Below are 130711 nucleotides of genomic sequence, written 5' to 3'. Positions count from 1 at the left end.
GGAGGGTTGGGGGTGAGGCTAGCAACCCCACCCTGTAAAACAACCCCTGCTACAGAAACCACAAATGCAACTCAAGCACTTCGATAGCCTGGACGGGAAGTTCCTTCTTCGGAAGGGCCTATGACGCGTGTTGGCGAAAGCCTTCGTGAAGTCAGCTCGCCGACCCATCAAGGAAAATGAAAAGCCTCAAAACTGCCTCCCTAAAAACCATAAAACCCCAAAATATGACAGACTTGGCTTCGGTAAAAAAAAAATATCAAAAGTATTGTCGAGGATCGAATGGCATACAAAGGAAAATGAGACCAGCATGTTGAGTATCGTACTGAATACCCTTCTTTCTGCAAAAGTCCTACGTTTATGTAACTTGTTTTTATGGGCTATCTGCGCATGTCCTCTTCTGTTGTGCACGGTTGCTATGAACATGTCTCACAGGGTGGTATTCAGTGCTGGGAGGAGCACTTACGAGTCTCTCACCTCGACTTGGGTCTCGCAAAGGGTAACGTCTTGGTCTACAATGCTCCGACCTGCTTGACACAGCCATCTGACACGTTTACAACACGGCCAGTAAATTTAAAGCATCAAATATCCTGCTCTCCAATCGATGTAAAGTACAGTTTTTCTCATCCTCTCTCGCCTATTTTTCTCGCTAATTCCCCCCTCCAACTTTCCTCTCTCATTCTGCGTTCTTTGACTCGTGTCCCTTATTCTTCTGTTCATTCTGTGGCTCTCAAAATCTCTCTTCTCCCAACCACATCCAACCAGCTGCCCCTATTCTCTACGGTACAACAAAGGGTGAAGATAAAGCCATACGCCAATATTTCTCCTCGGTCAACTTTCTCGAAAAAACCAAGAAAGATACTCTGTTATTGGAAGTAATGAGAGAGATACTTTGTTATAGGAGGTATGAAAGAGGTACACTGTTCTGGGAGACATAGAGGTACGCGATCCTTGGTGAGAGGTACGATTCGCTATCTGTTATGAGAGGTACTAGGGTGGTACTTTACTGGCTGTGGGAGATAACTAACAGTTGTTGCCACAGCATCCGTTGTGTGAGGTACCCGTTGTTGGATGAATTGGGATAGGCCACCCGTTGTGGGAGGTTAAAAGAAGAGAACATTCTTGAAAGTACTTTTGTTTCACAAGCAACAAAGGGCTCGTTGGCGGTTGGATTTAGTAAATCTTTTGCTTATCTATCACCGAGTGGTGACATGAGGAATCACTTGTGGCGCAGTCAATTGTCTCAGGTGGGGGTCACTTCTGGGTCCTGTGTGAAGCGGAACAATGACCGAATTCCAAGACAATTCAAAAGTAGTCCACTGGTTATAGGTGCTTGATGTATCCTACTAACAAACACTTAAAAGCTTATTGTGGGTTATGGCATATAAAACTGTAGTAATCACTGTATAATGAACTGGAAACTGTGCAATGTGCATGTATGCTTAACCTGTTGTGTTCTGACTGTATTTGTCTCCCTGAATTCAGGTTCCTCAATGAGCCAAGACGGCAAATAATAATAATAGAGCACTTTTATCGTGCAGCATCATATTCAACGAAGTCTCACTTTCTGCGCTGACCAACATAAATCAAGAAAAACATTAAAACATTATCTAACAAGAACGTATCCAGTGGAGGAGTATCCTAGTGGCTTTCATTGGCATTTTGACTGTTGGCACTATTTCAAAGGACGGGCAGCAATGACCAGCGGCCTCAGTTTAAAAGACACCAAATAACGAGACACCAAGTCGAATTGTTCAGCCCTACGCAGCTGCCTTTTCTCAACTCATGGAGTTCTGACTGGTATCCCAGAATATGTAGCCTGTCTTCATGCTAGCTTTGCAGGACAGGGCTCCCATCGAGCACGTGCGGGACATCCTGGGCGTTTAGACCATTTCTCGGGCGATTCTAGTAACACGTTGATGAACTGAATGTTTTGCAACAAACAGCGGCCATACACGTTTTTGACTGTGTCAAAGTTCACGGACAGTTCCTGTGACTTTTTGATTCGGGGCTTACATTGGATGGAATTGGCTTACAAACAAATTTTTTCTCACACTTTACAGTGTATGGTGAAATTCAATATACTACAGCTTAAAGAGTCATTCTTGTTGCGGAAGGCTTCTATGAGTTATTTCCTAAGAGGTCTGTAACTTTTCGTGAGTATTATGGTAGTTTATCGATCTAGAAAAAAAAAACAGGAACACAAGAGAAGAGTAGCAGTGACAGCTTTTGCAGCTCGGAAAATTAAAAAATGAAAATAATATTATGGAAAAATTTGGACTTTAGAAAAGGAAGTCTATAAGCATTCTCCAGACTTGTGGACTATACGCTGGTCACCAAGATTACGGGGATGACATTATTATTATTATGTTATTATTATTAAACTCAAAAGCTTAGACAGTGGGTATTTAGCAGACGTTCACAAACATACAGAAAATCTAAAATGAGATGGAAATTTGGGTGAAACATATCTCAGAAAGGCTGCTAATAATCCAGGTATAAGCACGTTACTTTGTTATTTACCTCTACAAAGCAGCAGAATGGAGGAATAAGGCCGTGGCACACTAGTCTTTATTGGTAAATTTTGAATATGTAGTATACACACATGTATAACCCACATACGCAATGTCTTTTATTCAAGTCGTTCCCATTCGACAAAGTCATGTGACCTTACCTTCTTGATATGAACCGATGGCCTGGTCAATAATAAACGTGTTTTCGTTCGTTCACTCTAATTCTTAGTTAATATCTTATACACCATTTGTTTATTACTAGTTAATTCATTACCTCAAAAATTAAATCTCTGTTTCTTCTTTTTCTTTTCTTTTTTTTTCTTTTTTTTTTTTTTTTTTTTTTGTAACGGTATGTAGTCATTTGTGGTCAGAACGATTTGCCTTTAGTTTGTTGGCAAAATAATGTCTAATCGTATGTGATAACAACATTGATGTTGTAACGAGAAATGGAGGGAGAGAAAGGAGAAAAGATAACCTGATTACAAAATTGATTAAAAAAAATAAAGCGTCATACTCCAAGCAGATTACAGTCGGAAGAGGCAACCGCCGTTCTTACTTTGCGAATTGCAGAAGATAAAATGTCGGAATCATTTAACATCTGCTACTGCTAGGAGCATGTGATATCAGTGTGCAAAGCAAAAGGCAAGATAAAGTGTTTTAGAAACTGGATCTGCAAAAAAAAAAAAAAAAAAAAAAATCCCTGGTTCGCCCGCAAGAAATGGCGAGAACGGCATTCATTCTTCCTTGTTTTCTGGCGACTGTCAATAGCATGAGTAACAGTCTAGCTGCTACACCGACAGCACAGCAAAACTACGAATTTTTCTGCGACAGCGATTCCTATACGATAACGTTTGTAAATGTATACATCGGCTATATTAAGCTGATAACCGATTTTACAAACTGCGGCCACGATTGCTTGGAAACTATGCTAGCGGCCAGTGTGACGCTTAACGGTCAGCTCTTTCAGCCAGTTCTAACTCATGATGCAGGATCCGAGTACCGCATGGATATATCACAAAAAGAGGAGATTAATGTGGTGCAGGAACTTAAAATCCGTACGGAAGTCAACCTGTGCGTCTTAGAAATACAAACCTGCCTAACCATCGCCTCTCAGCGGCTCTGCCCGCGAGTAGACTGCGTCAGAGCCGAGTCCTGCAAAGGACAAAATGTCAGCTGCCTTGTTCCGGTTTGCTCCGATATCAATGACATCTCTCACTTTACTGACCATAACTTTGTCTTTTCCTCCGATGGAGCTCAACTATTGGAAAAAAAGACTGCATCATGCGACATGGTCCTGAACAAAAATCAATCCTTCACCTTTGTCTCAGACGTCCAGGTGTCAGTGCAAAGGATGTCCATCGTTGCTAATGTGACATCGGAAAGTTCAAGTTATGTAGATGTTTATGTCAGTATTTATGGTGCTAATGAAACCACAGAGACAGTGTGCGGCGTTCAAAGTCTGCCGGATCGTAGAGGTTACACAGTTATTTCTAACTGCCCAAATAAAAACGTGACTAAGATGATAATAAGCTTTCTTGTGAAAGCACCTCACGTCGAGTACCAAGTGTGCGACATAAGCTTTTCGTTTGCGGGGACTACTACTACGGAAACAAGTGCACGACAAGATGTTCCTGCCGAGATCATTACGAGATCTGCGACAAAATAACAGGTAAGTGCTGGCGAAGTGGATGTCCAATAGGTTACATGGGGATAGCCTGTGACAAAACATGCTTGGGATTAGGTCTCTACGGCTATAACTGTCAAAGTACCTGCGGAAACTGCAAAGAGGGAATATCCAGCTGTGACCACGTGACAGGAGAGTGCCTAGGGGGTTGTCAGGTCGGCTGGACCGGCACCCTATGCAATCAAACCTGCGAGTTCGGTGTGAGCTATGGTATCAACTGCAGCCAGACGTGCGGTGGATGCGCCAACAAGAACTGCTCCATTGAGGACGGCCTGTGTTTGCATGGATGTGAGTTCGGCTTCCAGGGCCCGAGGTGCACGCCGTGCAGCAACAACACCTACGGATACCAGTGCATTCTGGAATGCGGCCACTGCAAAGCTGGATCCAGCTGTGACCACGTGACAGGAGAGTGCCTCGAGGGTTGTCAGGCTGGCTGGACCGGCATCTTTTGCAATCAAGCCTGCGAGCTCGGCGTAAGCTATGGTATCAACTGCAGCCACACGTGCGGTGGATGCGCCAACAATAATTGCTCTATTGAAGATGGCTCGTGTTTAGACGGATGTCGATTCGGCTTTCAGGGCCGGCTGTGCAAGCCGTGCAGCAATAATACTTATGGCGACCACTGCACCCAGCAGTGCGGACACTGCCAGACGCCCCCGTGCGACCCCACCACAGGAAACTGTCCAAAGAGTTTGTGCCTTAGAGGCTACATGGGTGACAAATGCAGCGACTTGTGCGCACCGATGAGTTACGGCCTAAGGTGTTCGCAGTCTTGTGGCAAGTGCCTTAATAATGTCACGTGCGACTCGTTCAACGGCTCATGCCCGACTGGTTGCCTCCCAGGGTGGAAACCCCCTCTCTGCCAAAATAAGTGCGACAAGGGTACGTATGGGAACTGCTCCACCCGGTGCGGTCAATGCAGGGGCAAATGTGATACCGTAACCGGCGTTTGCCCACGAGGCTGTAAGGCTGGCTACAAAAATAAAAAGTGCACAGAACCCTGCTCCGACGGCAAATACGGCAGCAACTGCATGCAGGACTGTGGACATTGCTACAACAAAGTCCCCTGCAACAAGACGTCAGGGAGTGTCCCAACTCCACTTGTGCTTTTGGGTATTCGTTCGATAATGATGTTTTGTGTAAAAAGCCTTGCTCAACGCTGGGCTATTACGGACAGGACTGCAAACAGATATGTGGCTTCTGCTTTTACCCCCCGTGTAACGAGCAGACAGGCGTGTGCCGAGATCAGGGAGGCCCGTGCAAGTCCAATTGTTGCAGAGCGGGTTACTTGAACGCCTATTGTAACACGACGTGTCCCAATGGTACGTATGGGATGAATTGCTCGAAGCTATGCATGGACAACTGCAAGAACGGGTGTGACCATGTGTCGGGAGTCTGCAGAGAAGGTTGTAAGAACGGATGGAAAGATAAATACTGTAACGTTTCCTGCTCAGAGGGACACTACGGTGCCAACTGCAGCAGTAAGTGTGGATACTGCATCAGTAACACCTGTTCTATCTTCTACGGCGAGTGCTCCACACACTGTCACCCGGGCTATGCAGGGACCCACTGCAAGGACCACTGTCCTATGGGAACTTTCGGCGACAACTGCAGCGAAATCTGCGGGAAGTGCGAAACGGCCTGCGACCACATTATGGGTAACTGCAGCGACTGTAAGGCTGGCTACAAAGGGCTGTACTGCAAGGATAAATGTGACAACAACACCTATGGCAAAAACTGTCTTTTCAGCCTGCGGAAACTGTGAAAAGAACGACTCATGCAACCACGTGACCGGCACTTGCCAAACGTGCCAGCTTGGTTTTCAGCCGCGGATGTGTCAGAACCAGTGTGACTTAGGGTTCTACGGATATAACTGCAACTTACGATGCGGCCACTGCGTTGATGGCTTCCGTAACTGCGATCCTAAAACTGGCCGGTGCACCAAGGGCTGCAAGAGAGGCTATTGGAAGGACCAGTGTCTGATCAAGTGCCCCAACGGGACGTTCGGCAATGAGTGCGCTGACAAGTGCGGACTGTGCGCCTCCGGGCAAGTGTGCAACTTCGACGACGGGATCTGTCCCAATGGATGCCAGATGGGCTACGTGGGGAGTCAGTGCCGGGCGAGTTGCCCGCCGGGCTTGTACGGCAGCTCCTGCCAAGACCTCTGTGGGGAGTGCGAAGGAGGACAGCACTACTGCCGCCAGTCTGACGGAGAGTGCATGACTGCCTGCAAGCCAGGGTTTCAGGGCAAAACATGCAACATTACCTGCGACGACGGTTTCTACGGGCACCTGTGTCAGAGCACATGCGGCCAGTGTCAGCAAAGTCTTTGTCGGAAGTCGGATGGATGGTGCGAGAACGGGTGCTTGGAGAATTGGACAGGGCCGACATGCAGCATTCCATGTGGCAGCTCCAGCCCCAACAAAATGAGCTGTGAAAAAGACAACTGCTCGATCTGCTTAGCAACTGGAAGGTATGCACCTTTTCTCTCAAATAGGGAAACATGCAGTGAATGCACACATTGGTGTTGACGAATGTTGGATACGTGGTTTTTCTTTTCTTCACATTTTCTTAAATATGTTGAGGTCTCTTAGGATACCTTTTTTTTAAATGGCTGGGTTGAGCATGGCATAGTACACTATTTTCTAAAGTACGAGTTACTAACCTTTGATGTTCTTTAGATACACCTTTACATGCATCCCTGTGCGCAATAAGAGGTCATCAAAAATGTCGAACCATATGCCTAATTAAAATATGATTCCAACACACCCGTGGAAGGCAGCAATGGCAGCTTAAGCGCATCCCTAAAATCATCTTGAATCATGTTCACTCCACCAACAGCTATGACAGAAAAATCTGGCCCCTAACACCTCTAGGTATCTAGTTCTGGGGCTCAGCTGCCGACCTACGCCAGAATTCACGGCCCACACGGCACCGAGGATATACAAGTCGAGCGCAGAAGAGGAAGACGACCTTTTTTCTGCGCCAAAGATCTCTGTATGCACTCCATATCATACCGGTTGAAAGCCATGATGTTTCAATGGCACTGTTCTGACATCGTAGCGTTTGAAAGGCACTGATACTTTTGTTCTAAATTTCAGCTGCTTGATACGAGATGGGCAATGTCTGCAGGATTGTGCCCCAGGCAAAATCTTACCCAACTGCACAGAAATCTGTCCAGACGGAACGTTTGGCTACAACTGTAGCCGCACCTGCAGCCACTGCATCAAGGGGAAGAACTCCACGACCTGCCTGCCCACCACTGGCAGCTGCACCTTAGGCTGCATGCCGGGCTGGAGTGGCCAGCTGTGCAATGAGGCATGCCTGAATGGGTTTTACGGCGAAAATTGCTCGAAGCAATGTGGGAACTGCCGTGGCGGTGACCTGGCCTGTAATAAGGTGGATGGTGTGTGCACCAGTGGCTGCGAGGAAGACTACCAGGGTGAGAAATGTGATCTGCCACCTGAGCCGGTTAACCTGTCATGTGTGAACTGTTTTGGTGGTCTTAACGCATGTGCACACGATACTTTTGTTTGCCAGAGAGGGTGTATAAAGGGCTGGCTGGGTGACACCTGTATCACAGAAGACGCATCCATCTTTCTTAAATCCACATGGGTTGTTCCACACGATCCTCAGATGGAGATCATAATTACTGGCACTGTTATTATTTTGGTTTTTATTGCTAGCATTTGCTCCTTTTACATCTATCACACAGCAATCAGAGATGTGGGATTCTTTGATAAATATGATTTTGGACCAGATACTCGCCAACGAAGGTCATTGAAGCATAGACAGAAATTCAGACTTGAGAATCTAGATAGACCTAATCTGAAGTCAAAACACTAGTCAGACACTGCATACTTTTTTTAGTGGTTATTCCAAATATAAAGGAGCACAACTGTACACAGATCAGCAGATACCATCACATTCACTCCAATACAGAACAAAGCAAAAATATGCAAAACAAGGCCAGAACTTCTTCATAGATGTGGAACAGTGGAGAAGAACTTTTCTCTCATTACTCATCAGGATTAACCCTGCCTAGAGCACTGTACAAGGATAGCTGAGCCCAACCTTTTCTTTACATTACTTTCTCTAAAACATCAGGTGCCTTCTACTGCTAGGTGCTGGGCACATGAACCATGCAACTAAACAAATGTTTAAGGTCAAATAGGAGGGAAAAAGTGTACCATAATTTTTAAGATGAAGGTTGGTACCACATATCCTAGCATAGTTACAGGATAATTTGACCACTCAACCAGCTTCAGAACACCAACTCTGTCACTAGACAAAACCTTCATCAGTTTTAATGGTGCATCACGACCAAAAAGCCAGTGCTATGAAACACCACTACCACTGAAATCAAACCACAAAAATTTTAATCTAAACCAGAATTCTCACTTGCTGTACACTCACTTGCTCTGCTCATATGTGCAGTCACATAGATGCATGCAATGCACACATACACAGATACTCCTTTCAGTATACAAATACCTGACCCTAATTTGCTCTGTTTTATTCATGCACAGAGGACTTCACCAAATCATTCTTTTACTTTGTTATATGATCTTCTGCCCAAGTGTCAAGTCTGCGTTAATGTGGATGTATCAATATAGGTGATTTCATAGATAACTAGTCAGATCTCCAGTCCTATGTAACTAGGAATCTGAGACTAAGAGCCTGAAAAAAAATCTTTTGAATTATTGATACTTTGTTAATCCTGAAGATGAAGTTTCCAGATATGGTATTCCAACGAGTTCTTCCTGACACCAATTAACTGATGATTGAAGTATTTTGATGAATTTTAGTGACACAATTTTAAAATAAATTTCTCATAGATATGAAGTGGGTATTCCTTTACAATACTGTACAGTGAATTTGTATAGTTTAATTATTAAGAGCATTGTATCCATTCATCTTGTTTGGTCACATATTACATATACATCAATGTATGAAACTACACATCTGCACACTCACACACGTGCATGCACAGGCACATGCACACACACACACACAGGTATGTACAGTTGAAGTCTAAAACTTGACAGTTTAGGTCACTTGTTTTTTGCCCCTGTGCCATTCTTTCAACATTCATTCTCCTAATTTCTAAATAATTTCTGCAGAAAGTAAAGAACTAGTCTAAGTCACTTTTTAATTAACTACTTTCTTCAGATGATATGGAAATAAGCAATACACAACTCTAGAAAGTCTAATTTAGGAATGGTACATTGTCACCAAAATGCATTCAATGGTAAATATAACAATCTGGCCGACACCCAGGTCAGACTATGTGTTTGTATATGGGGGACACATTCATCAACAACATGTGATCGACAAAACTGGGCTTGAAAAAATATACAGTTTTCTCTCTCTGAAAAGCAGTATCAAAGACTACTTTAGACTTCCCAAAATTAACAATGTGCACAGATAAAATTACTGGTAATTATGACCTTTATTTTTCACCCCTTTCATATCATTCAAACAATAAATTAACCTTGGATCACCACTCATTAAGCACACATATATCTGAGTATAACAATAAATTAATAAAAGTGACTATTTGTTACCTCAGTCAAAAAGCAGTTTTTACAGACCCAGTCCAACAAATGTCCACAAACAAACAAGAAAGGGGAGGTCATACATTTTGAAAACTGTACAGTAGCTTTGCTATTAAACTATTTAAGGATGCAGCATTAAAATGAACACATTTGATGAACATTATTAAAAAATTATCAAAAAGCATGAAGCATTTCAAATATTTACAATATTGCTACAGATCCAACTTTTACTAACAAATTCACAATCAAGTAATGAAAGACCAACATCATTCTGTTTTCCCGGTATAATGACCAGGTAGGCAGCTAAGTACATCATCTCATGCATTTAAAGATTGAATCTGGCCATTAAATCTTCGCTGAGACAGTCAAGTAAACAAAACTTCATAAATAAGACTACATATAGATTATACAGTTTCTTAGAATAGCAACATTATTTTTGTGCTATGAGCACATATTTTTGCTTGTGTGAGTAAAGAGGGAAAATGATTGTCATCTCACTTTTAATTTTGCATTCTATTCACTTACTCTGTCAAAGACTCAAAAATGTGCAATATAAATAATTTTTTTAGGTGCGCTTGTCAACAAGTACTAGATTCCACATTTTCCCCATGTGTAATAAACTGATTTGGTCACAAAACGGATTGTTCTTCACACATAATTTAAAACTAAATTCCAGCAAGGAATCCATTTTGATCCAGTTCACCAGCTTAAAAACATATAGTTATTCACAACTTGCTAAAATCACACATCATTGTGTTGTTGGTCTCCAAGAGTTGTTGGCATTCCAGAAATTAAGAGGAAACCCTGAACACATAATCATCCTCATACACCAGCCTATTTCAGGAAATTGTTCTTCATCTTTTTAAAAAAGCTCTCTTATATTACATAATCAGAGTATATCACACAAGTACATGACTGATCAATGACACATAAACAGACATGATGATCAATTACTATAAGAGTTTTCATAGCCAGAATCTGTGTGTGAGTAGTTGCAGCCATTTCCTTTATGCTTGGATGGACATCAGCTTATTTCTGATGATGTGGCCTAGATTGTTCTAGAAGTATGATTGGCTCTCAACAAGTTCTGGCTTACTGAATGCATCACATCCAAGGGACATGTCATCCATTGGCAGTGACTCGAACCAGCAGGCATCTGTTTCATCCTGTTAAGAAAAATTAACACCTCTTCCAGTTGTTTTTTTTCATAGTCTCACATTAGTTCAATTCTTATGCATAGTAAAATAAAATATAGCCAATTCCATTAAAATATTTGATTATGTAGCTGTATGAAACGAAAGCAATATCTATTACAAAATGTTCAATTTTCTTTTACCATAATGTATCTGGCTGATGGTCTCATGCTATTATGTACAAATATAGATGTATAAATACATATATGTATATATTTATACACATATGCATTCACACATGCACATGCACGTGTGCGCACATGCAACTCCTCTTCTTTTGCATGCTCTTGTTGATGAAATTGCTCTCTACTGAGGCAAAACTTTCATGACATACTCACAGTTAGGGTACTCACTGTCAAAGGTTTTCCTCAAGGTGTAAATAGATGAAAATCATTAGCAAGCTGTGCACATAGCGGTCAGAATAAGTGATGTTAGCATTCAACTTAAAAGGGGTTAAAGTAGAAGGCAGTAATGTGGGGGTAAAGAGGCAGAGCACTATACACACAATATATCAGCTGCAACAATTCACTTAAAAGGCAATATCATGCTGCAAAATGATGTTTATTTGTATGAAATCTCACTGTCAGTCAGCCAACACAAGAAGCATATGCACAGTTTATAAACAGATTTCCAGCTCCATTTATTCACAAGCATACTTAGTAATCAATGCTCTTTTAAAACCTTTTTTGCAATCAAAGACACTTCCTGTGATACTTTACTGATGACATTAATTAGATGTCAATATAATTTGTGAGCATAACAACGACGCTAATTTCGCCCAAAAGTTTCCAAACTATCAAAACTGTCTGATTTTATGACTTAATGACTAGATAGAGCAAATTTAAATGTGTCAGTTACACAGGTCCACACACAATAATGTTCATACATCTTTAAAAAAAAAAAAAAGCGATTGTTTATGAACAACTGGATGTACTTCTATACATGAAGTCAATGCTTTAAATAACAATGTAATAATACCAGCTTATGTACATATCAAATGCTGAAAGACTATAACAGTTCCGAAAGCTGTACAGACTTCAGGACAAACACTGGTTTAGTGTATGACTGAGAGATTACAATGCAAGAATAACATGCTTTTTGTCATGAGATTCAAACAAATAATAAAAGTGGCAGAGATAACTAAGTCTAACCGTTTCAGTCAATGACATTTATTATGATTGCAGAAAATAAAAAAATCAAATGAGCATTTAGAAGAACATGTACAAATTCTAATTTAGCTCTATACACGTGTGAATGAGAGAGAGATAATTTGCAGTCCACATAAGCAAAAGAATGTATGCATTACAAATGACTGTATGGTATGGTGTGGCAATAAAAGATACTCAAATGCAGAAAACAGTCTAGAATCACATGGCTTGTGTCAGAAATGACATCTGCTAGTGTTATCTTGCTTATTTAATAAGAGTAATTTTAGTTTTCCTTGAGAAAACTTTTGAAACTTGATAGGAATATCAAAGCATCACTTTACTCATTATGCTCTATATCTCTTACAGTACAAGTTTAGCAAATATTTTAAAAAAATGTTTCGTTAAGACTGAGGCAGTAAGCAAAAAAAAAAGGAGAAAAAAGCTTAAGCACAAAAAATTACATTTAAGTTAAAAAAATTTGCAACTGTTTCATTTCTTATACTAATAAAATTTCTCTCACTTTTTCACTTTATCTCCCCCTCTGTTTATAATTTCCCCCAACTCCGCTCTCTCTCATACACACATACAGGCACACACATACACACAAATACATGTACCCACAGACACATATGCATGCACATGCAGACTCATATATGAAAATGTATCTGCATATACAACTTTATAAGCTATTGCACATGAACACAAGAATTACACCAATCCAAATAAAAACAATAATTATTGGTTCATTTTGTAATCCTGTGCTCACTTGATAAAGGTTCATATGTCCCTAATCTGATTTAACATTTTCAGTAAAATGTTTTCTGTGGTGTCCATCTCTGTCTCTATATCTCTAAGTGATGACACACTGCAGTATTGATGCTGATCAAACTCAAACACATCATGCAGCAAACAATACTACTTTTAGAGTGACATGAAACAATCCAAAACATTACAATATCCATAATAAATAGAAAAAAAATCATACACAAGGTGTGTAGTGAACAAGACAGCAAGGAAACTTTATTTCAAAATGTGTTAGTGTATATAACAAGCATAAAACCTTTGATTTCCTTGCAGACTGAAAGAGGCTCTAAGAGGCTGTGGCTGTATATATTACATTATATCCCACTGCATGTGATGTAGAGCTTGAAATTATTTCGTTCTTATCTTGCACTATACTTACACAAGGGAAAAAACTCTGTCGTGGTCTTTCTTACCCCAGGTCAATATTAATATCATTTAATGCCAAATTTTTTTCTGCCAACAGACCAGTCTTCAATTGTAAAAAAATAATAGCAGTTCAAAAATCATTGTTAAAAAATATGCAACTTTAGTGCATAGTTTAGCTTGGCACAAGCAGGTCCATTGCATACAAAATTGGTGTACACACTGGTCAGGCAATGGCGTGCATCAAACACAACAGCTGGCAGGTAAAGGTGGGTTATCAATTAGCGTGCACAGTGGGATTAAAAAGCAAGGGATGGCTGTTCAGAAGTGAGTGCATTCAATAGATACCTCATCAGAGTTGGCAAAGGTGGAGCGGTTCCATCGTGGAGCAATAGACAAAGATGAGGCAGATGAGGAAGAACTATCCTGTTCTTGAATAATTAGTTGTGAAGGAGTGTTGCTGCCCTCACGCACTGTCTCATATCCCTCATTACAAAACGCTGAACTGGACATCCTTGTACGGTATATCCGACTTTGAGACTTCTTCCTTTCTGCTCTGTGTCTGATGTGCAAGTGTAAAAAACAAAACACAGTCGGACAATCTGTATGTCCAGGTACATAATTAGGCAATAACACACGATGAAAATATTGGAAGAATCAGTAGACCTAATGTATTAGAATGATGTATTTTAACAAATATAAAACTCCTTAATTGTTGCATTAACATTCTTCAAACTTGAATAAACTGACAACAATAAAAAAAATCTTTTGCAATTGCTTTCTTTTAAAACCACTGCTATGGCAAAACATAATATTCAATATATAAAAACATATCTATTTTTACCTCCAATAACAGAGTGCAGTGAAAATGCATATGACGAGAACTGCCACAACAAAGCCAGCGACTCCTCCAATCATTGCACTGCTTAAATCCTTGACAACTGAGGTGATAAACAAAGGTGAAAAAAGAGGTAGCATATTTTGAGAAAGCCAATAGTTTGCATGAATCTTTACAAGGGGTCCAACTAACTTTTATAGTGGAGGTTGAACCCTTTCTCTTTCATTTTATAGATCTGTTCATAGAATATTTCTGATTTATGTTGCAAATCATATAAGATCTTGCATAACAAAGCAATTCTATTAAAATTTCATTTAGATCTGCACCCCTGGTGATTTAAAACTGTGAAAGCAGGCTAAAACCTTTTGAAAGCAAAGCAGCTGATTGTAAACATGTAGAATGATGGATTTAAAAGGTAAGAAATCATTTCTGAGACACATGCTGAGTGTATGACAAAAAAGAGGTGTATGACGAAGTGTCAAAGCTATACATTTTTTTTATGACTAGTAGCTTGTTGAGATATCTGCCATGTTGCATGAGCTAAAGTGAGTGGCACACATCTGTACTTCTATGTAAGACTTGATCGAAGTGTTTGGTTTCTGTATGCATGCAAATGTTAAATTCTTCTTAATTTTTGTTTTGTTTAGCTAGATTTAATAGTAACATATTACAAAGAAGTATAACACTCAGTCTAGATTTTGCCCTTTTCATACTAAATTTGTTGCTTACTAAAAGAAAAGTCAATGGTCATGCTAAGCTTTTCAATGTTTATTTTTTCTTTTTCTCCCTCCTCTCTCTCCCTCAACCAAGACATATATACATCAATAATGACTTATTTGATTCTTGGCCTTTTAAATTTGGTCATCTAGATGACTTGCACCAAAAGATGTACAAGAAGAAAAGAAGTTAGGGCAAAGAAAAGCATAATTACCTTTGTCACTGCACTGGCTGCCCAGATAGCCAGTGGCACAGTTACAATAAGGTTCACCTTTGACTCCATAGTCACAAACTCCATGGTCACCACAGTAGTTCAGGCACAGGTCTGAAACGAACACAACTCTTTTACAGTTATCCTGTAGATTCAAGGAGGATCAATGTTCTTTATGACAGTGCACTTGTGATGCTATTGGGTGGCTGATAAAAGCCTGATAAAAGCTCACAACATCTGAGACTTTAATGGCTTACATTACAATATTAAAGTGTTATAAACATTTACTGTCTACACAAACATAAAATTTCAGTCTTCAGCTACAGTATTAAAAAAATTCCAGGCCCAGCCACAGTATGCAAGCAATTTTAAATATTATTCCTTGAAAATTTCAACAAAGAAAAACTGCTATTAGCCTTCAGCAAATTTTTAACATATGAAACACCATCACCATGAAAATAATGAGGATTTATCCATCTCTTGCATCAATGGATATTCAATTATAAGTGAAAACTACTCACCAGTACAATTGACGCCATCACCAGTGTAGCCAGCTTTGCAAGTGCAGTGGTAGTTATTCTCAGTATCCATACACTCAGCATGTTTATGACACTGGTGACTTCCTGTCACACATTCATTCACTGGCCCTGGCTCACACTGGTCTCGTTGTATAGTACCACTAGATGCAGTGGTCAAACCCACACCACATGGAATGCACTGACTTGTCCCTCGAGAAGGCTGAAATGTCCCTTGCGGACATGCTGCACAGGTGTTGGTCTGTAGGCGATACCAACCCTTTTCACAGACCACTGAACAAAAAATTATTAAATAGTGTTTGCATGTGTACTCTTTCTTTCTTTCTCTCTCTCTCTCCCTTTAAGAAAGGACAGAGAGTTCACACGCTATAAATAAAATTAAGGGTGCCCAAAACTGCTGTATGGGCATGGTGAAATTTCTAGTACTTCTAGTCACAGACCTGAGTAAGCCTCAAACCGACAACATTTATCTACATTACTGAAAGCTTGTATGATACTGCAAAATCTTTCAATGCATAAATTTATCTTCACTGTCATCCTCAGAGACCCATGCACTTATCAAACAAATGTTATTGCAAGAGTCAGCAATAATAGGCTGCATAGATCCATATAAATGTGACGCATCTTGTCATTTTACCTCGCATTAATATAATACAAGACATTACATGGGCAAAGAATCCCTCACCAACAGTGCAGTTAGACACAGATGTTGAGCCTGGAGCGTCAGTGGTCAGGCCATATGGACATGACAAACAGAAATCTTCTTTGTCACTCTCCCGGTAAGTGCCATAAGGACATGGGCAGCAACTACCATCATCCCCAAGTTCTTGGCCAGTGCTACATGCTGTAAACACAAATAAATAAAGAAAAGAAGTAAATAAATATCATATACTTTAAAGATAATCAGCTGGAAGCCAGCTAGCATTAATTAAAAACTTTCCCAACCTTTAACATCTGAGTGCTGAATTGGGCACTGCTTTTGCTACACCTACAAGAGCATGTGACCTCTGTCTTTACATTTCCCTTTACAGCCTTCATCAGGACGTGGTTTCTAATCCTTGTGTGGCAAAGCATGCTTCCAATATTTTACTTACCTGTCCAATGGATATACATGTATACCTGATTTTGTAGCATGTTAGGGAAGCAAAGATGAGCAGACCAGCACCACCCTCACCAAAAATCTATCCCCAAGGTAAATGCACTCTCTAATACCTCATTCCCCAGTGATCATAACCTTCTTAACCTTAATATATCCAACTTCAGTAGCTGCCATATCATATGCTGAGAATCAATACCAATGCAGCTATGACAAATACACTGGTTAAAGAACTATGCTGCTAAGTACAAAAGGAAAACAGCCGTACAGTTTACAGATCAACCAAAATAAATACAGAAGAATTAAATGTTGATGATTAAAAATTACTGTTTTAAGAAATGAATAAACACAAATTGAGAATGTGGCTAGATATGTCTATATGTTTAAGGACATACACTACTCTTTCTCAAGACACAATATCAAAACCTGGAGAAACAGCTAAGTTAAATATGTACCTCTACAGAGCTCAACAGATGCAGCCCCAGGCCTTTGGGTAGTGTAACCAGTAGGACATGAAGAACATGCTGTTTGGCCTGTGGTATCCTGGTACTGGCATTTTGGGCAAAGTTCACAATGTCCACCAGACAGATTGTAATAACTTCCTGGAGGACACACTTCTGCAATATAAGATCCAGGGGTTGACTTAACAGTGATCTTCTAGGCTGGTGGAGAGTTAACATTAACAACAATCATGATAATGATACTAACAATAAAAACCCTAATTTTTCAAGGCAAAACATACCAATACAATCAATTATTGATGCAGAACCAGGTGCAGAAGTTGTCATGCCTGTGGGGCATAAGACGCAATGAAACTGTCGTGGATATTCCGTGTAGCTTCCCTCTCTACAGATGGCACAGTTTTTTGTGACGTTGTCATACATGTATCCTGGTGGACAGTCAACTGTTCAGAAAAACCATGAAAAATAATCCCATATAAAACCATTTCACTCTGATTTACAGCCAAAGAAACATAAAAGTATGCAACACCCAAAAGTGAGATAAAAGCAAGCTCACAGCAAGCTTTAGCTGCAAAGTCTGTGATGCTTTTTAAGACTTGTCCTGGCAAGCACTGGTAATCAACTGTCAGGTGCGCTGAAGTGTGCTGGGCTATAAATATGCTATCATCGAACCGCCCTTGCTTGATTGCTGTTACCACCTTCTCTGCCACCAACTGGCTGCTGGCTTGCTTAAAGACAGAGCTGCAAAACACAAAATTTAAAAATAAATTGACACTGTCATGCATTATGGAGCAAAACTTTAGTACTCTTTGAGTGTTAAATGTAGCATTAGCAGGATCAAAACTACTTCTGAAGGAATGCAAATGCATGCTTTAGTGATGGTCATGGCAGGTTTATTTTTCAGACTGATTAATTTTCTAACATTATGTTGCCTTCTTAGATAATCAGCTAGTGTATATTCTCTCAAGCAACCAACCTGTTTGTGGTGATGCTGAGGTTGATGTCTACATAATAGACATCAGCTATCTCTCGTCTCTGGCGACTTGCTGTTGTTGGGTTGCAAGTAACCCTGAAACCATTTTCAAAGTCGCACACTTCTGCAGTGCACAGTCCCAGGCCAGCATCAAGCTCCCACATGGCTTGGAAGAAATTTTTCTTCAGCTTAACTTTAAACTCTTCTGAACATGCAGGACCCGTAAACTCTATCCCTCCTTTTAAGCTGGCAGACGGGTTGTGAATGGCTGCAACAGTCATTGTTCACATGCTAGCTGAAACAAGCTACTCACACAAAATTTACTAAATCTTTGGTAGAATGATCAATTAGCTCTTATTCTGAGTTTGTGTAACACACTCTTAATGTTACTAGGTTAGGGCTTTTTAAAAATTCTTGTAGAGGGTACTCCATCTAACAGCCCCATTGGTGTCCTTTCCTACACACACACACCCCAATCCTATCACACCCCAGGGCCCTAGAGCCTGGCCTTGGACTCTGAGTGGGATCGACCAATGTGCAAACTGGTTCATTGCCATTATGGGTCAGGAGGGAGAGGTTAGCTTTTAGAAGGCTCAACATGGGGAATGGGAGGGAGGGGTGGGATAAGTAGTGTGAGTTTGAAGTGCAAATACTGTCTTTGGGAGTGAGAGTGGAAGGGAGGTGAGGCCGGCTGCTGAGTGAAGCTATCAGAATAAAATCTACAGTGTATGGCAAATGCCATCTTTGTTTTTTTTCTTGCATGACTTGCTCACCCCTATGGAGCCATCAGGGAAAGCAGTGTTGGTTATATTTGTTCAGTTGGAGATATAGTTTTCACTCTCTGAACTCCTAGCTGTATTACTTGATAGTAATTCCCCTCTGGTATTAGATCATTTTCCTACTTTATAGTTCATCCACCATATTCAGAGAGAAATAAACTTAATTGAATGGGATTCAATTAAAAACAGGTACATTAATACACTTTTATTTTATTATTGCTTTTAATAAACAATTTTAAACAAATAAGGCAAGTGAGCCTTGTCTCTTTCAATCACCAAATAAGTGTTTGAGTAAAAGATACTTACAAGCACATGGTGGGAAGCGAAAAGGATTGCCTCGGGGTGGGTCCCAGAAGCCCAACCTGCCACAGCTGTAGAAAGGTGGGGGCTGCTCCACAAACGTGTAAGAAGGGAGGCAAGTCACAGAACAGAAGCTGCCATACAACCAAGTCTTGCAGACTTTGGCACCATTTATGGGGGCTGGAGGCTCCACACATGCAAATGCTGAAAAATATGAATTATAAACTGTTGCTAAATAGATACTTATACATTCATCTTTTCACCCATCCACTAACACATTGAGATCAATGAAAAATAAAAACAAAACAGCAACAGCAAGAACCATCTGTATATGAAATTGCAGTTAGATATCATTTTTTTATTTGAAACATGCAAGCGTGCACACACACACATGCGCAAGCACATGCATGCACTCTCTCTCTCTCTCACACACACACACACAGAATACATGACAGTAAACTATTTTCATTCACATTAAACTCTATTGTATGTCAGTAAGAGCCCATTCAAGACTGCCACATAGAGGCCTTACGTCTAACAATAACTTCAAAGCTGCAATCAACAGAGTTGTTTTCTGCATCCCAAGCCACGTAAGTCACCATGTACTCTCCATGTTGAAATATTTGACCTGCAATGGAAATACGGTTGTTTCTTTTAACCAATGCTCCATTAGTTCTTTTGTTACAATGCCCACTCCTGCTTGTATAGATTTAGCTGAATTAACTTGCATAAGACAATATTCTAATGTGAAGCTCTGAAGCAATTCAAGTACCACACTATGACATTTCAAGTCTTTTCTTTTAGGTATGTTTAAATTTGGCTCTATAATGAGATGTTTCTAATGAGCAAGGTTCACAAACACTCTCTGTTCTTTCATTCATATTCACATTTATATGTTGGAACATCCAATCAATGTTTACCTGATCTGTGAGTTTGTTGTATGCTGATGATGCCCACATTATCTTCAAAGATGGGCTCTTGCCAACTGACCTGCACCAAAACACTGCTGTTTGTGATCACCTGGTCAGGAGGGCATTGCACCACTGTTGGAGCTATTCTGTCTCTTTTGTCTACAAAATTGGAAAGAAAAAAAAAAAAAAATAATTTAACAAACAACATAACCACCAATTAAAAATACACTTGGCAATAATGCTTAGAACACTCTTCAGCATAACAGAAGATGGACAGTCAACAATATTTAGACATCTGGTAAAAGGCAGAATGATCTACCAGAAAAGTGATAAAATTGAATAGAGTTTTTCTTAGTAACTTGCTCTAGACTATTCAGTCTCAGTGTAAATACCAGAACATCATTGATAACGAGTCAAGGAAAATGACAATCTTACTTTCAATGCGGTCACAAAGATTGTCATCAGAAAATGGCAGACAATTGGATGTGCCACAGGTGCGAGGAGCAACGATGGTCACCTTGCCCTTTACATAAGCATCAGTCTGTGGCCAAGAGTACACATCTCCCATCACCATCATGCTGCAGTTGTTGAACATGACCTTTACTAAATTTTCTTTTAGAGTATAGCTGTAAAGGCTGACATGGCTGACCAGACCTTTGAAAGGTTCACCGTGTGTCGTACTTGTGGGCTGTCCTAGGACCAGTTGCATCCTGGTGATTGAAATACAACAGGTGACATATATAGCAGGTATAGCTATTTATGTTTAGATGAATACTCAATGTGCCAGAATAATATACCAATATGTATGTCCATTCATGTATTCATAAGCATGTATGTTCATGTATGAGAAGTAGCACACTTCCCCTACATACATGTAGCGCTCCAGTAGTGTACTAAGTTGTCTTTGTTTTGTAGAGGGTAGGGGTTGAACAGCTCCCAGGACTGTCCCTTTTTTATGCCGGCTGCATATGTCATTGCCAGCCTTAAACTGCCCATCCGTAGCTGCTGGCTACTGAACCTATTGTTACACCAGAAATTATGAAGCCACTTGCGGAGGCCATGACCAGACAGGGCAGGGTGGGGGTGACTACTGCCGACACAGGGACAGGGAAAGTTCAGGATGAGACCATGGGAAAAAGGAGGATGGTTTCTGGAATGTTCAATGGGGTTAGGATAAGTAGCGTAGCTTTAGGGTTGAAAGAGACTTTTTTGGTTTGGAAGTGAGAGTGGAGAGATGACAGGCCAGCTGTCGAGTGAAACTCTGAATAAAATCTACAGTTATGCGGCAATTCCATCTTTGTTGTGTTTACGTAGCAATCAGGTACTGACGTGTTGGTCATTCACACACACAGAAAGGCAACAGGACAAAACGCCATGTATTGGGAAAGATGAGATATATCAATGAGATTCTTATAAGAAACACATTTTAAAATAGGAACTAAACTGTAGCATTACCCACAACATTACTGTTGCAAGCATTACCTACCTGTGAGGTAAATTTTTTTCTTGTGACAAATAGGATTCTCCATCTGACTTGATGCCATCAATGTATAATGTATGCTGGCCCCAAGCCCATTGATAGCACAGATGGTGCCACTTGCCATCAGCAATGTTCAGCTCAAAGTGCCTTCCCTCCACTTCACCAAACAGTGATGCTGACACAGTGTTTCCAGTCATGTCTAGCATGGTGTAGTTATTTCTGTCATTCTCATCAATGCTGCAAAGTACAACACTTATTATCTATAATCAACATTGGACGACCAGGAAACCTTAAAATTTCTTAAAGCAGCTCATGTTAGATTACATGTATTAAAAAAATTGTAAACGTTCAATTCACTAGTACCATGTAATCTACATCATAGAAGCAGCTACCAAACAATCAAAGCAAACAGAAACAACACTTAAGGAAATTGAAGTTCAACTTTCTTATGATTACTATTATTAATTCTTACAAAAATTCTTTGATAACAGTTTCACACAAGTTTAAACACTGAAATGATGGGAAATTCAGAAATTACCTAAATAATGTGAGATATGTTCCTCGAGTTTGTGATGAGGCAAAGCGAAGCCATAAACATACAGCAAATTCAGAACCACCAGGAAACACAAAAGGAGGTGGGTTGCAGAATGAGTCCTTGCTTCCAGGGAACCACAGTTCATAGTCACCAGATTTTTCTGTTTAAAAGTAAAATAAACATTTAAATTTCTCTTTATTCTCTCCCCACAACATTAATGTTCTAAGTTTTTAGATGAAAGCATCTATGCAAGATGTGATCGAACTTAAGTTGTCTTCTATTTTACTTCTGTTCTCAGTTTTTCCACTGGTGCACTTCTATTATTTTACTATATGTAGTGCGAAGGGGTATGGGCAATTGGTTAAGACAGTTGAATATCAGAATTAATAATCATTGTCTGTCTGAATTAATAATAGAGGAATAATATGGTCTCAATGAATGATACAGGAATAGCTTGATCTGAATAAATGATACAGACATATGAAGTGGAAAGCATCTTAACCTTTCCCACAGTCTTCACCGGCATAAGCAGGGGGGCACAGACAGATAGCCTTTCCTTGACTATTTATGCAGGTTGCACCATTCTGGCAAGTATCATTCAAGCTGCATGGACCAGACTGGCAGTTGCTGCCATTGTAGTTGGGAGGACAGAGGCACAAAAATTGCCCCTCCAAATCAATGCATGTTCCTCCATTCTTGCATGGCTTATACAAACATTCATTAACATTGTGCTCACACGTTTTTCCTTCAAAGCCTGAAAAGAGTTGATAAGAAAGCAATTATGAGGCAAAGTTATTCCACCTAGAGGTAAAATTATTCTTTAGATACTCTTACTGGATGGAGAAATTCGATAAAATTAAGAAATCTCCAGCAGAAGTTTACTCTTGCTAAGCAAAAACTGAAGAAAAATTAAAAGAAAAAAAGTTACTAAGACTGATTTTAATGAGTCTACCTTTTGGGCAGTCACAATGAAAGTCATTCATGTGATCAGAACATGTGGCCCCATGAAGACATGGCTGACTAATGCACTCGTCTACATTTTCCTCACACTGTTCACCAACATAGCCAGGAACACAGCTGTACACAAAAAGTGCATATGCATACACATATATGCTGAACATAGCATACCATCTCCTTAATTCTAACTACCCTAACACTATGATTGACAACGTCAAATGCCTGGATTACTTTAAAACATAAACAGTCAAATGAATTATAGATAAGTCATAAACTTTGTAACTGATGCTTCCTTTTAGGCAAACACACATACCTTTATCAAATCCTTCATTCTAACAACCACATGGTAGAGTTTTACCTGCAGGCATATCCATTAACGAGATCTCTGCATGTTCCTCCATTCAAACAAGGCTGTGACCAGCACTCATTCACATTAGTTTCACACACTACACCAGTGAAGCCATCAGCACATAAGCACATGTAGGTATGTACTGTCTCCACACAGCTTCCATTATTTAAACAGGGTCTTGATGCGCAGTTGTCAATTCGCACCTTAGAGAAAACAAAAAGTTTTACATTATTTGTCGTCTAACAATAGTACAGCTAAGGTCTGTCTCAGTAAAACTTAAAGGCTAACCTGGATGCAAAACATGTTTGCAACTAATCAAACTTGTTTATTGCAAGGTTCTAATTCTCTGAGTCTGTGCGAATTTCATTTGTTGGACACAAGTCTTTGAACACGGTAATTCTCTCCTACTTTCTACAAAAATAGATGTAGATTTTACCTAATGTTACCCATTGCTCACTTTTGTAATAGCTGTTTTGAGGAATTAAGCACTGTCTATATTATTATATTTGAAATATTATTTCTGAAAGTTCTTTGACATAACTAAACAAGCAATACACCAGAGTCTTGCTGGAGACTTACTTCACACAAAGTGCCTGTAAAATCTGCAGGGCAAGTGCAGACAAAATCCTGCCCAGAAGAACTGCATGTGGCTCCCTCTGCACAGGGAGCAATAAAACATGGGTCCTCCAATTCCTGACACTGTTTACCTTCGTAAAACAAAAACAAACCAAAAAATATGAGCAACATTTCATAGCTTGGAAATAAACATGAAATCAATCCACTTTATAAAGTCTAAAAACGTTTCTTTACAGATCTGGATAATAAAGGCCATGACAGGCTGTTGAATTTTAAACCTGTACTGTCACATCTGACTGTCTGAATCACTAGGCCAGCAATATGGTGTATACTGGCTGAAAATGAGGTCTTTTTGAGGGTCAATGCTGGTATATTGTCAATGTGCAAGGGTTTTAATGTTTTTACTTTTGTAAATTTCACAAGTTCATTCATCAGCAGAGGTATATGCTTATCATAAATAACGGGTATTATTATTAACAATTATGGAAATTTTTTTTAAAAAGTCAATGAGGAATAATTTGGAGTCTAGAACTGTCTTAAAAATAAGATACACATTTTAAAAGCAGAACAAAATGTGCACAATAAAAATATAAAACCTAGCTCTTGTCATTGCTGAAAACAACTGTTGAAGGATCCTTCATTAAAAGGTCAGAGGAAATATAAAGGGGTTCAGTGAAAATATGACACAAACACACACATAAGCATTGTACAGAGTAATATGCACTGCACCTGTCCAGTGAACCAGGCAGTGGCATTTGTAGGAATTCACACCATCTTCACACCAGTCAGTGCCGGTCATGTTGCACAGGCTGTTGATGCAGTCATCTATGTTCTCCTCACAGTTCCTTCCAGTAAAACCTGTTTTAACAAAGTCATATAGTGATGTCAAAAACATGGCAGACGAAAACTAGCACAGCTCTAGGATTCTGACCATTCATCATATTACTACTTGTAACAGATGCCAGATCAAGTCTGATCCTTTGGTTCATTTCCTTATGCTGCACAGCTCATGCCATGGCTCTTCAATACTGTAACTTTTTTACACTTAATTGGACTGAATACATGTGAAACATAAACAGGCACCCAAAACACTAACTTCTGCTGTATATACCTGTAGAACATGAACAAGTGTAGTCATGGAGCAAGTCTATGCATGTTGCCCCATTCTTGCAAGGCGATGACAGGCATTCATCTATTTCTTCTTCACACTGCTGCCCGGTGTATCCAGGCTGACAAAACAAATATGATGACAAAAAAACTGAGATAAGAAAGCTATAAGTGTAACTATAGTAGAACTATATTAGCTTTTGACAGTCCTAAATTTGCATAACAACGATGGATAATTATATTGCTTATATTGAGCAGTATCACAACTCAAGCAGGACGTACTCTGCGCTGAGCAAAGGTAATAAACAAATTACATTAAAAACACTGGATAACAATATATATATATAATATGCTGACACAAAACACAATTAGCCACTGAGTCATGGGTGAAAGAATACATGTACATCAATAACAAAAGTTAGAGTGAGACATTAAATGTTAAAAAAGTAATGTACCAAATAAAACATTGAATTGTGATAATACATAAAGGTAACATAAATTAAGTGTGCAAAAGATCAAGCATAACATTTTAATCATAATATTATTTAAACAATTTTCTATTTACCTAGCTTTTATTTGTGCTGATAATTATGAAACTGTCACTTGAAGAGTATAGTCTGCATATGTATGCATATTTATTTGATACCTTGCATATGCAGGTGAAGGAATCCACTCCATCAACACACAGTCCACCATTTTCACAGGAGCTGCTACTGCAGTCATCAACATTCTCCTCACAGCTTTCCCCAACAAAGCCTGCGCAACCACAAAAATAGAACAAAAGCATGAACAATTATTTAATAGAATAAGCAGACAAGCAAACTAACACTTTCCTGGCTTTCATAGAAAAAGAATGTACATTCTCCAGTTCTCATCTCTGTTTCCATATAATGAATAATCGCCAACAAATGTTGGAAGTAAAAAAGAACAAAGCATTTTTACCTGAAGCACATAGGCAACTGAAGGCACCAAGAAGATCACTGCATGTGGCTCCATTCTGACAACTGCTAGCACTGCAGTCATTAATATTTCTTTCACAATTGCGTCCTTCATATCCAGTTCCCTACAGTAAAATCATGTTGAACCACATGAATTCAAACAAAAATTTAATATATTTTATTTATATTAGAAAGCAAACTTCTTAAAGCTATTTTATTTTTGAACCATCAAACCCCTAACATCCTCTGACCCCATAATGTTGCCAAATATTACAGTCTCAGCAGTTGTATTTGCTGTTTGGCTCTATGCTCCTAACATTATGATCATTTACAGATATGATTGTTCTTTGAGCATGATGTGAATGAAAAAATTCAAACAAACAAAGATGCAAAAACAGCTAGGTTTCAATTAATAATAATGAAAGTTGTTTGAATTTAGTATGAACACAGGCCTTACCGTACAGTCACATTGATATCCACCAATGCGACTGATGCACATGCCTCCATGCTGACATGGAGTCTCCAAGCATTTGTCTATTAGCATCTCACATCTGTAAGAACATCCGGGCCCCCCAAAAAAAACAACAACAACAAAAAATTAATAAATGATCATAGCAAACAGGAAAATATAAGGCTAATGATTGCATATGATTGCAGATAAACTGTTGAGCATTCTTTCAGCCAGTGGTATTCAAATTTTAATATCAGACAGCAAGAAAAAGAGAAAACTTTTAATTAAGTCTCAGGCAGCATTTGTATTTGTATTTGTTCCTTAAAGGAACTCTTCTGAAAATTTATGTCAGTTGGAAATAATACTTTAAATGTGCACAACATAAAGGTCAATAAAATTTACCTTGCACCTGTGTATCCTTGGTAACAGCTACAAGCATAATTTAGATTTAGGTCAATGCACTGGCCATGCTCACAGGGGTTTGGGTCGCATTCATTTGTCTGCTGTTCGCAGATTGTTCCCTGGAATCCTGTAAAGACAATTATCAAAGTATCACTGATGTGTCAAATCATGTCAACTCTGCACTGCCTGCCTCTCAACACTCACTCACTATGTCCTTGTGGCACACACTCGCGTTCACTCTGTAAATAGTGCTTGAACGCGTAGCCATTGGTTGTTGGAACCTCTTTATGGTGACTGCTTCCTGGCCACCTGAAGGATTTAGCTTAAGACAAAATATGTAGCTCCAAGCACAGACTTAGTCCTTAGTCAACCAGGCTGCTGGATGATGATGACTCATTTTAACTCGTCTCTCAGGCTGCTCTCTCTCTCCCCCTCCTTGATCTCTTGTCCTACCTTTTATATAAGGAGGGATAATGTGCTATAGGTAGCCGGCGGTACAGGACGGCAGCGCTGGCTGTGCTATTGTGTCCACCTGGGGGTTGGGGAGTGTTGGGGCAGGGTGCCGCCCTTCCTTCTCTCACAGCCACATCCATTCCCCCAATCAGCCTTCAGCTGGCATCTTAGCCAGCTTCTACCACACATACACATACATATATACATTTGTGCACACACGAGTGCATGTGCAAACATACACAAACACTCATCTCTCTGAAAATTATGACAATACTAATATGAAATCTTATTTCATAAATCATTTGAAATAAATTTCATACTAATATGAAATCAGAATTGTGACAAAATGTTTTTTGATTAAATTTTCAAATGTAAACAAAAATAGATATAGCACACAGAAGCTGCTTGGTGCTTTTTTTCTTCTCAGAGCATTCAACTGACCTGCTCTGCAGTGGCAGGAATAGTAGCCAACATGGTCTTCGCATGTACCACCATGCATGCATGGCTGACTGGCACAATCATCTATGTTCTCATCACAAAGTATGCCTGAACACAGCAGCATCACAAGAAAATTTGAAAAAAGTTAAAGAAGCAGTAGCCTCTATGTGTTCTGTGTAATTTATAATTAAGTCTAACTGATAGATGGCTCCTTCTGTTTATTTTTTAATTACAATGTTTAGGAGAAAGCACATATTTTTAACCAAAAACGGATAACATATATTTGCCTCTTTATCTATCAAGTTTGTTTTTATTTATCCTGCTTATAACAGGAGGCAGACTGTGAAATTCCATTCATGGTAAAGCCTTTGCTGATGGTTAATTTAAAGAAGACAAGGAAAACAAAACCTTATTGTGTCAGCTGGTAGCTAACATCTATATTTACCTGTATATCCTGCTGGGCAGATACAGTGGAAAAAGCGGAAGTGATTGATACAAGTGGCACCATATCCACATGGCTGATTTTCACACTGATCAATCTCTGAAATCCAGAGGAAAAAAAATTGTTTCTAGAAAAAAATGGAATTGCAGCAAATATATGTAGCATATGCAGAAGCAGAATATAAACAGGTAATACAGAAATAAAATTTTAATTGTCACCTCCTATAGAGACTAGTGGAAACTGCTTCTTAATTTCATATTTTAGCAAAGTTAAAAATGATATGCTCATATACAACATTTTTTTAGGTATCAAAATGCATTGTGAAATGAAAGAAAATTGCACAGATATAACAACACCTGTCACTCACCAAGACACTGATCATAACTTGAGCTGCCAGTACTTAATGTGGTCAGGTTCCATGGACACTCCAGGCAGAACTGGGAACCAGTCTTTGTGGCAAAAAAACCAGCAGGACAAGCAGAACAAGGCTCAAGTCCACTCAGGCTGTAGAGCCCAGGCTGACATTTGGCTGAAATGATGACACAGGTCATGATCATAAATCAAGGCATCGCAAAGGATTGAAATAAAAACAAAAATAATATGAAGTTCAGAAATGATGTTACCGAAATCAATAGCTGTTTGTTTTCATTATATTTCTCCTCAAAGAAAGACACTGGATAGGGTGAAATTAAGAGAGAATAATGTAAAAATTCTAAGGAATTAAAACACGTGAACACTACACTACCACTACGTAAGATAGTTTTCTTGCTTGGTTTCCCCTTGCCAAGAAAATAAATAAATTAAAGATAAAGATCTTATAAGGATTATGGGATCTTGCTGCAGTTATAACAAACCATAGCATAAAATGTGACATGCATGTCTCAATCCATTCGAAGAGTCACAAACCTTTACAGTTTTCATGACTTGTTGCAGCTGGAGAGTATGTGCTGGATCCAGATGTGCACTGATCACATGCAGTAGCTCTATGTTTAGACTGGTACCAGCCTTTAGGGCAACTAAAGCATGGTGCTAATCCAGTGCTGGAATAGTATCCTGGTTCACAAGCAGCTGTATATAAGACAAAAACTTTGTTAGAAGATGCCTTCTATACTTGAAAATATACTGGCATACAACATTTCCCCGTTAATGGATCTCAACAAAAAGTATACAATGCTTACTATTTCCAACAGTCAGGGATACTAAACTGTGTTTAAGAGCATCACAGTGTGTTAAACTACTCATGGAATACCATTCTCTGCCATTCTCTACCCTCTATATATAGATTAGCTGAGGGGTTTTTTAGCTTCCAGTTTGTCAATTCTAATATTAGTTACAACCAGAATAAAACTTTGCCATCTCAAGAAACTTAGTAAATTGACGGTGCAATTCCCTGTATTTATATATTATCTTTTCACAATATGTCAACCAAAATACTTCTGTACAAATGTTTGAAATAAAATTACAGATGCAAAGCCATCATCAATAAAAATACCCATGCACTCTCTTGCAGTCTTGGCTCCATCAGTGAGAGTATGCATTCCAGGTGGACAAGAAAAACATGTCTGCTGGCCTTTCTGGTCCTGATAGGAGTCTGCTGGACATTCCACACAGATGCTGCCTGTCTGGTACATCCCTTGAGGACATTCCACTACAGTGCATCATAAAAATGAGAAAGCATTTCTGCATCAGTCTGGTGCACAAAACAAGAGACCAGCAAAATAGCCTCTGAATTACTTGCTTATCATTTAAGCCAAAATTAAAAATTAAAATAGAGAGATTGCATAATTCATTTCAATTCAACTAACTCATTAATGTGTTTGACATCAAACAAAATATTAATATGTCAAATATCTTTGATACTAATGTAGCATTTTAGTAGTGTACTAAGTTATGTCTTTGTTTTGTAGAGGGTAGGGGTCGGACAGCTCCCAGGACTGTCCCTTTCTCATGCCGGGTGCATACGTCATAGCCAGGCTTGAACTACTTACCTGTGGCTACTGGCTACAGGACCTATTGTTACATCAGAAGTTACGAAGTCACCTGAGCCATTTGGAAGGCCATGATTAGACATGGCAGGGTGGGGGGTGACTACTGCCGACACAGGGAAAGTTCAGGATGAGACCATGGGAAAAAGGAGGAGATGGTCTGGAATGTTCAATGGGGTTAGGATAAGTAGTGTAGCTTTAAAGTTGAGAGGGGCTTTTTGATTTTGGAAGTGAGAGGGGAGAGACGACAGGCCAGCTGCCGAGTGAAACTCTAAATAAAATCTACAGTTATGCGGCAATTCCATCTTTGTTGTGTTCTTGTACGACTAGCCCATTCCTACGTAGCCAGCAGGGACTGACACTAAAATATAAACTGTGGAACCAACACAGTCCAGAGACTTTGAAGATAGTTTACATCTATACAACAAATAATGTAATCCTATTTATCCTGCTTTGGCTCCCCTCTTCTAATCACTGCAACAGGATGGGTGTAATGTTTTGATCTCTGCATCATTTAATAACTATGCGATTAAAACAGTACTTACAGCAAGAGCCATCGACAAGAATGGACCCATCAGAACAAGTGTCTTGCACCAAGAAGTCAACTGGAGGCTGTAAAGAGGCCATGCCACAGCTAGCTGATGCCTGAACAGGAAACGTTTCAATTTTTGTTCCTATCTGTTTCCCACACCACCGAGCTGCATCGACTAAAGCCTTGGTGTTTAGCACCAGTTGTACTTTCATTTTCAATGAGAACTGGTTCTGCAATGAAGTGTGTAAAATGTTACACATCATGAATCACATTAAAATTTGAAAGAACACACCATCTCAAAATAAGTATTCCAATTCTGTAAAACAAACCTTACAGTGAGCTAATTTACATACATTCTATTATTTGGGAGAGAAATATAAGAAATAAACTCAATAAAAATGTATATAAATTGGATGTCTGTTGTTCTTTTACTCTTCTGCCTTTTCTGTTATTCTTTTTGATGCACTTATTCCAGTGGCTAACCTTTTAACTTTAAACGCATAAAAGAACCACAAATTTGCATTACTTTCTGATACACTATGTAAATACTAAGAAATGATATCCCTTTGCCTAACTGGCTGGGGAAGGCTGCGTTCTGCCATATTTTGTCTTATCTGATTTTTTATTCACGCTGGACTTGTTGTTGGTGTGTGTTTTTGATGTGCCTGCCATCATGCATGTGGATTATGATGCCTCTTCGATCAGTGTGTTGATGACTTGGAGCTGCATCTACTATAGGTCTTCCTCCTTGTTTGCTATGTGAACTGCAGAATGTAGTTTATACTACATGTACATGCTACCCTTTGGCATAGAGTACACAGTCTGCTACAGCCTACACCATTCTGTTATGATGTCAGCTTATTTTGGATGTCACACCACCTACTGTGACATGCTTTGAGCTTGTTTGAAAAACAGCAGGGACAGGGTGGTATATAAGCCAACTTTAGTGGACCTTTGGTGTGGATAGGAATATTTGCAGCCTCCCTATAGTTCTTCAACCAGACTGAGAAAGCTGAAAGGAAATACTGACTACATCTTTCATCCTCTCATATAGCATTCTATAGACATTATGTTTGCCTGTTCTGCTGCATTATTATTCTGTCTAGCTTTTTCATGAAGCTAATTTTTGATGGTGGGATAAATTACTCTATTAACTTTATTATTAAATGAGAAACAGACCTGTGGGTCAAAGTACCCCATATGTGTGATGTTCATTGTGATATTATCAGCAATAATTTCACAGATTTTAGCAAACACTGGCTCCAGATTTGCCAGAAGGGAGTTTCCAATCTGCTTGGCACACTCATTGCTGATTGTGCCATTGTAGGTGAAGTTCAAAGTTAGGTTAAGGTCCTGGTTTGGATAAACTCTCACTGGAATGGAGAAACAGATAATAGACCAATCAATAAACTATAAAACTGACCGATAAATTCTTGCTCGTATATTTTCTACTGGACTTAGAAAAATGTCAACGAGTTCTCACTGTAAAATTTGGTTATCCTTAGTTTCAAGATTTGAAATAATTTAAGCAAATGATATCAAAATGTTAAAGAAAATAATCCTATGTGACTGCATAATCTCCAATAATACATTCAAAAGAAAAACTGCAAGACCAGCATCTCAACAATCTGCTCAACAATGTTAAAACTCTGGAAGATTTTCAGCCTTGTGTTTAAATCATGACAGGTGTTTTATAACTAGACTAAGCTTTGAGAAGAAACTTGGGTGTATCTTAAGAGGTAAGCCATCTAGTAATGATAAGAATGCACTTACAGGCACAATCTGGTACATAATTATGTGGCTGCCAGTTGCTGCCATTAACACATGTATACTGTGTAGGTGGTGGACTGATGAAGCCATAGCTGTGGTTGCAGGAAACTGTGCATGAAAAGCCCTTGCCAGCAAGGCTGTCTACTTGGTCTGGGCACACACGCTTACCACCACTTGGTTCAGGCAGAGTCCACAGAGGGCACACATCCACTACAATGTACACACACACAAAATCATATCAATTATGAAGCAAGTTTGCTGCTGTCACTGTCACATGTATATGTGCGAGCATGGCCGTGGCAGCACAAATGATTGAACTTTGCATAATGATTAAATTGTGATGATTACCCCTTATTAACAACGGCATAAATCACTGTCTCAATAAAAAGGAACAGATACCAGCCTTTTACAGGCAGGCTTTTCTATTTTATATATGGAACTTCTCTCTTTCTCCCAATTTTCATTCCAACAGCTGGGTCACCTGACAGAAGTTAGCAGCGCCACATGAGTACTGAATCAGCAGGCTTTGGTTTAAGATACCAGTGCTCAAACAATCTGGATATCAACTTCCGTTTCTCAATAAAGAGATCAATTAATCCATTCTCCATCCAACTAGCTAACCAATCATAAACCTGCCAAGCACTTGAAAAATCCTTGAAGATTAAATGCAATGCTGAACAGCAATAACTCCAGCATTTTGTAAGTTAAAGGAATGAAAAATGTGAACCATGAATACTTACTTTCAATGAAGTATACAAACGAACAGTTTGCACTGTTTCCAAAGAAGTCAAAGACAGTGACTGTTATGGACAGCTCCTGAAGAACAGGTACTAAAGTACCAAGGGAAGGACTAAACACTTTGTGAGAGATCCCACTGAAGTCCCAAGATGACACAACATCTAGCGGAAGCACCAGAGGAATGTGGCTGCTGTTGCCAGCATAGTGTTGTCTATGTACCTGAGTAGGGCACTCCACCGATGGAGGTGTGGTATCTGCCATAAATAAAATAAAGATCAGGCATTCGATAAAGATAAAACTATACATCACACACCACTTTTGAGAAAAAAATAGGACACTACACTAGCTAAGGTGTCTGTTGATTAATAATGATACTTAGTTGGAAATGGAAGCAAAACATACTTATGTTTGAAAAGACGAAAGGGACAGCTGTTTTTTCTAAATTATCAAGCCATTCCTCTTATCATTTGTAAACCAGAATTTACAGCGCAGTTACTGCACACAACTAGGCAGCATTCAAGCTGTTGGAGTGCTTACCAATCAATCCAACTGACATCCTGCACACAGCATTGTTTCCAGCTGAGTCAGTGACTGACATGTTGACTGTCATGTTCTGAAATGTAAATTTGTGCAGAAAACAATTTTTTTAAATGTAGCGTTTCTTTGTTAATGAGTTTTCTATCTTTTTCCATACAATAATACATCACACCACACACACAAAGCATATTATGTATTCTGTAAACACAAAAAGGCCAACAAAACTGTAGCACTTTAGTAGTGTACTAAGTCATGTCTTTGTTTTGTAGAGGGTATAGGGGTCAAACAGCTCCCAGGACTGTCCCTTTCTCACGACAGGTGCATACGTAAAAGCCAGCCTTGCACTGCTCACCTGTGGCTACTGGCTACTGAACATATTGTTACACCAGAAGTTAGGAAGTTGTCTGAGCCACTTGGGGAAGCCATGACTAGACAGGGCAGGGTCTGGACCACTGGCGCCATGGGGGCTGGGAAAAGTTGTGATGAGACCATGGGAAAAGGGGGTGGATGGTTCTGGAACTTTTGGCAGAGATAGAATAAGTAGCGTAGCTTAAGGGTTGAAAGAGGCTTTTGTGGTTTGGAAGTGGGAGTGATGAGACTGCAGGCCAACTTCTGAGTGAAACTCTGAATATAATCTACAGCTGTGCAGCAGTTTTGATCTTTGTTGTGTTCCTTTTCGACTAGCCCACCCTTACGTAGCCATCAAGTATTGACGTGTTGGTTACAAAACAGCAAAAAAAAAAAAAAACTTTGTTCAACATACATGATGGAAGATGTATGGAAGATGAAAGTCTGCTGGCTGGAAAGAGACAAACAGCTGACCTCCAGAATTGTCACTGATCTCTGGAATGCTAATGTTTACAGGCAATGGTCCTCCTGGTCCAAGTTCAATCCTCTGCTCCATCTTTGGACAGTCATGAAATGTTGGTGCTTCATGATCTGAATCAGTTAACAGCACAGCTCTTATTAAAAGATTTGTTCTTTACATTCAGGATGCTTGATTTCAATCTCGACTGATTTTACAATGCAGGCTACAAATATGCTCGCAACATTCGTTTTAACAACTGAAATGCACATTTGAAGATTACATTTTTCATGATAACATGAAACAATATCTACAATGCTTCATGTAAAAATCACCTTGGCATGAGGGGATAGTAGTGTTCCAGTAAGGCAGGGCATTTACTAACAAGCTGCTCCAGACATTACGCTTCCTCCTCTTGACCTTCAAGTCTGAATCACCTATCAAAAATTTCCATGTTCATTAGATGTATATCTGACTCCACCTTAGTCTGAATGGATTCTGGTGCAAGTATTGAAGGTAAAATATCTAAAGAGAGTTTGTATCAGATTATTAAACAGAAAATACATTATGACTGAGGTTGTCTGACAGAAGAAAGAAAGCCCAAGGACAGTAAGTTCTAGTGAGAAAAAAAATAATAATAATAAAGCACTTTTATTGTTAGTTCATTTTAAAGAGCGAAAGACATTTTTTTCTACTAATATCTGAAGCTTCAAACCTATAACATCTGTTGGACTTTTCCCCTAGAATTCCTGTCTTTACACAAGTGTGTGTTTCAGAATTGTAGAGGGATCCTTCAAAGCAAGTCCATTCTTCTGAGCTTATAGTGTAGTTGTTAGGCCCCACAGCATTTGAACATGCCCTCTGTATGCTGGTTGTCATGTTCTTGACAGGAAAATCTAAGGCCATAGTCAGGTAAGAATAAAGTTCATTCCTGCAGTTTTTGACAGGTGCAATCTGTCCATCCAGACTGACCAATACCAAAGGAATAGAGATGGTGGTCTGCAAATTTAAATTTTTAAAAATTATAAAAGGAAGAATAAAAAAGTGACAGAGTGAATTAGCCAAACACAATGATACTAGTAAAACAAGTGTTCAAAGTATTCAACAAAGTAAAAAGCAACTCCCAAGTCCATGGCAAGGATTTGCATGAATATCTCATTAATGACCCCACAAAACAGTATAAAATGACTATGAATGTAATTTCAGAAAAGGGAAAAGTTATACACTTTGTTAGTATTATTCTTTAAACACATGATGTGTTTAGGCCTCTATTGTTTTAAAAGCAACTAGAACTATTAAGAGAAACTTCTGTGTCACATCTGTGGATGCAGACATAAAGCAAATGAGGGTGAATGCACGTGTGCCCACACACAGACAGAGACACACATCCATACACCACTATTTTTAGCTGTGGTTTTTTTCAATTTTTTTTTAAACTAAGTAAAAGTCTGACAACACCTGAGCAACTGCAAGTGACAATCTGGCATTCTGCGGTTGCAATAATATCCTAGCACCCACTGATGACACACTGCAGAGCCCTCCTGTAAGAATAAGCTTTTGTGTGTTTCCAACGACCATTTGATCAACATCTTCAGCTGCCTTTTGGATTGCCTGCTGGCAGGTATTACTGTCTGTCACATCAGTAATTGCTAAGTCTATGTGAATGGTGTATGACGGTAAAGTCTCTGAAAATAGTTTTTAAAATGCCATGATGTCAACATAAAAAATGTTCCACAAAACCAGAAAAAGAACAAACTGACACTTTATTTTACAATAGTCAGGTCTTTATATTTAAAAACTTTATCACTTTTAGTAATGATTTGAATGTCAGTATGACAAAGTTATCTGTTGATCTCAATATCTCAATTTACATTTTTTTCAACATAGCAAGTTACGTGGTTAAAAATATGTGGCAGGAGGATATATATATCATCCTAACAATCTACTATGGACAGGTATGTTGAAAAATATCAATAACAGTTAATTCTACATACTGACCATTTGGAATTTGTCAGCAAGGCAGTAAGAAAAAAATCAACTTGCCATCAATGCACTGAAAGTTGAAAACATCATAAATGTAGCTATCAGGACAGAAGTAAGAGATACTGCTAGCATTGCTTGAAAGTTGAGCAGGATTCAGGGTGATTGCTGGGCAGTTTTGAAGATAGGACTTTGGCAATGTCACATTTGGAAGGTGATTAAGTGGGTACAGCAACTCTGATGTCACAAACGCTGCACACCTGTGCATGGCTAGGCGATCTACACTGCCATCCAATGCCATCAAAATCACCTGAGCCTCTGCATCATACTGTAAAATACCAAAAACAAATAGGTAAACAAATAAAATGTCATGCAGACTACCTTACGTGCAATCAAGCTTTCATATTAAATCATCTTTGTGATGCATAAATTTACTTATGAGTATACTGCTGCAGGCACCAACTTCAGTAACATTTAATATATTTCACTATATATATATTATATAAATCTGGGACAAATACACAAACAGAGAAACATAGATTCAAAAAGATGGCACTGCTAAACTAAAATATATCAATAACTTCACAGGAGACAACATACCATAAAGTATAGCATAGGTGGAAGATTTCACAATAAAGGTGAGGCAGAGAAAGGTTAGTCTGAGCATTGGGATGGAAGTTGTTTTGAATAATTTGGGGTGGACGAGGGTGCAAACACAGGGAAGAGCAGAGTACAATAGTTATCAGATTCTGGCACCAATTTAAAGAACATAGGATAACACAAAACACTTATCAGCAAGAGTTCAGTAGATGTTGTTTACAATATAATACAGCAGGATACAATAATAATAATGTATAACCCTTTCAAACAACCGGTGAGTCTTGGAAGACATATTAAAGAATAATTCAGCATTATAGACAGCATACTACAATTCCCAAACTGATAATATGTTATTTTCCTTTGCTAGAGCAATTATAGACTTGTAAGTCACCTATATATATATTCATGCATATGAATGAACAGATGCACACAGGACATGCACACACATATGCACATATATGGCAGAAAAGAACAAATCTTTATCAAACCTTATTGCCTCTGCGAGCAAGTGTGATATTTGCAGTTATGTTTATATAAATAGCTGCACAACTTGCATCTCGATTCTGCATGGCAGATTCCAGATCTGTTAGAAAGGCCAGAAGACCACCTGTGTACTCATCTTGACATTTTTCAGCTCCTGTTCCCTGAGTCTCCTGCACAAATGTTCCTTTGAAGGTGTGTACCATTCTGGGTATTGTTTTAACTGGCACTTGGCTTGTGTGGGGCTAGGTGTCAATGTAGCACCAGTTGTGCTGGCAAGTGTAGAAGTGATGCTCCTATTAAAAAACAAATAAAATAAATAACGAGAAAAGCCATCAAACATGAGTAATACAAAAAAGGTAGCACTACTTGCTTTTGGGAAGAAAGCAGTCTGTCATATGATAACTAGGAACAGGGCTAATATATAGTGTTGGTGCTGCACTTCTGCTCCCTCCATGAGTTGAAGGGACACACTGGTAAACGGGCTGTCATAAGGTGGAATGGGTAGCTGTGGGGACAAGATAACTGTTGAGGTGGCGTTATGTTGGCGACAGTAATCGGCCTTTGACGGTACTGGACCGTCGGTTGGACAAAAGGTCAAGAAGTCTCACCACCATTTATCTCCCCTGGAATCAGTAGGCCTGTGAACCGCAGACTGCTTACATCATGATGGACATAGCACAGGGTGAGGTCGGAATGCAGAAAGGTAGTTATCGTTACAGGAGATCTCTCAGAGAGAGGACAGCATCAGTCGGATATGCCCGTTAATTGTAAGGCCATGGTGTACCTGGTGCAGGACAACAGTGCTTGCTGTTACTGCCACTGACTGGACACAGGTAGTGAATAGGAAGCCAAATGGGATGGCATCACAGTCGCAGACCGCTTTACTAGTGAGAAGAGAGGAGAGAAGGGGGTGCAGTGTGGGCAGTGATAAGTCAAAGTGACCACCTGTCTGTCATGTGTTAGGATGAAAGATGTGTTGGTGTGTCCATCAAAAGGCAGCTCCGATTTTACCTGCTACATGAAAGTAGCTCCTGATCTAAGGTGTAATCTGTGGGGCAGGTCCAATCAGATTCAGTGATGCTGATGTCTGCTGCTGGATATGATGCATTTTCACAGGACACTTTCAAAACTTCTTTAACCACTTGGCTAAACATCGCGGGAAGCTCTTTCAGAAGAAAATCCTTTGAATCTCTCTCCACAGCTCTCCACAGCCTGATGCAATGAATTAGCTGACCTCAGAGAGAACTGGATACGAATTTCAGCCTGTCAAAAAATAATTGCAACAGATAAATAAGCAAGTAAGTAAGAAAGCAAGTACAGCTAGTGTAATATGATGAACATACACTTACCTTGCATACGCACAATGTATTACACACAACACAACACACTGCTTGCTGAGCCCCTGCAGAAGACGATGAGGATACAGAGATTGTCACTGAGAGTCATAAAGAAGATGGATATTTTAGGGGGTGTCAGGGTCGCTGTCTTTTGCCGCTGCATGTATTGTCTATTTTGTTTGTGCTCTTCTGTTGGTGATTAGGTTTGCCGAGTCTGTTTTGGTGATGTACTGTGCTGGTACCATCTTTCTGTTGTTGTCACCTGCTAACTGCTTTGGAGGCCCGTCTGGTCTGCCATGGTGGTGTACTGTGCTGGTGCCCTTTCTTTTCCTTTTTCCTTTTGCTGCTACTTCCTAACTGTGCCTCTCTGTTCTGCCATAGTGGTGTATGGTTTTAGTTTTTTTGTTTTAGTCTTGCTTTTAAACAGTTTGGCGTCTCCTTTCTGTGGGTGTATATCTCTCTTTTTTAATAAAATCTAGTTATCATCTTTTGCCTATTTTATATTAGTCTAGAGTTTGGGTGGCTTGTTGCTACTGATGCTACTAATGAATGGAACGAGAGAAGAGAGAATTACAAAACTAAGCATATTTTTCCTCGCTGATATTACCAAAATGCAATCCCATTACCCCACCAAACAACTTGACTGCAAACTGAGCATAAAGTGATTAATGGATTGTGTTGGCAAAGAACCAGAAAGAGCCACATAAAACAGGCTGAAGAGTGCGATGTATATTCACTGGGGCCTAACCCCCATGATTAGAGGGGGCAGTCCAGTTAGCACCGGTCACCAAAACAATGAAGGTTGGCTGTCTTTGGTTCAGCTCTCGTCTCAGGCATGCTGTTATTTTTCTGAATGTGGCATTTGCTGGCTGCCTTGCCATGACATAGCCTTAGTTGCTGGCTTGTCATAAAACATCAATTCCCTTCCCCAATCATTAGAGAATCTGACCAGAGGTACAAAGGCAATAATACTCTTTTACAGGAGGAAAATTTGTATAGCTGAAAAGCATTTATAAGGTGATAACTTCTACATGTTGGGCATCTGCTAAGTCTTAAAGAAATTTACATAAACATATGTTTCTCTAACATTGCATAGACATTTCCTATACCTTCTTGTTTTCCTGCAGAATATCTAGCTTCTTATTCACAAAGCCATTTTACAATAACCAAAATGTACATACTGTTATACAATATTCAGACCTATCAAATGTTTCTATTGTCTTGTACCTTGTTCCCTCTGAAACTAATGTTTCCTGACTTCAGATCCACGATGACATCTGAAGCATTCAAGCAGTAATCTTTACCAATGTGACTTTTGAAGTCTTGCATCATGCTGACTACCTTCTTGTTGATACTCAGGTGCACAGCATCAATACAACTTAGGTTTCTGAAGCTCCCTTGCAGTGTATCTTCAATTCTCAGAGAGAAAAATGCTGGCACAACTGAAGGTAGAAGAAGGGATTTCCTTTTTAGTACTGTTTTATAAAAACAGTTTAAATAAGTTGCATAATAATTATTACCTTACAATAAAATTCATGTTATGATCTCAATTTTAAACTTCTTGATAAATCCCATCATGCATCATGCATGCACTCTCTCTTTCTCTCTGTATACATTCATGCAAAGTTACCTTCAAGCTAGTTATCAATCTACATCTCCACTGGGTAAAAATAATAGACTCAAATGTTTAAATCTTCACAGAATATTGAACAGCTATTCAGGCCTCTATATGTCAAATTTGTGACTGTAATAATGTCATTTGAACAAAACGTAAACAGATTGTACCAGTAATCCTCTATAACCTGGATGTGCCCCAAAATTGTGCAAATTCTGTAACAGTCTTTTAAAATTGGAATTTTTTTCAAGTTTTATTCATATTCTGCACATTGATAAATGATCGTTAAGTGAAAAAAGTTATCAATTGTGTCTTTGTTGTCATGAACGGCAGGGATGGAAACAGCCATAAGCTAAATATATAAACAATGCATGCAATGAGCCAGTAACTTTCAAATAGTATACTTCTACTTTCACTTCAGTCAAGAAAGCAGCAGCATTAACTCTGAACAGCCTTTCTGGCATGGTCTACTGTTTGGGGTTAGGATCCTGCTAAAAGGTTGAGCATTAATTGTTATTAACTTTGGACATGCTTAACTGTACGTTATAACAAACTTTTTCTGAGTTGGTAAGGGCAGAGTAGAACTGAGTACGCATGTTTCTAAAACATGTAGTAAGTGGAAGATGTGGGGAGGGGTGGAGGAGGAGGAGCTAATGATTTGCTTTGATACATTTTTCAACATAAACTGCTCTCATCCTTCTAAAGTTGTTTTTCTGAAACTACATTAGAGATTAGACTATCCATGTTAAAATATACAAAAAAACATTCTAGTAGCTGATACATGACACACAGTTCTGAAAGTCTATGAAAAGGGTTAAGTTTGATCAGACAGAGTGGCATGTTCAATAGATGCTATCTTGGAATACAAGCATTCCACTCCCCATGCAAATAAAGTCCATGCACAGTATTTTGATAACTATGAAAGGTCCATGAAAAGCTGTTAATAATATGGTGTTTAATAAATGAGAGCGGTGAGAATGCTTCAGACTATCTTTAAGTTCATATGAAAGGTTGGTCGGGTCTCATGGGTTTGTATCTTGGCTCTGGGATGCGACATCTGTTTAAAGGGTTGACTGTCATTGTTTATTGTTGTAACTATTTTATCATCCTAATTACTCAAGCATTTTGAGTTTGTCTAGAAACAACAGGTAAAAAAAAAAGAGATCAAATGATGTGTGTAGATTAAGATAGTTTAAAGAAGCCTTTAATGGACCTTTCACCAGAATCTAAGAGTCCAGAACCAGAAAAACAGCAACAGATGAAGGATCAAAAGCCAGATATAATCTACAAATGAACATGTACTTAGAGAGCACCGCACACAAGCTTACTGTCCACAGGGTTCGTTGCAACCACCGTGTACTCTGGTCCACTTGTCAAAGCACCTGTCGCACTGCTGCCATTTCCATCCCATCTTGTCACCGACACAGTTGGGGTTTGTGATTCAGGTATTACTGCAGAAGCTTCTCCTGTCACAGATGTCTGTGCTGTTTTGAGAGAAGCTTGAGTGTCTGTAGGATTATGTGTGGTTGAGACAGATGATGTTTGGATGGTTTGTGAAGTTGCTTTTGCTACAGAAGTAGAGGTGGCTGAAGAGCCAAGTGTTGAAATGGTCTTTTGGTTTGTTGCAGAAACCTGGCTTGCCATGGATGCTTGCATTGCAGTAATGGACTCTGTTAAAAACCTTGCTGATATTGAAAAAGTAATTGGTGTTGTAGTAGTTTGTGTTGTCTGAATCACCTGTCATGCTGTGATCCTCTGTCATGTTGAAAGAAAGTGTCGTTGAAAGATCCTGCACTGGTTTAGCATTTACTGTTTTCTGGGATGCCTCTAAAGAGACAAGACCCAGTGTTGTGAAAAGGCCTTGTGTTGTATGAGAAGCCGGTGTCGTTACAAGTGGATGGTGTTGTTACCGAAGCTTGTGATGTTTGGGAAGCTTTTGCTGTTTTAAATGTCTGTGGTGTGCTAAGGACTTGTGTTGTGTGAGGGACCTGTGTTGTTCCCGATTTGTGTTGTCTGAGGAAATTGAGCTGTCTGAGCTTGTGTTGTCCTGGTAGCTTCTGCTGTTACTTGGGGTTGTGATGTCTGGGTAACTGTTGTCTGAGAAGCCTGTGATGTTGAACCTTGCATTGTCTGGTGGGTTTGTGTGGTCAGAGAAGCTTGACTGGTAAATGTCGCTACAGGATTCTTTGTAGTCTGGACTGCTGGTGTTGTTACAGTATGTTGAATAAAACCATTAGTCTCTAATGCATGTGTAGATGGCGCTGATTGTGTTGTAGATTTCTGGGGTGTTGTGTAAGTCCAAACTGTTGAAACAGTTTGTGATGTTACAGTCAAATTCCGGACTTCCAGAAGTCTGTGATGCTGTGATATGATCCTGTGTTGTGATGGTGCCTAGTGTTGTTGAGGGGAGTGTGATATTACTGTCAATGGTTGTGTTGCTCCAGATACATTTGAAGTTTCCATTAAATGTGTCGTTAATAGTACAGGGGTCTGCATAGTTACAGAAGCTTCAGTTGTCATAGGAGTCTGCTTTGTTGCAAAACTCCTAACAAATTGTGTGTTTATTTGAGTTTCTGTTGTTTTATAGGTTTGCACTGTTGCCACTTGGGCTTGTGTGGTGCTAAGGATTGTTTCATTTCTTTGTGTCATTAAAGGTGCTTGAGTTGTGAGAAGTCTATTGGTTGTGAAAGAGAGCTGGTCAATGCTGGATGACTGAGTAAGCCCAAGACTCTGTCCTGTGACTGATCCCACATTTTGTGATGATAATGAGGATTGCTCTGCTCCAAATGTAGATGTGACAATTCTTGCAAAAGAATCTGTTGTTGTCTGCATGTCTAGTGAGGTCTGTATCTGAGCTGTTGGTGTTGTGTCTGGTAGTGGCTGTGTGGAAGTCAGATGAATCCCGCCTCCATCACGTGGTGAAGAAGCTGTACAGGTTGAGAGAAGGGAGTGCCTCAAGCAATAGCAGGCAACATTCACCCATGCCCCTATTCTACAGGCCAGCCTCTTTATAGAAAATATTCCAGAAAAGTGATGCAATCGATTGCTCCTATTGCTATTTATTGATTTATTCATAACTGTATCAGCACTGTAATTTTCAATTCCTGAGGCATTACTTTTATGATCCAGCAGAAATCATTTCAATCATTTGTAATTGTCGATGATGTGTCAAGCATTTGTAGGACACACAATTGGACACACAAATGATTACTATTTCCTTCACTTGTACCTGAGGTATTATTTTTATACTTTAAAAATGTTGCAAAGCTCACAAAGAAATGGATTATTTTCACTAATCAATAGGCAAACACTGAAATAATCATATTGTTAAAATTACCAATCAGAGGAAGTATTATCATTTACATAGCTTGGACATTATGTGTGTAAGATGTAAAAACACAGCCACAATGACTACTATCATTTTCCATGCAGTAACTACTAATTACATCTATTATATGAAAGATGTCTTGAATTCAAAGAAAAGCTTATAATAGTTCAGTAACAAACCCAACAGCTTTAAAGAGACTGGCCTGTACGAAAAAAAGTACAAATGAACCCCAAACCAACCCAGCACCAAAGAAAATAGTTTAACCACTGCAAAATGCATGCTGCATTTTGCACAGAAAGTAAGTACAAAAATAGACAGTGCAAATATAAATGCCAACACAAAGATTAAACATAGTTTTCTGCAAGATTTCATAGAAACTCAGAACAAAGATTTTTTTTTTCTAAAGAAAATCACATTTTGAGACCTACAGATCAAGGAGAGCAAAACTTTTCACTCTCATGCATAATAAAGTAAAACATGGAACATCATATACATGCATGAAAATATAAACATAAGACTACAGAAAAAGAAATTTTTAAAGGCAAGTAGAAACAGTTATATGGTCTATTTTATTAGTTCTCTCCTTCCCTGCAATTTCAAATATTACTAATTGGCTAACTGTACCCAAAAGAATAACACTATAGCTGATGACATATGTTATTTAAGGGATTTAGGGGAGTATTCTTTATGGGTGCTGCCAGTTGACAATAATTAAATACCATTTACTGACCAGGATATATTTTTTATCATCCTAAGGAACAGTCTGTCAAATAATAAAGAATCCACAGCAGCTTTGGTAAATCAGAAAATCACAAGAACAGAATAATGTTTTCCTTTCAAAGACATCCATATATATTTGCACCAATGATCAGGTCTGGTACATACCTGTTACTGACAGTGAAGGACTCAGAGTTGTTTTACTTAAAACAGTAGAGGAAATTGCTGAGGGCAAAGTTGTTGACTTGACAGTGATATCTTTAACTGTGGACTCACTGGATGTTTCTGATTCAGCAGTGAATGCTGGTTTTGAAGAAGCAATGCTGCTCTGAACATCAGTGCTTGAGAGAGTAACATTCCATGACAGCAAACTTGGATCATAGGTACTTGGCAAGAAAGAGGTGGTGACCGGGACAGAGAGTGTGGTGGTCATTGTCGCTGAATGGGGAGATGATGTGATGGTCTCATGGTCTGTGTTTATGGGGGATGGAGAGAGGGTACTGGTGCCGTAGATCCGATTTTCACATTCTGCAAAAGACACAGCACAAAGCTTCTAATATCTGCAAAACACATACTGTTAGATGTTAGATGTCCCTAGCCAAACTGTTAGATTTTCACTGCTATGCCTTTCCATACAAAAATCAGCTTGCTCCAATAAATTACTTTCTATTTCCAAAATGTTGAATATTTAAAGCAAAAGTGCTACAGACAGCAAGTGCCTCTGTATGTGTGCGTGTGAGATAGAGTTTGTGTGTGGTTTGGTTGGTGTGATTTTACAGATGATAAGCAGTTTAAAAATTGTATCATTATGCACTTTACTGTAAAAAAAACACAATTATTATTGCAATTTATTTAAACTGCTTAAAAAACAGGATAAAAAAAAAAACAAATCCTTTCTTCTGCATTCAGTTGTCGTCAGAATTTTTCTCATTGTGTGAGTAAGTGTGTTTGTGTGTGTGGGTGCATCTTGTGTGTGCATTCAAATATGCAAGTGTTCATGTGAGCATATGACTTGCATTACAAGTAGTTAGTGCTCACCTTCCCAGCATGCTGGTATGCCCATCCAACACTGAGATCCTTCTCCTAAAAGTTCAAGTCTTTCTGGGCATTCTCCACCCCAGTCCACTAGCATGCAAAGTGTTTTGTAGCAAGGAAACTGCAGGACAATCTGGATCATGGGATGATTCCAGCATGGAGGAAAGCATGCTGCTGAATGAACTCTTCAGTGACGCTGCAATGTATTCTCCACAACTGCAAGCATCATACAGCACTTCACGTCTGGCAACAGACAGTTCAGCCCACAGAGTTACTTTCACCTGAGACAAAGGAAAAGACAAATATCTTCATATGATCAAATATCAATTTTTCTTGACAGGAATTCTGAATTGTTGTCATGCACTTCAAAAAGAACTGCCATTTTCAGGACTTGATACTTTAATGTCTAGAAAGTTCTAAAAGTTAAGCTGCTCCTGCACACTTAGCTTCATAATACTACTGAAAATAATGCCAGCAGATTACAACCATTTAAAAAATAATCATGCAGCTTTCTTGCTTTTAATATATTACCTCCAAAACTCATTCAAAATTTACTTAGTATTCATGTTTGTAACAAAGATATATTCAAAATTTATGTTCATGTTAGAATTCATGTTAGTCACATACCGAAAAAAAAAACAAAAACAACCAAAAAACCCAAAGAATCTAGTGACTTACTCTGTTGCCACTGATGTGAATGTAAGAGTTAGGAGTCTATCACTATTTTCCGTTGGACAGGACTGGTGCAAAACATTTCAAACTGTGACAAGAACTGAGTGAAGAGTGTCTCTGCCTTCTCTTGGTAATTTGTTCCACATGAAAGAGTGATGTTCATGTCATTTCCTGTTTCCAAGCTGAAGTTTACAGCCAGTTGGTATAAGGGTAAAACAGAGGCCACCTGCTTTCTGACAGGTGATTCACATTTCAATGGCCAAGGATCTGCAACAAAAAAATACACTATATCATCATGAAAATGTTGTCTACGTTGTCTAAGTATCATTTAAATGCCAAAGCATAATTGATAATTTCAAGTGAACTATTTTGGTAAATAGATAAGCACTTGTTCACCAGTAAACTTTCAGTTTAAACAGTTTGCTAAGTGAGTGTTAACTTTTTTAAGTTTACTATTTTGGTAAATGGTTTATATAGGCTGCTCACTTAATTGTAAGATGCAATTTATGTTTAAAAGTCTGCCATTGCTGTTTGTACAAAGAATGTTTATGTATGTCTAAATAAAAACTAGGAGGCATTAATGATGTTGTAGGTATTTTTTTCATGTCAATTTCCATCTGTTTAATGCATACCCGAGAGATCGTAGCCTGGTCTATCACAGGCAATGTCAAGGACAGAGCCCACAGAGTACATGAACTGTGTCTGCTCTAAGATGCCATAAGTTGGATTCTCAGGAGTTGAACAGGTTAGGACTGAAAGGAAAAGATTCACCTAAGTCCACTGTTTCAATATATATGGTCAGCATGATGGAAAAGTACTTAGAGACATACAAATTCTCACCTTTTTGCACGTAAAGTTGCACACATGTATGCATGCAAGTGTATGCGTGCACCCTCAATCTCTATCTCTCTCTGAGCTTCTCACCCAAACAAGCTATCAAGCTTACAAAATTAATATCACCTATTACCATTGCAAGTGGAGCCATTGCCAGACCAGAGACCATTGTCTTGACACTGAACCACCATATCTCCAGTTAAATAGTAACCACAGTCACAGGAGTAGACAGCTTCTCCTCCTAGAGTAGTGTGTAAGTACAGAGCTACTCCATTGTCTATTTGTGGTGGCACTCCACAGTTGACTGCAAAGAAGGACCAGACTGTCATACCTGTTTTCAAGAACTGTGCAAAACTATGAAGCAAAACCTCTTCTGATCATTCAGCTTATTAACAATGTATCAAAATTATCTTTAAGATAATGGGTAAACAAAAGTTATAAGCATGTTTCTTTCCAACAAGCAGGGCAATTAGGACAAGTGAAAATGTTTATGTTATAAATTATGCACAAGACTTGGTATTAAAATATCTTAATACATTCATATTATTTCATCATATAAGACATGCCATAAAGTGCCCTTACATATATGTATATATAAAAACTATGTCTTGAAGTACCTTGACAAAAGGGATCAACATCAGTCCATTGAAATCGTTGAAGATATGTACTGCGATCCTGATAAAGTTGGCAGTAGCGAAACTTTGTTCCCATTAGTTGGTATCCCTTTTTGCAGGTATAAGATGCCTTACTATTAAGGGTTAAGCCATTGGTGTCAACAGTACCATGATCTGGGTTATTCAGCTGGGGGCAGTAGGATACTGTAAACAATATTTGCAAGTAGAAATGAAAACAACTCATCCTCTGCTGCTCTTGATGGTGAGCACGTGTTATTTTACAATTTTGTAATCTGTTAGATCTGTCACAAATTTGTGCAAAGCAGAAAAGTAACATGTGTCAAGTACATCAGTACTGGAGTAATAGAACTTTTTTAATTAAAAATCCATTAAAAACACAACTTCCAAAATTTGTAAGATTTGTAGTTTATAAAAAAAGCAAAATTTGCAATAACGTTTTTAAATTCTAATTTTTTTTTTTTTTGCTTCTATTTTATGCTTAACAATATTTATCCCATTTTCGTACATCATGCAGTACATATCAACATAAAAAAGAAACCTTACATACTACTTGCACATAAATTCACAAACATTTTCCTGACCATTTTCAATATCCAGTTTTCAATATTAAAAAAAAAATCATAGCACAAAACAATATATGCACTCAACAATTAAAGTCATTATAAGCATCTTCCTAAATTTAAAAAAATTATGACAGATGTAATACCCACAACAATCTTGAGGATATTAACATATTTTTATTTTGACTCTGAAAATATGTGAGCATTATGAAGAAATTCGCACCATACCGAGTATACAGAGATAGCTGTCTAAAAGGCATACTCAGCATGCGACGAAAGCTGTCCTGACGTTCCTGTAGTCTGTCACCGCATACTCAGTATAGTGGCCAGAGAGTTAAATTCATTGTGTAGTGTAGAGCATTGAATACTGAGAATGCGGTGACAGACTACAGGAACACTGAGTATTGAAATCTTCATTTAGTTTTTGTTGGAAAGGTGTAATGTGTAAGTTGCTTTTTAAACTCTTTTTGCATGTCTTGTTTTATCTGTTAGGGTAATCGATTTCAGTGTACTTAATGGATTCTATTTGTTTCAGGGTAAAATGTGTTCACTTGTGCTCATGAGTGTTCTAGCTCTCATTCTTGTACGGGTCAGCGTGTGCTGGTATTTTTGAGTCACCATTTGTTTTTGTTTTTTGCCAACTTGTTGACTGCTGACTGAGTATTTAGAGTGCATTAAATATTCTCACCCTAAATACAAACCATTCCCCAAGTTAGGCCTTATTACACCGAGAAGAATGGATATTCTCTTAATAAAATCATAAAGCAAGCATTTTATTTAATTAAAAAAAAAATAACAGAGTAGAATAGGTGTTCTGATATAAGAGAAATAAATCTACATGAAAATCTTTTTGAAGTACATAAAATGTGTAGAATGACACAAAATAGGACTTTATTTATTTGTAGATCATTATTTATCTTTATTCCTAAATCATTTGTTATTTGTTTTCCTTCCTATCTTTGTTTCATTCTCTCTGTGTCCTGGTCAAAAACTACTCCAAAGTTTGATATTTCTTCTTCACAATCCATCCTTCCTCCTTAAATAGTTATGTCTTACAAGTAGAAAAGAACAAGCACCAAAAGGAATTCAGATTCACCTCACCTCGACAAGCTGTAACAGATGCTGACCAGCCCCCCTCCTGCTGGCATTTGACAAGGGCTGGTCCATCAGGTATACTTCCAAGAGGACATCTGATAAAAGCCTCAGCAGGGTAAAGGAAAGTGCCATCTTTTAGCGGTGCTTTTGTGTAGAACACTGACCCCTCCATCACAGAAAATGGCTGGCAGACAGCTAAAAAGAAGCAATTTTAAACACCATTAACAACAATAAAATGAAAGTCTGTTAAATTTTATTCAATTGGGTATATATTAATGCTTTTCTATTTATATGTGTGTGTATGCATACGTGTGTGTGTGTGTGAATGTGCATGTGGATGCATATAATGGCCATTTACAATCTGACATGATTGCTACACACATCTGCCAATAAGTGCAAACAAACATATGTACAAAATATGCTAATAAAAAAATATGTGCAGATAAATGCATGTGTACACTTGATACATCTTTTGCAATATTAACTCAACTAACTCTGACACAAAAGCAGCCTAACTAGACTGGTTTTTGATCATAAATTAACTATAAATATGCCATTAATTTCTTCTATAGAGCATCCAACAATAATGTAATATAATGGAAATAATTATACAGACAAGATTATTTATCAATGCAAATGATTTTTTTATCTTGTTTAATTAATGTATTTAAAGTCCAAACTTCTTAAATGTTTGTACTAACAAATACAGGTCTTCCCAGGTGAAAGCTGTGAGCCACTATAGTTGGTCAAAGAACCATTGTATAACTGGAATCCAGGCCTGCAAGTGCATCTGTATCCTCCTTGAAAGTTTTCACAAGTATGACTGCAGCCTCCATTTGCAGTTTGGCATTCATTGTTATCTGGAAGACAAAGATTAGCACTTGCATTAGGAAAAGAACATTGTCAAAACAAATTTATAAGACTGACCTCAAAAGAACTTAACCTACCACCCCCACACACACACCTATCCACACACAAAAACAATATCATACTAACCCTTACAGATGGTTTCATCATTTCCAGGATTCTTGTAACCAGCCTGGCAGATACAGCGAAAATCACCTGGAAGGTTCTGACACACACCATTCCTGCAAATACTTCCTTCAGCTGATGAGCACTCATCAATGTCTGGTACAAGGGAAATAAAAACTGCTCAATTTAGAGACACAATAAAACATGAACATATTGCACTCTCATAGAACAGCACATTTCAAACACATTTCTGGATTTGAGTACAAACTCGATATTCTTGTATTCATTAATTTTTTTAATTTAAATAGTCAGTGGTGGAACAATTCAAAACCATACAGTAGCATCTCACCTTTGCACACTGGAAGAGGCTTGTCATAAATGAGATCTGGAGTGCAAAGCAGAGTACTATTGCCAATCATTTCATAACCTGAATCACAGCTAATCACCACTGTGTCTCTAATGCTGACAGGTCCGGTCTTACTGGGGTAACCATTGGACAGGCCCATAATAGCTGGGCACTGAGTAACTGTAAGCAGTAAATTTGATAGCATCTTTAATACCTACTATGGTTGTAGCATAACTTATCTGTTAAACAGGCATTCTATATTCAACCAGATAAATAATGATACCCATGCTTACAAGAACTTTTGGGAGGTTGCTAAATATATATATATCCACTTTCTTCTTATTTGTTGTTTTATGAACATTCCAATTCTGCAGACTTGACTCCTAACAGTGTTATTCACTAAACAGAATACACCTTAAAAGATAGTCAACATGTGCAGATCAACCCAAAGTGACATTACCAATGAAGTTTTTGATGTAACTAAGAAACTCACTCTGGCATCGTGGAATGGGACTGGACCAGGTGCCATTAGCTGTGCAGTGAGAAAACTTGGCTCCAATGAGCTGGTAACCATGATTACAGAAGTATTCTCGTAAGGCACCATATCTGTTGTCCTCTGCCATGCTTGTGCCATTTGAAGGTGGTGGTTCCTTGGGGCAGAATATTTCTGCAACAAATAAGGTGAAAAATCTCTTACTAGTGTTAGTTATATGTGACAGAATATCCTAAGTATATGCTTCACTGAATTTCAGTGATGCAATTTAATGCACAAAAGATATATTATCACAAGTTTTATTCAAACATACAGACCATATGAACAAGAATAGATTATATATTATATTAACCAAGCCAGAATGGATGGCAAAAATATAGTATTTTTCTCATTATATACTATTGTATTAGATTTTCATAAGTAAGATGATGGATACCTTCACAAGTAGGTAGCTTTGTCCAATTGCCATCTTTGCACACGGTCTTGTTTGTGCCCTGCATCCGAAAGCCAGTATTACATCTGTATGAGGCAACTCCTCCATAAGTTGCGTTTGATAAATGGACCAGATAGCCTTCCTTTGGAATACTTGGCGATCCACAGTCGATCACTGTAAACATATTAATGTATGGATGCATTTGCTTACCAAAAATAAATTGAACTTTACTGGCTTGAATAAGTAACTTGGCAACGTTGCCCAAAGTATGCTATTGCAGGCATTTTATATGATGTTATAAAATTATAGATACTATATATTTTAAGTGCTTATTACTGTATTAACATATTCCCATGGAATAATGCAAGAAAGATAATATAAACCTTTCTGCCTAAAACAGTCATGGTTTCTTACATTGACAGTAAGGTACTGCACTGGGTGACCAAGCCTGTAAGCCACACACTGTTATTGATGGACCACTTAAGATGTATCCTTCCTGACACTGGTATTCAACTGCTGAGCCAAATGCCACTGAACTTGTGTTTATATGTAAAGGTGGCTTTATAGGCAGAGGATCACAGTCTGTACAGAGGCAACAAAAAGTGAGGTTTTTTAGTGAGCTTTAAGGGAAAAACATTTTTTTTTTTTTCAAAAAACAGATACGGAAGTGACATTTGGGAACCCCCATTTTTCCCAAACAGCCCTTATCTAGATATTATGCCTACAGGTTCACACAGTTACACTTTTTAAAGAAGCCATCAAAGTTCTCTCTTAAACTACTATGGATGATATATATTTGCTATCTGTACGTGCATGCACAGAACTGGCTGAATCAGAGGGAGAAAGTGTTTATGTATGTCCCTATGCAAATGACATTGCTGCTACAGGAACACACAAATTATGTTTCTATGCAGTTTTTACTGGAAAGAAGTTTATAGCTATGCACTAATTCTACAATGGTTTATGTCATACAAAAAAGAGTGCAGATCCACAGCTCTAGCCTAGCAGCAAACTTTTTATGAGAAGATATCCACTACATTATGGTTTATAAGGCTATAACAACAGTAAGAATGGTATTTAGTCATTAGTATTAATTTTAATATCAGGAATAATGTAACATCCTCTTGGCCATTTCTATTTTCACATTATAAGTATTAGCTTCTTTGATGCATTCTGACACCTGGATCGAACTGAGGTTAATACCTATGCTAGTTTGCTGCTGAGAATTACAGTGAAGTTATATGCTTGTTGTAACTTTTCAGTTAGCTGCAACACTAAGATGACAGTTTGAACAAATAACACACTAACCATAGGAAATGGCAGCTGCCCAGCCAGGTCGGTTCACATTTCCGTCCGATTCAAAGATAATGAGAAACTCCTTCTCAGAGTGAAAGCGCGCTGGTATCACATTGCCAGAAAGTTCAGCTACAAGATTTCTTTCTGATGAATGACTAGAATTGTAAACCTGAAAATAAAAAGTGTAGAAATTTAGGTTTAAAAGGAAGATTTTATCATCAACAATGATGTGGAATATAATAATCAGGATTGTCATCATCATCATCTCAAAATGATGCAAATAGCAAGAGAAACAATTTACTACCATAAGATCCAAAATTTTGCATTTCGTAAGCCTTTTCTCCTCATCTTTTTCTTCTCTCTCCCCTCTGCCTCTATTCTTTTAGTTGCAGATTACAAAAACTAACTAAAACCTCCCCTGGGAGATTTTTTAAAATAAAAAACAAACCATGGCAGAAATGTTACCTTGACAACATCCATGTAAAGTTCAGTCTCAAAATCTGAGTTGAAGATAAGTGTCAAATTCCTGGAACTATTGTCAATAATATGCCAGACACAGTATGTGTTATCTGGGTAGTTGTTGGCCCTATATCCTGGTGAGGATATTCTTGCATATCCAGAACTGATATTTACACTGCATCCTGTTTAAAACAATAAAGAAGACCTAGAAATATCAATATTTATTTCTGATTTTTCTGGCTGCATTAAATAATTACGGTTCAGGTCTATGCTGACACCCAAAATTAAATACAGTTGTACTTTCATTTTGTTCTAACAGCTGTCATGAAGGCTTTCAGCTAACATCTTTAGGGACTTAGTGATTAATTAATAACATTATCATAAACATCAATATTTTAAATGATTAACTACATTTACATAATGTCTTTAAAAAAATAAAATTTCACACTTTGTTCTTTTTTGTGAGTGAAAAGAAACTGAGTAGTTTCATCATCAAAAGTAATAAATAAAGAACTGCACAGAAATGATTTGGTGAAAACACACACACATTCTCTCTCTATCTCTCCCCTACCTGTTTCATAAGTTGCATTGAAACCTCTTTCCCCATGACTTAAATCAGTCTTAAATCGAACAAAGATGGCAGGACCAGATGACACAATGACCTGAGGTAACTCTGAGCCTGAGAAATGCCCCAGCAGTTGATCCTGCTCCTCTGATCCATCATGCACTTCTACCCAGTCATAGGGACTATCCAGATGAAACTCCACAAACTAAAATGAAAAATAAACCAAAATACTGCTTTATTAAATTTCTTGGCCTTACACATAGGAAGGATATAAGTATCTCAAGTACCATAAAACCTAAGCAAACTATCCATGCATTCAGATATGATCCTACCTGCAAAGTTATAATGTCCGAGGAGTTATGGGTAGTGATGATCCACTCACACACAAGATTGTCAGGATAGGGATGAGTAGGAAACAGAGGAGATGTGAACCATTGCACTTGTGTATCAGCAGAAAACTTGCCTCCGCAAGCCCCAGAGTGGTCCCCAAAAGACTCTGAAAAGGACTAAAACTGTCAATCACTGAATGAGCACATGTCAACTGTCAATAATATCCTGTCACTATTGTGTGCATGTGTATAAAATATTACTTTTCACAACCATTTCTATAGCTGGTCAACAAAAGTTGCAATGATTTCAGTTGACCAACCATATTTCATGTAGTTACTATCTTTCGCATCATCAGAATGTACTTTTCTGTAACTATTAATTGCATTTCACACTTCCAAAATATAAATTTATATATATAGAGATAGAGGGGGGAGAAGAACCTTGAAAATGCCAAAATGTTTTTCTGATCTATTTTAAACATAAAGCAATTTATAAAAGAAAAGACATGACAATTGCAGAAGTTAAAATAGTAATCTCCTCAGTAAATACAATGATAATGTAGTAATTCTGCCATCAGAAAAATATTAAACACTCAATCCATAAAAGTCAAACAGCATGATGTGAACTTCCACTAGCAGTTGCAACAAAACCCACGTATTGCAATCTACAGATTTTACCTTGAAAGTAAAATGGTAATCATCCTGCTTACCAGTAAACCATGTGACATTGAAACCATGGGCTTGTTGAGAAAAATCAGAGGTGAAAGTGACTAGAAGAACATTGCTTGATGCCAGAGGCACTACAGGCACCTGATTTCCAGAGTAAATTCCAAGTCTAGCATTGTCCAGTCTCTCACTTCCATCAAACACTTCAACTTTGTCATATCTGAGTTCAGTACTGAAGGTTTCAAACTGAAAAATAAAGTTTATTTTATAATAAACCATTAAATTTTCTGTTTAAAAAAAATAAAGCAATATCACCAAAACTTTAAAAATGTTAAAGTTACAGATACACACAGAAAAAGAACTTTGCATAGCATACGGCTACACCATTTCATTAAAAAGTGATTACTAAATGCAGTATTATTAGGAATAAAACTAAATCTGTGACCAGAAGAATTTTTTTACTTTTTCTGGAGTAATTTTCTACTTTATTATATTTGATGTTTACCACCTAAGTTCACAACCAACAAATGGACAGATACATCACCTGCAGTTGTACTTTGGTTCCTACAGGAGTCCAGATCTGCCATATGCAAGTGGCATAGTCTGGGTATAAATCAGGGAATCTTGGTGAATGGAATGTTCCAGAGGGGCCCTCTAAACTTCCTCCACAGTCAACCCCTGTCATGTTACGGAAGAGTCAGTTTGCGAAATAAACAAAATTGTCTATTTTGAGAGGTGCTTTCACTTTTTTGTGTGTGTTTGTTACATAGTGTGATTGCTAAACGCCTGTGTCCAGATGTATAATCATGCACAAACATGCTTGCAAACTGCATCAACCTTTTGAACTGGCCTTCAGTGGTTGAGAAATTGCACAGAATAAATCTGAACTGGTTTGAAGCTTATTTTTGGAGGGAAAGCAAGGGAGTTGAAAGAATACAAATGTAAAATTCCTAACAGGTGCATCTGATGAATACAATCATGTAAAGATGATCTTTAAAAAAAGGCTTCATATAGATATACAGAACAATAACAAACTCTAAAATGCAAGAAAAAATATTTAAATTTTGCAAAAAGACACTTGTCTCACTTGCCTAGGCCACAATCAAGCTCATCAGACCCATCATCACAGTCACGCTCTCCATCACAGACTGATTTGCTGCCCACACACTGCTGGCTGTTGGTGCACCGGAACTGGTATTTATTACATGCAAATGTTTCACACATAAAGATTCTTTTGTTGTCACATCCAGTCAAGCTCCATCGGAACTCCCCGTACTCGGTAGAGTTCAGATTGATATCACAGCATTGCTCATTCACATGGATATCTGGAAAATGTATAGACAAAATCTTTTTATTCCTTATGCTGAGGCATTAATTTGCATCACATCATAGTATTTTTATTTCATTGTGACCCAGAAAACTAGTTTAATGTCACTTCTGGAGAGGTAAAAAATTAATGTTTGAAGTACTTGGAAGAATGATATGCTAAGCCACTATTGTGTGCATTTGGATATAAAATGTTACTTTTAACAACCATTTCTATAGTTATTTATGTTTATTCCTTTTTTAAAAATGCTTTTTAATGGAAGAAATCATCAAAAAATACCACAACAGTGAGAGAATAGACAGCCTAGCAATAGCATCTGAATTTGAAGACTTGCACACTTGTCAGTTTGGTACCTGGGCGGCACAATATACTCCCTCTAAGTTGACCCAGCAAAAGAGTGAGTATCTGTCTTAGCAAAGAGTTGTGGAAGATAACTGGACAGCGACTGGAAACAGATGGAAACTGCCCTCACAATAGTTGGGCCCCAACATAAGCAAGGGACTTAACTCCTATAACTCTCCAGTGTGGCTATTTTTACCTTTCTTTATCTATAACAATATAACAATACACTGATTATCACTCCCTCTTCCTACCTCCAAAAATAAAAATCGGTATAATTTCAGTGATAATTAGCATTCATATAATCAACGATCAAGAAGTCAGCCCATTCTATTCGACAAAGCAAGTAATTAGAGCAACTCGATCTAACGTTAACAAGATACAACTGAATACACAGGAGAACAATGACAAGCATATCCTACTTACTGCTACTTAATGTGGATATTGTGGGCGGATTCCCTATATCCCAGAAACCCTGCTGTTCATGCCCTGCTCTGCCACTGGCCCACGTATAATCCCCATTCACGCCTCTCTTCAAACCTGCAGGAAAAGATCAAAATTAAGTAAAGAAGTCTAAGACTGGTGTAGATAAATCGACATAAGAACTGTGAAAACTATTCCATGATAAACTTTTCTTTTGTGTCTGTGAATGTTTGTACATGTAGAGGCAAACATTTTTCCCTGTACTCTCAAAAAATATCATAACCACCTGATGCAGCCAGAGTAGCTAAATGAAAACTTTTTTCTTACCATTAAGAACTGCAAGCAAATTTTCAAGCCCAGACAACAAGCAAGGTGTTGAAACTACTTTTACTTACTAAAAGGATCATTCATGAATATTCGGTATGACAACTTTTGTCTACTTACCTATCCATGAATGTAGAGAGATGTTCCCCGTGGACAGGCTGACCACATGGTCTGTAGTCCAACTCTGGGAAAGACCCTCTCTAATAATCTGACCAAGATCTTGGTTCTGATTAAATCCTTTCACCTCCACCAGACTTCCACCCAAACTGTAGCAATGAAGCAATAGGGTAATACTACTGACAATAAGATTTACATTCACAATCTTTGGGACTATTTTACAGTAACAATCACATTTAATTAATGTAATTAATTATCACAAACAAAGCCACTTCCAAGGCTCATGACAATAAACAACGATGAACAAGATGATGATGATGATCCAAACAGTTAGCATGAGGTGCATAAATGTACACCTTGGAAAAGAAATGGAAATAGATGATATAGTCTGATGATAAAATTACCAGCACCTATCAGTCATACAAAGAAAGACATAAATAACTTGCCTTTTGCAAACTTTGTCAGCTTCTTGCCATGATACTTGTTGAAAGAACGTCTTGTAACACTTTGATCCATACTGTATCCAGCCTACAAAGAAACATCAATGCTTCACCAGTTTACTGAACAATTCTGCATTTAATCCAGATATTTTATCTCAAGGATTTTTGTGGGTTTTTTTCAGAACTTTTACATGCCTGCCTAGCTGATTCAATCATATGTGCAAATACCAAATACTAAGAGTGAGTGAGGAAGTAAGGATGCATGAATAAGTATTAATGTGTACTGGTAACTATGTTGAGATGTGTATATAAGCTGCTTATGTGTGTCTATATTTCTGCATAAAGTACCAGTCAATGAGAACAAGCCATATTGTGATGTTCCATAATACCATCACTCAAAAATAATAGCCCGCACATTTCATCATCAAAAGAATAGTTTTAATTAGTGACATTATTTAAATTTATAAAATATATTCAGCGTGGATCCTTTTTTAAAAATAATGTAGATTTGCTATCACAAATATTTTATCAGATTAATTTACCCTGCGCCAAAATTTGAAAAAGAAATTACCCATATATAAGTAACCACTTTTTAATGGGTCTGTTAATAACATACTTACCTTCTGGACATTTTCTCCAAGGAACTGGTTTATCATAGAATGTTAGCTGAAATTCATAATCAGGAATCTGAAATGAGATATAAAAAAGGGATTGCTTTTTTAAACCAGCTTCTGTGATGTGCCATGATTTCTCTATGTAAGATATACTGTTAGTTTCTTTGAGGTTTTTGTTTTGCTTTTGTTGTCTAACATGCCAAACAAAAAATTGTATTTTTCGATTTGATAAGCTTGCATTCATTTGAGCTTCTGTATTTGGACTAATGGTGCCAAATGTCAAGGGAGAGTAAGAATTGGTGCTTTACACTGAGCCAGCAACTAAGGCTATTTCACAGAAAAGCAGCCAGCCCTGTATAACAAGTGCCACAAGGGGAAAAAGAACGGCATGCCTGCAATGAGATCTGAACCCAGAACAATCAATCCTCACTGTAGTGGACACAGGTGCTATAGCAGGTGTTAAATGTCAAGAGGTGAGAACAGGATTTCTGTGATAAATATGAAAGATGAAGAACAGTTGCAGATCTAGAAAGTATTAATTATATATTTGCTAGAAATGTGATATGCCCTATTTTTCACAAATAAAAGGACTATAAAACTATAAAGACGATAAATCACTGTCTGTCCCCACCCAGCCGAGCTTCCTTCTTGTAAGAAACGAGCCGAAACGAATGCCTCCATGCCTCGCGTTGCTTCTACAATCGTACCGTGACCACCTTTTTAAACGTAACGTCCGTGACATCAAAGGCCGCACCGCCTCATCGACCTCGATTTACGGTTCAATTTATGTGCGTTTGACGAGACCATGAATCTGTATCCACGTCCGTGACGAGACCAATAGCAACACCAACCGGAGGTTAATAAAGTTATTTGGAGTCCCAAGCACACCTAACCTATTGTGCTGCTGAAATGTCGATCAGTTCCAGTAATTAAGCGTTACAAGTACACACCTCTTTACTCTGTGGTTATAAGGCTATTTTAGCTGGTAACAGGTGTGGAAGAATTTTGGCTTCAGTTGGCTAGAAAAATATCTCCAGTACCTGCATCAGCTTCAGTTGGCCTCATGCACTTTGCCAGGCGGTGCTCAATGCAATTAACGTCAATAGAAGACCTTTCACTTTTGCCTTGACATCCCGTAAACAGTTTTGACTTTAAAGATAAATATTCCATCTTAATTTTTAAAAACAACTTCTACCTATTCAACTTTATTTTTAAAAACACACACATATACTGTATATATAGCTGCAACGTTTCAATCTACAAACAAGCTATAAACAAGTCTGTCCACACCCAAGTAAACTTCCTTAACTCTAAGTAGGACCTATACCATCTAAAACTAATTTTGTCTCAGTTTCCACCGCGACCTCGTGGGTAGCGATATGATACCCCTGACCTATATTTAGATCTATACTTACATGTAGATGTAGGTCAGTGACAGAACTGTGACCCGTTTATCGTGCAGTGCACACGTGGGACACTCCAGCCTGTCACTGCCTAAAAGTGTCCCACCCCAATCAAAAAACATTTCTGTATTCTACGTCGCACCTTGCCAGCGACAAAAACAGATAAAACCTTGACACTACATCAATCTTAACTTTAAAAACAATCAGTTTTCTTGTTTCTAAGGTTTTAACAACGATGTTACCGGAGAGAGCGAGAGAGCAATGTTTACTGAGTCGGTGTGTCAGCCACCACAGGCTAGTGAAGCCGATGATGATCGTCCTTGCGTTCCGCAGTCCATGTCATGGACACATCATGTGTCGAGGGGCTTATTGATTCCATAATGGGAACAAGCGTTTTAGTACACGAAATACTATATAAGTTGTCGATTTGGTCTGCCTGTAAGCCAGTGTTCGACGTGAATTCCAAACGGAACATGTCAGCGCTCCCTGCTCAAGCGATCATCGAGATGATGAGGTCAGCAGCAGATTGTGCGACAGGAAGAACTTCAGAACAACGGCCTTTGTGCATCAACAGCAAGGCCTTGGCTTGTCAGCAAAGTCAGGGAAAGATATAGATCACTGCCCCTTACAGTCCACTCTACAAAAGGTCGATACCACCACGAATTTGCATTACTGGACTGCTGGCTGACAATTTTTCCAGTACTAAAACGAGGCACGTGTATACAAAGCTTCCGGTTTAGTCACATTCATTGTTTGGACTACATTGAAGAACTTCGCAAGAGGCTAAGCGTTGGTCTCGACAGACAGTCAGCATCCACCATCACGTCCGTGATACCACTACCTATCCTCCCGAGTCACCGTTTCTAAAAGATTCCTTAGAGGCTGTTCTTCCACCGGACGAATTGAACAAAGTTTTGACCAAGTTTGGCAATGTTGTTTATTTAACCGTCATGTACACCCTTTGCTAGACTTGGTCAAACGTGTGTCCTAATTTATCCGGTTAAGAAAGGGCCTTTAATTTGATGACCCTAAGATATTGTCGATGATCAAAACGCTTACGCATCGAGACCAGAATCGATGTCAGAACTGACATGCTTTCCCCTAAAACATCACTTGGAAATTTTAGTCTTATATGCGCATATGTCACTGTCGGGTTTCAAAGGCACAATAGCCACTCCCAATATGACAAAGAAACGACTTTCATGATCCTAGACAATGATGACGACGACGTGATGATGACGACGACGACGACGACGACGACGAGGAGGAGGAGGAGGAGGCTATAATCAATAAAGAAGTCAGCCCTTTCCATTCGACAAAACAAGTAATTACAGCTACTCGATCGAACGTTAACAAGCATACAACTGAATAACCAGGAGAAAAATAAAATTAAAAACAAACAAACAAACAAACGTGAACACACATTTTGAACACCACAATGGTTCAACTAAAGTCAACACGATCATCACGGGCAGTGGCGCTGGTCAAGAGAATGGTACAGAGAAATCCAATTGCGGTGACGAACTGGTTTCACGCAACTGGCATCAGGTACACAAGGCCAGACCAGTGTACACGACAAAGTCTCCCATCTTTGTGCTGTAACAAGAAGAAGGAAGCTGGTGAATCCGCTCAGCACTCAGCTCGTGCTCAACAGTTGCGGCAGGTTGAGGCTGTGAGCGTTGGACTCAAAGCGGAACGGAAATATTATTACAAAAAGCGTTTTTGTCATTCACCGGCGTCCAGATATAAGGCTTTACCGTTTTAACTGCTGATCCCACGCTCTCTCTGCTCTTCCTGCATAAAAAAAAAAAAAAGCCGACTGGAGTTTTCCCAGACAGATTTCATAAAAATGCCAGGTGGAGAAAAGGAAGAGATTCGAAACCAACTTTTAACTCAAAGTCTTTTATTTTAATACATGTTCACACGTGATTGTTAGAGCTCAATGGAAAACAGATTTGTATATTTTAATACTCTTGTTTGGCTTTCAATAATTGTTAGAGCTTACGGTGGCTAATATGGTGATAAATAAATCCTTGTGTGTGCGTACGATGACAAATGATACTATCATCATGGACACCATACTAACTTTGTATAAGCGGATGTCATTGTAGGAAGATTAACTACACAGTTGTCTGAACACAGAAGTCAAAGTTATCTCTTGACACTGATAAATCTTTCACCTAATGTTTGCTGCGCCGAGAGTGTTGTTGTGTCAATACTTTCACAGCACGCCTAGTTACATATATGGTTTGAGAAACGAAGTATAAGAGAGACAGAGACAGGGACAGGAAGGAGGGAGATAAAGTTTAAGGTTGTATTGTGGACATATTATGGACAACAGTTGCGTCCTAAAACTTAAAAAAGATTAATCCGCTTCAAACTGCAACCCTGCCTAACAACAGAAAACAACTCATTCCTCTCTGGATTCCTCACCTACATGGTTTATGATGATGCTTGCTTGACAAGGCACAGCGGCTAGTTACACCACAAATTAGACTTGCTGCCAACCTCCGCAGGGAGTATCAACACCTTCCTGTCGTCAGATGGACCGATTTCTGAACGTCTCTCTGCTGCACCTTCTCACATTCCTTACAAGAAAAAAATCCTTCTGCCATACTCCAGGCAGCACTCCTTTAGTGTGTCTTGAACTGTTGTACTATATGCTGTGAGCGCATTCATTCTCTGAAACAGTTTCCTTTGTCCAGTCGGAGGTTTGAGTAATCTTTTACGGTTTGTGATTGAGCACTAGGCGCACAGTGTCACTGAGGTCACTGAGGGCGGTCCGGTGACGCAACGGTTAGTGCATGTCACCAGTTTATGAGGATTGGCTGTCCTAGGTTCAGATCTCGTCACGGGCACGATTAATGTGGCATCTATTTACAAAGCCTCCTGATTTAATATATATGTAGAAAGAGAGAGAACGAAAAGCACGGGACAGAGAGAAATCGTGGAATAGAAATATATCACAATAGAGGACATTAGTATTCTATCTTTGGGAACTTTCGCCATTGTAATTTTTTCTTTTGCCTATCGTACAATTACAGCAGCGGTGGGTGCATGAAAACATCGTACATCACGTCCTAGTATACATTCGTTATCATTATATTATTCCTACATGAGGTGAATTAGCTTATCAAGTATACAAAGCCCGCCCCAGGTGCATTCTACAAATCAGGAAGCTGCGGTGCACCTGTTGGATTGTTATAATGCCTGTAGCATTATCGTGTTATGTGTATTACATGTTGTTTATGACGCCTGTAGCACTATAAAGGAAAGTACAAACAAAGGTAAATATAAAAATATGAGAGAGAACGAAAGCACAAGGAAAGAAAGAATATTGGAACTAGATAGAGAAAAAAGAAAAGAAATAACGAATACGATAAAAAAGCACAAGGAATATAAAAACAAAAGACAGAGAGAGGGTGGAGAGAGAGAGAAAGGAAGGAAGGAAAAAAACAAATGCACAAGAAAGAAAGAAACATTACACAAGCAAAAGGAAACCACAAATCCAGAATGAAAGCGGTTCATTGTTCAAGGATGGGACGTGAGCAGCGCCTGCAAACTCTAAGTTCATGCACACAGTGTGAGGTGATGAGGATGCAGAAGTCACGAAAAGATTCTTTATCTCCACCTCTACGTGTGGTGCAGTTGGGAACACTGTTGTCACTGCTGCTGTTGCTGTTGACTGCCCCTAGTTTCAGTCCTCCATTTTGCCTTCCTTCCTGGCGCATGGCAGATGTTTACAAAAAGCGAAGACACTGTACATCTGGCCCGGGCCCCAGCGAATGGGCGCTTATAAACACACCCGGTTATTATCCACGTTCCATGATGGTGGTAGGGGAGATGGATGCAGTTGGGGGTAAGGAAAGGGGAGGCATATGGTGCTCACAAGGGAGGGCAGTTCCCCCGTACAGTCCCCCCACTCACCAAGTATCGAGTGTCAGGCCTTGACCTCACGGCTGATCTTTTAGCTGACAGGCAAAATCGGATGAAGTGCAGGAATTTGTTGGCAACATAGTAATCAAGATATCTCCACCATGACAAGAACATATTAAAAGCCTCACTCACCCGACACTTACTTAAAAAGCAGGATATGTAAGCATGAACAATATATAAAAGCGAAATGTTCAGATTGCCAAACTCAGGGAAGTGGGGCAATATCAACCAGGAATGAAGTCCAGAAGTAGCCAAGTCGATAAGGTATCAACCCCTTCGACAGTGCTTGGCAATCATGCGGGCCTTGTGGGCGGCCACAGTGCAGCCAACGCCTCCAACACAAAGAACGCAGTGTCACGTGGCTTTCAAACAGCCTACATGTAATCACGGACATAAACGCTTGTACATGACATAAGCCGTCTGTTGGTGTCATAAAAATAATTACAGTGATACCTCGGTTCTCGAACGCCTTGACTTTCGACCAAATCGGTATTCGACCAGGAAATTCGAGAAAATTTTGTCTTGGAATCCGAACAAATATTTGGAACTCGAACATCCGAACGTCCGAGATGAGCCGAGTTGAGCCGAATGGCGTTCATTCTGCCCAGCGCGCCTTGCTTGCGTCATCAGTGTGAGTGAGAGAGAGAGAGTCACGTTTTTGTGGAGAGAGTCATGAAATGTGTGCAAAATGGGCAGAAATCGCAAATTTTGTTGAACAACATCACCCTGATAAAGTGGTAGCAAACAGAGCAGTTAACATTTTTAATGACAATGTTATGTCCACTTTCCGCAAAATTTTGCAAAGGAGAAAAAAACAGAAAACAATTGACAAATTCTTCCGTAAAGAAATCAGACAAGCAACTGCAGAGCAAGATTTTGATTCTCCTCAGCAAAAGATACAGAGAACAGAAACACCCGAAGAGCAGTTACCCTCTGTTTTTATTGAAGAGGACTCCCCTTCAAAACAATAACCATCCCCCTTCCCTCCTCCCTCCACATTCATTCCCTCCTGCCATAAAGTTTGGTACAGGTACAGTAAATGAAACACAATTTACTGTACTGTACTGTACTGTACTGTACAGTACATTTTTTTTGTTTTGTTTTAATAAATACACTTTTATTTCTTATTTCTTGTTGAGACTCATGTTTTTCTACACATTATATACAGATTAGGCCAGTAAATAGGCATTTTCTGGGGCTTGGAACGAATTAATCCAGTTTCCATTATTTCCTATGGGTTTCATTGCTTCGGTTCTCGAACAATTTGGTTCTCGACCGTCCTCCCGGAACGAATTATGTTCGAGAACCGAGGTATCACTGTATTTGCAACGCGCTCACACACACACAGAGAGAGACAATTAACTCATTATACCCAATCCCTATACATCTTTGTCCTAACCACCTCAAGCATCTCATACTATCAAACCTAAACATCACTAAAAAATAAACAAAAATACACTTGCAATAGCGTGGGTAAGTATTTCACGAGTAATAAAAATTGCAGTGTACTTATCAACAAGTTAAAAATATTAACTTGTAAGATCTTAAATAGTGAGCATGGACGAAAGGTTGGACATTAACACGCGTGTACTAAATGTGTCATCGCAAATGTGTAATTAGTCGTGCATTCATCGGTGTGTGTGTTAACTGGTGTGTATTAAATAGAGTGCCACGTGTTGACAGCAGAAATCACCGATGCGTGTAAGTCATGTATTCATTCACTAGTGAATGCTGTAGTGTCGTAAGGGAGCGTGTGATAACAACATGATAAAGAGTTATTAACAAACAGCGTGCCAGCACTTGAAACGCTGTGTGCGATCACAGAAGTGCTTCAGTGGTCTAGTCATGCGAGGAAGGCAACGTCTATTGGCGCTGACGTCACAAGCCAGGGTGTGACACATCCGGTCTACCAGTCATTTCAAATGACACCGGAAGTGCTTTATTTGGTCGCTCGATTGCCTGTTGTGTGAGTGGCTGTGTGATCTCGCCACGCCTGGCGGCTCTATAGAGTGAAAGGTGGATGCGACTGTCGCGAGAATTTTCAACAATCTTTCTTTTTCATGCACGCTCTCTCTCCTAACTCCTACTCTCCCTCTCTCTCTCTCACCATACGTCTCTATTCCTCCTGTTTAGACCTCAATTTTTCACCTCACACAGATGTCGCCTACATGCACCATACACGGAATAAAATCAAAATTTATTCACTCAATATCAGTAAGTGACTATTCGGGATAATTTTTTTAATATTTAACTCACTTCACATTTCAATAAATAACGTAGATCTTCTCAACTTACAAATCTGACAAGATTCGTTCCATGATAATACACAAAGTTGAAGTCCGACACGTGCTCAAGCGGAGAAGAGGAAGAACTGCATGTGAGTCACTAAAGGAGGGGGAGAGAGAGAGGGGTGAGCAGACAAAGGAGAGCTGGAGGGAGAAGGAAGAAATTAACAGTTTGTTTGAAACAGAAGAGGCAGGTAAACACCTGTTTAGAATGAGGGCACAGTAGCGAGGACACTATACCCCTCCTTCTGTGCTCTCCTGGACCAGGAATTATTTTTCCCACTTTGAAGTAGGAAAAAACATTTTCAGCCAATCAGAAAAACGAGCACAGCGGGAAGCACAATTATCTTTTTTCGATTAATAGAGCAAGCAAACGGCTTAGACAACAAGACATTAAGCAAAAAAAAAAAAAATTCTGTCCCTCTGTGCATCTATACAGACTTGAATATACACTTGTAAACACAAGTCCTAATTATAGACCAGACCCAGACACGATTCTCAACCCTCACCCTAACCATAAACTACGTACCCTTGTCCCCAATTCAAGCCTAACCCTAAAGCTGACCCAACCCCTAATCCAACTACCCAAATCCTAAGCCTAGTAGTATTAGCCCACAGCTAACTCATAAAATAGCTAGAAAGCTACAAAAAAATGATCCCATTATCAATCAAAATAATCATAAGAAGAAAGTGTGACGAAAAACAAATCGAAAAACAAGGGAAGCACTTCGGAAGCCTGACAGCAACCTTCACATTCCGCGCTAAACAGTTGTGGGCGGACTCGCTTTGATCACTTTCCGAAGCGGCTGACCTTTTTATGGCCTTTGCGGAAGAAAAAGCAGGGAAAAATAGTGGCGGAACTAAATTATTTCAGTATGAGTGCGAACAGACCCTCGCACGTGACATCCACTTACACGCGCTGGCGCCTGGACGTGCGAGCACTTCCTGTGTGTGTGTGTGAGAGAGAGAGAGAAAGTATGAGTTTTTTGTTTTTTTTGAGGGTTGGTCTCGTCTGGCAATGAAGTCAGAATTCTGTAGTTCCATTGAGTAAACCCATAAATCATTCTTCACAGGTTTTAGCACCTGTCGCCATTTATCTGCACCAAAACTGTCATCTGCTGTTGTTGGGGAACTGGATCCGATATTTTGGTCAATGGCCAGCAATGAGTGTACTTCCTTCTTGAACAGTTTTTCTTTCAGCGAAGCAATCTTAGCTGCTTTAATCAGTCTATCTTATCTCCTGTATGTGCTTGTCTGCAGTCTGTCGATCCATGATAAATCAGTCTGAAGACTACTGCCAATATAAACTAAGGCAACTGGGGTCAAGCACAGGGATTTAGCTTCCGTCTGTGATCAGCAAATTGTCAGACAAGCCTACAGGATTTTGCCTCTACCAGAACACATAATAATAGAAGAATCTGTTTTCATTTGTCACTTGTCGAACACACGCGGATTTGCCCCATTGACTCGTTGAGGATCGGCAGAAGTGGTGGACGAAATGTCGACCGGAGTTGCACGACATTTTGGTTGCAGACGATCGGTCTAACCACTTGACCGCCGCCTTCCTTTCCTCGGTCAAGCAGCAGGAGGCGCCCTGATGCACTCATGTCCCCAGCCTGAGTGCCATGGTACATGTACTGTGTACAATCACTAGCTGTGCAAGTCAAGTAGGGTTTTTTTTTGACAACTGTACACACATGTACAACAGATACGCCTTTTTGTAAACTTCACTTGGGCAGACAAGACACAGAAAAGGCAGGATGAAGAGAAATATTTTAGGGCGGGAAGAGGGAGAACTGAAAAAGGTCATAAAACTTTTATGTATAAAATTCTCATACGCTCTCCATATTGTATGAAGTAACAAACAAGACATGAATACAAAATAGAGCTTATGCCTCTTTATAGAAATGTACACTCCATAAAACAGCTGCCATTTTACATTAGGAAATATTTTTCGGTGTTCGGTGTTTATCAATAAACATTTTTCTTTGTAAATTCTAGTTTGGTATTTTAGGGTCTGAGTAGGTGTGGGTATTCCCCACTACATTCAGACATTCTTACTTACTTATAAAGTACAAAATAGAGTTCCTAGATTGTCTGCGCTACCATTCGACCAACCCAAATGTTGGTTCATAACTAGGTGTAACTTTGGGGAAATCCGTTTTGCCAGAAGTGTAGTGAGAAACGCGTTTAGCGAAAAATATGGTGACATAACGAGGTCACACTGTAGGTTGACTACATTTAGCATGGGTGTGCGCGTGTAATCGTTCTCCGACTCGCTGCCACAGCTTGTGTCAAGCTTTGCTACAAATAAGTAACTAAAAATTACCCTTTAGTCTGCCACCATATGCCCGAACGGGTGAGGTGGGGAGTGTTTTGTAATCAGAAATGCGCTTATTTTTTAACCTCCCACCAACATCAGCTGGGATTCTTTTGATGTTAATAACATCGAAAGGAGAAAAGAGGAATCCCACAATCTATCGCTTCCCGACAGATTGACGCCTCACACGCTGGTTTTCACTCTATCAGCGCTTCTCAACAGTCCACTGGCTGCAACAGCATGTGTGCAGTGCCACAGACTGTACAGCGACCTCCGCAACAAGCAGTAGGCAGTCTTACATCATTACAGTTTACACTATGGAAAAGCGAACAAAGAAGGAAAGAGACTTCAAGAATCTCAGCTAGTGGTCTCGGTCAGGGACATCCCAAGTGTGATTTCTGTCAGTCACACGATTCCCTCAACCTACGTGGCAGAATGATTCCCAACCAAAGTGAAAAAAAAAAATACACCATCATAAAAAGCGTCTTTTATATACGTGTCCCTGTTTCTCGTTTTACGTGGGAGTCAAGGCGAGTGAAACCGCAAACCGCTGAACTGAAATGTAATCTTTTAGCTGAAAACTTGTCTCATTAAACGAGCGTTGTTTGCGACTAACCTCACAAAAGTTATACAGACATGGATACTACAGGCTAGGAGCCCACCAGCTCATGCATCTCAAACAGGCGACACGGATAGCAAGTGACGGCCCATCGGTTCAAGAAAACAGTTACCAAGCCCTCCAGTACTAGCCAATATCCCAGAAACAAAAGACCTGGACATAAACCTGGGCCCCATCACCATCACTGAAGTAAATGAACTCATAAAAAATGGCAAAGCGCCTATAGTAAAGCTGCTTTTAAAGATCTTCCAGAAAATATGGATACTAAATACCAGAAGAATAGAAAGAGGCATCATTTTCAAACTGCCAAAGAAAGGTTACTTAGGAGACTGCAACAACTGGAGAGGTATAACCCTGTTATCACAGCAAAATTTTCAGAAAATCACTTTGAAGAGGCTCACCACTGATCTTAATGACATTATCACGCAAGAACAAGCAGGCTTTAGAAAAGGAAGGTTATGCATGATCGAATCTTCACCTTAAGACAGATTATAGAACAAAGCACAGAAGGAAAGAAGTACAGTATTCTCTGTGTTGCGTTCATAGACTTTGAGAAAGCATTTGACAGCATACATCGTACGTCATTATGGAAAACCGTGCGTCAATATGGAATACCACAGAAAATAGTAAATGTAATAAAAGCACTACATAAAGAATTTCACTGCGAGGTGGTTTGTAGCAACAGCAAGCTAGCAAACAACTTCAACAATACCACTAGTGTCAAACAGGGATATATTTTTTCATCGTTCTTTTTTATACTGGCCACATGGACTGGCTAATGAAGCAAACAACAGAAGACAAGATTGAGGAATCCGTTGGACACTTACATCAGTACTAGGCGATTTAGATCGAGCTGATGACATTTTTGCATTATCCAGCCAACACAAAGATGTGCAAGAAAAGATCAACAATCTGACCAAAACTGCATCATAAGCAGGACTTAAAGTAAGCAAGGCTAAACAAAAGAAATGTGAGAAAATAACTCATCACAAGTGATAACAAAGAAGCAGAGAAAACCCAAGCATTTATATACATTAGCAGTCCAGTAACAACAGATGGCAAGAGGAAGCGTGGAAGGCGAAAAGAAATAATAAGCCGACGGTCAGTAGAGAGTGAACTTAAGGACCAGAAACTGTTCTGGAACAGCATGATTAAACTTGCTGCTGACCAAAAAAAGGAAGTCTCTAGTAGATGCCTTATGTACTACCTTAGCACGAAGAAGACTAAGTAAATCAGTAACCCCCTCAGTTATATATTAGCTTTAATGCTAGTCCTACTCCTGACCATATGCCCTGTGTTGAAGAAGCTCCACCAGATGTTATTGATAAATTTAATGTGTCTTCCGTCGCCTAAACTATGAATCTGAAGCTGGTATGTGAGCATCTGACATGTCGGCCATCAGCACTCGTTACACTGCGTTCAGTTAAAAGCCGCGACTTTCTCACGGACTCGCCATCAACATCCTGCTCCCTCTCCGGCTGAGAGCTGGCTTTGTAACTCGGTGCCTACCCCTTTGGAATGTGCAAACAGCACACATATCTTTAACAGTGGTAAAGTTTTCACGAGCAAAGAAACTAGAAACTGCTGATGCATGCATGTGTGTTTTTTTATTATTTATTAAATAGGCACTCACTCCCCCTTTTAACTCTCCTCCTCCTCAGACAGATTATCATCATGAGTTTCGTTACTTTTGGGTGTATTGCAAACCCTTTATGTTGTCCTCCGTCCTCACCCCCTTCTCCACATGTATCCTCATTCTGCTCTTTCTTCACATAACATTCTTTATCACCAAACCATGAAAAGCTACAGAAGACTGTTTCTGACGGCGTGAAAGCGGAACAAAACAAGGTTGAAAGAGAAACACTTCTTTGTAACTTTCGTCTCATGTGTCAACAAGATCGTGTGTATTTTTGTGCATGAGCTCGCACATTCAGCGACAAGAGGAAATGGGTTTTTCTCCCTTCTGGCGAACAGATGTCTACTCTAAAGTTTCAAGGTCCTGGCATGTTAGGTTTATGAATATCTCTTCAGCTAAACAACGTTTAATGACTGGGCACACTGTGAAAACACCATCACACCAAGTAAAGAAAGAATTATATCGAAAAAAAGTTAGCCGTTGATGACGAATGATCTGGAAAGTTGTCCAGTTTGGAGTTTAGAATATTAAATTTTCTTAGTTTTCTAACATGGTCTGTTCACACAAAAATACTTTAAGGACGTCTCCAGTCTCTGGACCAACAACACCTTAACCAAACAATACAAGCGAAATCCAAGATCCGTTTTTAAAACTGCCAGCATTTGAAGAGCTTTTACCAACTGACAGTTTTCTGAAGTGATGTTTTCATGGAAACCTCAAGCTTGTGAAACCTCTACATCTCTACACCGGGCACGTCGTGCATGTGCAAACGAGCGTGAAGAGGAAGAAAAAAAATCTCATCTTTAAATTCCTGCCTAAAGTTCTGTTAACGGCAGTAGGGAGATGAAAAAATAATATGCGGGAAACATCTTATCTTCTGTACTCGACTGGCAACTTTTGTGCACATCCATCAAGTTTTTTTTTTCTTATTTATTTGTTTGCTATACAAACTTACAGGCGAGGGGAAAATACTAGTGCAACTGTGCCTGTCACGGATGATGATCTCACCTCAGTAACCCAGTCTACTGCAACCTTTCGGTTCGTTACAAAACAACTTTACTCCTTTGTTGCAGGCTGCTTGCAAGATCAGATTGCTTTTCTGTCCTTCATATTTTATAGTTATATTCAACTGTTATAAATTACAGAATGCATTCTACAGCTAAAAAGAGAATTAAACAAAAAAAAATCCTCTCAGCCTCCTCAACTCCTTGCTCATCATCCAAGTTAGAAAGTTGCAGGTAGAGGTGTGTAGTGGCCAATGTGAGTCACAATCTAAACCTGGGTGTTTTAGGAAAGGGGGAATATTAAACATGAATTTATTCTGCAGGAATATAATACCCTGTCATAACTATAAAAAGCGCTTCTTTTTATCTTTTCTTGTATCTCCGTGAATTCATGGCGTCACGTCAGAGGAAAAACACGATCGTTAAACGTGCGACCCCGCAATCTTCGTGCACCTTACAAAAAAAATGCGAGGAAGGCAGAGGTGAACCTACCTGGACCTCCAGAGGACCTGAAATGTCTCTCAAACAATACCAAATGTGCAGTTGGTGATGGCTAACTAGTTCACATGTGTTCACAGCGCCCTGGATTTCGTTTATTTTTATTATTATTTCGAACATAGAAGTTTAGTCTCTTTCTTCCGACAATTTCGAGGTGGAGATAGGAAGATGGGTGAGAAGACCGTTGTCAGAGTCCAGTGATGATGAGCTGTGTCTACAGTTTTATGGAGGCTAGATTCCCATTGCTACTTGGGAACAGGAGAGACATGGGGAATCTACATGGAGAAAAATAGTGGCTCTGTTTGTCACGGAGTTGGACATCGGTCAGACAATGAAATGATCCTCCATTTTCCTCCAGTCGTCATTCCTTACTATAACCTCGAAACCTCAGGTAGCCATGTCACGAAAAAAAAAATCTTTGAAACAGTTCTAAAGTCTTCACAAAGATCGGGGTTGGGAGAGACTGAATACTCTTCTGCGTTTCGTGCTCGGAAATACCTTCACACCATCCTAATTGAGCTGCTGTTACATCCAAACCTAAGTCCTGAATGTTCTGCTTAAAACCGCACTCAGTTGCTTTTATTTTGTCAGGTGTTCTGTTGGCGCAATGGTTAACGCCTGTCACCGACACAGTGGGGATTTAAGGTAAAGGTCATCCCCTAATCCCTTCAGGTCTTTGAGGGAGAAAGTGTTAGAGACCTCATTTTTTTTTAAAGGCCAGATGTACGTGAGGTGCCATCTACTCTCCTTCGCTGCCTTTACCTAAATTTACCTTCCCCAATCCTATCTGGAGCCAGGTACCCATTCCCGCCAGCTGGGACGACTGAGGGAAGTTTGCTGCGCTAATCGGGCATTGAACCAACTCGCTCTCAGTTCGGACACCAGCGCTCGAACCACTCGGCTATCCCCATCTCAGTGCATTCAGATCTCGTCCGGGACCGCTGTTCTTTCTCTGCAGGTGGCACCTGTATACAGGGCCAGGTGCTTTCCTGTGGCATAGCCTTTGCTGCTAGCTCTATGTAAAACGTCTATTCCCTCCAACCCCTGCCGCGATGTTGTCTTTTCGATGTTAACAGCAGGGGCGGTAGTGATGAAGCTAGGGTAAGTCTTAGCCCTTAGGCAACATGGGTAATTCAAGGACAAGTATCTTAATTCCAAAATTACAAACCGGTGTCCAAAACCGACATGTGTTGTTTTATTCAAGAAGCTGTAATTATAAAACGGTGTCAAAAGTGCCCTGGGGCAAAGTAACATGAAGTAGTACCCTAGGGGTCTTGACAATGTTTTATAACTAAGGAAACAAAACGTTTTTCCTTGCGCTCCCCATTCTGCCCCGGGAAACTTCTTACTCTCGCTTCATAACCACGGCCCCAGATCATGACCTCCCCGCTCGTCCCTCCCTAAGGGCTGGCCTACCGCCAAACCCAGCATTTTGCCCCAGTAAGAAGCGTGTTTTAAACTGAATGTGTTATTGATTGCGGAAACCCACAAATAGAAAACCTATTCAATGGGAAGTTTGTTCTTACTCGTGCATCGCATCCAAAAGCTCTTGCCAGCAGTTACTCTAGAAAAAACAGTTTGACCACACGTATCTCCAAGACTTTCAAAGATAATAAAATGAGCATTCTTGAAAATTTAGATAATAATTTGTAATATACAAATACTGAAATCAATGATCTATGATTTTGGTACTGTCTGAAAGTTATTTTGAAAAAAAAATAGTACATTCTAAAAATTACTGATTAATCAAAGTTTTTTTTATCGTAACAGTTTAAAATACATTTTAGATAATTATTTCATATTTGATTATTCCGTCACAAAATGTCATTAAAATTCTTTAAAACAAATTTTTTTTTCCAAAGTGTACTGTCACCTGAAGTTCTTTGCGTGTCCGGCGCCATGATGGCGCTTGCCGTAGAGACTTTATTTACCATAATAACCATTTTAAACATTCCTCTTTGCAATCTTTGTAAAATATGTATAATATTTTTGTTAATGCGAGCATGCATGGGCAGTAACAACAAACTTTCGAGATTTAAATGTTTGATTGTGCCTAAAAAGTATGGCGGAAAATTATTCACGTGGCCACGTGCCATAGACAAGCGAGAAATCGCGAGATTACGAGATTCTGCTCACTGCCTTACAGACATTTTTTATGTTGAAACAATTTATTTCCTGTTACAGACCTTACTATGACAAAACAATTGTTTTGGAGATTGGTCAAATAAACGTATCGATGCTTAACTACACACGGTTCTTGTTTAGATAAGGATCGCATAACAGCGTGCCTAAGCCAGGTTATGAACCAAAGCTGCAGATGGACAGGCTGCAAGGTGTTTAGTTACAGCAAATATTTGCTTCATGTTATTTAATCGCCATCAGAGCAGCTTATCGCCTCAGCGCGGATTTCTCTCGCGCCAACCTCCATCGCCCTCGGATGCCACATATTCACATCGGCAATCAACAAAGATCGCCAGTCTCAGATAATATAATTTTTTTCTCTCTCTCCCCAACTTATATTATGTGACGGCAAATTTCAACCATGATGACATACGATGCAGAAGCAAGGAGCATTATAGCTAATGTGAGTCCCATTGAAACAGTTCGTCTCTATTTTCGCTCTAATTTCTGCGAGTTCTGATACAAACCCCTGACAGACTAATTTACGGCGAGACGTCGAGATAAATATCAATATATCTGTAAAAACGATTAAGTTTTGGTTAGGTATTTTGTGCATGTCCATAAACAAACTACCTAACAAAGCCTTCAAGGTGTTGTTTTATAGCTATAACCAAAACGAAGTGATGTGAGCCTCTTCTGTATGTTTTCTTTTATTTATTATGCTTTGGTACATGTTTGGCATAGCCAAGGGGTTGGAGACCCTGATTTTTTTCTGTTTTTAAAGAGATTTCAGGATTGTTACCAACAAGATTGTTGATTAGAATTATGTCCAAAAATAAAACTGCTTTGAATTTTATCTTTGTTTTAAATCTTCTTTCTCGCTATATTCAGACTCACATGCCCAGAGACACGTAATTAACCCTCTTGCTATGGGTTGCTAGCATGGGCCCCGGGGTAGACGATCTCTCCGGGCCCCTTGTAATTGTAATCGTAAATTATTTTCCCTCTAGTATTATAATAATATGCTTAGAATTCGATTGTCAATTCGATTTCATTCAGTAACGTAATACAGACTGCAAACATGAGGATGTGCCCTAGGATCTGCATCACTACTTGAACACAGAGTTGTTGACACGTGAGTGGTTAGTAAATGAGGAAAACTGCCATTAAAGAATGAAACTTGTCGTACCACGCTCCATAGGAAAAAATCCCCAGAGTGAGGAAAGTTACTCCAACCTTTCTTTAAAATAAAAAGAAAAGGAAAAGAAGGAAAATATCCGCGGGATGGGTACACCAGACCCTCCACTCACCTCCCTCCTCTCGTCAGGCCTGATCGTAACTGCCCTTTCTATCATGATATCGAAGAGTCAAAGCTGCGTTTTATTTTTATATATTCATATCTATTCAGTTCCAAAGATAGCCCTATAGTTTTAGCTTTGTTATTGGCACTGCAGACGCCAAACTCCTGTCCAACCTGTCGTTGTTTTTAAGGCATTTCATATTCGTATGGAAATTTCTTACACAAGTATTTTCTACTGGATTGTAAGATACTGTGTTATTGTAATTTCTTAAGAACTTCTATAAGAACACATTCATATATAGAGAATTTAGACACATACAGCAGTATTTGTACAGTTAAGTTTCACATCGCCTTAGTGCGTTTGACTGGTACAAAGCTCTCTTGACACATGGCTGCCGAGCCTTGCCAAGTGCTCTTGAAGCAAAAGGAATCCTTGAGTGGCAGCGAACACTTGTACAAGGGTTTCTGCCGAAGCAGGGAGCTTCCCCCCGAGCAGCTGTGCAAACGCACCCATCACCCAGCCTCTGGTGTTACCTTGTTATCCTCGGGTTACAATTCAACTCGACTGAAGACCGCTTTAAATCACTCACAGATTGCGCCGAGCATGGTAGGGAGAAGACTTCAGTAACATTAGTCGGAAAAAGTTTCTAAAAGCTAAATTTGTTCCAAGCTTTTCAAAAAAAAAAAAAAAAAGTAAAAGAACTTTATCTGAATCCAGTGATTGCAATGTTCCAAGAATGCTTGTACAAGCTGACTGGCATGAGATGCTAAAAGAAATACAGGAAGACAATATCGTTTGTATCTCTCGAGGAAATGACTTCGTGCTTGTCAGATGGAAGATGAGAATCACACGCTTTCGGAAAATCGTTGTGATAGCTATTTCACTACACCAGATATTCAAGCATCCTTTCTCTCTCCCCCATCACACACAGACACACTTTAAAGCACTTTCACTATTGACAGTTACTTACATGGTACTTGTAGAACAGCTGTCGCCTTGCTAACGACAAACATTTGCATTAGCCTATCAGCACCATAAATTCATGTCACAAAGTGTTTACTTGCACTAACCTACCTGCACAGGGATTCCCATGTCAACCAGTGTCTAGCGGCACTCAAAAGCGAAGCTGTTGTTTACTTTTCGAAAGATAAATACTTGTCTTTCATGACCATGTGCATCAGTGAGGGTTGACAGGTTCTTTTAGCGTCAATACTTCGGTCAACACCACGATCTCACACAAAGATGTCGAACAAGAAGGTCGAGCTGACCAACACACAGATCTTCTGACGACTCGAAGATGATGTAAAAGGAAATAAAGAAGTGACGCTATCATGACAAAAAATTATGATGCTGATACGAAGACGATAATAAATAATCATGGTGATGGAGGGAAGAGATTTAAAAAGAGAGAGGGTAGACTACTTGTCACTAGATTATTCTTTGAATGTTAATTTTCGATATTTTCATTGTCCCTTAGGGCAAAAGAGTTAAGCTATATCTCGAATCTTGAAATCTTACGAGGGGCGACAAGAGCGAAAAAGGTGGGAGTTGGGAGCTCTTTTTTTAGTCGAGTCGACAATTGATGATATAATTTTCACGACCTTTATTCCAACCTGTAAACAGATGTCGCATCCAAAGAGACCGAGAAAACAAAATCGTGTTTGCCTGAGGAGAGATGTGAACCTACAACCCAAGATCCTACCTCGGTGACAAGCGTTTCATCGCTGCACCACTAGACAGTAAAAACGAACGAAGGCGCTTTAAGAATATTTGATGGACTGAGTGGATGTGACAGACCGAATGGGAGGAAGGTGGAAGCAGGGGATGGGGTGTGTTGGGGGAGTTGGGAGGGGGGAAGATTTACAGATTGATGAAGAGAAAAAAGCAAAACTGACAGGGACCCAGCGAATAATAATTAAAAAAAAATAAAATAAAATAAAATGTGTGGAGTGATGGGGTGGGGAAGGAAAAGAGCGAGAAAGACCAAGAGGGCGAAGTCGACACCGAAGGTAACAGTCGTTGCCACGTGACCGATGTTACAGTTATGAAGTAGCAACGTGCCTCCACCATAAAGGACGCGTCCTCTGCGCGTGGCCCACGCCCTGCCCCGTCAGCTTGTGACAGCTTGTGATGGAGCGGAGGGCGTAGTTGCATTTCATCATGCCTGCTTCACACATCACAACCATGGATGGCGAACAGGGTACTAGAATGACAGGATTAGTTAAGGAGCGAATAAGCACGATTTTGCCCCTAAGAAACGAGGTACCAACCGTGTGTTAGCACAGCGCGACTGCTTTCATTTTGTTGTTTTTTTCATTTTGTTTGGAAGAGAAGAAAAAAGAAGTGTTGGGGGGTGGGCAATGACAATCACAGTTCTTTATTGCTTGTTTTCTTTCCTACATCTATCCCTTTGCCTTGTACAGGGAAAGAATGAACTAAAGTACTAGGCCATTATAATAATATGACATGAAAGTGGAGTATGGGAATATGTACACAAACTGTAATCAACGAAGTATTTACATGAGGTTCTGGAGTTCAGAGGTTAAGAAAACGCTTTACAGCTTAAAAATTTTATGTAAGTTTAATGTACAACCTGGTGGTACGCTCATCAATAAAAGAGAGAGAGCCAACTACACCTAGTAAACTGTTAAACATAGGTCCAGAAATTGTAATTACCAATTAATGCAAAGCACATGATCTAATCACATCGCTTCCCAAAACACGTGTTTCCGACATTGTTCGTCAAGAGGGTTTAAGATCAGTGTTTAATTATCCGACACCTAATGTTATGCTGAATCGCTTTCAAACAAAGACGCCATCTTGGTAGCTGATGCTGAGCTGAGAAGATAGCTATAATAAATTCACCATCACGAAACTCATTACCCGGATCTCTAATGGAAATAGGGATTAAGCTTACACGATAAGCACAACCACACACATTGACACACGCTCAATCACCATTTTTATCAGATATTACAGAGCTGGACAGCCAAGATGGCGTCACAGTCTTTTCAAATACCCCTTCAGCAGCAGCCCGCATTCAAGACCGGAAGACTGTTTAAAAGGTAAAAAAAAAAACCCACACACACTTAAACGGTTCCTCATGCTTGATTTGATGGAGGGAACAAACTGGTCTGATGAGTAGCTGCGAATTCTGGCTCAGTAACAACCTTCCTCCCCCATCCTACTGTGACATTTTTATGACCCTGCTTCTGTGCAACCTGCTTTGGTGTTGACTTCATCAGCTGTGAAATAAAACTAATTAAAGAGGTCTGGCTGTGGTGTTAGTTCCAAATTAAGGCGACATCCGCCACAGCAACATGGAGTGCGGCCACGCGGCACGGACGGCAGGTCTGGGCTTTAGTGGAGCGGCGAGGAGCTGTATACTAAAAGTGTGTCATAATGCAGGATAAAAGTCACTGCAAACATGCGGGGTTTAATAGGGGATTTCCGGGGTGGGGATTTGGTGTGGCGGCTTCACAACTCAACGCTGATTTCTGCTCAGCGTCCGGCTCTCCCGAGCTTAAATGTACAGAGAACTCAACCATGCTACCACGTTCTCATCTGTTACAAGTTCTCTCTTCTCGGAAATGTATCTCTCTCCTTCTCTCTTCTTCCGCTTCCTCTCTCTCTCTCTCTCGATCTCTCCCCACTTCATCATATCTTCTGTCTTCCCTTCCCTCCTCATCGTTTCCTCTAACACCACATCTCCATCTCTTCTTCTTATATCCATCATTTTCTTCTCCCACATCTCGTCATTTTAATCATTCATTCCTTCTTTTCTTTCTTCTGTATCTCATTCGGCGTCTTCTGTCTGCTATACATCCGCTTCGACTCCTCCAACCTTCAACAGTCCGTTCTGTTTCAATTTCACAGCACATGAAACCCGTCAAAAGATCAAAAAGGAAAGCAATCCAGTCTGGTAAACGAGGAACAGAAGCAGAACTTTAGAAAGTGAAAAATTGAAAACCGTTTTAACTGTCGGTCTGTAGCCTCTGGCGTTCACACTAAGCAGTGCTATCAGGACGATATCTAAGGGCGGGTGAGAGAGAGAGGGTAAGATCAAGCCCCTCCGCAATCAAAACCTCGCATTTTGTGGCGTCTGGCGGCACTTTATTCCTACTTGTAAGCACAGTTGGCTGGTTTAAAAAAAAATAAATAAATGAAAGCCCCAGCACCTGCAACAGAAATGTCAGCGCTCCCCCTCCCCACCCTATTTCTAGTGGCAGGTTTGGGAAATGTGCTATACATGTCTACTGTTGCTTTCTCTGCAAAGAGACTCGGGTTTTGTGGCATTAACAAACAACTCACCTTTGACGCTTCCGCTATAGCCACGAAAGTCGTCTGCGACACCAGCAGCAGCAGCAGTTGAAGTACGACCAGCAAGACAGACAATATCCTCTGCCTCGTGCTCACCGATAGCAGGGAGGGAGCTCTAGCCATGCCACCCCGCTCCCTCCTGCTAACCACTTTTTTGACAACACTCAACTTTCGGCGCTGGACTTCTCACTCCACTGAAGATAATCTCAAGAAAATAAGTCCTGTCTCAGAGAATTATAAGCACACACGGTCACAGCAGGTACACAATGGTCATCCAGGCACGACGGAACCGTGCCGTGCAATTCCACAAGACGACAAACCGCTGGTTGGTTTAGCTGTTTGCTAAACTGTTTAGCTTTAGCAGCGTATACATCGCGGATGTAGCAAAAAAGCTTTGCCAGGTTTGCCAGATGGCTAGGTTTTTTTCCCCCTCGGAGAAATTCGCGGAACTAAAAGACCGAAGCCTTTTTGTCTGAAGAATTCTGACGGCATATCCACGTTCAAGTCCAGGTTACATATCTCAGTAGAAGTGGTTGCTAGTCGGGTTTTTGTTTCCCTCCATCATCAGTCTTTTTGTCTCTCTCTCAGCACCACTGTATGGCTGACACGTGAACAAGCGCTAACAAAAATAATAATAATAAACCTGCCAAAACTGTCGGTGACGTCACGAACAACAGTCTGTCAAAAGTGGCCTTTCGACCACTGGGTCCACGCCCCTCACATCTTAAAAACCACGAAATCACCAAGGCAGGCGACTACAGTTACTGGCGACTGAAATCTCTGCCACGACGCTTCCTCGACTGGTAGCACACACGGCAACTCGAGCTGAACCCGAGGTGAGTCCTTAGTGCAGGAATCGCGCTCTCCTCTGCGGGCCATGTCCTGAGGGGAGGGCGAGGAGGCGGGAGGGGGAGGGTAAAGGGCGCAGAAGTTGCGGGCCGTGGCCTCGCCAACTTACAGCAATAAATCCTTATCCTCCCGATGTACACGGAACCTCCCCTCGCTCTGACTGATGTCTCGTGGAGGGGGTCTTCCTCTTCTCTCTCCTGTCGTCCACAACTCAAAAAGTTTCGCTGCACCTTTCAGTCTTAGCGTTCGCCGTGCTGTACGCGGAATCAAGGCGCGTAACTTGTGCGCTTTCTGAACTCTTCTGTGGCGAAGTTAGGAAACACCACGTCGATCGAGGAATCTGTTCGGCGCGTTGTGGTTAGTGTTCGAGGCCACGAGTGAAGGATTGGCAGTCTCGAGTAGGCAAGGCCAGGCAGGCAGTGCACACTTTGAAACTCACGGACTCCACGTTCGACGCGTGCGAACAGAGCCAAACGCTGGCTGAGCGACGTAACGGCTGAAGGAAATAACTCCTCCCGTAAAATCGAATTACGACGCACAAGTCAATTCCCTCCAACACCTTTTAGGTCCCCTGCCCTTCACCCTTTATCGGTAACAGCATCCTTCTAACTTGTATTTGCATAACACCCACGTGCACACTGCTTACACACACAACACAAAGCCTTCGTGTTGAGGATAAAGGAAACAACTATGACGGGCCGGCATCGCGCCATTTTGTGAATGGCTCCCTCGCGAGGACCGCCTGCGTGAGCCGAGCGCGCGAGAGGGTGAAAGGTCGCTGGCGTCATCAAAGCACATGTACGAACAGTTTGTTCCGCTTACCTCGTCAGGGTACTTTGCGTTGGCAGTTTGGGCGTGGCCGCCGTGTTTGTGTGCGGTTGTAAAACAGCTGTCCTCATGCCAGCATTGAAGATGATGCAGTTAAAGGCTGACCCGAGTCAAGCATTACACTGAAAAGTGATCGAGAAGCAACTCGTTGTCAATGTGGATTGTGAATGCAAGTTTCACTTCCGGGTGTCGAGATTTCTCTTTGGATGTGACACCCGTTTGTCACCCGACTATCCCCCTCCCTTTAAATGGTTTTAGGTGTAACCCCGTTCCTATCAAATAAAGCAGTTAAGAAACTACAAATGAAGTTTAAGGTAGTATGCAGACTAATAGAGCTTGCCACTGGTGTAGTCTGCCATATTTTAAATTTTGGTTAGAAGAACAGTTATTTTTACTGAAATCGAACTTCTGATGTCATTGAATCTGCACTAAAAGTGTCAACTTTGAGCACTTGATAATGACATGTTGTTATAACAACCAATCTGTTTTTCTTGTGTGACGAAAATTTAAAAAAACTTTGTCCTAAATGAAGGTGAGAATTTGAAGTTCAAAGACTTTGTTGTTTTGTAGATACATTGTTTTGGAGCCTCGTATTCACTCACACTTTGGGGAATGAACTGGAACCTGTGTGCAATATTGAAAAATGAATTTTGCGTCTCGGGTAGGCCTTTAAAACGTGTTAGGCGCACAGCATGTAAACAATATTAACAGATCTCAACTGAAGGGTGGTACAGCTCAATAGCCCATACACACATCATTTCGTCTCACGTTGCACGTGATATGTCTACGTCATGACCAAAGTTCCCTCTAAAAATAGAATAATGCTGGTGTCTCTCGTATTCTCTCATTGCGTTTTATTTACATGCTCGAACAAAAACAACAAGAACGCAACAATAAACCAGAAGTTCAGTAAGATGACAATTGCCATCAGAAGCAAAACCAAAACTTAATGCAGATAGGATATTCTAGGGGTATTTCCACCAGCTTTCTATGCTTTATCTTCCGGCGTTCTTACCCGCGCTTCATATTTTGCCATCTCTCCCTTGCGCGTGCGCACGTTGCATCGAGGAGAAAGAGAGAGAACATTGTTCACGAGGACAGGCAGGTGTTCGGCTGCTGAACCCTTCTGGTCGGCAAACAGAAGGCATGGAGGGCTAGCTGATCAATTTTATCCCGCGTGTTTTCGTCATTTCCGCTCTTGCGGGTATATCCATAGTCTCGTGTTTAGTGGGTTCGACTCTGGAGCAGGTTTTTTTTTTTTTGTTTGTTTTTTTTTTTAAAGTAGAATAGACATTTCATCCATCCAGCTGATGGGCACATGGACGGTATAAGACGGCGGAAGTCAAGTATTGAGCTCTGATTTCCTCAAACGGACAAACAGAACCATAATACTGATCAGTGTAATTCGGGTATGGCAACCTTTGTCATTCCACTCTTCTAATAAAATTATTTTACGAACTCGCTGAGCATTGACGCTGTAAGAGACTGTTTGTGGGGAGTGGGTGGGGAGCGGAGACTTTCTTACCTGTTGAATATGTCACTGTCTGATGTCAGACCCGGTAATAAGTGCCATGTGTCATGTGTCGTTCAAAAGTGTAAGAGCGACGAGCGGGAGGGAATCGGTGTTTACACTGAGCCAGCAACGATGGCTATATCATGGCAGGCAGCCAGCCATGTAAACACAAATAAAGAAGCTTTTACCGTTGTTCCGACATTTCCTATTAATTTCAACCTTTGATGGCACAAACGTGTTCTTGGTTGTACGATTAAGACCGACAGGGAAGTAGACATCTTAAAGCTTCAGTGAAAAAGTTCTTCGATAAACTTAAAATGAAGTTTTTTGACACATGAAAAACCCATACCGAAAAAGAAGCAAACGAGAAAGATGGATTTTTTAATTGAGAGGATTAGGGGAGAGGGAACCAGAAAAGAACAGAAATTTGGGTGGGATACTACCTGCAGTAATACTAGCACTATCAGATGGATCAGTGGCACAGCATGCAATGTTTACAGTAAGTGCATCAGACGTAGTTTCACGAACTTCCACATCGCTCGACTTTGCCACCCACCTCCACTTCCCCCAAAAACCGGATCAGGTGAAGAACAGAAGACGAGTGTAGGTGTGTAAACACACCCATAGCACACACACACACAGCCAGCTCAGCAAAGGTGTGCTTAATATCTCCCGAGACTGTGACATATGTGACAGATGCAGGATATACAGCAGGTACTTTGACAACATGTTTACAGTGAACGAGTGGGCATGGGGGTGGAACAGAGTGCCTTCCCGAGACTCCACCCTGACATCAGATGCCTTCCACTAACGTTCCTGGCCTGATTCAGCCAGCAAAATTTGTCTTTGAGTGTCTGCCACTGAGCACGCACTTGCATGTGTTGTATGTATATCTATCTTCTGCAGACAATCTCTACATACAGCCCTCCTGTTACCATCGTGCAACACTCAGTAGAAGGCCAGGTAACCGGTGGGTTTAGTTCCCACAGTATACATAGTTGTCGATGAGGCAACATGAAGTTTACGCTGTGTACTCGGGACAGATGTGTGCATGCTCTGGCTCAATGTGTCATGTGCATGGTTTACCTTTTCACACCTGTATCACGCACTCCGGTTCTGTGCGTTCAAGGTGTAGCTGTGTGTATGTAACTTCATGCAGGTGACTTCTGGCTGGACAGGTACTCCAGTGTGTGGTTGGAAACGTGAATTTGGAGAAAGTCTTGATCTGAGACTGAATGCACTTTATTCACCCTCCTTTCTCCCCTGTGTTACATGTACTCGCAGCCTCAAACTTAAATATTACTTCAGATGACTTTGGCTGTTGTTCGACCAAAATGAGTACATCTTTAGTGATCGAGGACTCGGACTTTAATATATTCATATATTTATAAAGTGGTTACCTGTGCTAATAAAATCTTAAGGTATGAACACATACTAAGGAGCAGAAACACAAGCAGGCAGACAGAAAGAATACAGAAGCACGCGCGTGTACACACACACATGGACAAAGACAGATCAGAAGTACTTGCAGAAAGGTGAGCAAACATTCAAAAATCAGGAAGTGTGATAATGTTAGACGGACATTCCTTTGTGGGTTCCTAGGCTGTTTTTGGACATCTGTAGTATGACACTTATAAGTAAGGCTTCTGTGTTACAGCCGGTCGGAGACTACGCCTTTTTCACAGATATCAAGCACAAACCACAAAACCTAAGCGGTCTTTGATGCCAGAAGGTGCACACTGAGACCTCATTGCTTCTGCATCACTATTCACGAAGGTGCACACACACACAGAGAAACACACAAGCCACAGTATATCAATGAGCAGACGAAAGACAGACGGCAGGAGCATGTCTTACTCCTGTTCATGTACACTGGTGTGATCATTCTAGATAACACTTTGCAGAAGCTCTCTCTATCTGCTACCAGGCTGTGGTGGGGGGAACTACGTTGATTGAGTCGTTACTCTGTTGTATAACATTAAAAAACTTCATTAACAGTAGACATCTCTGCTGTTACCATCTGCGTTTGGAAAAGCGAGTTTGTTTACTTCATTTTGTTTTCTTTCTCTTTCTTTCTCTCCAGAAGAATGATTTTGAAGTATTTGGAACCAGAACTTGTTCTTTTTCTCCAAAAATAAAAATCTCACCCAGATAAAAACATCTTCAGCCCCTAAATCATTCAAGGACATGTCAAGAGATAAGAGCACAGCAAAAAGTTGGCAGACTATCCTTTTTTGAAAACACTTTTGATATAAAGTAAAGGTTTTATCGCGCAAATATTTAGAATGTTCCTGGGAAAAAACTGTGCTTTGCTTTGCCAGGTGGCTTTTTTCACCATGCTGAATGTCTTTTTAGCCAGAGGCCTTCGTCCTCACCCCAAGGTTCCCCAGTGCATTACCAAACACAAGTTTCTAGCAAGGTGGGGTCCAACTTGGTGAGACACTCTTCACCTGCCATGCATTCTTGCTAATCACATCTGCTGTGTTCTGATAATCTTTACCTGAGCCCTCTCCCCACCTTTCCTCCCACACAACACACAAAATACACACTTTTCTTGCCACCTTTCAGTATCGACATGTTTAATCAAAGAATTCATAGCTCATACTGTAACTGCGGTAACTGAAGCAATGAGCAATGAGTGAAGCGTATGCACCTGTGTTTTCCTTCAAGAAGTAACTCCCTTCACAGAGATGGTTGAGAAATTTTTTTTTTAAATCCTGACAGTGTAACCAAGGATGTTCCTGCTGTAGCTTGCAGATATATTTGCAGACATTTCACTGGTCTTCCCTTCAGCTTTCAGCACCCAAATAACTCAAAACGCGGGTGCGGAACAGTTGGGGAGGAGCGAGTTGAGGTGCGCAGGAAGGCGTCTTTATACCGTGGTCTTATTAATGATCCTCCCTGAAGAGAAAGAAGGCCAGGTAGAAAAGAAAACAAGATGTTTAGCTTGATATCTAATGTACGATGCTTGTTTGTAAGGTCTCATCTGTGTGTGCACTTAGACATTATTTCTAAGAGACTTCCCCTAGGATGTGAAACATCAATCTTTGCAACTAGAGAGAGGATTGTTGTAGGAAATTTTTGGCCACTTTATCTAGGTAGTTTTCTGAAATCACTGTGAGCCTGACTTTGGTTGAGGAACAGCGCTTTATAAGTGTTTTTGGTTATTGCTACATTATTTTAACCTGAGCTGTTTCTCCGATTTACCTCTCCTATTGCATGATGCCATGATATATATATATGTCTGTGTATGTGTTGTAATCTGTTACGTTTGTCTCTGGCCTCCACATGGCCTGTTTCCTTGCTTCTTTCCTCTCTTCCTGTAGCTCTCTTCTTACGTTCTTCGGCAACAATGCTGACGACATTTGGAACCGGAAGCAGACAAAGCCAGCGCACGAGGCAGCACTAGAGAAAAGGTCGGCGTGTGTCGTGTCAATGGCTGGCACGTGCAGCAACCGGTGGCCATGACCCAAAGTTGTTTTAAAGTAGATTGTATACTGTAGGTATTGTTATCAGGTGTGTCGCATGAACTTTCCACTCTGAGGCATCTGTCGGAGTTGTCAACAAGCTGCAGACAGAGCATCGCAGAACGTGAAAATTAAATTTTTATTCCCGTAGTTAGCAGTTAAGCAAAGTTATTCCTGTCCTTTCCCTTTAGATGATATTAAAAGAAACTACAGACATTTTTTTCTCAGTTGAGCTTTAGGCCTAACCTGAGAATGGGTGAGATAGGTTTTAATTTTGTTGCTCCTAGACTCCGATTACTTTTAGTTTCTTTCTGAGATGTTTGTAAGTAACTTTCAGCTTTAATTGTCAGATTTGGCTGAATTTAGCTTTTGGTTTACTAACTGCTTCTTGTTTAAGAACATTTATACCTGTAAGGTGTGTGAGAGAGAGATAAGAGGGGATCTTGGGGAAGAAGAGTGTGGGTTCGCTACTCTCCATCCCCACAGGTCCCATTCAGCTGCAACCCGTTTTACTGTTTTGTTTGTTTTTGCTTTTTTTTTCTCTTTGCTCGGGACTCCGCCAGCCTTGGTGTTGGGAGGTGTTGAGGTGGGTAGCGAACTTTCTCACTTCAATACAGGTGCACGCTTAAGATACGCACGTGAGGAGTCGGCAAGAACAAGGACTCCCTCTGTGCATGCGCGGTCTCCTGCGGAGCTCAAAATGTCAAGTCAAATTTCTGGGTACTTCCGTAACACTTAGCATGAGCTTACATTTCTGTTTGCATCCGTAACTATTTTACTGAAGAATTTTAGTGATGGCAGGAAAGGACGAGTTCTGCACATTTAGATAACGGGCCTGGGAGTATTAGCGAGCCATGCACAGACCATAAGGCGCAAAATTGTTCAACCCACGATGAACAACAAAATAACATGTAAAATATAGGCTGTATACTTGGGGTGTAGTCACAGCTTCGATTTGGAACTAATAAAATCAGGAAGAAACCACATTTGTTTATTATTATTATTATTATTATGATGATGATGATGATGATGATGATGATGATGATGATGATGATGTGGTTTCTTCCTGGGTTTTTTTCAACTTTGGTAGGTATGTTCTGTGGATGACATGTGTCATGTTGTCCAGCCCAGTCGGTATTTCACCGAAACAGGACGCCAAGTATTTTTGGGCAGATTGTAATTCTGGTCAATGTCTATAGCAGCTTTAGAATGGTATTACAATGGTAATGTGTAGTTGAAAGCGTTTACTTTCTCTAATTACGCATGCGCAATCTGACAGGCACCAGTCTTCGAGATGAGTTCCTCCACAGCTGACCGCAAATATAACAGCGAGTAGTTGAGAACCTTCCTCCACCTTTTATTTTAAGGGCCCTGCTACAAACTTTGATTTTAAAGACCCACATGAACGGTGCGATGACGTGATTGCGCTGAGATATCATGTGACACTCAATACCCGGCTCGTGCAGGTTCTACCGAGTGCTGTACTGCTCGCACCCCACCAACGAAGTTTTGGAAATGCATTGTTCCGACTCGTACATGTTGCGCAGCCTTTGGTTCTCGAGACTGCAGCGCAGTGAAGAGACATACCCCACAATATCTTGCTGCCATACACGCCACGTGCTCTCTCTCACCCTCCCCATCTCTCACCCTTCCTCATCTCCTCCCTTGACCCTCCCCTTCACTTGCCCACCCCGCTCTGCTGCAGGTTTGTTGCTTGATCTCTCGATCTTACGTACCTATTCCCCTTGCCCTATCTCTTGGCAGCTGACTCGGGTGCGCGCATGAAAGCGTGCCAAAGCCATTTGCTTCGTTTATAACATTTTAGTCACGCCATTCACTATCCTTCCTTCGCCTTTCAAGCAGTAATAAATTCCTCACTTTCTCTCAGACAAGGAACAGTACTGTCTTTCAGTGTACACTGAGTGACAGCGGTTAGACGACACCACGACATTCTTCTTGAAGAAAAATATAGAGAGCGATCGGGGTGGCTTTGGGCGAGTGTCTCTGTGTGTCCCCTCCGTCGGGGTCTCTACGGGTCCAGTGGTGTCTATAAGAGCTTTTCTGTTAGATTAAGTAAAAAGAAGGTAGAAAGGTGTGCGTATTGAACAGCGTTCATACTTGAGTAACCTTCGTAAAAAGGTTCCTTACTTCTGTGTTTGCAGGCTTGTTTATGTAGTTGCTTTTGTGGCTTCCCCTTAAAGGACAACGCGAGCGATCAGCGAATATCGCAGGAAATAGAGCATAAAGTATCTCAATAACATATTCCGGTAGTATTTTATGACAAAGATGTACGAGTAATATTATAAATTTTTTTTTTAAGTACACAGCTGAATGCTACACTTGGGTCAGCCTTTAAAGGACAATACAAGCGCTCCCGAAAATCACTGAAAAAGGAGCATAAAGCATCACAAAAACATATTCTGGTGGAATTTTATGATGAAGAGGCCCAAGCAGCATTATATTAATGTTTTTCTCCTAATCATACATGGATTTATCGAGAATACAGAAAGTGAAGAAAGGGAAATATTTCTAAAAAAAACGTCATCTGCATGAGCTGAATATGAAGAGATGCAATCTTTGACAAATCCAGCTGTGATTAAGAAATAAATAAATAAATATTTCTCGTGCCTCTTCGTCATAAAAGACCACCAGAATATGTTTTGTGATACTATTTCCATCAAATTTTGCTGCGCGCTTGGCGTTGTCCTTTAAACGTAAGTTTTGTTAGATCTTTTGTAAGATAAAGACGATGTAAAAACTATGTACATACCTGTGTATATATAACAGAGAGAACGAGAGATTTTTGTTGTAATAAAAATCAGCTGCGGTGTAATGTTGAAGTAAATGTGATATTGTGTGAATGTGCAATGCTGACTGTATCATCCCAATCAAAATGTCAAGGCTGCATTGTCATTCCACACATGCAAAGATTTTCTTCCATGGTTTCCTGGTCGATTTTAAACGGCAGTTGAGTAACTGGCGTATCGTGAAGTTGATTTCCTTCCCATTGGTGATGGGACTCTCTCTTCCTTTCTCTTCTGTCTGGGACTGAAGAAGCCAGACATCAACACACTGTAAGCGGATTACCAATGCAGACTTTGATCATTTGGTGATTCCTCCAAAGGGGTGTTTTCACGATGGGTGTGCGAGGCCAGGAGGTGTGTGTGTGGTTGTTCTTGATCAGCAACGTGAAGGGGCAAGTGTATTTAAAACGAAAGATCAGACAAAGGGAAGGAAATACTTCAGGCTGGCTTCAAATGCTTCCAACGAAAGATCAGACAAAGGGAAGACAGACTGACATGGAGACTGAAGAGGACACAATCTGCTTTCCACTTATTTATCACTGACGCTACACTAAGACAAAACCGAAAGTTTTTTTCCATCTTTGTCTGCCTGCACAGCATAGTTGGAGCAGTCTGACCAGCACACCTCCAGTCAAAATGATTTTGTAAAAAGTGAGACCAGTGGCCTCAAAATGGTTTTTAAAAATTGGACTCCTCCTCTCGGCATTCTTGTCAGTCGCTGGTTCCAGCCTCGTGGCGTTGTGGAAACAGCCGGGGCCAGGAGGGTAGCTCTAGTCTAACGGGTACCGGAGCCTCATGCTGACCACACACACGTTACTTCGCGTGTGCTTTCATGCGAGGAAATGGACATCACTGAATAGGATTCAGAAAAAATTTTGCAATCTAGATGTTCTGTACTGTTATACATCCTTTGACGAGTAAAAGTTAAACTGAAGGGCTGAAGAAGAAGAAGTTATTTACTGAAACAACGAAGCATTGTGGAAAATGATGGTTAGCTTTGTACTTGTTGTTACGAGCTTTCTCTTTCGTTACTTCTCTCTTGTACTATTTGCTTGTTTCTTCCATTAGTGTTTAGTTCGTTAATTCATACGCCATACCTTACAACAACGTAAAAGAACAGAATAAATAAATAAAAGCAGAAAAAACCACCACGAAAACATCCTTCTTCTCACCCCGTCACACGAATACGTGCAGGCGATTATTTATAAACACTCGTATCCTTGAGACCAGACATGAGAATACGCAAACACCATTTTTAAAAAATCGGTTTGCCCCTTTTAGTTACGAACTCAAACAGAAAAAAAAATGTTTTTTTTTTCTTTCTTAGTGAAAAAGATTGAATAAAGGATGCAATCTAATCTGTTTATCGTAGATTTACTTTTAAAGGACCCATTTTTTTTTAAAGTAAAAAAAAAACACCCCCAGCTGTAAGCCTAGTCAACAGTTTGTTTTTGATCCCAGATATTCACCATGACCCAGATGTTATATCAAGCTACTTTCGTTCGCAATGTTAATCAGGCTGATACCGCTTTTTCAAAAAAACTGTTTCCGGTTTATTTTCTCACGACAAGCCAGTTGTTTCTATCATCGCCCTGAATTTAGCCCGGTGAACTATCATCAGAATGTCAGAACGCGATTGAGACTAACCGCTGTTACACCAAGGAACAGGGGTGGTTACAGTTTTTCTCACTGCTGGCCGGTCTCAAAATTCTAAGTTTTGCCCCCCGATGCTCTCTGACATCAGACATATGAGCCTTGTTATTTGTTTTCGTTGTACTTTGTGTTAGAATACTACGGACTGCCAATTTCTGTACTTGACAAATTTCAATTAAATTAACCTAGGCTAAATATATATATAAAGAAAAAAATGTACTTCACATACTTTGCCCACCCATGGTCTATCGGTTCCATTCTCTGACACGGAAGGTGAAACATGTTACACTCAAGTGTTGCAGTGTTGTTACAGTATCACGCTCAAATGCAATATTCATAGTCAGAGAAACCCCTAAGAAATAAGCCAAGTTCACGACTCGCATTCTTAGTACAGTAGTACATGATGTTATAGTTAAAGTTATGTTTAGTTCGGTACTTATGCCAAATCCAGTTGAGCCTGGCCATTTCTGCTGTCGCGGCTGTCGTCTTTGAAACGGGTAGCTGCCAGACAAAAGGAGAGGGATGGGTTCATCCTTCAAAATACCGTGCATTAGACACGGTAAACCCCTTACAGTTCACTAGGATTTTGGGCCTTTCCCTTTTACATTCGGAGAAGGAAAAGAGAGCTCGCTAGGACGACAGAAAACACGAAAGAGTGCTCAAGAGATTGGCCTGCGATGCAGTTGCGTGATCTTGATAATCTTTGATATCCGCGTTTCTGATGGAGAAAAAAATTACATGTTGATGGGGAGAGCCGATTTGAAATTCACCAGGCAGTCAGATGGGGGAGTCTAATGATATCCTCCTGTAAACACCCATGCAGGCCGCTTGCAAATATGGGACCCTTGCGGCATCAGTCGATAAGAAATGCTTGTCATTCCTCTGATGTGTTCTCGCGAGACCTGCTGCTGCAGTCAGTGTCAGCATTTCTTCCAAGAAAAAAATGGATAGCCCATTAGTTTTAAATCCATTGGAACGTAGCAATTCCACAAGACCCGTAGCCGCATGATTAACTGTTGGATGATACTTCGGAGCACCTCGTTGATGGCCAAGTTCATGGGGGGAAAAAAAAACCCCAACAAAACCAAACCAAACCAAGAAACCTTCCTTTTGTCACATAATAGTGAACACAGGGGAAAATAGCAAATGAAAGGGGTCCGTCTCCGCCGACAGGCTTTGACATGGACATAGTGATAAACGTCTGTAGGACGTGTTCTGGTGTGTGGTTTCCCGCTCTGTATGAGTAGAATAAATCTTTGAGTGGGATGTATGGCGATGAATTCTTGTTCAAGAAGTTTTTGTTTGATGAGGGTCTTCGCCTCAAAAGACAGACAAGGGTGGGCTGCTCCATGGTACTTCCTTTCTTCGCTAGATCATTTGTTTTCTCATTGCCGCTGATTCCACTAGAGAACAGCAATGTATTTCTTGCCCAAGTTTCGAAGCTTACAGGTCGATGTTTCTATCAATAGGTCGATCGGCACTGAACTGCAGGTCTAGTAAGAACAGCACTTCTAGCGGCGAACTGCGGATAGGAGGGATGAGGTGAAATGATGAAAAGTAAGAAATCAGAGTATGGCCAGCTCTGTGAAAATGTCATTTCAGAGAATTGTTTATATCTCGAGACGAGATCGGAACCTAGTCATTAGTGACAAGTACATTATCACTGCGCGACTGGACTGTCCTGTATACATGGCTAGTCTAATACATTCCTGGTAAAAAAGAACTTCAAACTGATTTTCGCAATGTGTGGAACAAGGGGGTAAACAGGGAATGGTTGAGGATACCAAGTATCCGTACCTGAAACAAGAGCATCCGTAGAGGCGTAATAAACTATTCACGGTCCTTGCTGCGGCAGAAACCCTAACTGGCCTGCTCCGCCCTAATATCAAGCCATGTAAGCCAGTGCTGCAGCTGCTCTCCCTTCCACTGCCAATTAGGTCCCCTTAATCCTGTCCGCAGACGGCTAAATTGTCACCCATAGACCTACATACATCTTGCCAGTTGACAGACACATTATTACCACAACCAACAGACCCCCTCGCAGTCGTTCATTAGCTTGGCTGTGGCGTCACCAGCGTGGTGGCTCTATTGGTGGGCGGAGGAGATGAATGCAGCTGTTGCGGCAGGCGATTCATGTGTTTTTATCAAGTAGTTCTGATCGCTAGCATATCCCGTTTGTCAATGATGTTATGAAGTATTCTTCTGTTTCCACGCACTGCCCACTCCATCGCTCTATAACCATGCATCTCACCTAGTTATAACGCACGAATCACCTCTTCCTTCAACATCTTAGTGATCACAGCTTATTGCTTTATCAAACGATGAGAAATCTTTAACTACTGCTTATTTTCCAATTTCTAACAATTGTTACAAGCAGACTGATTGCACTATCCTGGCTCAATAATTATGCTGTGTGCTGGCTGAACATTTCCTTCAACGACTTGTACAGACTTTTGATGTCACAGCAATGTTATGGCATATCGAGTTCATTTCAGGGTTCCACACTGCGAGGTGATTCTGTCATATGGTGCTCACAAATATCAAAACACTTTTGCCTCAGCGTGTGAAAGAGAAGATTGCTGCAAATGAACAACACGCATTAGTGTACTTTTGAACACAGCATGCTGAATGAGTGAAAGGATGGCAGATGAACACATATGGGGAGAAAGCATGAGAGAGATCAGGGGATGACCCCCTTCCTCATCCCCCCAAAAAAAAAAATAAAAATAAGAGCTGGGTGGGTCACTGTGTATGCACAGCGAAGTTTCTGTCACTAATGATGTATCTCATTAACATTTCTAATGGCAATAATCTGCATCAAGTGGGCACAGGCATTTCTCTAGCCAAGAGAAAACGGCGTCCAAAGAAGTCAGAAAATTAGAGTTGTATTCATTGGTCTCAAGTTTATACATAAAGTTTTCTCATATAACATAGAGAACCTTGTCACTGTTCCTCCTGGACTTACTTGCCAAGCTGGAACACTATTCAGGCACAATGTACTTGCTAAATCATGGGATGCAAATAGTTCTGAATTCATGAACAATCAAATCTTCACTATATCTTCAGACATCTTTTATAAATGTCTGAAATTTACCACTCCTTAACATAAGGGCTATGATACAAACAAAACAAGCTTCTGCTTAACATATAGGCACATATGTGTACATCAATGACATCTCTCAGAAACATAATTTTGAAAACTCTTTAAGTATTGTTAATTTTTTGGCATCAGTGAACCAGCAAATAGAACAGGCTTTTCTTTCATCTACCCTATGACATGCTCATCCAGAAAAACTGACCAACACAAGACAGAACCAATGGGAGAGACTGTCGACAAAAATGTAACAAGAAATTAAATATTTCACCGATATGACATCAACATAGAATTACCAATTCCAAATATAATTCAGTAAAAAAAAAAAATATAAACACACAGAATAACAATAATGGTCTCAAAACAAAGAGCTCATTGTGTAGTGTAGTTACTTGTGCTGAGAAGATGATGAATACCTTCAGCATAGATACATTCATTTTGGTTCAGTACCACAACCAAAATATCCCTTTCTAGCCTTCTCTCATTCTCCTGACAGTCTTTTGATTTGCAGCTATATTTTGTAATTGTAGTAGTATCCGGGGTAATAGTAGTAGTGGACAGTGGATGCAGCAACAACATACAGTTGTCCATTTTTGGTGCACACATGACGGTCACAGAGATTTCAATGAAATGGCAGTGAAGAGGCAGAAGGCAGGATCAAAGGATCATCCAAGCTTGACTCACATAAAGCCAGAATCTTAAGCAGAGAAAAATGTTAAGATTTAAATCCACCAAAGAGTAGAACAACTGAAGGAAGTGGCAATTGTTTAGCAAACAAAATACAACAAAAGCAACAGTTCTCTGCCTGTTGCAGAAAACAAAATGGCTGCTTGTAGTACATGTATCACATGATCTTACAAATATTGTATACTATAAGATGATAAACTTTAATTTCAATATCCATCATCATTTTCAATGTGAACAACAAATGACAATAATTTCATACATACACATTTTCAGTATATGAAGAAAATGAAGTCCAGATCCTTTCTGCTCAACAATTTTTTTTAAAGTAGTACCAGGATGATGCTATGCAAATGTTGCTGTATAACAAATCCTTTAAAAACATTTCCCTGTACTATATTGAAATATTAAAACCATTTGGAAAACAGAAGTATTTCATCCTCATTAACAACAAATTAGAGAATTAGCTTACAATTGCAGAGTATAAACTTAGATGTATGTCATTTTACAACCAACCATTTTATAAAGACTCTTTAACATGTGACAACAGCAAAATCTGTTAACAGAAACAAAATTATACATGAAAACAGATCACAGCTTCACAACCACCACCAAGCTTTGAAACAAAGTTTGTATCAGTCCACCCCTTCATATTTCGCACATTTGGATGTTACGTTGTCATCACTGTCATCATCACTTGCGTTAAAGCGAGCATTGCTTATCATTCTGTGCAAGGGGCCAACACCAGATGTGCTGGGATTTCCTACACTGCTTGCAGCTAAGCCAGTGGTGGCAGCTTCATTTTCTATCTCTTGAAGCAGCTGGTCAAAAACCTGTACCACATGATGAGCATTGTCACAGGTGAAGCACATAGGAGGTGTCATGACCATCACATTCTTTTCCAATCCATCGTAGGCAATAATGATCTTGTTTTCTTTCATCCTGTGCATGATGCAGGATAAACAGGTATATAGCTACAGGTATACAGCTAGTCTGCTACCAACAAACGCAGGGTAAAAACTACTGAAACAAAAAAACTTCTAAAACAGTGCTAATTTCTTATCAGTGACTGTTATGCGTTCCTTTACTTGTCTTCTTTGGGGGAAAAAACTGACACAGGACAAAGAACAGTAAACAGCAGCCAGCCAACCAGCATACCTGTATGCCAAAATTTCAGCGGCTTCACTAGCAGGCTTTCTGCTTTCTTTGTCAATCACCAGTTCTACTCCAACCATCAAGCCCATTCCTCTGAATCAAACAATAGGCAAGAATCACAGATTATCCTTACTGTGTGCTAAGCAGCTGAATCTGAGAAGCAGTACCCAAGATAGCACTGCTTGCTTTCTTCATGCCCTTCATGCTGTTGTAACTACATTTCTTACTGTCTCCACTTTGTCTGGTTCAAATTTGCTAAATGATATCAAGTTAAAAAACAATTAATAATACAAAGAACTTTTAAGTAAACTATGACTGTGAATATCCATACAGACATTTACTTATGCTCAGTTCATTCCAACACACACACACACCCATGATCACCTCACTTCCCCCATCATTGGGTGTGAAGGCATGATGCTGCGGAAACCATCAAGAAGGCATTTCCCAACTGATCTGGCACTCGCCATCAACTTCTCATTTTCTATTACATCCAGGACTGCCATTCCTACAGCACAGGCTACAGGGTTGCCACCAAACTGCACAAATGAATGGATAGCTCTTAGCTCATAAAGTGCAAATTAATCAGTATTATGATCTAAGTACAATTTTTATAACTGACTATTTGAAGTTATGATCATGATGTATTATCTAAAATGCTCACAGTAGTACTGAACTCTCCAATGCAATCTGCTATTTCCTTGGTTGTGATCACAGCAGAAAAGGGATAGCCATTGCCGATCGGTTTCCCAACAGTGACAATATCAGGAATGACATCTGGAGGCACAAAACAGAGAAAATATTGTCTCAGACCAAAAATGTTTACAAACTTAAAAATCAAGAATTACTGTTTCTTCATGATCGGACCCACAAACTTAGATCATCACTTAAAAACTCATTTCTTTTTTCTAAATTAAAAATTAAATCTCTTCTTTGACTAATATAGTAGTTGTGTCTCAAAGTCTCATTTTTGAAGAACTTTAGTTCAAAGGACATTATTTGCTGGACCGACCTTGAGTCTGAAATGCCCAGGTGTGTTCACCAGTTCTTCCAAAAGCTGACTGCACCTCATCTGCAATACATACGCCTCCCATTTCTCTTACATACCTGACAGTTAATAAAAATAGTTATTCTCCCTTATCAGCACAATCCTTTTGACATAAAGACAAATATGAAAATAAAAACCAACTTAAAAGTTGTATAACAACAATGAACAAACAGTCTGGTGATTTTGAGGCATATTGTGTTCTCCAAGAAAAGTGATTGTGTAGCACAAATATCTGAGACTTCTATAAACATTTATCAGCCTGCATCCAGTTGTCATTGTTATCAGTCAGTCATTCTCTTTACCAAAAAATCTGTCCTTACTCCTTTTTCTTTAAATCATGTTTGGGTAACTTATGCCACCCAGTTACATAAGGTGATGACAAATGGCTGAAAGTCTTCAAGCCAAAAAACAATCACAGTAGTGCAAATACCTGTATGTATGCTGCAGGTAATTCTGGGGATAAATTATAATTCCACCTGCTGACATCAGTGGTTCACAGATAAAAGCAGCAATCTGATAGAAAAAATAATATGCAGCTACAGACAGAGCAAGCGAAGAAATATTGCAATAATAATAATAAAAACAACAATTTACTGTCCATTAGCACACACAGTTTTGCAATGGATATTTTCCCTTTACAGCAAAGCATACAGGATATGAAAAAGAAATTAAAATAAAAAGTAAACATGAGACAGACAACAGATAAAAATATGAGGAGTGCATTAAAAGCTCACCATATCACACTTCACACATAGTAGACACACCCAGAATCAAAATCCATTAAATGTCTAGCAGGTGCCCTTTTTTTCCACTAATGAGTGGATAAAACTCAATGCAAGATAATATTCCACAAGTCTGGGTGAGTACTTCTCTTTGGTTCCCATTTCACAGGCTTACAAACTACCCAGAAAGAGGTCAAAATGACAGCTCACATTCATATGCAGATACACCAATTTTAAATATATGGTCCTGCTCTTCCATTGTCTGAGTGAGGCCTTAAGAGTGTAAACACATCCATGTACAATCTGGATTTCTGTTTTGAGCTCATTTTGCGCACAATGATATTAGTATACACATAACTTAAGAATGAAATGGGGTAACTTTTTATCCAGATTTGAGGAAATAGTATTTTATTTTGAGTTTTACTCAATTATTGAAAAAAAAACATCAACAGACTTTTAAGGTAACAGCACATAAAAAATACACAACAAAAAATTATGTGTTGGGGGAGGGGGCAGGACATCATTTCTATCACATCCCTTTTGAATCAAATTAAGGGCACCCCTCAAGGATGCATGCTTTAGAAAGTGTGAGTCTAAATAATAAAATTCTAACAGAAGATGTAAATCAATTAAAAAAAATAGTTCTCAATGTTATAACTACTACAATATATCTTCAGGGAATGCATCTATATTATTTTCAATAACTTAACTCATTATACTCTTAATTGCATTAGATATCTAATGTTAACAAAATTCAACTATAGTAACAGTCAAATGAAAACATTAAACTCATATGGGGTATAAGATCAAACAGACTGACAATTAAAAGCAGACAACAGCCTAAACTTGATGCTGACTTAAACTTTGAACATATTCTATCTCCATAGAGTAAAAAAAAAAGCATCCACAAAGCCCATATGTTGAAAGTATTTTCAAACATGTATCACCACATCAAAACAAAAGAAAATGACAGCAGATTCCACCTCTCTGCCTGAGCTTTTGGCCTTTTTGATGACAGTTAATACTTCGTTCGCATAAAGCAGACCTGGATTGCTTGCATCTTCCCGATACTTTCCACGATAGAGGTAAGGAGTTGGTGCCTGTGAAAAATAGGGCTGTTACTTTGCAGAATCATATTTTTTAACATGTGCATGTATCATTGAAGAAAGGATTTGTTAAAATTAACTTCTTACCATGTTACTTCATAATCTAGTTTTGTTTTATGATTTGTCTAACATTGCCAACTATTATTGTATTTTTTTGCTCCAAACTGTATGAGGTGCTGGATTTTAGCCCTACGTGTTCTTGAGGCTTAAGTCTAGTGCTGTGTCAAGTTTGTGTGTCTGTAAAAATGTGTGCAACTTATGTAAAAGCATATTTTTTTGCAAAGAGACTATTACTAATATCACAGAGTATATCTGCATACTTAAACATAACTCACAATGTGAACCCAGTCTTTCTTGATGTGGCTGCTTCCAAGTTTCTTAAAGCGGGAAGGACTGATTTCAATTAAGCTGCCTAAGTTTCCATGATATGCACTGCAAAAATTATACCAGAGCACTTATTTTCATTTTATGTAATCAATTACATAAAGATGAATTAAAAAGTGTCTATCAACTTGTCCCAATAACCTGCACCATCATACAATGGGTATACAAAGAACTGCCACAAATGTTTGGGTAATTTTCTTTGCCCTTATATAAATATTTTTATATTTGCTGACCATCATTTTCTTCAACATCAATATCTCATGTAAAAAAACATGTATTCTCTTAGTCAGCTTATTATGTGACAGCAAATTACCTGTCAAGACAGACAACGTCTTCATGCTTGGTATATGCACGTGCCAAACGAATAGCCAAGTCATTTGCTTCTGACCTGTAAATGATAAAAAAAACAATATTTAGCAACATTTTCTTGAACAAATCAAACCCCACAAATCTTTAACTTCACAACTGAACTCGTCAAGATTTTGAAAGTTAGGCTTCCCTTTCTGCTTCTCATTCTTGTGGTGTGGTGGTGGTGGTGGTGATCACAGTCTTTCCTAATGCAAAAACAATCTTGAATTTCTAGATATTAAGACTTTATAGCCACACTGACACAATGTTTTAAAATTTTCTCAGATTAAGCATAACATGAAGACCTCAAAATTTATAAAACTACCATCAAATTCTCTTGTCTACATACTCGTTTTATATGTATTTGTTAGTATGTTCTCTCTCTCTGTCACACACACATATGCAAACAAATAAAATAAGATAAACTCACTAAAATTAATCTTTTTCTGTGACAGCCAAAGTGACTTACCCTGAATTTAAGAAAAAGCATACGCTCAGAGATTCTGGCATTGTACTTATGAGACGCTTTGCATATTCCGACATTTGGTCATTGAGAAAACCTGTGCTTGTGACCAGTCTGGCCATCTGTTCTTGTCCTGCAGTGACCACATGTGGGTGGCAATGGCCTACTGCAACAAAAGTTAACAAACTGAAAAAAGTTCATATTCAAGCTGTAAGCAGTCCTCTTAACTGAACAGGAAGAAACCTAAGTGAAAAGTAGAGATGACCAGAAAGACAGCAACAGAGAGCAAAGACAAAAGGAGTGAGGCAAGGGAAAAGAGAGTGATGAGTAAAAAGGGGAAAAAATTATGATGCTGCTGTGTTATTAAAATATTTACTACCATAAAACTGCAACACGTAGGATGCTATTTTCTTGCTGTGTTTTAATCTCTTAGCTTTTTCCCATAATTTAGATTCTGGAAATGTCCAGTGCTGTTGTATTTAAAATAAAACTTATTTACCTTGTAAATTCATTCACACGATACATCCCTTTCAATATTCCAGACTGATCTGCTTTTCTGACTACAATAACATATTTATGAACAATGGAAAACATAACAGCTACTTTGTGTTTTCATTATGGATGTTCATACAGACAGAAGTTTGATGAATTTTATTAAATAATTAGATGGTTCCTCACCATGGGAAGCATTAGTGATGCAGTCAAGATATTCGTTGCCAGACTCATCGTACAGGTACTGTCGGGAAGCACGCACTATCTTGAGTGGGGATGTCTCAAAGTGCAGCATGCATGTTTTCCTGAACATCAATGTTATGCTAATAAAATTACCCTAAACAAATCGATGCATTTATGTTTTAAATAAAGCTGTGTGTGTGTTGATTAGGGGGAGGACCTATACAAATGTGTGGACCTTTTGTTCAATCCTGATCCAGTTTTGCAGGAGTACTCCTTTTCTCTATTGAGGTCAGAGACTATGTTTCATTCATGTATGTTGCTTCACAACATATGTTTATTTTAATGCTTAATTTACCGGTTATAAGATGTAACCAGCAGCTCCTAATGAAAAATATTTACCATATGCAGAACAAACGTTGACATTGACATCATTTTAGAAGGTTATGTGTATGTGGGTGTGAGTGCGCATGCCTGCAAGAGAAAGGGACAGAGCCACAAAGAGGTCATCCCACGCCCTTCACTAGAAACAAGAGCTCCACTCCCCCTCGATCCTTACTGTCCTTTCATCTGGTCTACAGAGAGACATGGTGATGGAGGGAGGGGAGAAAAATTTAAATGCATACACCAAAGATTGAAAATATGAAACTTCTGACTCAAGCTAAACATGAAGGAAGAGTGCATGGCATAGCAACCTATGCAAGAATGCATAAACAAGTGTTGTGTCAAACACATCAGTCACTGCTGAAGTGTTTCTTACTAGAAACAGATGGTGCCCTCACTCTCTTGCTTAAAGCCATGAGCTCTGAGTTCCTGAGTTCCTGATTTATTTCCATTGGTCTAATATGACACTAAACAAATATACTTCTTAAATACAGCCAGTTTTGTTTGGAAGATTGAAAAAAAGGAAGAAGAAGTTTGAGGGAGTGGGGGGAGAATGGGGCAAGGAAGCAAGAAAGAAACAGGAAGGGTAACAAATTGGATTTCAAATTAAGCAGCAGAAATTTTCCACGCATCGTGTGAACTACAAGTAACATTGCTCTACAGGCGCTTTAGAGTATACAGAAATGCTTGCTCATACTTCTTAGGCTCCTTTTGTACACTTTGTCTATTTTGTAAGAAAATGAATGTTAAGCCTGTCACTTTATGGTTTGAAAAACATACAAACACAGCAGCTACAGATTCCAAATGTTATTTGAGCAGCATTTTTGCTTCAAACAGTTTCTCTAGATGGGGTATTGTAGGCAATGATCTTCACAGATATACAACAGACAGTAATATTCAAAAATAGGAACACAAGAAACAAAAGCATATCAGTACTATTTTTTTTCTTAGCTATGTTCATCTGTGTAGGCCTGTTGCAGTTCCCATATTATGAAATTTTACCCCATTTAAGTGTATTTGGATTAGAAAATTTTTCTCCAGAATCAACAATATAAACATTTCCAGCACCAACAAGGGCTGAATCTGATAAATGCACAGGCAAAAGGCAGGTCATGTGTGGCTATGGTGAAAGTTGAAAAAGGAAAGGGCTCAGAACCAAGCTTATTCTCTTAATTAGCAGCTGGCATAGCAAGAGGAAAGGGTAGCGGTGGTATATAGGGTAGCTTATATTTCGAGTTCAGAAATGCAGAAGTGTTCTAGCTCTTGGTGTGCACTGAAAAATTGTTGATTTTTTCTGGAAATGTCTGGGAATTAGCTTTTTCACTCTATTCAAATAAGAAAAGTGTTGCTGTAAATTTAAAATCATATATATGTTTACATTTATTATCATTCTCTTTTCTAATACTTTCTAAAATTCTTGCATATAGTTACATTTAAAAAATGTGTTTGGTAGTTTCCTTTTCTTGGTTACTAAAGGTACATAAGTTATTAAAATTTTCATCTCTTTTAAAATATTTGTAGCTAATACCACAAGCACAAATCTAACCTGGAACCATTCATGTTTAATTTCATGGATTTTATGTATTTTAAGGAATAGCCTAATAAAGTTTCATTCGCTCTGCAGTTTCTCAATCCTTTTTTGACAGCAATTTGGTTCATACTCATCATTTGATTTATTGTAATAGATCTTTGAACCATTTCTTTGGGAAAATATTAGTGTTAAGGAAAACAGCAATTTAATTATGTGGAACATATCTGGCATTTCAGGGATATATGTGAGGACATAAGGGCACCAAACTACATTTCCATGTAAACCAGACATGGGTCCCAGCAAAACGCCTTTTTACATGTTCACCTTGGGGCCCAGGCTGATATGCAATACGCCCCAGATACTCATGATATGGGACCCAGATGAAACCCCTCTTCCTCCGCAACTGGGGTAGCTATACTCATGATTTTAAAAAAAGAAAATAAATGTATTTTGGAAATGACATTATTATCTACTGTGTTAAGACATCCGAGCATGAAAAGTCTATAATATTATGGTTGTTAGTTATTAAGTGAAAGAAGTGTCTTATTCTACATGTAAACATTTTTGTTTAAAAATACTATGCTTAGTGTTTTGTAGTCATTTTGCTACCATTGTTCTTCAACATAATTCATTTTCACACTGTATTTTTTTCATCAAATGTATAATTTTATAGTTTTATACTTAATTTCTTGCTTAAATTTCAATTACCTGTGTATTTAACCTGTGACTTAGCGATTGAGTGTTTCGCGTATCATAACATTTTATTAGCTATAGTGTTTTTAATGTTATTCCTTTATTCTTGTTTCGTCAGTGCAGAGAGTGTGATCGTTTTAGCTGTGATGCTGCACAATAAAAGTGCTCCATTATTATCTTACATTTATGATGAAAAAATGCAAGTAAATTATTAGTGTCAATATATTTGTAATAACAATGTTAATCAGCAATAATAAAGAAATCCATGCAATACAAGCAATAAAAAAAATCATTAGTAGTTACTTATGTTAACTACAGTTAAGATTGTACTTTTGATATGAAGAGCTTTGGATGGAAAAAATCCATTATCATATTAGGCTGTAATTTTTTTTTTCACAGATTCAACTAGACAATAGAAGGTGTTAAGTAATCACAAGGAAAACACTAAGAAAAATGAGATCTAATGGGCGGCAAATTCACAATATTGACCCAAAATTGGCAATAGCTTGTAGTCTTGACCCAGCATACCATGCATATAAAAGTGGCCTATATGACACATTTGTCCTATCTTGGTGCAAATTGGTGTTTGAAGGTAACGAGTAAAGTCTTTCATCAATGATATGGCACTTTTCACTGCAGTAACAGGCCAACATTGTGTACCAATGTGCTCCCAACTTTGTATCTCAAAGAAAAGCTAATACTGCTAGTGTTGCATGCTTGCTAGGACACAGGATGACATCATTCAGCAGCTTTTCACTTACCAATAAACTATCTGGAACTATTGCCTGGACTCCAATATCATACATGAGGAAGAGAAGATAGGCACCACCTCACAAAAAGCTGGCCCCAAGAAAAGTATGGTCTCTAACAACTCAGTCTCCAGGGTCTGAAAGGGGATGATATTTCTTTTTTTTTAAGCGAGCATAGAGTATAGAATCCTTCTCAGCCAGACTTTCCATACTGCACTGTGCACTTTTTGCACTACCCTTCACCTGTCCATAAAAACAGATATACAGAAAGACAGATAAGAGAAAGAAAGGAAATAATGCAGAATTAATAATAAAAAAGGGGTATTCAATTTTTGCAGTCTTTCCAATAAAAGCGAAGTTTAAGTCTTCTAGGTACACATAGGCATTACCTAAATATACAAAATATTAACTTGACAGTCGATCAGCATTTATCTTAAAATGCTATATGAAGCTTAGGTGATTGCATGTTCTTCACAAAATGTAATTTGAGTCTGCTTTATATCATCATTGTATTATATACTTTTAATAATGTTCATTTTGGTGGTATAAATAGCAATTGAAGTGATTTTGGTGATGGTTTTTCCAGGGTGGGCCAAAGGTATGTGGCCTCATCCAGAACTGTTCTATAGGAGGCAAGCTATAGTGGAACCTCAGCTAGCGAACATTTCGGATAACAACCAAAAATTTCGATAAAAATTTGCACCGGATACCGAACAGCCACGTCACCCTCATGTGACCGACCAGCATCTCAGACCAAGCATCATTCGCGCTCGAGACAGTTACGATCGGTCGTTCGTTATCTTTATTCTGTGCACATCCTTATTTAGTGATTTTTTTTCTTTATTTTTAATAATATAGCCCTCAATCATAGCTCAAAAGAAAATTAAGAGCAATAGTAGCAAAGGTAATGAAAAGGAAGCGGCCAACAATGGAAAAAGGAAATGATTTCAAAGTATGAAGGAGGCATGCGTGTGTCGGATATCGCCGCCAAATACGGAATGTCGAGGTTGACAATCTCGACTATTTTAAAGAAAAAAAGCAGCTTAAAGAAGCTAATGTTTCGAAAGGAGTGAGTACTTTAACAAAGTAAATGCTTCAAATAATGGAAGAAGTAGAAAAGTTGTTGCTTGTGTATATAAACGAGAAACAGGTGTGAGTCGTTCATTTGTGAGAAAGCGCAGAATCTGCAGATTTGCAGAAGAAAACCCCAGGGACAAGTGCTGCGAGTGATTTTGTTTTCAAAGCCAGTCGAGGCTGTGTTGAGAAAGTTAGGCACAGAACAGGCATCCACAGCGTCACAAGGCATGGGGAGGCAGCGAGTTCCGACAAGGCAGGGGCCGAGAAGTATCGTTCAAGAATTCAGAAAAATCATAGGAGGAGGTTATATCCCGCAGCAGGAACCGAATAAATCTATTTCTTTTATTTGTTATGGGGAAAATTGTTTCGGATACCGACCAACTTTCCAGAACGGATTGTGGTCCTTATAGCCGAGGTTCCACTGTACTTTTAAGTGGGGAAACTTTTATCAAATAGTATTAATAACAGTAATGTGTATGTTATAAATGCTTTTGGTGTTGATTTGGGCCTATAACAATAACAGGAACATAAAAATTACCTTTAAAGACACAATAAAGAGTTTTGACAAAATTTGTGTGCAGCATTTTTCAACAGGCTACAGTTTTCTGAACCTAATTGATGTTTACTATGATTACACATCCACCTAAAGCTCTAATTCTTCTCTCATGAGAATAAAAAAAAATACAAGTTAAAAAATTAACGCAGTTTCATTTATATTAAACTCAAGTTTCAATCAATTTCAATTTTTTCCCAGGAGTTATGGTTATGTTTAAATTTTATTAATGGCGAAAATGCTGCATCACCAACCGGTTGACACGCCTCTTAAGATTGTGTTAACTCTTTTCTAATTAAAAAAATGTATATACATATATTTGAAGCACGCTGGTTCAAACTCGCTTAAGTGTAAATTGCAGGCCTGCTGCATGTGGCATTTCACGCCTTCATGCGTCACATTATTTCAGCTAGCATATATATATCCATCTGATAATAAATACGGTTGATATTGTGACAAATTCATGTTGAAAAAAACTGCAGTTTCGTCTTGTTTATATATACAGTACATGAGGCAACTAATGTGTCAGTCGGTGATGCTTAATTTGAATAGTATTAATAACTGCTATGATCGGCGCCTCGGTGGTCGCATCGAACGCATAGGTGACCGGTCACCACCCTAGTAGCACAAAGAGAGGGGACATCTGGGTGAATACATTCACCTGACAGGTAAATATAGCATGATAATACCAGGCGCTGACTGAAACATTCCGTTAAGAAACTAAACTAAACAAACAAACAAACAAACAAACAAACAAACAAACATGTAGGAAGGCAGTGTTTCCCAGATCCACAATGCAAGGGCTACCGGATATAATTACTAGGGTTTTGTCTGACCAGTCGCGCAAAGTACCAATCCATATACTGAACTAATAATTATTATCGTGATCCTGATCACCATATGCATGTAAGCCTTTGCAACTGATGTTTGATACCAAGAAATGGCGCAGTTTCAGCTTTTGTGTCTGACTATACTTTACAAAACGTCTTACGCGATTGTATCCCGATATCAATCTTTTTTTCCTGCCATTGTCAAGTTTTACGCGATCTGGAATTCTCTTACGCTTAATTCGTACGCAACAATCAAAAACGAAAAAAAACTGTGCTTGCACTTGAATATTCAAGCAAAAGAAACACAGGCAGCAGGTGGCACTATCAAGGCGATGGAACTCAATGCTAGGATGAAAACTGTAAAATACATCTCACATTTTGAATGCCCGTGATGTCTACTTCAACCAGCCGTCAATAGAAATAAACATACAATTTTCTTATGGGTCAGATTATTAACGCTGCAATCGGATTAAATTTGATCAAAGAAGATAAACAGTTTGATTCAACCGATGTGCAGTACCAAAAACAGTTCGAGCTTCACATGACTTTTCAAGGATCAAGCCAAACTTTAAAGAACATGAGCGCTCAGCGAAAATCGCTGGAAATAGAGCATAAATAATCACAAAAACATATTTCGGTGGTATTTTATGATGAGGCACGAGAAATATTATATTATCATTTTCCACCTGGATCTGTCGAGAAAAACAGGATGTGATCATGGACGGGAATATAAGTTCGTGATGTGATGAAAGGATATTACTAAAAAAAAAAAAAGTAGTGTTGTCTACATAAACTAAATTCGAAAAGAAAAGATGCAACTCTCATTAAAAGAAAACAGACCAGGACACAATCTGCTGTTGCGAATGTTTCTTTAGACACTCAGATAGAGTTATTTAGGAAATCATAAAGATAATGGTAACAAACGCCATTTAGAGATTTGTATATGCAAATCTCTGCTTTGCTCAAAGGTGCCGTGTAAACTTCGTACCACACCGTACTAAAGATTTTGTTCACAACGTTTCAAAAGCGATTGTTATCCAGCATTTATACAGTACAAGCAAGTCATGGATTTTCAGTAAAATAAGATACCATTCTTTTTACAGCAGTGCTAACTATCCGTATCCAGCCCAATGCTAAAAGCAATGACCGTGTGAGGGCACCATTGATGCACGTGTCTCAAACTTTGAAAAAAATGAGGATGACAAGCGTATGAGAAACTTAAACGGGAGCACGTGCTAGTAAGTAAATAGTACATTTTGCATGCAGCTAAATGAGGAAGAGCTAAGTTTTACATTGATAAATATGTATAAAATTTTTATAAAGTTACATTTTAATGGTAAAAAAGTCATTATCAGAAGTCAGTTGTAAAAATAAAACAAAAATGCAATTCTGGAAATTAACCATTTAAGGATCTTTAAAAAATCTAAGACATTTTTTTATTTTATTAACAACAATAATATACATGGAAAAAATAACTAAAAAGCGCCCACTAAGTAACAAAGAATCAGTAATACATCGTAGACTGCGATGACCGCGATTGCTGCCCACTAAATCTTGATCTGGAGATTTAGAATGAATTCGGTTTAGACCTTAAAATTTTTGTTAACTTCTGTCAAAACTTCTAAATAAAGTTCAAATCTGTAGGGCTGTATTCCAAAATCAGCCGTTTCATTTTCTGCTCGAAAAATCGCTTCTTGAACACGACAACCTGAGCGATGTTTCTTCTTTTGACTTGAAGACATGCATAGATTTGCTGAACTGAGCTACACTCACTGTTACCACGAAGTTGCATTACTGGACTGTTGGCACACGATTTTTTTTCCAGTTAACTACTAAAACGAGTCACTTGTGTACAAAGCTTCCAGTTTATTCATATTCTTTGTTTAAGTTCGCGGAGACTAACAGCGGAGAACTTCGCAAGATGCTATAAGCGTTGGTCTTGGCAGACGGACAGCAATCCACTATACACATCGATGCTATTACAAATACTACAAATACAATATTTGAGCGCAACAGAACTCTCCAGTATAGGAAAGTAATTTTCTTCTGCTTTCCTAGAGGCAGGTGAGAATGCCGATGTTCGAAGGTTTTTATCTTGAAAATTAAGTGCTCATATTTGGGTATTGTAATTTTAAAATGAACTTAACCCGATCTGAAAGAAAAAAAATGTTGAACTCGTGTTGTCCTTTAATGGAAGTTCCTTAACTGCACACAACTGTTCACTCCACTCCTTGCTCAGCTCTACTCCCCTCTTTTCAATGGCACACTACCCGGCAGTATACGACACTTCTGGCAGATACCTCTGTTCAAACAACCATGCATTTTATGTAACTCACTTTTCTACAATGCCTTCTCAATACACACAAATCACGTGACAATTCCTAATTGATCAGCCGAAGGCTCGCTCCACAGCCATCTCCTCTATAAAGATGTAAGCTAAAACATCCAACAACATTCTGGGAAAAGGAGGCACCAGAGACCGAATGTCTGGCAAGGAAACGATTCCAAAATGGGTTACTAAAGCCCATGTCTATTAAAAAAAAGATTAAATTAAGTAAAACCTAAATTTTAAAAACCCATGAGCGCACCAACGCGGACATACACATAAGAAACCGTCCACAGTAACCATTGAAGAAAAACTGCTTACGCACATAGGTAGTGAAGACCACATGCTGCTCTCATTTGGTCTTAGTCTGCCAGCTTGTTATGGAGAACTCCAGAAGCGCAAAATTTCCCACAATCTTTAAAGGGATTGGATGGCACGTATTTTGAAAGACATGGCGAAGTAAGATTCCCCACCCGCACCCCATCTCCCCCATCTGTCCTAATTTTTTTGAAGCCACACTTGGCACGTAAACTGACTAATGTAGGCATTTAACATTTTAAAAAGAGTCACGCAATACATAGCCTAGAGGGAGGGGGGTGAAAGGAAGTGAATTAAAAGCTAACATAGGAAAGAAAGAAAACAAGAAATAAATGGATTAAAGAAATGGGATTAAAAAAGGGGCATTTACAAGGAAGAAGATGAAGTATTGTTCCATGCAGGCGGTCAAGAGTTGGTTCACAACCTTGAAATGCACAGATAAGTTAAGTCAACAGACGAGATAATGAAGAGAAATCTCCATCTCAGTTAAGAAAGTATCACGTCAGTCATCATGTGAATGATGTCGCAACACTTCTTCTTCGGCATTCAGTTCCAACATTTCCAAATATTTTTTTACCCCTTTGCGTGCAAAGATTCAGCTTTCAGTTTGTGTTGGTATGCTCGCAGGAAGTCTGGCATTATGTGTCTGTTGTTTGGCTTGTCTGTGCGTACACGGTCTACCATGAAGTAAGAAAAACACTTTTTGACACAAACTGGCTCCACCTTCAGAACCCTTGTGACAGTCACCAACGTACATCCTGACCAAAGGCTATGCTATAAAGGATGTACATATCTTGGTGGTTGTGTACCTTAACTCTACAGCAGCTGTTCATACACTGCAAACCTATATCTGTGTATGTGTGCGTACAAAGTATATCAAACATTTTTGTTATCAACTGCTTGTTTACTACCTGATTATGTCATTCTTTTCTTTATCCATGAAACATGGTTATAACTTTATTGTCAAAAATACCAATATATGAAGAAGAAGAAAGTTACAAACGAACATCAGATAATACCGTTTTTTAATATGTTTGGCAGTAACTAATTGATTTATGTCAGTTATTCAATTGTTCTACACTTAATGGATGTAGATTTTTCGATGCTGATAGTTGTGTTACATTGAGTTTACAGGCAGTGTCCAGTGTCTTTGATAGTCTGCTTGGAATAGAGGAACTTGACGAGACCATTATAGAGAGTGAGGTACATACCGCAATACGAAACCTCAGGCCCAGTAAAGCGTGTGGCACAGATAAAGTGAAAGTAGAAATATTGAAATCGGCCAAGAACAGGCAGTTGGCTTTTTAACTAACTATTTTAATTCAATTTTTGCTAGCGGACAATGTTCAGATATGTGGAAGGAAGCTATAATTGTACCCATTTATAAGAAAGGCTATCGCGAGTACCCCAATAAATACAGATTTTTTTTTCAGTGTCTTTGAGGCCTCCTCGGATGTATAGCTAGCCCAAAATTATTCTCACTTATTATGAACGAAATAGTTGAGAAATATCTGCTGATGGCAAACATGGTTTCAAAAGAACCCGGGTCTAGCAGAATTGTTTATCCTTATGTTTGCCGATGATCTAGTTTTACTATCAAGTACACCGATGGGCCTTCAAAATCCGATAATTCCCTTGTGGCATCATGCCAACAGCTTGGACTAGAATTAACTGTGATAAAACTAAAGTAATGGTTTTTATGAAGGGGGTTTCTTAGGGCGAAGGGAAAAATGGTCTATTGGAGAGACCCTGGAGGTGGCTAATAGCTCTGTGTATTTGGATTTACCTTTACTACAAAAATGAGCTCCTATCAGGGAGCGACACAGCAATTAAAGGGAAGAAAGCTACAGTGGATATAGTAAAAGCATTGAAAAGGATTGATAATATGACAAGACAAACCTTCTTGAAACATGTCACTATGTAACACTTTTAGAACCCTTATGTAACACTGCCTCAAGTACGTAGATATATATATATGAATGTTTATGTGTGCATGTGAATGACAGCACATATATGTGTGAATGTAGGGGAATGAGGCTCACCTTGCGATATTGGCAGTAATGGCCAGATGTCAATAAAGAGTTCGAGTTCTCATTGGGCACCCTATGAGATGATCTTGATATCAGTGATGTAAAACATGACCCACCCTTAACTGTCATTCAAAACAGCCTTGTAAGCTTGCAACACTGTCTGCAGTCCAGCATTTAGTGTAATGAATTGTTTGGCGCATCTGTCTGAACACAGGTTTATAAACGGGTACCAGATGCACACTCAGATAATAGGACGCACCCAGACTGGGCAAGGGTAGAGATCTGTACGCACATGGTACAGTTCCATAAACAAAGTCAAGTGTGGTCTGACTCAGAGTAGTAGGACATGTCACATACTGGTCGTAGGTCTGAAGAACCGATGTTAGGTCACAGTGATTGAAATCTCCTAATATAAACTTGGGAGCATCAAGACAAATCAGTCGTGAGTGTGAGTCACATCTGCGATGCACCATAACGCATTGGAAACATTTGCCCTGGGACGAATATACACAAGGGTGAAAAACAACTGGGGGAATTCTCTCGGGAGGTGAAATGGGCTAAGCGAAATCATGAGAAGTTCAAGGTTGCGAGTACACATCTTTAATAACTATAATAATATTTATGATTTCAGATTTTTCCAGCTCTCTTTTGCAAAAACCTCCCAATATTTTGATTAATACAAATAATTTAAATTTTTAATGCCAGTTAACTACTTACATCCACATCTGCACTGCAATGAACAAGAACCAGCCTACATGCACACTTCCCCCCTCCCCAACACACACACAAGACAAACAAATATGCACATGAATACAAAATTTTTAAAAAAAAGAGACATACCCAACAAAGATCTTCCTCATCTGGAGGGTCTGTCGGTATGACAATCTCTCTGGCATAACCATGACAGATGTACACTATAGTGTTACAGGAAACAAAGAAATGTGGCTCTCCATACTACCATTTCAGCTGCAGTAATCTGATGCAGTTTTATTTATGAAGGGCAAGAACATGCTCCTTGATCATCCAAAGGATGGACCCATAAACAAAGCACTGCACAAAACCAAAGTACACATTCTTGTCATTGTCAATCCCAATTAAAATTCCTAATCAAATTCAAAACTAGAATGGTATTACCTGACTAATACATCCGCACTGCTCTGTTGTCGTATGCACATTTTCTGAAACCACTATTCTTCTATATTTATTTGGCGAAAGGGTCATTTTTGTATAGATGATTATGTACCAAAAGTATGATTCAACTCAAATTTAAATATGTATTAAAAGACTGATGATAAAAATTAGGAATTGTTACATGCTGTAGGTCCATATAAGACAGCAAGTGTACTTTTCTTGTGTCATCATGGCATTGATAGGATTCTATGAAACACATTCAAATAACATTATGAAAGTCATGATCCCAGCGCCGAAAGAATTTGGGGACAATGTTTTTTCTTCAAGTTATATGCAGATTATGAATGGATAATTCTATCGTGAAGAAGATTTTCAAATTATATTGCAGTGATACAAATAATACTCCACACTACTGCACGGTGCCAGTGTTTGTAAGAAAGAACATCCGTTACATCCTGTCGTCTGCTTGTGGCAGTACAGATCGTAATTATTTAAAGATATGGCTTTCCTGGCATCTTAACTATATTTGAACTAAATAACTAACTGGTTCAGGCAAACTAACATACTAATAAAGACATATCAGATATGACAGATTCAGTCTGAGCAGACTCTTGTTCTTGAACGCAATGTCAACTAAATAGTAACCTGCATGAGTCCTCAGCACAACCTCGCTGATCGTTCCTACCTCCTCGTGAGCGATCCGTCGTTTCTACAGATAGCAAACGTGTTTATAGTTCTTTTACCCTTGCAGAACACTTTGTAAAAGAAAGTATATGCACAGCAACAAAATCAATTGCAAATGAAGTCTGATGAAAATATAACATTCTGCCACCTTTTCAAGCAAGCACAAGCTTCCTTGAGTTTATGTCCCCTTGTGAGAGCGCTTCAATGTTTGAAAACTAAAATGTCTACTTTTTTGTGAGTTTCCCCCCACTACACGAAAAAATCTGTGTACGGTGTAGCGTGCAGAAGAGGAACCAGTGTACATAGTGTGCTTAAGTTGTGCAGGTATCATGCGCACATGCCGCTGACAATTAATTTTACTGCCCCAGGTCCTCGCATCCCACCCCCACTCATAAAGTGCGCACGATCCCACCTACGTATATAACATTAATCCGTGTAAAGAATTATATCTGTCGCCAAGTCTTGACAGTCTCAGAGATTTATGGTCTTTTTGACCTGCTCTGCCATTGGGCATTACTTAAAATGCAGATTAAGAAGTAATCCTCGTGCAAATTTCCCTTGGAAAGTGAGAACCTAACTTACTGGTGCACTTTCTGCAGTGTATATTTTTATTCTTAAAAAGGAAGACAAAGGCAGGGGCACGGGTTTGTCGTCAAAAGCGAAGACACTAAAATGGATTCCCAAACACCAAACCTTTTTTTTTTTTTTAGCTCTTCTTCGATGATCATGCGCAGATTGTGTACAAAAAGGTAATTAGCAGAGAATACAATAACTTCGCGCATCTTCAGCGTCAGCGTCAGCTATGAGCTGGTGTGCCGAAGCAGTGCCGATTACTTTGACATAAAACCATAATATTATAGTTCCTGCAAAATCGACCTGATCGTCACAGCTAGATCGAGTCGGATAGACAGTATGGGCAGTTCAAGGCTGGCTATATTAGGTACGCACCCGGTGTGAGAAAGGGACAGTCCTGGGAGCAGTTCGACCCCTATACCCTGTGCAAAACCATCAAGGCATAACTTAGTACACTACTAGAGTGCTACACGTACTAATTGTTTGTTTTGAGAACACCATGCAAGAAACCATTCACGACCACAAACATGTATACCTCCATTTTCAACCAGCAATTTGCACGTGACAGTAAGTTGCATGGCCTTATATTAACAGACTGATAGGGCGAACGCATTTGGAATGGAGACCCGCACTGACTACAGCAAAATCATGGTTAAAACCAACGGTAACAATTAAGCAGGAGCGCAACGGTAACAGTTGAAATATCAAGGTTTAACCCATGACATTGCACAGCATGTACATCAGGTTTCTATACAGTGCCTATATTTTTGTCAAATCACGCATTTCAGAATATCATTCATTTGAGCATTATGCATTTACTGCATCTAAATCTGTACACATTGATGTGCGTGTGCTTGTCCGATTACGTTAATGATTTACAGTATGAGGGAGACCCTGCAAAGCGTTATATCGTGTTTATAGTTTGTATATGTCTATATCTATTATGTTGTCTTAATTGTTGATGTAGGCCAAAGAAAAATCTGTTCTGGCTGTATGCAAACATAGAAAATCAAGTTAAATTATGACTGTATCCTTTATACAATAACAAGATGACTTTATTTTGTCTTAATCTAATCAAGGAACATAATAAATCATCATCATCATCATCATGTGAGCCTATAACGACCAGCATCAAGACCAAGATAGATCACACTCTCTGTGCAGAACAATAATGATAAATGAAAAGATAACAGCCAGTGGACAGCGAGGTATGTATAGGGACACTGAAGAACATAACGATGAGGTTTAAGACTTACAACTGAAACCTGCTGTTTACAAAAAAATTTAGATTTGTTTGTACGTAAAAAGCCTTTTTACATAAAAGACAATCTTTTTATCACAGTGCCAATCTTCTCCCACACCACTTCAGATTTTTTTATTTTAAAATTTTGTTAGTTTGTGTCTTAATGAAGGATCCATTGCCAAAATTGTAAATGTTTACACAGCTTAGACTTTTCACTGGCAAAAATTGATAATTATCATGCACCATATGCATTTCTCTCTCTCGTACACATTCATTCAAAGAACAAGTGTAATGACAGTAGTTTTGATTGTTCCTTATCCCTGTTTTAATTATGAACATCATACAAGACATGCACATCACAGTCTCCCTTATCTACCACTGTGACGGCCCCAGTTACCCACTCAGTGATAAGCCCAAACAAACTCCCTCTTCTACGTGGTTATTAACTTTAAACGAATAATGGTCTCTACAAAATCAAAAAGAATTGTAAAACAGTTTTGAAATGTACACAACCATGCGGATAACACTGAATACTTCTTTCAATTGTCCTTTCTCTTTTCTCCTTTTAAAAATCTTCATCAATGAGCCAAGATTGCTCCAAAAAAGAACTTTCGTCGAGATTTTCCCTTTCTTGGACTGACAACCATTAAATATATGCAGCAGTTGTACACTTGAATTTGGTGATGCAAATGCCATTCCCATATTAAGAAAAATGTTAAGGAATCATCCAACATTTTGTACCCTTTGCATAGGATTCTGGACATAAGTAACTTATTTACAATGGCCATGATAATTACACAGATTATCTTCTTCTCATTTGCAAATAAGCTTCTAAGCAAAATGAAACTGGACAGCTTACCTCTCAAGGACTCACAGCCAGTTAATAATGCACAAAATAAAATTTTTAACTTGACATGTTAATATTAACCATGTCTCCCATGCCCACTTCAGTTTTCCCCCCTCACCTTGGACAACAGACCTAAGCACACACATGCATCATGGAAGTGAAAACTTACTCTTCTTTCAATTCAGTGTGAAACCAATGACAACGTTCAGGTGACAAAGTTTACAGTAAACTTTTTAATTCTTTGTTAAAATCATAGGTTTAAATTCCTGTCAGAGAATCCAAAGCAACTCCACAGCAACTTATAAACAGTGAACCTAGAATCAGCACCCTAAATACTATTGACACTCTTGGCAATAACTACAGGAGATGAATGGTCAAATCTACCACTGCGTTGAAAACAAATGAAAAAAAAAGAAGCTTTAATTCTGAAATAGAAACAAAATGCTTTGATTTTGAAAAAGAAACCAAAAGCTTTAATTTTCCAATAGTAGCTACAGTATACTCAGACTTGTGAAATGTGCCGCAAAGCTCTAAATTTACTGATAGTATTAAATAAAGAAGATTGATTTTTGGTTGAATAGGTTTCCATTCACTGACAAAAATCAATACAGAACTAATACCAATCTCTGTTTGCCTAAGAGCAAGTTTGTCTACACAAGGTGCTGTATGATAAAATCAATTAAAGCTCTCTTTAGCAAAACCAATTTATTCTGAAAATATATGATAAAATGTGTGATGGCTAACACCCTTTTTCCATCTTCTGCCTGTGCTAGGCATTTTGAAGTCCACGGTATATTAACACATTCCTCAACAGGTGAAAAAGATTGTGCTTCTTACGTTATAAAAATAAATATAGTTTAATTATACAAAAGTGATGAAATACAAGCACAAAGTAATTGGTCTGGTATATCAGAGAACAACACAAAAATATAGTGATTATCTCCAATGGTGAAAAAGGTGAAAAAAGACCTTGTAAGTCCTATGTAAGTACTATGAAGTTCACCCTGATCAAAAAACCCTTTTGGGCACACACAACTTATTTTTAAATACAAATTATTGTTTTTACACAGAACAAAGATAACAGAACCCTAAAGAATATGAATCATTTCTACACTTGGTTGTCTGAAACAGTGGACAAAAAGCCATATTCCTTAAAAGCAAGAGTAAAATGAATTCAGAGCAAAAGTGATCATCTAAGGAGGGCTGGAAAGAGACTAAGGTGGGCTATGAAATATGTATGGGACTGAATAATGTGAAGCAACAAAAAGAGTAACAAGGAATACCATTATTAAAAAATATTCACACATTTAGACTGCTTGATTAAATTCAATAATGCTACTGTAACAAATGGATTGGGAAAGAAAACGCCAGAAAATGATTTTCTTGATCTTGCACTTTTATAATGCAATATGATATTTCATTAAATCCGCTGAAATTCACGGATTATAATCAGTTTTTGATCACATCTATTCTTTTAATGTCCACATCTTTAGTTACTGGCAGTTCACCACACAGAGATTGCAAAAATGCTTAAACATATATTAAAAAATAATAAGCATAAAACATTGGAACAAAATTCATTGTCATTGGAGTCTGTCATGAAACTAACTGGTCACATATCAATGTTCTGGGGAACAATTGTCAGAGTATAATAAAAATTTGACTTCCCCTGTTACTACTTAAAATAAATTACTTTCAGATGATTTCACAGAAGACAGGGAGTGTCTTCTTCTATAGGTTTCTTGACAGCATTTCCTGTAATCATTTTATATTTTAATACTTACACCCCAAGCTTTTCACACTGATCTTGATAAAGCAAAGAAAACAATTAAACTTTCAAGTGAAAAATATCTGTCATCTTGTCACATTGATTGTAATGGTTTGGGCAGGGACTGGGAAACAACAACAACAAAACTGAATTTACAACAAAATCTATATAGCATTTTTAACAAGAACTACCCAATCCAAACTTCATCATTGCAAACTGCATTATAATATTAACAAAACAGTAGGAGATTGTCTACACTGGGTGCTATTTGCTGTTCAGAAGTAAGGGTTATGAAAACAGAAACAAAATGTGAAAAAAACTGAGATCACTCATTTAGAAATCCTTCAGATGACCTGAAAGTAATATAACATTTGAATGATTGTGAATAATGAAAATGGAGATTCAATAAATAATACAAGAAAAACTCTTAACAAATGGATCACAAGATTGTACATGTTTGTTGACTGGCTCTGAAATCAATAAAAATAAACCAACTTTTAAACCTGCCCCTAGCCCTTTCCCAAGATTACAGTATCTATCACTAAACATAAAACATTTTTCTAACTTACATTTTGCTATCTTTGAATACATCTTCACACTTTAGACAACAGGTGATCAAAGTAACTTTTCCAGGTATCCTGATATTGAAATTGCCCATTCTTCATCAAAACTTAAAAGTGCACATAAAAGGTCTACTTTATTACTTGACTAGAATGATCTTACTATCAATAAAAGCATCGTTCTATCATTTTGAACAACAGTTACATTGTCATATATTGAACCAAAAAGAAGTACTGCATGAAAATAAAAAAGCAAAAAAACACTGTTGTGCCTTTGTTCTAGGAACTTTGTGGCTTGCAGACTAACAGAAAACTTTCATGTTAATGATTTATTCAAAAGTCCAGAGCACACCACCCCCCTTTGAAGTTTTGAATGACATAAAACTAGATAATTTCTGCATTATCATCACAAAGAATAAAAGCTAAATGTTAATATTAAAAAAAAAAATCATTTTTCAGATTAGAGTACTTGAGCTTATGTCTTTACTATCTTTGCTCAAGTGTTTTACATTTTACATTCCTTATGAAACTACTAAAAATTAATGTTATTTCATAAAAAGACTGCATCTGCTAAAAGAACCAAGGTCATAAGCACTGAATAATTCTGATGTAGTTCAGGTCTGAAACAGTTCTCTAAACTGTACACAAAGAACTGAAAAAGTGTTATAAGCTTAAAATACACAAAGGGCTTTTTTTTTTTTCTCTCTATGTGGTACCTCTGAGCATTTTCAAAAAGAGGTGCACAGAAAAATTCCACCAAAGTAAAACAGCACTGGGAAACAAAGTATCAGGTATTAGTATTTAGATGATTATGTGTGCATCCGTGCATATGAGAGAACAGGATGGAATCAGAAAGACAGCTCAAGGCATATCTTCTTAAGTGCAGGGAAGAAATCAGTAAGCAGTCCCTCTGCTGCACTGTAAGGCCCAGTAAGTCATAAACCAATTTACTTTTAGTCTCAGTGCGTATAGGTTTTCAGCAGATGTCTTGGTTGGTCCGTCTGTAACATACAATCACAAACAGAAAACTTTCAACAAAGATCCTGTAAGAAAAGACAATTTTTCTCTCTCAATGCAGCCCAAATCAAACTAAAACACATATTTTGATATCAATATTTATTTAGGGGCTATGTTTTCCCTTGTTTTTTTTCCCCTGATGTGTTATAAGACTTACCAGTCTCAAAATGTCCTTTTCGAAGCTCAAAACTACTTTTACTATAAGAAATAATAGACTATTGTTTCAAATACAAATAATAAATATTAACTGAATTAGTAGAGCACATATTCTCATGTGGAGATAACTTCATTGCAATGATGTAAAATATTGCCCATAGATATTACACTTCACTGTTTCCCATGATGTTTGTACTCATTTTTTCCTAAATAATTGTTATTGTGTTTTCTCATACTGCACAGAACATTGTAATAAAATAATGCTTACAATATTTAGTCTGCTTTCAACAATAGTTAATTACATTTTATTGACATTGTAATACTATAGTTTATTGTTTTATGGGAAAGATGAAATAACATTTGGAAAAATTTCTGCTTGAGGTCTGAAGTTTTAATACTTTGATATTAAGCTTTTCACACCATAAGGAAAATAAAAAACAATCCCACACAAATACTGAATGGGTGGTCAGAGTGGGAGGGAGAGAGAGACTTGCAATGTATATAGTACCGCAGATCAGCAACATAAATACTTAAAATGTAACAAATCTTTATTTTCCAAGTGTACATTACTGATACTAAAACTATGAGCTGTTTGTTAAATCATCACATCTGTAAAATCAACTGTACTTATTAGAAAAAAGAAACGCTTCTATACCAGCTGAACTACTTAAAAAGGATTTGACATTTAGCTAAAATCTACATCGCTAAATTTTGGACGATCCAAATTTAGTAGTTCATAAAAATAAACTACGCATGATATAGACATCAACATATGGTAATCCTATCCTATTAGTGGCTCTTGAAAGAGCTACAGATGAAAATAAATTACGTTTATTCTTACCAATACTATTAGCAATAGTCACAAATATGTCAAAATGCTTCATGTCATAGATCATACAGATCACTGAACAAAAAGGAATTATTGAAGAGAGGATGAAAAGACATCAGGCTAAAAATTTAGGTACATATGCAGGTAGGATTTAAGTGCACATTAATTATAAAATAACAAAACTGAACCACAACTAAACAACTATTGCAAACAAAAACTTTCTGTGCAAGACTGTAGAATGTGCTCTGACACAGCAGCTACTCAAGATTCTATTGGTCAACATAAAGCTCAAAACAATGAACAAAAATAAATAAAAGTCCTAAAGTTAAACCTTCCTTCTCCTCAACGCAAATATGCAAAATTATTAGCAGTTAGTATATATGCTGACGTGCGCTTAACTTGCCAGGATAGTGCAAGTTATTATATTCTTGAAAAACAGCAGTTTCTTTACCCATTTATAAGGTGATCTTGAGTTTGAAATAATGTTCAAGACCCTTTCATAAGAAATGCAACAAAAAGCCCTGTATAATCTTAGTGCCGCCAGTGAGCAGTGAGATGTGCAAATGAGCCTCATGATTAAACTGAGTGCTTACACTCATGAGGAATTCCAAGATGGCCCTATTCACTCGACTGTGACGCTCTTGGCTAGATTCCTGGGGCAGTCCACCTAGAAGACAAAGATGGGGGGTTAGTGCAAGCGTGCATTAGACCCCTTTCTCCAAGCAGACTGACCATGGGAAGTCTCTTGCCTACCTTTAACATCAAAAGACTCAGGCAGGGAATGCATGCTTTTTTCAAAGACAGTAAACGACACTGACAATAGCCATAATTATCTCACACCAATCATGCTGACAAATGGAAGTAGAATGGGGAAAAGAAATTATACCCCTTATCAAGTTTTATGAATTAGCATTTGTTTCCATTAAATAAGTTCATATGCTGGATCTAGAGAATAGTTACTAAGCTCTACTCCAAGAAATCTTTTACATAATTAAATTATTTATATTTCTCACTCCATTCTGTTGTTTAGTGGCACAAAAAATAAGAAATAAATTAAGCAGCTTATTTATACATATAAAACATTAAAAACTTGCGATTCAAAATAGGTGGGATATTTTCAACAAAAGGATAGTTACAAGTGTAGTCTAATCTTTCAGTTTTTTTTAAATTCTGAAATACAGCTATATTTTTAACAGTAAACAAAAGAAACCCAAAAGAATGTTTTATTAATAAGTTTTAGGTTTTCTGTCTCACTATTTTATTAACATAAAAAAAATTTACAAAGTGACAGAGAGAAGGAGAGGCAGATGGGGTGGGGGTTAGGTGGATGAGTGGGTAGATTAAAGATTCTGGTGGCCTGAAAAATAACAGCTAAAGAACAGGACATGCCAGCTCAGACCTGAAATCTCACACCAAGAATCACACAACCATGACAACAGCAACTGTAAACCATAGCCTTTAAAAAAAAAAGCCCAAAAAAACACCAAAACAACAACAACAAAAAACCCCAACTTTGCTGCAGCATATATTCCTACTACAAACATGATAGTGTGATATCTTATTAAAAAAAAATCTGATGATGACCTTTTCAATGACAGTTTAGGTGGAGTAAAAAGAATCAACCTTAAATAGTCTCTTCTATTTGCAAGGCACAAACCTTTAAATAAAACAACACATTCAGAATGAAGTCAAAGCTATAAAGTTATACGAGAATATGACAGATTGCTGCTTCACAAAGTCAGTTGAAATGTAGAGGAATGGTTCAACTTTCTGATGATTTTTCACCACTTAAACCTTAGTACCTTAGGAAGACCTTTCATAATACTTTGAGGGAAACCATTAGGCATTAGACTGACCATCAGCCAAGGTGGATACTCACTCCAACATATATGAACATGTTGTTAAAATTAGAAAGTTACAAAGCAAGGATGCCTGTCTCAAAGAAACCCAGGATCATGAAAGAGTTCTGTATTTAAACAACACTATACCATAACTAAACTCGGCCATCGAAAGGGTCAAAAGTAAAACAAGTGAAAAAGAAAATTGCCCAGAACAGAACTGGGAACAGACAAATAAAAGATCACTTGCCACTACAATGGTCTGAGAAGCCGATCTGAAATTTTTTTAGTTAAATTCAGACAATGAAATCAAGTGACAGAAAAGAGTTTATGACTACTGTGGAGGTGAGAGTGAGTATGAAAACATAAAAAAACACAATTGCATGAAATTCTTTAACAAGAAAGCAATCATGAGTAAAATGTGAAAAAAACCCTGAAAAACCAGACAAAAGCATTATACTTAATAATGTTTCTCTAATAATTTCAATTGAGTTCATTCTATTGGTTATAAGAAATCTTACAAACAAGAAGCTTTGAAAGAAAAATCCCTCTGATAAAAAAGCTTTTGTAAACCTAGCAGCAGTTAGAAACTGTACCTATTAAAGAATAATGCTCAAAAACAATTTAAAACAATTATAATACTTTCAAATGGATGTTCAGGTATTAAAATTTTAATATCTCATTCACTGTATTGCTTTGTAGTTCAACTCTAAAATTACTTCTTTTTTTTATAAGATAAAAGAAGACACTCTCTGAACTTTTTTGTAACAGATCCCCCACCTTAAAAGACAAAAATGTACCCATGTTTGAATATGTGTGTATATTTATTTATCTGCCTTGCAGGTGTAAGATTTGAAGTATACAAGCACAAATAAAATGTCACATATTTCTGTTAACTGTTTTAAGATTTAAAAGATGCATGATTAAACAGTGCAAAAAGTCCAACAATCAGGCTATCATCAAATCAAACAGGAACATAAATGGAGATTCTGAATCTAAATATATTTAGATATCTTACTGTAAAATAGCTGTGTCATGTATATGGTTTTAAGAGTGAACATACTGCTGTACTTTTTTGGGAATGAGTAGTGAAGTAAGCTGTACATTAAATTGTGTAGCATTTGTTCTCAGAATCTTGGGAGAATATCAAAGAACATATGCGAACTTTAAATAAAATCCTTGCTATACATGAGCTATCACACTGTTTTTTTAAAAACCATTTTCAATTTCTTGGGGTATTGAATGAAAACAATAATTTCTAGTTCTATTTCAACATTTTCAAATAATAAATATTGAAGATTATACGGATATCAGATTTATGAAAAGATAAACAAAGAAATAAGTAAAACCAAACTAAACCTCAGCAATGAAAGCATACCAAAGATTGAGCATAAGCACATTTTTTAAAAGGAAAAACACTGCACCAAATTTTTCAACAAAGTGTTTATAACCTTATCATCCCAGACATGCATACCAAGCAAAGCAAATGCAGTTTCCCTTTGCCCAAAATGATGAAAATCCCCCTTCCCCATAAAATTTTCACAATCATATGTTTTATAAAGAAATTGTTATAGAGAGACCATACCTATATATGGTATGAAAATACTATTAGTGATTACTTTTGCAAGTGAACTCTGAAAAATGCTAAATCAAAAATATTTACGTCAGTCATTTACTAATGTAATAAATTTTTTAAAAAGGCACAAAAATCTATGGGAGCAGGAAAAGATAAGGCTTACATCATATCCACGCAGCACGGCTATATGGAAGGACAGCAGCTGCATGGGGATGACCGTGACAATACCCTGCAGGCAATCCACTGTGTGTGGCACGTCCAAGTACTTATATGCAAATACCTGGGTATCCACATCCTCCTTGTTACATATGATAATTGGGCGGCCCTAAAAAGACCAATAGACAGGCAGGAGAGAAGAGGTTATATAGGGAGTCAGAGGAAGGTCTTTTCTTGTGGTTAGATTAAGTAAATGCCGAAACTGCATGGGAGTATGCTGGGAGACTCCTGAACCACCTCTGCTGGACTGTGTCTGCACAATCTAGCCACTGCTGTAAAAATGACGATATAGATTGAATCAGTTGAGTTAGAAGAAGCACAACCCAGAGATTTTGTCCAGTTATTTTGAAAAAACAAGGTATACAGAATGAAAAAAATATCCTGTAAATCATATATAAGCTTAAAAATTTAAGCAATAATTCTCCGGTTTGAACAATATCTCCAGGTTGAAAATTAAAAGCAAATGTTAAATGGTGCTGGATGCAGCAAGTCAAGCACACCACCCTTTATTACTTTTGCAAGCAGTACACTTTCTGTAGTATTTAAGCAAAAACAAAGACTATGCAGTCACTAAAACACTTAAAAGCTGCACACCCAAAGAAAAAATAAATGTGGTATGCATGCTATTTTTAAAGTAGTCACTAAGGACAAATGTTTAAAAGAAGCAACAAGAAGCTGAAGCAGGCAGTGAAGCAAAGAGATTATGCTGTTGGCACCAGTGCACAATACAAATTTGGCTGCAAAAGTGGGCGGTACACTGTGCAAAGGGAGATGACTCATGCTTACATCCAACTTCCGAGCCTCTGCAATATGCAGGGACATCAACTGCATTGGAATGATGGTGAGAATTCCTTGCAGGCAGTCGATATTGTGAGGCACTTCAATATATTTCTGAGCCTGTGACTGGGTATCTACATCCCCAGTGTTGCAGATCAAAACAGGTTCCCCCTAGAGACAGAAGGTGTTGTACACTGTCAACAGCCTTTGTTTTGTAAAGTTCGCAGAAACTGCAGAAACCACTGGAAGTGGCTCTCATTAGTGCTCACTGAGAAAACATCAGTACCGACCATTGGAAAACTTTTAAACTTTTAAAATAGAAACAAGGTATACAGTTAAACTGTTGTCATCAGCAAAAGCAGAAATAATCCTCAAAAGTGGACCACTGAAAAAAAATAGTTCAAGTTAGTGTATCATCAGTTTATCACAAACTGTATCTTTACCCATTACTAAAAAAATCTCTATGGGAGCTCTTTGGGTGTTATGCACTTAGGGCATACTTTTAACTCAGCTAATTAGCATATCTTCTTGACATCTTTTTATTTGTGACGATGTTTAGTACAGGTTACTATATCTTTCTCTTGAACTTACTTTCACCAAAATTTTGTCAGTCATTTTTGCAAATGAGGGTTGGCTACAGTAAGTATAGCCAACTAAATACACTATCAGGTTTCATGCTCCAGACAGAACTCCTAAGCATCTATTGCATCTCGTGATAATGGCCTTAAGGAATCAATGAAGCTTATAATTGGTAGTACATTTCCCTTGACAATTGGGAAATTAAAACTTTGAGTAATTTTAGGGAAACAAATGGCGAAAATCTGCACTATCCAGTATATAAATGTAAAAAATGGTATAAAAATGTAAAATAAAATTCTGAACGTGATAAAAGAAAAAAAATTCAAGGTCTTTTTCCAATAACAGTGATTCTGACTTTACTACTCTCTGCCTTATTTTGCTTAAACAGCTGAGGGAAGTGTAGATGACACTGAGAGAATACTAAAAAAGACTGCCTACAGGCACGTCAAGAAAACACAAAGATGGGACTAATCAATATCTGTAAGTAAACAAACGTGAATGGTAAACAGTGTTATGCACGCAGTTCACCTATATGACTTACATAACTGAGAAACTACAAAACAAATTCATTTCAAAGGGATGTTCAGATCTTACTTATTATTAATAACATAGCTACGAGTGAATACTTTAAAAAAAAATTTTCTTTAAAAAATGTCATGTGAATCAACACATTTAGATAACTTAAAAAACATAAATATACATAAAGACCTTCAGAGCTTATTGTATGGTTATGGAATGCAAAATCACTCCATTTCCTTACCACCTGAAAAGGGCAGTTTAACACCCTTACCTCAAAAGCCAACTGAATCCTTCTATAAGGTTTAACATGCAATGCAACATCAAAACCCTACCCAGATTTTAAACTCTGGAAACTACCAGATGTTTTTCAGTGACTATTTTAAAGGGTGTAAAAAAAATAATTTTATCCCACTACTTCCTCACTTTGAAGAAGATACAATTATTTGCTACTGCAGCATCTCTTAAAAGTAGTCTAAAGGCCAGCAGAGATAAGATGGGAAAAAAGTACAGGCATAAAAAAAAAAAAAAAAAAAAACACTTTTGCTTCAGACAAAAACTCTGAAGGTCTAGTTATTGATTATTCAAAGCATGCCAGGGTAAGTTTGATTATTTAATTTCTGCAGTGAAGAAATTCCCACAGGTATGAAGAAATCAACAGAGAAACAAACAGCAAGCACTGGCAACTGAAATAAAATGGGTTTCATGCAGGGGCAGATGATCAGAGCTGCTGCATATCGCAAATTAGAAGACTCTGTTCTCAGCTCAATGCCTGTGATTTTCAGAAATTGTTCAGTGATGTCAGTAAAAATTTCATAAGTAATGAAACAAGCATACATAAAAAATATAGACAGCACATTTATGAATTGAAAATAGACCACAATTTTTCCACATTTGTATTAACATTTACAGCCTCCATATACACATATTAATGGTCTACCCTAGAAACTTTTATTGCCTGGGCTGAGCTCAGTACAAAAAAGTATTTGCACAAAAGTATTTGTGCATGAAATATTGAAAAAGCCTAAAGTGAAAAACAATTTTTATGTTACAACCTACAAATATCCACATGAACAGAAAAGCAAAACTCTTAACATCAAGACTGTACCATGGATTATGTTTAACTTCCAAGAGATGGGAAATATGCTTATTGAATGTATCCGTGGATATTTATGACATTACAGGTTTGGTCTCCTTTTTTGAGATACTGCAGGTTTTATTTCAAGAACAAAGGGGAAGATGTCCACTTAGATTTTGGACTGAGCTTAACTCGGAGCAGTACTCTTGAAGATCTTTTTTCTCCAAAACGTAAAGCAACAGAATATTATTGATAATTAGACATAAATAGTCAGCATTTCCAGCAATTACAAGAAGGTAAAATGAAAAAAGTTTGGGATTAAAATCCACTACAGTAATTTGCAAAATAGTATGGGCATGGACTTATCTCTCTGGACTGCTTTCATCTGAAGTTTTAATGTCAGCTTCTAGAATGAGACGCTATTTCACTATCTAAATAATAATAATAAAAAAAAGAGCTGACAATGCAAGCTCTCATGTTAACAGAGGTAAAAAAGTTCAAGCTTTATGGTCTATTGTGTTTTTGGTTTATTGGCTCTCACCAATAGGAAGTGAAAAAATGACTGCTTCCAAAATAAATAAAAAAGCAAATACAACTTCATGAAAGGATAAGTATTGGTCTTGGTAGACCATCAGCAGTCCAGTGATACACATCCACTACATAAAATTTTTACAAGCTGATTTCTCTGAATGGAATTTTCATTCTCTGCTATCTCTTTATATATTTATTAAAATAAGGCATAAATGCATAATAGGGGTACTATTGTTGGCCATTACAAACATAGCACAGCAGAAGGCAGTATATTTATGAAAACCTCATGTCACAATATCTGCTTTGCCTAACCTAACCTTAATCCTAGTCCTCACCCTAAAATTAAATCTCAAATCATGTCAATTTATAAGACTCAGACCTAATTTTAAATGATGAAAAAAAACTTTATCCAATTCACCCAATTTATCAAAGACAATTCATTAATAGCACATAACTCCATGCCCTACTACCCTCTGTTCAAACTACTCAGCTTCACTACCCTCTGTTCAATGGGATCATACCCAACATCTCCATTCAACCATTTAGTTTCTGTCATTTACGTATTTGCAACCTCTTCTCAAGTACCACACAAATCACAAGTGTGACTACCCATAATCAAGACACTTGAAAAATACCCTGGAAAGCTCCAAATCTAAAGTGACTTGATCTGATTAGTTAACTTCTGTCATGTCGCCCTCTGTGTGATACACACCTACAAGCCCTATACTGCTTTTATGCCTTAAAAAGCAAGCAAAAAAACAATGGGATGTGTAATAATATATGTCATCATGTATTTTGAATTTGCCCACCAGAATCCCTTCCATCTTATGTGTCCTCAAGAAAACAAATCAAAGGTACAGAGCTAAAATGTTAAATTTTTCCCTTAGTATTTGAGATAGATCTGTTTCTACTTACATGTCTTGCTTTCACTTGCTGCAGCGCATTCATGCATTTCTGTATCAAAAACAGAATAATGGTAAAGATTAGAGAAGATTAAAGATAAATTTTGTCCTTAGCCCAGTTGGCTGGAAGGGACTGATGTCTTTTTGTCTCGTCTGTTATGTCTCTAACTTTAAGTGTTTCCTCTTCTGTGCTTTTTGCTATTTAGATTAGATTTCAAATCTGTGCTCCTAAATCTTTGTAATGAAAGTAGTACAGCAGATGAATCTTGAAAAATCCTTAAAAATCACGATTCATTCATAATCTATAGGAGCAAACATCGACTAATCTCTAATAAGCTCTTTACTTTTCTTTCATTTTGGCAAGTTGTATTTAAAAATGAAGTCAGTTTAGTCCTTGTTACTCCTCAAGGAGCATAGGGCCGCAATTTTCAAATTAAAATATGCTGCATGTCAGTTGGTACAGGAGTCAGTATAAAGCTGCAGATTGGGTGTGGACTACAAAGTGATTGTTATGTGTTATCACTAACTGTACTTTTACTGCTTGTGGTGCGTAACCAACTAAAGAAGAGAGACTCTCATACCGTGAAGACTTTATCACGTGTGATGACCATAAGAACTGGCATGGCCTTGTCTACCAGAGCCAGTGGCCCGTGCTTCAACTCCCCAGCCATGATACCTTCAGAGTGCATGTATGTCAGCTCCTTAATTTTCTGCAATCAAATTTAGAAATATCATTAATAATTACATTAGGAATGAATGAAACCCATCCCCACCCCCAAACAAAAAATCGAGTATTCTATCATACTGACATTTACTCTACTTCATAATACAATCTTTCAGTTTAATTTGACAACGCTAAACAAAACAGGATCATGATGTATTCCTCCTAGAAACTAGTTCATTGTCACAAAGGATAACCATTTGTTTGCCTGTATAATTCCTGCACTTCTTAAATCGATTTATCTGTTCCTTTCAACATAAATTTACAAAACAAAAATGCCACAGACCTATCTGTTCTCTAAAAAATATTCTATGCTTGGAAAAATGATATTTCTAAATGGGTATAGATTCTATTTGTCTCATTAATAGCTGTAGATGTAAATATTCATTACCCGGAAGAAGCTATGCAAATGCATTGGGATGTCCAGGAAACTGAGGGATGATCAAATTGTGATTCACAAACTGTGGATATCTTTTGAGAAAAATCTGTTCTGCCACAACAAGCCACAAGTGGGTTTGGCAAGAATGAACTGATATTGTATGCACAGATATGCATATGTTCACAGGAACAATGCAGACTGCAGTAGGATGAATGGGAAGAACATTCTGAATCAGGTATTCTCCATGGGAAATGTTTAACCTATAGATGATATGCAAGCAAGCTGTTCATACCAAAGCTCCTTCCAGGCAGGTGGCATAGTTGTAACCACGGCCCATAACGAGCAATGACTTCTGCTGATACAGTTCCTGAGCCAGATTGTGAATCTGTTCATCAATCTTCAGTACCTCTTGAATTTGTCCTAAGCAAACAAAAGTGCATAGCTATGAAAAGTCCCCTGTACACCAAAAGAACTTATGTCAATAAGTTTTGAATAGTCCAGCAAATTAAATTTACTTCAAGTTATTGTAACATTTAACCATGAATGGTTAACTGGCACATTGAGAGGCACTCACCTAGTGCATTTTGGAAAGTTTCTAAATTGAATAACAATGTACAGACCAAACTATAAATAATAATGCTTTATATCTATATTATATTATATATATATTCTTTTTAACTTTGCTGCTTGAAAGTATCAGTGCTGTGAAGTAGCGCTACCTGGCAGTTTTTTCAGCCCCTGGATGATTTCACGACGCCTTTCTTGCATGGAAATTCGGTCTTCACAAAACATCAAGCCAAACAAAACAAGTGATATGAACTGGCTTGTGTATGCCTGCAAAATGAACAATTCTTTTATTTCATGACAATCTTGCTGAAGAAAGACAATCATGGATGAAAACTTTTTAAGAGATAATGTAAACAGTTTCTGATAAAGAAATATAGATTCAAGATTTAATATCAATAACTGCCTTACTCATCTATTGTTTTACAATTTATTTTGATTATATTTTACCGAATTTCAACAGTCTTCAAAAGTAAGCTGTTCTTCAACCTCAGGTCATGTCTATTTGAATAAAGTAAAGAAAAACTGACCTTTAGAAAAGAAAGGAAGGATGGGTTGTGGCAAAGACAAAAAAAGAAATGAATGGAAAAATAGAGGCTTTAGATCAGGCCTGGGCAAAGGCCCGCCCGGCAGTATATATACACAGTATTGGGTAAAACTGAGTTAACTATATTAGTCCGGCCCTCTAAAACCATCCCAATTTCTCATGCGGCCCCTTGGGAAAATTAATTGCCCACCCCTGCTTTAGATAGATATGGGGAGCAAATGACAGAAAAATAGGCAAATTGTAAGAAAGAAATCCAAATTCTAAATGTGAAAAAATATTAATCTATTACCTTTGTACTAGCGACACCAATCTCTGGGCCAGCATTGATGTGAACACCACAGTGT

The 130711-nt window shown here is 38.7% G+C and overlaps 4 protein-coding genes across 17 annotated transcripts in view; 1 reads left to right on the top strand and 3 right to left on the bottom strand.

Moving 5' to 3' along the window:
• Positions 1-4159: 4159 nt before the first annotated feature.
• On the top strand, positions 4160-8342 carry LOC112572360 (multiple epidermal growth factor-like domains protein 10). Its single transcript, XM_025252039.1, has 3 exons — positions 4160-5477; positions 5649-6667; positions 7296-8342. The coding sequence occupies exons 1-3, from the start codon at positions 4215-4217 to the stop codon at positions 8038-8040; spliced, it is 3027 nt and encodes a 1008-aa protein (XP_025107824.1). The 5' UTR covers positions 4160-4214; the 3' UTR covers positions 8041-8342.
• A 1610-nt stretch (positions 8343-9952) lies between these two features.
• LOC112572281 lies at positions 9953-81629 on the bottom strand. The gene is made up of 70 exons (XM_025251918.1): positions 80046-81629; positions 58618-58684; positions 58004-58085; positions 57561-57706; positions 57120-57233; positions 56119-56352; positions 55572-55705; positions 55072-55273; positions 54365-54528; positions 54039-54237; positions 53474-53649; positions 53021-53177; positions 52127-52294; positions 51716-51886; positions 51280-51453; positions 50790-50966; positions 50465-50596; positions 50170-50328; positions 49475-49663; positions 47796-47996; positions 47312-47482; positions 46977-47096; positions 46382-46611; positions 45904-45953; positions 45676-45857; positions 44806-45165; positions 41921-42058; positions 40205-40419; positions 37646-37882; positions 36621-36885; positions 36036-36262; positions 35273-35576; positions 34913-35014; positions 34536-34711; positions 33773-33848; positions 33238-33489; positions 32501-32707; positions 31907-32100; positions 30741-30957; positions 29703-29858; positions 29117-29278; positions 28578-28739; positions 28214-28309; positions 27772-27876; positions 26878-27004; positions 26482-26575; positions 26029-26149; positions 25733-25842; positions 25091-25208; positions 24709-24837; positions 23983-24110; positions 23413-23606; positions 23050-23174; positions 22600-22851; positions 22101-22257; positions 21569-21799; positions 20518-20792; positions 20092-20241; positions 19704-19799; positions 19178-19375; positions 18096-18360; positions 17676-17860; positions 17401-17562; positions 17114-17275; positions 16248-16406; positions 15548-15835; positions 15030-15140; positions 14105-14201; positions 13609-13822; positions 9953-10918 (listed from the first exon to the last, which is right to left on the bottom strand). Exons 1-70 carry the CDS (start codon positions 80175-80177, stop codon positions 10811-10813), a joined length of 11838 nt encoding a protein of 3945 aa, XP_025107703.1. The 5' UTR covers positions 80178-81629; the 3' UTR covers positions 9953-10810.
• Positions 81630-94037: 12408 nt separating this feature from the next.
• Positions 94038-113393, bottom strand: LOC112568944 (5-phosphohydroxy-L-lysine phospho-lyase-like). 9 transcript variants are annotated; one of them, XM_025246576.1, is made up of 14 exons: positions 113112-113356; positions 112176-112385; positions 104214-104444; positions 100851-100969; positions 100179-100338; positions 99675-99749; positions 99313-99409; positions 98855-98971; positions 97580-97662; positions 97114-97208; positions 96766-96878; positions 96486-96640; positions 96105-96194; positions 94038-95888 (listed from the first exon to the last, which is right to left on the bottom strand). In XM_025246576.1, the coding sequence occupies exons 4-14, from the start codon at positions 100957-100959 to the stop codon at positions 95582-95584; spliced, it is 1401 nt and encodes a 466-aa protein (XP_025102361.1). In that variant the 5' UTR covers positions 100960-100969; positions 104214-104444; positions 112176-112385; positions 113112-113356; the 3' UTR covers positions 94038-95581. The 9 variants fall into 9 exon arrangements, with proteins under 9 accessions (XP_025102361.1, XP_025102369.1, XP_025102325.1 ...); XM_025246584.1 differs by having other exon boundaries at positions 104214-104338; XM_025246540.1 differs by lacking the exon at positions 104214-104444 and having other exon boundaries at positions 113299-113393.
• A 1874-nt stretch (positions 113394-115267) lies between these two features.
• LOC112564409 (glutamine--fructose-6-phosphate aminotransferase [isomerizing] 2-like) overlaps positions 115268-130711 on the bottom strand; it is a 35728-nt gene continuing 20284 nt past the window's right edge. For 2 of the 6 annotated variants that reach the window (XM_025239201.1, XM_025239246.1), the window contains 8 exons: positions 130657-130711; positions 129976-130090; positions 129549-129676; positions 128738-128866; positions 128170-128208; positions 124560-124721; positions 120737-120810; positions 115268-119142 (listed from right to left, as the gene is read on the bottom strand). The exon at positions 130657-130711 is cut by the window's right edge and continues 103 nt beyond it. In XM_025239201.1, the coding sequence (XP_025094986.1) occupies positions 120766-120810; positions 124560-124721; positions 128170-128208; positions 128738-128866; positions 129549-129676; positions 129976-130090; positions 130657-130711 (673 nt within the window). In that variant the 3' untranslated portion in view covers positions 115268-119142; positions 120737-120765. The other 4 variants (XM_025239209.1, XM_025239218.1, XM_025239226.1 and 1 more) reach the window with 4 other exon arrangements.

Source organism: Pomacea canaliculata, linkage group LG1 (assembly GCF_003073045.1).
Source record: "Pomacea canaliculata isolate SZHN2017 linkage group LG1, ASM307304v1, whole genome shotgun sequence".
NCBI lineage: Eukaryota > Metazoa > Mollusca > Gastropoda > Architaenioglossa > Ampullariidae > Pomacea > Pomacea canaliculata.
This window is presented reverse-complemented; position numbering and strand designations above follow the sequence as displayed.

Excerpts from the sequence above, each read along its gene's own strand:
- LOC112572281 (XM_025251918.1), bottom strand. The coding sequence starts at position 80,177 with ATGGCTAGAGCTCCCTCCCTGCTATCGGTGAGCACGAGGCAGAGGATA. Across the intron at positions 45,166-45,675 it reads CATACCAGCATGCTGGGAAG|AATGTGAAAATCGGATCTAC; the intron begins GTGAGCACTAAC and ends TGTCTTTTGCAG. Across the intron at positions 25,843-26,028 it reads CAGTTGCCTATGTGCTTCAG|GCTTTGTTGGGGAAAGCTGT; the intron begins GTAAAAATGCTT and ends GTGGTTGCGCAG.
- LOC112572360 (XM_025252039.1), top strand. The coding sequence starts at position 4,215 with ATGGGGATAGCCTGTGACAAAACATGCTTGGGATTAGGTCTCTACGGC. Across the intron at positions 5,478-5,648 it reads GTCCAATTGTTGCAGAGCGG|AGGGACACTACGGTGCCAAC; the intron begins GTTACTTGAACG and ends TTTCCTGCTCAG. Across the intron at positions 6,668-7,295 it reads ATCTGCTTAGCAACTGGAAG|CTGCTTGATACGAGATGGGC; the intron begins GTATGCACCTTT and ends TCTAAATTTCAG.
- LOC112568944 (XM_025246540.1), bottom strand. The coding sequence starts at position 112,237 with ATGGTTATGCCAGAGAGATTGTCATACCGACAGACCCTCCAGATGAGG. Across the intron at positions 100,970-112,175 it reads ATGAGGAAGATCTTTGTTGG|GAAAACATGCATGCTGCACT; the intron begins GTATGTCTCTTT and ends ATTGATGTTCAG. Across the intron at positions 97,209-97,579 it reads TACCTGCAGCATACATACAG|GTATGTAAGAGAAATGGGAG; the intron begins GTATTTGCACTA and ends ATTAACTGTCAG.